The 144,179-nt window shown below is 38.3% G+C and overlaps 1 protein-coding gene, 1 non-coding gene and 1 pseudogene across 3 annotated transcripts; 1 reads left to right on the forward strand and 2 right to left on the reverse strand.

Moving 5' to 3' along the window:
- Positions 1–545: 545 nt before the first annotated feature.
- On the reverse strand, positions 546–41,202 carry Pou2af2 (POU class 2 homeobox associating factor 2). 2 transcript variants are annotated; one of them, XM_046466152.1, is made up of 6 exons: positions 41,040–41,202; positions 38,334–38,454; positions 29,657–29,763; positions 5,717–5,759; positions 2,792–3,090; positions 546–1,538 (listed from the first exon to the last, which is right to left on the reverse strand). In XM_046466152.1, exons 2-6 carry the CDS (start codon positions 38,341–38,343, stop codon positions 1,137–1,139), a joined length of 861 nt encoding a protein of 286 aa, XP_046322108.1. In that variant the 5' UTR covers positions 38,344–38,454; positions 41,040–41,202; the 3' UTR covers positions 546–1,136. The 2 variants fall into 2 exon arrangements, with proteins under 2 accessions (XP_046322108.1, XP_046322099.1); XM_046466143.1 differs by having other exon boundaries at positions 38,334–38,890.
- LOC124108378 (small nuclear ribonucleoprotein G-like) lies at positions 6,307–24,394 on the reverse strand (annotated as a pseudogene).
- Positions 41,203–53,995: 12,793 nt separating the features above from the next.
- On the forward strand, positions 53,996–54,102 carry LOC124108756 (U6 spliceosomal RNA). The gene has a single exon (XR_006856763.1). It is a non-coding gene; the product is annotated as a U6 spliceosomal RNA (small nuclear RNA).
- The last annotated feature ends 90,077 nt before the right edge of the window (positions 54,103–144,179 follow it).

The following is a 144,179-nucleotide window of genomic DNA, read 5'->3' on the forward strand; positions in this document are numbered from 1 at the left end:
AAGTGTGTGCAGGGCATTTATGATGGGCGTGGCCTGCAGACAGGTGCACTGCTTGGTGGGGGTTTCGCATCATTGGCAAAGGAACCCACACCAGTCAGACTTACAGGAGACAGATTATTGTTTCAGATGTTGTTTCTTCATTTTTACACAGTGAGAGCCATACCATCTCTGACTGGTAAGCCACCAGCAAGGCACAGTTAGGGGACATTGTGTGTGGTGCCACTGACTCACCTGACAATATGTTCTTCTTCCAAGCCACTTTACTTTTTGGCATTAGGTGGTCTGTTTTTCGTCAATAGCTTATTCCTATTTTTTTTTTTAAATGCAAGATTCTGACTTGATCACCAACTGTCCATTTTACTCATCCATTCTGATAACCCTAGGCTTATTTCTCAGAGAGACCATGTCTACCTTAATTTAGACAGTCACTGATCAAATGAAATTTTTGGCTTTTTTTTGGGGGGGGGGGATGGATTAATTTTTTGATACCCTAGGCTGTAAAACAGAGTCGAAACTATGTATTTAAACACACACACACACACGTAATCTATGGACCTCATCCTCTTTTATTGACAGTAACACATTTACACTCAGTGCCATATCTTTTTACAGTGCCTTTACATGCTCTTGCAATGAAGGAAATGCATATAACACTTCACTCTTTAATGTCATATGGTATAAAATGAATTTTGTTTTATGTGCCCCAACCTATATTATACCCTAGCTATTTCTTTTATTAAATAATACACATGGTTTATAACTAAGAAAAATTACACAGTAAAACCATTCTGTTTTATGATCTACATAATTTAAGGAAAAAAATCAGTGCCCCAAAATGATATTTCAAAGATAACAGAAGATTCAGAATGGAATTGGCTACTAAATTTCCAAAATGACCTCACTGTAAGGTTGCCTCACTAGAATATGGTCCATGGTATATTTAATTGACACTGTATTATATTTCAACTGGGTTATGGTGGTAAAGATTACAAATAAATGCCATCGTCCATTAACAAAGGGTGGCATTATGGCTTATCCTGAAAATCTAGTTCCGAATGAGCCAGCACAACTAAAGCAATCCCTGGAATACAGAACCCAACTTAAAGAAAAGCACAGAAGTCCTTTGGTCCACACCCTCAGTAAGCTCTGCGGCATTCGTATGACCCCCAGGCCACACTCCCGTCTTCTTTGGTCCAAGTTGAATGGTCATGAAGGGAAGAGGGGTCTGTCCCCTCATCTGGGGAGAGAGGTACCACCTTTGGTGGTAGGTCATTTGACATTGTCATGAAAGGGGTAAAAGGGTAAGGAGGTGGGGTGGGGTACCCAGATGTGTTGTGCAGATCCTCCAGCGTGTGCAGAGAATAGGACTGAGTGCCAGCAAGGGAGGTCCCCCAGGTGGAGCTCCTGTGCTGTGTGGCACTTCCTGACTCGAGCTGGGAGAGGCAGCTGGTGCTGGGCGGCAAGGTCTGTAGAGTATCGGCGGGCATGGGGTCCATCTGGCTGAGGCCATCAGGCACTGTCTGCTCCCATGAGTCCCTCTGAAGAGAATGGGGTTATGTATTAGTTGATGCTTTGCTGTTGCGAGGGTTGCTGCTGGAGCCAACTTCCAGAGCATCCTCAGGACCCTCCCTCTGCTATTAAAGCCCACCCAGGCAGCTTCATCCTGACACCAGAGGGGAATATTTTGGTTCTTTTTTACTCTTGAATGAGATTTCCTATATGTATTGAGGTTACTTTTCCCAGAAAACAACATTAAATGAATGAAATGTGAGAAGAATAAAATGGCCATGTACCCAGGATTCTATTGTTTACAATAAAGTACTGCTTGCATTCTTTTTGAGGCTCAGGTTTCTCTGGGTCCCAGAATACCCTTTACACTAGTGGGTAAGTCAGCCCTTGGCCGGCTTTTTGAAGGAGTAGACTTCTAGCTACACAGTGAGCTCTGGAGTGGGTGGAGGAGGCTGCTCTGACCTCAGTGAGAGAAGAAGTAGGTTTGATGCTACCTCCTCAAGCCTACCTCTCTTGGAGTGGGCTGAACTCTTTCATAGCTGTGCTACCTACTCCCCTACTGACTAGGCACCTCACTTTGTTCATCTGTGAAATGGGACTTTCATAAATATTCCCCGAGTTAGTGCATATTAAATGAACAAAAGCCCATAAAGATTCCTGGTATAGAATAGGTACTCAATAATGTTAATTCCCTCTCCCACCTTTGGAGATTCACCTTTATGGCAAGGAGGCTTTACAGTTTTAGTTTTCATGAAGAGTTTTAGCATCCTTCAGATCTCTATGAACTCATTTAGTTGGAAGGATCCAGAGAACAATGTTTTATGGTAGAAATATTCTTGGGAAAGTGGGAGGCAGAGCACTGGGTGGGAAAAAGCCACCTGTGTTTGCACGGAAAGATAACTAGCCATGTCTAGATGTCACTACATGCTTCTGTCTTATGAGCAGGAGGAATGATAATGACTTGTGCTAATGGCATTGGGGAACATGTGGCAAAATCTGTAGACTATTAGCAAAATGAAAGTAAATTTTACCTTATAGTTTTTTGTTTTGTTTTGTTTTTAAGTTCAAATCCCTAGATGAACGCTTGCTGTCAAGGTTAACATCCATCTTTGAGCAAGTCTCCCTCAGGTGTCCTGGCAGAGCCGGCCTGACCTGGCCCCTTTGGGCAACAGCAGAGCAGCCTCAGGGGTCTCAACCTGGTTGCCCAGGTCGTGGCGGGGCTGATGCAAGAGAGCCCTTACTCCTCCTCTTACTCCCTGTGCCTGAAATAACGCGTACTCACAAATACCAAGTGAGCCGGGTCGCTGGGAAAGGGCGGCGGCAGGAGCGGCGGCAGCGGGGAGGCGCTGAACAGAGAGCCCGGGCTTGGGGTCAGGGCAGGCGGGCGGTAGTCCCCGTAGGGCTCGGCCAGGTAGGACTCGAGCAGCGCCGCGTGGCTCTGCCCTGCCGACGACTCGCCGGGAAAGGGCTTCGCCACGCCGGAGGTGTAGACGTCATTTGAAAACGGTTTACTGTTGTGGAAGTCTGAGTCCGACAAAAAAGATCTTCTGACGCCATAGTAACCTGACATGACCGGCGAACCTGTTGCCAAACGAAAGACAAGTGGGCAAAAATGCCCACCCCAGCAATGGCAGGGCCTCTCTGTTGCCGCTGAGTGGCTCTAGTGTGAAAGGACGTTCCTAATACCTGCCTGACACCAGTGTTAATGTAGAAATAGAACAATGTCTCGAAAAGCTCGAAATATGCCTTCTTTACTGTTAAAAACTGTGCTGGCCCGGGTAACTATGTTTAACGTCCACTCTGCCTTTAAGGATGAGTTCATTTTAGACGGTACTGTAACTGCTCAGCCATTCACATAGGCATCACACTTACCTTCTATCTTCCAGAACTGGGCACTATGCTAGGAAGGGCTGGGCTTAAAAATCTAAGTCAAAGAATCTCTTGACATTTCCATTTTATTGAATGGAGTGTCTGAGCTCTGTCCCTGTGATACAATGGGCTGCTTCTGGACTTATTACCTGAGAGACTGGATCTCCGGATAAGATAACCCCACCGCAGATCAGATGAACGTTGTATTCTGTATTCTAATTCTTTTGTGTACTGACCTTTAACACCATGTCGCTCACTGGGAAGGCATCAATAAAGGGCTTGCTTTGGGATAATATGGTTGCACAGAAGCCAGTTTTAGAGGAACTCAGGACCTTTCTGCTTTGATGAGTTTGATGTTATTTGCTGCCCTCTTGTGGCCATCACTCAGTTCTCCGCGGCACTACGTTTAGGAAGAGTGCCTAGTACCGAAGCTTGGGTGGAAATCGGAAAAGCTGAAACTGAGGAGTCTTTTAGTGCCAGAGAGATGTTCCAGAAGAGAAGAAATGTGTTTTAAAACTACTTTCTGACCCCGTATCTTAGTTGTAGCGGGAAATACATGATCTTCATGTTTGGGGGTAGAGATGAGTGTGTAAAACCGATGGTTTAAGTATTCTAGCTGGAGGTGGGGTCAGCGTGGTCTAATTGGCTAAGACCAACCCCCTGAGTCACAGAGGGGTAGAAGTAGGGGAAAGACACAAGTGATGTTTCCCTTTACTTCCCTCAACCAGAGCAGAGGACTTCTAAACTGTGTCCCACCCACTCTTGAGGGAAAGAAGACCATCTCATGGAAACCCTTCCTCTTTGTTATCATGACTCAGTCCTGCATGATGACACACACAGAACTTAGGCCACCCGCACACGATGTTATGTATACTATGCTTATTACTCTTTCATCTCTCACAATGTCTTTCCAGCCAATCTGCAAGCTCTTTGGAGGCAGAGCTTGCAGATTTTATTTTCCATAAAATGAATAACATAATATTGTGTTCAACAATTGCATGTAAATTTATTCATTCAGAATAAGCAATCAAAATTCCCCCATCAAAACCTTTAGCATGATACTACTCACTTCACTTTCATCTTAAATTCTATAACCCCAAACTTCAAATATACTCATGCATTTTTTTCTACTACTCATGCATTTTGAAGGCTGCAGTTAGAGTTTTAATTATAAGCAAACTTCTTTGGGGAAAAACCTGTGTAAATTCAAATTAGTATCCATAAATAGATTTCTGTTTCATGTCATAAATTTATGACCATAGGAATGAGTGGTTAAATCTGAGAGCAGAATGAAGAATATGTAAATAAAGCTTCCAGGTTGTCATATCTTTATTTCCAACTTCTAATTAAAAAACAACCATGAAGGAAAAACCTCTGCTCTCTTAAAGCCTTCCTTTTTCTCCTTAAAGGGAGGAAAAAGAATTCTAGATGAAAAGAGAAGCTGCAGAAGTTTCTCTGTGTAGAATAGAGCAGATGAAAACACAGTGCAATGGCATAAAATATGATTAGAAAACTTGACACAGAGACATTTGTTTATTTGAAATCCTCTAAGGCCCTTATTTATTTTTCTTACCCAGTACTGTGGGCTCTAAAACTATTGAGAAGGCCTATGGCACTTCTGAGTTTGAGCGCTCGGAAGAGTGGTTTTTTGTGTGTGCGCATGTGTGGATGAGAATGTCCCAGACTACTACTAAGAATTCCCCTGGTTTGGTGCTGTATATCTGTAACCCCAGCTACTCTGGAGGTTGAGCAGGAGGACTGTGACAGGCTGGGCAACTTAGACTCTATTAAAAAAAAAAAAGAAAAGTAAAGAAAAAAGAAAAAGAATGCTCCTTTTCCATCCTCACAGAAATATTTAATGAGATGTGTGTTGAAATGAATACATCATGCTCAACTGAGTGGTTGATGTGCAGAGAGCACCCAGTGAATGGTAGTTCCACATCTCTGCCCTTAGGTATCTTTCTCTTTCTGTCTGAAGTAGGTACTTCGTCTATAATAGCATGTCAGAACTTTGTTTTAAAAACTGTCAGGGGCTTAATTCCTCTTGCCTTTGTGCAAAAAGTTTCTTCTAGGCTGGGGATCAAAAGGCTGACTTCAAGGCACAATAGATTCTAAATATAGGAATGACTGAATGAGGTCTGTCTTCACTGATTTTACATTTTGAAAATAGTTATTTTAAAGAAAAAATTTTGTTAAAGTCATGTAAGGCAGTTGTGAAAAAACCCCAAACCAACCACCACCAACAACAAAAAACAAACAAAACAAAACAAAACAGGAGTCCAAATGCTCAGTTTCGTTTTGAAAGGGAATTAATTGCCCATTGAATTGAAGTACTCACCTGGCATTTGGACGAAGGGAGACTGGGAGGAGCTGACGCTGCCCTGGAAGGCAAACAGAGTGCAAGTGTGTTCTTTAGGGGAGAGCTCAAATTTAATTAAGAAACCAGGTTTTACAAGCTTTATTTTCTGGTAGTCAGAATACATTACTTGAGGAATTGGATTGTGGGTGTCAACTGAGAGTAAGAATTCAAGTACTGAAGTACAAAGTTTTACAAGGGACAGAGAGAAACCAAACTCTCAGATTCTGGTAAACATGTTGATGACCACTGGCTGGGTGAAGTACAATGATTTATCCTTTGTGTTTCATTGTTAATACTTATTCATCAAATATGTATCAAGTGTTTGTATATTTTGCAATATGTACTTACATACACTTGGCATTTGGCTTCAATCACCAAAGGGCACATTTTATTGTCAATCTTTATGTAGATTTTTTTTTAGAAGCTTCATCAAGTCTAGTGACCTTGACTGTGGCTTGTCCTTGTTGCCCAGAACAGAATGTAGTTCATGATAGACACAATAAAAATATGTAAAATGAAGAGCCCATAATCTATTGAGTGTGGGGGGTTGGGTGATGTGGTTGGTTGAATTGTGTCCTCTAAATGATAGATTGATTTTTTTTTCTTTTTACCATTACAAAAATTTATTAAACAAAAAAGTTTAATATGAAAATTATATGACCCAGTTTTATATCACAGTAAAACAAGCCCTTTGGAGAGGGGACATGGATCTCTGTGCTGAACAGCCATTATTTATACTTGTTCTAAGGCTTTTAACATGATGGTTCTATTTCTTCCTATTACCACCATTCCAATATTGTTCTGTTGCCCACAGTTGCCATCTCCACACATTCATCTATCTTAAGATTTGTAAAGAGATCACATCTCTTAAATATTCCTTGGACATATCTTCCACCATGATAATATCTTGCCCATAATTTTTTTTAAGCTTGGGAGGGTGAGCTTTGCTCCTGTTGTCTCCCTGCAGGCTCAGAGCTGCTTTAAAACAGAATTGGTAGCCTCCATCCTAGACCTGAGTCTTAATCCCTGGTCCTTGTGGATAAAACTTTATTTGGAAATAGGGCCTTTGAAGACATAATTACTTATATTAAGATGAGGTCATACTGAAATAGAGTGGGCCCTGAATCGCACAAAACTGATGTTCCTATAAAAAAGAGGACACACCAAGATACAGACTGAGGGGAGAAGGTTATGTGAAGATGGAAGCAGAAAATTGAGGGATATAACCTTAAGCTACCAAAGGCCAAGAATTGCTGGCAATCATCAGAAGTTCAGAAGAGGAGAGGATAGATTCTTTTCTAGCAGCTTCTGAGGGAACATTACTCTGACATCTTAATTTCAGACTTCTAACCTTCAGAATGGTGAGAAAATAAATTTTATTGCTTTAAACCATCTGTTTGTGGTAATTTGTTACAATAGCCCTGGGAAACGAACTTGGGGGGAGGTTGATGACCAAACAGACAATACTCTCTGTAGTGTGAGAAGTGGCATGATCAGGGAGAGGTGGGGTGATGCGGGCACCTGTGATGGTGTTAGTGGTGGTTGGGGAACATTCTGGAGGAGGTGCTGTCTATGCCTACCTCTGAAGGACATATAAAGTTTGAGGAGGACACAACCACTCAAGCTATCTGGGCATGTAGAGTCTTGAAACATTCAAACACAAATTCTAACTCCAGAATGATCCCTAGCAAAGTAGTGGATTATATAGTTGCTATGGAAGTTAAGAAGCCTTGGCATCCAGTTCTTTGGTACTGACTTTTAGTCCTGACCCTTAAGAATCTATATACTCTCAGGAATTGCAAGAGATTTTATAGTCTCACCTAACCACCCACTCCTCAGTGTTTAAATTCTCTGCATGTTACCAACACTAAGAACATCTGATAGCCAGTGACAGAACTCAGCACCTTCTGGGGAGGCCCATTTCTTCTTCGGGAACTTTGACTATATACAGAAGGATGGAAAGAAAACAATCTCCTAGTTCTAATCTTTTTGGTCCATATAAACAAAGTTTAACCCTTGTTCCATGTACAGACGTTCAAATATTTGAAGACAATCCATTATTCCCCAACAGTCTTAGCTCCAGATTCTATAACAAATACCATAGACTGGGTGGCTGGCTTAAATGATAATTTATTTCTCATAGTTCAGGGGACTGGAAGTCTGAAGTCATGACTAGGGCCTTCTTTCTCGTGTCTTTCTGAATCTTTACATGGCAAAGAGAGAAATCATCTCACTTGTGTCTCTTCCTGCTCTACTCTTGGGACCTAATTATCTGTGTAAGGCCCCACCTCCAAATACCATCACAATGAGATGTCCTTCTCATTTGAATTTTGAGAAGGACATAACTCAAACCATGAATTTTGCCTTTTGCAGGCAAAATATCCTCCACCCCTCAGAGTCAGCATAATATTAAAAATAAATATTCTGGAACCAGTGTTTGAGTTCCATCACTGCCTCTTGTTTGTTGTCAGATCTTGGGTACATGAAGATTGACATGAAGATTAACTGAGATCATAGATGTCAAGTACTTATAATGGTGTCTGGGACAGATTAGGAAGTGTATACTCATGAGCTATTATTATACTAGTCTCCCCTTATTTGTGGAGGATATGTTCCAAGACACCCAGTGGATGCCTGAATCTGTGAATAGTACCAAACCCCCATATACTTTTTTTCCTACTTATACATATGATGATAGAGTTTAATTTATAAATTAGGCATAGTAAGAGATTAATAATAACTAAGGATAAAACAATTATAATGGTATACTGTGTAATAAAATCACCAGCATCATTACTCTTGCACTTTGGAGGCTGTTATTAAGTAAAATGAGGGTTACTTGAATGTACACACTGTGATACCATGACAGTGACATGATAACTGAGAGGGCTGCTGAGTGACTCACTTGTGGGCAGTATATACAGTGTTGTCGTACTAGACAAAGCTATGATTCACATTCTGAGCAGGACAGAGTGGGATGGCATGAGATTTTATCTTGCTACTCCGAACGGTGCACAATTAAAAAAAAATCACCAATTGTTTATTTCTGGAATTTTCCATTTAACATTTTCAGACAGCAGTTGGCTGTGGGTAACAGAAACTGTGGAAAATGAAACTGAGGATAATGGTGGGGGTGAGGGGAAAGTGCTGTAACCTGCTGTATTTTTAAGTACCTTTAAATCTGTGCTATATTCCTCTAAGTATGCTTTAATTTATGTGTTTTTCCTGTTCAATAAGTTCACATATTTGAGTGGAAGGAGGGAACTCTTGGGCATGTAGTGGCCAGGAGTGGGTACAGATCAGGGTCCCCTAACATTTGCCTGTGTCTGGGCACATCATCCCATGCTGCTAGGATCCACGGTGTCCAGTGTTACCCTCTTGTTTCTGGCTCTTGTCTGGCTGGTTTTGTCCTTCAAGGATTGTGTCAATCCTTATACCTTCTGGCTTCTGCCTCCTTTCCAGTATGATCGGGGAGTGGCAGGGTGGTAGCTGTCCTGGGTGCTGTCTGGGGAGATGTCCCATAGTTCTTCCACCTTCTCTGTCTACCTATTTCCTTGATCTCTGTGGCCAAGCTGGGGCCAGGATGAAGTCTTCTTTAAGTCAAAGTACACATACCCAATTTGATGTGTGGACCTTTCCAGCACCAAAGCTGCCCATAACTACCACAACAGCACCCTGTTCTCCCCTCAGCCTCTGTCATCAGCTGGCATGGCCCTGCTTCCTACTTCTGCCCCAAGCCCGGAGAGAGACCAGGATATGCCACTCTCCCTTCACCCTTGATGACTCAGCCATAAAACTTTTCCTAGCTTCCTCTTCTATCACCAGTAGTCCTTGCATCTTCTTTCCTCCCCCTCCTCCTTCTGCCTTGGTTAAATTGCTACCATGGAGCTATCAGCACTATTTCCCCAAATCATTTTTAAATCTGAAGGATTTACAGAGACTTTATAAGTTCGGTTGATTTTTTAAAAAACAAATATTTGATGAAAAGAAGCCTCTTCTGTTACTTTCCCTTATATAATTTTCCTTCTACCTGCTGTGGAAATGACACCTTCTATTTCCATTCCTTATGGTTACCCATAAAATTTTACCATGCAGTTTTAACAAAAGCTACAAATAACATCTGAACCCTGTCACTGAAAGACAGGAAGCTGAGGACATTAACTTTTACCACTCCTCTCCTAATTCTCATGTATATGCTATTTTCTTAAATTTTACTTTCTTTCTTTATATTAAACCTTCACAAATGATCATTATCACTTTATTAAGTAAACATGTATTAGGTTTACCTTACATGTATACCATTTTCTTTGCTGCTCTTCTTTCAGATTTTCTAGATCCATTTCTTTCTCCTAAATGAATTCTCTAGAAAATTCCTTAAGTGTAGGTGGTTTTTGGTATTAAACTGTTTCAGATTTTATTTATTTGAAAAATATAATTTCTTTTGACTTGTACTCAAAAGATAGTTTCTGGATTTATAATTATAACTTCATAGGATGTTTTCTCCTCAGCACTTACAGATATCATTCCACTGTCTTTTGGTTTCCATGATTGCTATTAAAAAGTCTGCTATTAATCTTCCAGTTATTCTTTGTTGATCTTTTCTTCCTAATTGCTTTTAACACTCCCATTGTCATGGAGGCTCTTCAAATTCAGTTCACTTTATCATAGATTTCATTTTATTTATCATGCTTGATTTAGCACATACTTAATTTGTGGAGGGAGTCATTTCTTTCATAAATTCTGGAGAATTTTCAACCACATCTTTTCAAATTTTGCCTTATTATGTCCTTCTGAAACTGTTTATATATATTTTAGACCTTTTACTTTTATCTTCTAAATTTCATAATCTTTCTTTATATCCATAATTTTCTGTTCTTTATTTTTGGATAGATTGATATGGATTTCTTCAGATCCATGTCTAGTTCACTAACTCTTTCCTTAGATTTTGTTAATTTGCCATTTCACTCATATTAAACAATTTATATTGATTTTATAGTTTTTTTTAAAGACATAATGGTTTATTCAAAGGCATAACAAAACAATTTAGAACTGAGGCAGGAATTTTTAAATGTCAGTACTATGAAATCATTTACATTTTAGGGCTTATCATTGACAGCTTGAAAAATTTGGGGGTCTCTTGGATGTATAACTTTTTTTAATGGTTTAGTCCCTTTTGTAGAGTAATTATTATTTCTATATATTCCATTTTTTAAAAATTCTGCTTGGTAAATTTTGATGTTGACTGTTCATTATTTAAGTTACTTTTCTTTTGGTAATTATAATATTTAAAAGTCCTGTGAATTTAAATTTATTGCTTTTGATGACTCTTTCAGAGTGATTTGGTTCTTTTTCCTTTTTTTTTTTTTTTTGGTACCTGAGATTGAACTCAGGGGCCACTCACTCAACCACTGAGCCACATCATCCCTACCTCTTTTTGTATTTTATTTAGAGACGGGGTCTCCTCTGTTGATTAGGGCCTTGCTAAGTTGCTGAGGCTGGCTTTGAACTCCAAATCCTCCTGCCTCATCATCCTGAGCCTCTGAGATTGCAGGTGTGCACCACCATGTATTGGTGATCTTTTATTGAGACTCATTTGGTTGTGTGAAAAACTGGGGTCCTAAACTGAGGTTGCTTTCCTCCAGAAGATTTATATTTATAATTCTCTGGAGCCAGGTTCCCTTTCAGATTCTTCAGATTAATCCTGGAGCCCCCAGGATAAACTCAACATCCCAGCCTTGGCTATAGCTCAAGGACCCGTCTTTACAAGTAAAGCCAGTTTGGATACTTATCCTCAGGGAAACTTCTTTTCGACATGATCATCTTTTTATCATTCAATGCCTTAATTTCTGCCAAACCTTTTCCCAACCTCCCATTCCAACCCTGTTATCCTACCTCCAGATTTAAAGATTTTCCTTACCATTTCATTAGCTCAAAAACTCATTAAAATTTGTTGTATACAGAATCTGGCTTTTTTTGGGGGAGGGGAGGGCTCTCCCCAACTGAGACTATCTAGCCTCCCTGGAGCAGAATTGAATCCCTAAATATTGAACCTTGATGTAGATGCCTTCTTGGTGTTTACACAGCACAAAAACTTTTCTTTTTCTATGATTCTTATAGCAGGGATTTAAATTGTAGTAGAAGTAGTGCATAAGCAATAAGTAGTAGTAGTTTCATAACACAGGCATTGTTATACCCTACGATATTATGTGTATTATCTTATTTAATTTTCACAACAAACTCAGAAGATAAGTAATATTTTCTCATTTTACTGATGAGGAAGCTGAAATAATAAGAGTATAACACAAGTTCCCTTCAGTTACAGGTGAGGCTGCTTGTGGTGGTGGCAGTGGGTGGGATCAAACAAGGACCTCTCTGATTTCAGTAACTATTATCTTGACCATCAGTTTCCCAAGCATTTTAATAACTCAAAAATTTAAAAAAGGAAATCATCATTGTTTACAAATACCAGTATAAAGTAGACTTAGGGACATCTAGAGAGATCATATGATTACATAAAAACACACAAAGATCAAGTGGGATTGGATACCCTCTTGTCTGAATTATATAATTCAAATTTAAAGATTATCTACATACTCCTTCCTCTTTCAAGTGATATTCTATTTGAGAGAGGAACTTTATTGAGGTATAATTTACATATAATAAAATTCACAATTTTTAAGCATACAATTTGGTGAATTTTGACCCACCACCATGAATATAATATGGAACATTTTCATCAAATTAATTATTTTGTAGTTATATATAGTACTGTCCCTTCTGTGGTTGCCTCGAAAATATTTTGATGGATCAATATAAAAATAAATGATAATGCATCTCTTCAGTTCATCTCATAGAACATAAAAGAATTCTAAAGGGTCTACATGGGACTGAGAAGGATTTCATGGACAGATTTCAGAGCGGGTGCTCACTTCTCCATCCATTCACAGATTTTATAGTTCGGGAGAGAAGAGCCTAAACCCGGAGCCTTCAGCATGCACCCTCATGCGAAGGGAAAACTCACATTCCTGTCTTCCTTGATCAATATATCACATTCACACTGTTGCCTGTTGGCCTACTAGTTATCCAGAAATCATATTAAAATGAATATTGAAGAGCCCATAGCTTTTGACCAAGTGAGATGGTATATAATTTTTATTTTGCATACTGCAAACAACAGGATCCTGCAATGCCAGGTAGCCAAATTTAGAGGTTTATATTTGAATGAAATTTGCCAGTCTGAAACTTCCTGTAGCTAACACAGCAGTCTCACATCTGCCCCAAAAGCCCCTCCATGAAAATGAGTTAATTTGAACTAATAGGTCACCAAGGTAATAAAGTGATAAGATTAGGAGTCTCCCTTGAATACATTTATTATCATTTTTATGACCCTATAATATTTTTAGGTGCCAACTGAGTTGAAATAATATGTTCAAAGGTACTAGGAAGAGATTGCTTACCGGCCTGACATTTTCACACTGCTGCATAATTTTATCTTTAAATTTGAATTATATCATTTAGAAAGTATCCCTTTAAATCTAAAGATATTGTTACTAATTCTTACATACTAGTAATTGTAGCCACTTGTGAATAGGAAGTTACTCTCTTCAAGGAATTCATAAAATTTTATACATTTAATTTCTGATCATTTTATATCTGGTTGGGAGGAAGTAGAACTGATGATATTATCTTGAACATTCTAATACCACATCTTAATGTCTGAATGTAGACCCACCAAAACATCATATGATTTTCCTCCTACTTTAAAATGAATGTAAAGATATGCCATAGGCTAACACAGCCTTTAAATGAGTACCTTGTTGGAATAGAACACTTTCTTCACAAGACAAAAATAAGAATAGAGAATTTGATGCTTTAGTTAATGTGATAAACATGTGGTAGAACCAGGGGCATTCTGATTGGTGTCGAATCTTATATGGTGATTATACTTTCTCAAACAATTCTAATACATTTTATTACTTTTGCAATCTTCGAAACAGGTTATGACTTGTAGGCCGCTTCTTTAAGATAATTTTTTTTTAGTACTGGGGATTGAACCCAGAGGTGCTTAACCACTGAGCCATATCTCCAGCCCTTTTTATGTTTTATTTTGAGAAAGTTCTCGCTAAGCTGCTTAGGACCTTGCTAAATTGCTGAAGCTGGCTCTGAACTCATGATCTTCCTGCCTCAGCTTCCTAAATCACTGGGATTACAGGCATGTACCACCACACCCAGCTTGAGTTACATTTTAAATCAAAAATAAGAAAAATACTCCATAATGGATAAAAACCACACTTATAAGCATCTACTATGTTCCAGGTGCTCTATATGATATTATCATAGTAGAAAGTAGATATTCTCTGTTTTACAAAAGGAGAAATAAAACATCAGAAAAGATAAGTAATATACCCAAGGTCACACATCTTATGAATTAAAAAACTAGTATTGAAACCCAAGACTGAGCTTTCAAGACATAAGAAGTACACTAGTCCCTCAATTGAACCACAAGGATTTTATTGGCCAACCATATGTGGAAGGCACAGTGCTGGATTTTGCAGGTGCTAGGAAAAAAATTCAATCAACTGCTTAGATTAGGACCTACTTAAGGAGACAAGTTATCTGTGACAAATTAAATATAGACTTTTTTTCAGTAGCTCCTTGCATCAGGAAGTGAAGTCTATATCTCTACCTTGAATTTAGGATGACTTTGTGACTTGCTTAGGCCAATAGAATATGGCTGAAGTAATACACAAATTTCAGAGTCTAGGCCTTAAAGGGATTTGCAGATTTCACCTTCATCTGCTTGAAATGCCGTTTAACCTCTTCAAAAGGAAGCTGATCCAGTCTCCTAGGTGGAAGTGAATCCAGGTGCTCCTGCTGATAACCAGCAGCACCAACTAGAGATCAGGGAGAAAGGTCATTCTAGACTTTTCAGCTCAATTCAACTGGGGAAAAATAAAGGAACCGGAACACACAAACTGTGTGTCAACCGTAAGAAATAATAATAGCTATTGTTTTAAACTGCTAAGATTAAGGTGGTTTCCTATACAGAAATAAGTATCTGATACAGACATGCTCAAGAAAGAGTTGCTTGTGATACCTAACAGTATGCACCTCGTTTCTAGGTGTGTGGTCCATGATCTACAAACTGGAAGTTATAAAAGCAGGAAATTGGTGTGCTGAGGGTTAGGGTTGGGTGCTGAAGCTGAGGGGATGCAAAAAGAGAAAAGGAAGCTCCCAGGTGTGAGGAATTTTGTAAACCAAACACCTGGGAGGGAAATCACAGCTTTTCTTCAAGAAATAATCAGCAAGTTGATTTGTTGGGAGTTGAAGTTTCACTTTGCTGATAAAATAAAAATACATTCTTTGCCTACTGTGCTCCAGGATTGTAGTGATTGCCAGAGATATGAAGAAGGATGAGATATGAATTCTATTCTTAGCATATGGTTTCGTAGGGAAAATATTTCCATAAATATTTATGTATGTGTATGTGGATATATATGTAGTTAGTGCAATAATTAAAGTAGTTGAGAGGACTAGCATTTCCTGTTACCTACTTCCTATCAGACTCTGTGCCAAAGGCTTTATGAGTGTGTCTCATGATCTTTAGTGACAATGAAGATTTGAGAGCTTTATGTACTCTGCAGTGTGCTTAATGATTTACATGCATTTTCTCATCAACTCCATACCATTAATCAATGAGATAGATTGTTGTTATCCCTAGTTTATAGATTGAAAAAGTCATCGATGTTGTGAAGGACTTGTCTAAGGTCATAGAGCTAGTGACGACATAGTTTAGATTTTAACCTCCATCTACTCTAACCACAGTTTTGTGCAGGTAGAGGATTGGGGGTGATTTATTGTCCTGGGAGAATGTGATCGAACACATCATAATGTAGGTGATGTCTGAGTCCGGTTCTGAAGGACGAAAGGAAATCAGTAAGCAGATTAGCATAAAGGTGTTGACATCATGGAGAAAACCAAAGCCTGGAATGTGTGGGACAGCATGTCAGCAGCAGGGAAATGCAAGCATGAAGTGTGAAGACAAGAGGGTTGAAGAGAAGCTGGAGAAAGATGCAGAAGCCAGATTGTACAGTGCTTTTTCAGTGATGCTAAGGATTTCAAATTTGTCTACTAGCAGACTATGATTTCTTAGCAGTGTAGACATGGCAAAAGTGATGTCCTAGGCAAATTGAATCTGAGGTTGAAATGACAGATCTGAAAGGTTGATGATGTGGATATTGTACTTGATCAGAGATCCATTGGCAAGTGTCTGATGGTATTTCAGGAGGTCATCAGGTGACATTTCTATCCACATCTATTTGGCATCCTTTAGAGGATGTATTAGCAAAGTCTAATATGTGCCCGTAGGTGCTGAGGATTGCTAGACAAGTGTCCTGGGTGCTCTGCAATCTCAGTGCTCTCTCCTTCTTTTCTTCATTACAACCTTCTGGCTGATGCATGTGTGTACAGAGTGGGTTGGTCCTACTTACAAGGGGGAAAAAAACCATTTTTCAATGATTCAATTTAATGGTACACTGTATAGGTCCAATCTGAAGGCCAATAAGGATTTTTAATTGAGGAAGCAACATTGAAACAGATATCCTCAAAAACACCTTGCATCTACAAAGCCTGGGCTCTAGGGGACTTAACTCTTAAGAAAAAAGCTTGCCTGATTTTGTGCCACTTTTATCTCCACCATCAACAGTAGGGACTATGTTATTGATATAAAAGTATTAATGATTTGTTTAATGCCTTCAACTGTATAAAAGTATAATAAAGGCACAAAACCATGTTCAGCCTGGTGTGGTGGTACATACTTGTAATCCCAGCAGCTTGTGAGGCTGAGGCAGGAGGAGCCCAAGTTCAAAGCCAGCCTCAGCTATTTAGTGAGGCCCTTAGTAACTTAGCAAGACCCTGTTTCTAAATAAAATATAAAAAAGGGCTGGGGATGTGGCTCAGTGGTTAAATGTCCCTGTGGTTAAACATCCCTTGTACAACAAACAAACAAACAAACAAGTCAAATTCTGAGGGAAAGGAATTTACCGTGAACATATTAATTTATGCATTTTTGTAATAGAACATGTGATTATATAACATATTTGATATTCATTAACTTGTTGATGCAACAACTTAATTTCTCTAAAATAAAATGTTAACAAAATCTGGAAGAATGCACATGAAACTAAAGGTAGTTATCCTTAAGATGTAACAGAGTGGGGAGGGGACTGGGAGACTTCAGTAGACTCCTATTCTCCATCTTAATACTCTTTGTTTCTATTTGAAAATTTTACAAGGTATTTCTTGTGTAATTAAAGCAACTAGGTAATGAAAATAAATAGCCATTAGGTCTTCTATCTTTATTGCAAATCTCAGATTTTTAAAAACTACGATTCCAAGTGTCTTAAATTTCTGGGTTATGAATTATTTTATGTCCTTTGGAAGGCTCACACAGTTACAGAATTCCAACTTTCTGACAGTTTCTTACAATTTTTTTTTTTTTACTGTTAAAACTCTCCTGCTTGGCATAAAATTATACCCAGGCTGTCTCTGTGAAAAAATGATTGCTGTTGCCTAAGTTACAAAATGAAACATATTTTTTTACCCCTGGATCTTGGTGTGCCTTTGGAATGCTATTTGTATTTATGTAGCTAAGTTAGAACAACAGGAGTCACTGGGATGTACTTTGGCCAGAACAGAATCTGCAGAACTTCAACCCTGCCAGATGGACTTGCGATGGCTGTTTTGCTGCAAAACCTGATTATTTTTGCAAGCTGCATGAAAGAATTTACCAGCAGGAATTATTTTAAATTTCATGACATTTAAAAAAAAAGACAGAACTAGTAGAACAGCTGAAAAAATAAGTTGCTTGCAAAAGGTTCGCTTTTATTATTAATAAAAAAAAAAATTTCTGCAATTGTGAAGGAGCAGGTGGTTGGGTGGGGAACACAGAAAGCCCTGGAAATGTGGTTTGGTTCTCTAAACAGGTCAGGACAGTGGGCTAATTAAATTCAGACAATGGGCCCTTTAGAAAGCCTTAGAAAATAAAGCATTCATTCAAATGAATGCCAAGAGTATAGTGTGTAGCTGTATTCAAACGATGGCATTTTGAGTTTACAAGGCATTGCCTGCTCAAAAAAATGTTTTTTTTTTCCTTTTTTTTGATTTTTTTTCTGGGTTCATGAAGGGCTTGGTTAGCAATGTTAACAGGCAATATGCAAACTACTGTGCTATGAGAAAGAGCGAGAGGTGTGGGGGAGACACTCCCAGGATGGACATGGATTCCCTTTGTCAATAATCTTGTAAAAATTACAAATAATAAGAAATAAATTCTTCTGGAATTCAGAAAAAAATAACAAGGGCAAATGAGATGCATTAATTAAAGAAAAACTGCAGTTTTCCTAAGAGTGTTAGTAATCAAACACAAAGAACAAAAGGTACTTCTAAAAATATAAGAAAAATAAAGATAATATAGAAAAAACAAAAATCTCAAAAAGCATAAGAAAAATAAAACAATAGCAAAGCAGGAAGATGTACATTAGGCCATCTGATGGTCATTTATTTTTTTTGTGCCCAGACAAGCATGCAATCTCACTAAAGCTAGGACACATTGTAGGGTGAGTTCAGTTTGCAAAAGCTGAAGAGATGTGAAATAATTTTTATGGTGAATTCTAGGAAATCAGAGAAGAGTATTTCCTGAAATAGCCACGGGGCTGACTTTTTCAGTCATATGTCTTCAGGGGTTGGGGTGCCTTAGTCTAGAGCTGACCGTTTTTCCGGCTATCAATTCAATATCCCATCCATCTGTGTTCTTAGATCTGAAAATACAGTCATGACTGTAATTCTCCCTTGAATTTATGTGTGGTCAACCCTCTTGTTTTGAGGTCTGAATGTTTTTTTGCTGTTTCTTCTGGCCTTTTCCTTATTGTTTAGCACAACTAGAATACCAAAAAGAAGTAGTGCAGTGCACAAATTGTTCAAGTTTTAGTGCTTTTCGGATGTAGATCTTAATGAAAATTAGATTTATATATTAGGAAAGAGTTCTGTCTCTCTTAAGCATGGAACATGAGGAAATGAGAGCATTGATGGTCTTCTTCCCTCCATCTTTCCCCATGTTCCATAAGGAAATACGTGCATTAGGAAACTTCCTTCCCTTTCCTTAGTGGCTTTTGTATTTATTAAGAACAATTGATCAACAAATATTTGAAAAAATGTTCAACATCTCTGGCATTTAGAGAAATGCAAATCAAAAGTACTCTAAGGTTTCATCTCACTCCAGTCAGAATGGCAGCTATCAAGAATGCAAACAATAAGTGTTGTCGAGGATGTGGGGAAGAAGACACACTCATACATTGCTGGTGGGTCTGCAAATTGATGCAACCATTATGGAAAGTAGTATGGAGATTCCTTAGAAAACTTGAAATGGAACCACCATTTGGCCCAGCTACCCCACTCCTTGGTTTAAACCCAAAGGATTTAAAAACAGTATACTATAGTGACACAACCACATAAATGTTTTTAGCAGTTTAATTCTCAATAGCTAAATTGTGGAGCCAACATAGGTGCCCTTCAATAGATGAATGATAAAGAAATTGTGGTATATATACACAATGAAATATTACTCAGCATTAAAAGAGAATAAAATCATGGCATTTTCAGGTAAATGGATGGAGTTGGAGAATATCATGCTAAGGGAAGTAAGCCAATCCTAAAAATCCAAAGGCTGAATGTTTTCTCTGATAAGTGGATGCTGATCCATAATGGGGGTAGGGTGGGGAGCATGGGAGAAATGGAGGAACTTTGGATAAGGCAAAAGGGAGGGAGTGGAAGGGAGACAGAATGGGGGCAGGAAAGATAGTGGAATGATATGGACATCATTATCCTAGATACATGTATGAAGACATGAATGATGTGACTCTACTTTGTGTACAACCAAAGAAATGAAAATTGTGCTCCATTTGTGTACTATCAATTGAAATGCATTCTGCTGTCTTATATAAGAAATTATAACAAATAAATTTTAAAAAGAAAAAAAAGAATATGAGTAAGGTGCTTTTATGTATATACAAAAGTACAGCACCATGGGGGTTAGAAGAGCATCAGAAGGATGGGGTCATCAGAGACACTGGGTAAACTGAGGTAGGAAATGCTGTGTTTCCTGGGTTTAGGAGTCTTTCTGGGTCTCAAAAGGGGGAGCTGATATGCTGCCTGCTCAAGTGAGTGAAGGGGCAGCCTACCTCAAGTCCCAGAAGTGAGTCATAGGATACCAACCTCAATCAGAATGGTAGTCACACTTCATCACAGACACAGCAGGGAAGGAAGTAAGCTTCAGACAAGAAGAGGCCAGAGGGAAATGGGTTGTGTGAGGTTGGCCCTAGAGATCACCAGGAGAGCAGAAAAGCGGCTTCTGCAAGGTCAGTGGTATACCTGGACTCTGAATCAGGAGGTGCTCTTCAGAGACGGTGAAACCATGGATGGCTGCAGGAGACTAGAGATCCAGGAGAGGTAGAAATGATGGAGGGGCAGGAATGATGGAGGCAGGTTCTGGGACTCTGGGACAGAACCAGAGTAAGTTCTAGAAGGAAATGAAAAACTTCTTGGGTCTCATTTCTTCTCAGATGTCTGTAAATCATAGGAAAGGAAGGTCCTATTCTGTTCAGGCTGGGTGTGGCATCCCTGGACCCTTTCAGACACACTGCAATGACGGGAGAGAGACATGTGTGGCCTGCAGGGAGCCGAACATGTAACTGGAGTCAAACACCGTGTATGAAGTCTAAGGGGTGAGATGGGCGAGCAGGAGGACCTGAAGGAAAGTGGTTACTCCAAAACTTGTCTTCTTTGCTGTGGCTATATAAACTTAAGAACATAATACTTTGGGTGTAAGAAAGACTTACCTTACAAACCTGTGTCAAAAATCCAAGCTCCACTGCTTTCTACCTAATTTTGATTTTCCTTATCTGAAAAATAGTTATCAGGGCCACCCTCCTGAGGCTGTTGTGCTCTTGTTGATAAATGAAATATATTTTAAATAGAGAAATGAAAATATTTTTCAAGTCCCTATTTCAGAGCTCAGCAGTAAATGACAGTTATTATTATTGTGGTTCCTTATTTATCCTAGAGAGAGATGATGAAAGGGGATTCATGCCTGAAAGTCACCTCAGCCATCTCACCCATGTTAGTCTTTGACCAGATGTGGAAGGACATTTATAGGCCACATAATAATTTTTGTGCTTTATGTGATTTTCTGTTTTCGGTTTTCCTGGCAAACAGGGAATTTACAAACTTCTAGTTCAACTAGAGGAAAGAGGATTTAAATCTTTCTCAGAATAAAGAAGGGGTTCAGCTTGGTGTTGGAAATTGGAGATTTGGGGTTGGGGTGCCTGTGGGTAGAATATTTTGAGTTCTGAGAAAATCTATTGAGTCAGGAAGAAAAACAGCTGTACCCAGTAGTGAGAAGGGACAGAATGAGACACTGTGAACACTAATCTCCTCCCATCTGCACCACTTTTAAAATTTTTTTACATTGAGGAAATGTAGGCACGAGAAAGTAAAATTACTTGTTAGATCAGTATGTTGGTAGTAAATCTTGATCAAAGCTTTTATTTCTTTCTTCCTGTAATTTGGAGCTAGATTTCTCATAAAAATAGTAGTTTATGATGGACAAGTATATAATTCCTGGTTCATTATCCAAGACTTGTCAAGGCTTTGGATATTTAGCACTGTGGAATGGGAGCAGCTGAAATGATCTTAATGAAATGTACCAAGTGGGAACTTCAACTCTAACCATCTTAACCTGCATAATGGAGGAGGGTAGTATTGCTGGGTCAGTATAAAATTAAGATCGTTGCTATCATGTTTATTACAGCATCATTTACAATAGCCAAGATATGGAATCAACTGAGGTATCCATTGATGGATGAATGGAAAAAGATGGTAAGGTGTACACCCTCAATGGAATATTATTCAGTTATACAAAGAAGAAATACTATCATTTGTGGCAACACGAATGGAATTGGATGACATTATATTAAGCAAAATAAGTCAGGCACAGAAAGACAAAATACCACATGCTCTCTCACTCATGTTTGGAAACTAAAAACATTAATCTCATAGAAGTTTAGAGTAGAATAGTGGTTAACAGAGTTTGTCAAGGTCAGTAAGGGAATAGATGGGCTGGAGAGAGGATGGCTAGCAGGAGCAGGTGTGTGGCTAGATAGGAGGATTAACTTCCAATGTTCCATAGTATAACTATGGAATGACAGAAGAATAACTATGGTTGAGAACATTTAGTCATATATTTCAAAAGAATTTTGAATGTTCCCAACACAAAGAAATGATAAATGTTTCAAGTGATGGATACACCAATCACCCTGATCATTATGTATTGATATGTGTATTGAAATGTCACACTGTACCCCATAAATATGTATAATTACTACATGTCAATTAAAAATAAAAAAGTTAAAAACCCAATCAATGAAAAAAATAAGATTGCTAACTCTTGCTTCTACTAATTTATTGTTTCCTTCACTCATAGTGAATAAATTTTTCAGATCTACAAAGTTGTCAAGTGGACTTTTCTAATGGTTTGACGTATTTATGTTAGAATTTGTAGTAATGAGGGCAGGGATATTTGACTCCCAAGGCCATTATTCAGAGCTCCCCATAATCTGGTGTCTACCTTAGCGCTGCACACCTTGCTGTAATATTTATCAAATGCTGCCATGTGTCGGGTACTATAAAAAAACCATAAAAGCTGCCATTTGTTGAACACTTACAACATGCCATGTGTTGTGCCAGGTGCTTTGCCAACATTACCTAATTTTTCTCTCATGGAGCTTTCTGTGTTGGATATCATTGTCCCCATTTACATCAGAAGAAATGGACTTCCAGAGAAATTGGATCCCTTTCATATGCTAGAGTCATTACCAAGGTCTGTCTTGTTCTGACATGCAAGTCCTAACCACCCTACCACACTGCCATTCATCCTGGGCCAGAGGCTCCAGAAGGACAATCAGAGATAGCAGGATATTAGCCACTGGAAGGGGTTTAAGAAAACAAGCAATTACAGTGTAATATAATAAACAATTTAGCAGAAAAATATGCTGGAGGCTCTGGGAGCAGAAGGAACTGTCTGAGACCTTCCCAGGTGGGCCCGAAGCTGAGTTTTGAAGGATTGTGCACTAGACAGGCCTCTCAACAGTCTCTTCTGTTTCTCCGCTCTGCAGACAAAGTAGGTTCCCTCACTGCACAATGGCAGGTAGAGCGCCCCCCTATACCTTAGTCTCTGCTGGCTCTCTGTGTTCTGCTGGGACTCTCCACCCCTACTCACTGCTCACTTGTCATCCTTTTCCTTCAAATCTTAGCTCAAGGAACACCCTCCTCCATGGATACTTCCTCCACCTACACTGTGACTTACCCCTTCTGAACTATAGTGTTCACTGATGCTCACTGTCATGATTTTGGCACTCAGAGCAAAGCCACCTTGGTATTTTAATCACATATTTCATATATAATTTCTTCCTCTTCAACTGAACTGTTTATTTCTTCAAGGCAGTGGGTTTCTTATTTCTTTGAATACTAACCAGCATCACTACTTGAATGTAATAGTTTTTAACAGCAATCACATTAATAAAGCACCTATTATGTGGCATGCCCTTGGCAAATATTAAATACAACCTTTATGATAAATTGGCAAGGTAGAATTATTGTCTTCCTTTAACAGCAAGGTTGGGTAACTTTACCATCAGCACATAGTTGGAAAATGGCAGAACTGGGAATTGAATTTAGGTCATCTGGATCCAGAGCCAAAACTCTTCACCATGCTATGCCCCCTGGGTCTTACAGGATGAAGTTCAGTAAACTCAGGTGACAGAGCTATCTGAAACATCAGCTTAAGGATATTTCAAACTGGGTACAAGGCAATTGCTAGTTCTTGCACATTCAGGTTTATTTTAAATCCTAAACAGCAATACAAATGTGAATGAAATGTGAATAGCAAGAATAAAGAACATAAAAGAACAGGATAAATGTTTTAAAGCTGAAGTCTTAAAAATGGACTCTGAGTTGTCATTTAAAGGATATAAAGTATCAGCATTAGAGATCTCACATAAACATGGAAACTATAGTTGATAATATTGTATTATGTTAGAGATTTTAGAGATTTTAAGTAGATTTTAGCTGCTGTTGTCACAAGAAAGTAATTATGTGAAATGATATATATGTTAATTTGTTTCACTGTAGTAATCATTTTACTTTCTATATGTGTTCTATAACATCACCTAAACCTCAAATAAACATAATCAAATTTATTTAGAAAATGACCACTGAGATGAGAGAAATTTTAGAGACATGGCCCAACTCTGTTTCTATTGACAAGGATACTGAGGCTCAGAGAGGAGAAGGGAACTTTCCAAGATCACTTATTGTCACAACATGGCATTCCAAGAGACTGAGGAAGGGGAACTTTCTCTTTGGGGTAGGAGAAATGTCTTATATGTTTTCCAAAGTTGCAGGGAAGTCAAAGAAACTTTGAGATGTCATAATATACAGTTTCCCATTGTGTATTTTTTCCCCCTACTACTTCACAAGAAATCCAAATGCAAATTACAGATCTGGACATCACATGTTTGTAGTCAGTGACAACTTACCTGTGCCCATGACTGGTATAGCAAAATAGCAGCTGGATATGCAACTAAACAAACCTCCATCTAGAAGTTCTGATGCAAAGACAGTTATTGGGACCCAAGCTAGCCAGTGTACATCTGGTCTACAGTTCGAGCTTGCCTACATCTCACCAAGATCAAACACTCTCAATGACTCTGTATCATAAACCCACTATATGACACCCATTTACCTTATGTTCCTTCAATTTTTTACTCCAGATATGTGCTATTGTCATAATTCTTTCCATTACTTACAGGGTTGTCACTCCAAAAACAATTAGGACAAATTATTAACTAAGAACTCCAGCTGACAATATGGCTTTATCCAAGGTGTTCTTGACATAGATATTTAAACTGTTAATTTAAACATCAGGACTTGAGAAAATGTAGAAATAGAAAATAATTGTAAGTAATTATAAGTGAAGGACAAACACTTCAGGTGGGTATGAATGAATCCTGCCAAATAGAAGCAGTTAAAATTTGCTCTGTTATCTACACAATATGTATAATTGAAGGCCACAAAGTCTGTATGTATTTCCTACTTGGGATATTCCTCCTCAACCTTTTCCTCCAAAAACAGAACCAGAAATCTTATTTTTCTTCGTGTAATTTAAAGAACATTCATACTGATTTCACTGTTTTTACTGACGGTGGAATTTTGATGAATGAGCAGAGCAGGAGACCTATTAACTGTGTCCATAAATCACAAATCAACAGAACAGATTGATCATCAGAACCCGCTTCCAGCTCTCTTCTTAATCTTCTGCATACCACACAGTGTTCCTCCATTCTCCCATGCAATTTTAATTTTAAACCAATTTCCATTTCCTACTCAGCAAGTTTTTACAAATTTTCCCTCCTGCCAGCTGTTGTATATTCAATGATTTTAAATGAATCTTTATGATAGCTTCAGAAAAACTTGATTAGAAAGCTAAATAGCCTGCAAATTGTTCACTGAATTTTGAAACAAAACTGAAAAATTGCAGCTATTAGACTTACTGCTTCTGTTTTTATAGATAACAGAGTTTATTGAATTTTGTGATGTTATTTTAAAAAAAATTCAATGAATAGCTTTTATGGAACTCCATTGAAATAGTGTAATTGAAAGAAAATGTGGCAATCAGAAATCTAATTATATACTTTTTGGTACTGGATGTTAGTGAATGACTCATATTTATTTATTCTGGCAAATGATCTATTAATGTAGTAAATAATAACAGAACAATTTTGAGAAAGAAAAAAGAAAAGCCATGATTTTTAAATAGATGTACACACAATAGTAGTTGTGAAGCCACAGAATATGGCTAAAATGTATAGAAGTGTTTTTAATTTCCAGTCTTTGGTGAAAATTTCTTGATTCAAGCTTTTTGTTTTTAAAATGGTGTTTTTCTTTTATGCCCACTGCAAAGATGTGAAAATGGTATCAAAAACAGATGTCATTGAGGGAGACTGGTAAAGATGGATCAGCATGGTTTGTGTAAACTTGTCAGAGTGTTGTGACAGACAGAAGAGCAATGATTTGGGCATTGGATAATTCCTTCCTGGAGCCTACTTGTCCCCAGGGACAGACATAGTTTTCATAATATGTGTGAACTGGTTTTCCGGGACTGCTGTATCCATCAGAATCTATCTTCTAGTTCTGGGGACCATAGTCTAAAATCTGGGTGTCACCACAGGGGATCCAGGGGAATCTGTTCCTTGCCTCGCCAGGCTTTTGGTGGCTGCTGGGATTCCTTGACTTGTAGCCTCATCACAATCTCTGCTGAAGTAGTCACTTTACCTTCTTTCATGTCTTCTCTGCATGTGTTTCTCTCTTTCAAAACTCCCCCGTGGCCTCCGCGCAAGTCTTAATCACAAATTTTCCCCTTTGAGGCAATATTCACAGGTCCCAGGGATTTCACATGGGCTTCTTGATTTTTTCCCCATTTTCTTCTCTTTCTTTTTGCCTAACACAATACAGTAAAGCTGCTTCATAGGGCCTTGGGTCACTAGACCTTCTGTCAGCCAAAGTTTTGAGCTGGCCTCATGGATGGCTTCCCTATGTGAACTGAGATATTAGACTCATTGTCTCCTAGTGCAATGGTATGAAAAAGAGGAGGTAGTCTCAGTGTTACCCATATTATCAGAAACCCATCAGTGTTTACCCACAACATGGTGCTCTGTGATTCCTGCACACTTCACAGCAAAATAATGAACCATCATCTAATACCTACAATATATAATCAGATTTCTTATTGCCAACATTTTTTAATGACACTATTTCAATGCAGTTCCATAAAAGCTAATCATTGAATTTTTAAAAATTACATCTCAGGATCAACATGAATCTGAAGAGTAGATGATAACTGAATGTGGTGTCCTCCTTGAGATTTTCAGATATTCTAGAATAGTGGGTAGAGGACAAGACACGAGCAGGTAGACAACACAGTCACCTCTGTGAGATGCTGTAAGTGCAAATCACCCCACATTTGGTTGTTCTGTATTTAGAGACCCAAATTTAAAAGATTATTGATGGTAAGATACTAGCACTGAGATATTGGGTAACACAATAGAAAACACAGGAAAGGGTGAGCTTGTAACACCTATGTGCTAAGCACTGGAGAATTAGTTGCTACTGTGGTCAGAGCTTGTTATACTTTCTAGTCTCACTTCTTTCTGCATCATATTTTTTCATCCATTTTATTATTATTTTTGAAGGTAGCAGTTTCTTCTGTGCTAGTCCACATGATCTTTTCTTTTAAATATGAAATTAGGAGTCCAGAAAATGTGCTGCTTGCTAACTGGGCATCTTGGAAACAGTCACTGCTCTTCTCTTGGTGGCAGCTTACTCATCTATAAATGGGACTGTAAACATCAACCTCACAGGCTAGTGTGTCTGTGAAGTGAGATGATGCATGAAGAGGGGCACCGTCTCTGTCCTTACATAAGAATTATTGCAGATTTTGTGTCACATGGCTTTATAGTCTGGTCTTTGATCTTAAGCATTCAGTCTAGTGCTTGGTTATATGATTTTGTATTTTTTAAATACAAATATTTTTATGTTTCCTTTCCACCAGGTTATTTATGGTTTAATGGCAGGGACTATGTTGGTACTCCATGTTCCTTGAACCTACTCTCTCAATAACTCAGTGTCACTAGGGCAGTACCAATAGCTCATCCAGTTCTTATCTGAGAGGAGCCTTGAATGTGGTGTGAGGCTTGGACATTTGCTCTTTGGTCTGTGGTAAAGTTTGTAAATGGTGATGTTAAAGCCTATAAAAAATGACAAAAAGACTACTCCCTGGCCCCCACCTAATGACTCTGTTAGTAGACGTGGGATAAGCCCAGGAATCTGTATTTTAAAATACAATAATATAACTTATTATTATGCTTATATCATTTAATTTTTTAAAAAGTAAAAACTTAAAAAACTAAAGAGAAAACATAAAATTCGTGACATGACTATCACTGATCGTGGACAAAAATCACATTAGGTAAAATTTTAGAGGGGAAAAGTTTTATCCACCATTTGGCTATGCAGTGTATCTTTGTGACTCTTATATCACATGTCTTTCTATAGAACTCTGGAGTGGTGCTTTGTCATTTGCATCACGGTATTGATGACGACAGCAAGGTGTGGGTCACCTCTTCCCTCACACTAGGCAGACAGAATGTCTGCTTCTTAATGGTGGGTCTTATCCTAAGGCATGATTCCTACCCTTATAACTGACAATTTGCCTGGGATTTGTATCAGGTTTCACAATCCAGTTACTCCCTTGTCTGTTGTGCCTGTATCCATGGCCAAGCCCTCAAGTTACTTCCACTTGAAGTTGGGTAGACGGAGTTTCCTCCTGCCCCTCCCCACCAGGAAACTAAGCTGGAAGGATATTTTTAGCATACACTCCAGATGCTTTTGAGCAGGCATAGGAGAAACACCAAACAAGAATCAGACAAGAACTGATTGTTCAGATTTCTCTGTATCAGGTAAGTTCCATTTGTGGAGCTAGGAGAGGTGGTTTAAAAGAGGACAGCAGAAAATGAGCAATACAGGATGTTCTTGGATGAGGAAATTGGAGCTGGAGTTGATTCACTTGAAGTGTGTTCCAGAAGTTTGCTTTTGGAGCTATGTTGAACACTGTGCCCACTTTCAGCAGACATGCAGTGCCAGTGTGCATCAGACCCTGCACTAGATCCTGTACATGGCGGCCTCATTTATTCCTGGTTATCTGGAGATGCCCAACAGATGCCCAATGTTCTTGTTATTGTATGGCACTTAGCAGAATAGGTAGCTATTTACAGACCTTGATAGCCAAATACTATTGCCATTCTTGAATTAGTCTTGGAGATTTGGATGAAGCCACCGAAATATTTTCGACACAGAGCTCAGACATTTATGAAGATATAGATGACAGAGGTTTAGAGTGAAGTGATAAATGCAATACAAGTACCTTGTACTAATATTTTAAAATCTGATTTTTTTATGGTACCAAGATAAATTTTTCTAAATTATCTCTGTTGGACTTAGAATGCCATATGAAGGAAGGTCAGTGTTATTTCCACAAACTGAGTCTTTGTTAATTCATGACTAGGGGAAATGAAAAAGTGAGGACACATCATCTTTTCATTGCCACCAGCTAAAGTGACCAGCCAATAAGATCACTCTTGGAACACTGCTGGTAGCTAACAAATGTGCTGTGATGTTAATAATAGTTAGAGATTGTTACATTATAATGAACCCTAGAGTTTAATTCATTTCATGTTGGGTCCAGAGAAGTCAAGTGACTTTCCCAGGGTCATACAGCTTGTCCCTGGAAGGACCATTATTCCCTCTATGTTCATATTCCTTGTACTCCACTGTGATTTACAAAACATATAGCTCTGAGGGAGTGTGCATTCTATTTCTAAGGGCATATAATCAATACAGATAAATAGAGATATAAAAATTCTTTCCCCAAACCAGCGTACAATAGGATGAACAGGGCAACAGGAGGAGGGAATGCTAAAGTGGAGATGTTGGCACATCTGGGTGAGTCAGGAGACTGTCAAGGGGGTGTGCTCTGCAGGCCAAGGTCATTCATCTCAGGAGAAATAAAAAAGAAAAAACCCCACAACAATAACATCATTCTATAATGTGTTCCAGGTAAATAAGAGCTTTGCTCTTGAGAATATCAGACCCAGGAGCAGAAGATTGGTGCGTGGAGGAAGGGAGAGGGGAGATGGCCACCCTCAATCATGGGCCGGACCCTAAGGCTTCAGTGTGTGTCAAGCTGGGACTCACGTTAAGTCTGGAGTCACTCTGTCTGGATCGTTTTTCTGCCAGGAGATCTTTGACCGTGTGCTTCACTCTCACGCCTTGGTATACTCGTTTGCTGTAATCTCCTGGGACTTAAGCAAAGAGGATAGTCAGTCAGATCTAGATGGGGTAGTAAGGTCAACCTCCCAGGGATGTACTCAGGGTTAATAATCTTGATGCCGTTTTCCCATTCAAATAGTAGAGATCTGGAATATGAAGTGGCTTCAGTAGAGTCCAAACTCTGGTCCTTGATGGAAACTCACCCAGGCTCTGTATAAGTAAAACAAGAAACACTCTGTGTCTTCTGCACAAGAGCTCTTTAAAATGTCCTCTTTTTTTCTACTTTGATTTGTCAAGATTTACTCCAGCAAGATTGATAACTTAGGTTTTAATCACCAGATAAGGGATTGGATAGAAATTGAAATAATGATTCTTATTACATGTAGAAGAAGTTAGATTTGCATGACTCAGGTCACAGGCTGTTTGGCTGTCCCACATCTTGGTACCTGATGAAGGAGCAGGTCAACTGGATGATCATTCCTAAGAGGAAAGTCATTTATTTACTACACTAAAAGAGTGTGCTTTGTTTTTAAAAATATGGTGACATGAGGAATTACTGCTTTAAAACTAGCCAACAGTAAGGGAAGAGTTATTTGTTCACTTAACAAATAATTTTTGAGCACTTGCTACATGCACTTACTGAAGATATCATAGTGATTTGCAATTTACATTGACTATTTCACTTTTAGCAAGAGGAAATTGCATGAAGATATAGAGAAAACCTATTTCATGGTTCTAAAATTTGTCAACGTCCCTTCTAGGGATTGTGAGCTCCGTGTCACTGGGGATAATCAAGCAATGGCGGGAGAACTGTTTGAACTGTTTTAGAAAGCATTTAAACACCAAGTTAGTGATTGAACTAGACACATTTCAAGATACATTTTGCCTATTGAATTGGTATTCTGTAGTAGGTTGGATGGCTTCAATCCCTTTTAATTGAAGTGTGGCTGGCTTTCCAGCCAAGTCAGCTGGGACAGAATTTAGCATCAACATATATGGCAGAAGTTATTAGTATATAAATGTATGAAGCACATAACCAAAAATATTCTCTAATCTGAATTTACAGATACTTGACATACAAATAAAATTGTATCACAAAAAGAATGAGAGGAAGAAAGAAAGGGAAAAAAAACAAACAAAACAAACAACAACAAAATAACTGAAGTTATAACCAGAGGCAGGGTGGTGCAATGGGTGGGGGAAGTTGATGGCCTGAGTCAGGGTTTACACAGCTACATGTTAGTCACTGACTTGGGGAAAAAAAAAATCACAATTTTTTCAGTTTCATTTTTCCCCCTGTTAAAATGGATATGATCTCTTTTTTGCTATATTCAGAGGTTTGTAAGTAAAAAATAATATATGCATATGAAAATGCTTTGGAAACTACCAAGTTTCTGGGCCTGTAAACCCAGGCAGTCCTGGTTGAGCAAGAAGGAGAATATCCAAATGATTGATGGTAGGTGTGGACTTGGGGCTGTGGAGGAATGGGGAGGAGGGCAGGAGTTGAAAAAATCTATGTTCCAAAACATAATTCAAAGAAAACCACATACAACCTGATTTAAACAAAACAAAATTATTTGAAGGGTCCTTTGGCCTAATTTTGGTATGTCTGTCTTTTGTGTGTGTGTGTGTGTGTGTGTGTGTGTGTGTGTGTGTGGTGCTGGGGTTGAACCCAGGGCCTTATGCATGAAAAGCAAGCACTCTATCACTGAGCTATATCCCCAGCCCCTGTCTGTGTTTTAATTAAAGAGGCTTGAAGTACTCCTTTCAAATAAGTCTCAAACATAAAACACAAAGACCAGAGGTTTGTTCCAAAGGAATCTAAATGTTGCTTCTAGAATTGAGAGTATCTTATTTATTTATTTTTTTGAACAGCCTAAGGCTACATTTATTTATCAGTTATTTATTGACTATTTTCTATGTGTTGACAGAATACAAAAGAACATGGTATCTATTGGAAGAGAAATATATTATAGATAATTGTGATGCTACAATAGAAATAAGGCTAAGATATTCTGAGAAACAGACTGCGCCGCTTCCTGGGGGAGCAGGGAGAGGACTGGGACAGCCTCTGAGCTGAGGCTTAACAGAGAAGGCCTGGGGGAGGTGAAACCCTAGGAATGGGGCCTGACCTTCTAGATGACTCTAGAAGGCAAGAACATTCCAGATGTACAGGCAGCCTGGGTAAAGGTCTGGACTGCAGAACAGAAAGAGGTGTGAGGGAGGAAGTGAGGCTGGGGAAAAAAGTAAGGTTTAACTAACCATGGTGTTTCTGGTATACAGGAGCTTGGACTTCATCCTGTCGGCAATTAAGAGCCACTGGAGGCTCTTAAGCCAGGGAGTGGTGTAGTTACATTTGCATTTTGGATAGACTCTTCTGGCAGCTGTGTGGAAGGTAGATTTGAGAATCATAAAGACTCATAGAGATCAGTCAGGAGGATTCTGGAATAATTCAGGCAAGAGGTTCTGGGGTCTGAGATAAGCAGGCAAGGATCAGATAGGTGTAAAATTATGTAGGTATGGGAAAGAAAGGAGAGGGAAGACTCCAGGTGATTCTCAAGCTTCCACTATGGCTCTAGGATGTAAGTTTCAGAGTCATCATGACACTGATGACAATTGAAACCAGGGAGGAGGATGGAATCCCCGAGGGAGCCTGTGACAGTCACATGATGACATACGGAGAAAACAGTAATGTGTCTGGCACTCTGGGATAACAGGCTGGGGTACTCGCAAGGGCTGAGAGGATCAGCATCTAGGGAAGGCCCTGAGCACTGATTTCTGACAGGTTGGTTGGGAAGCTCGGTACTGAATGATTCAAGATGGAAATCTGGGGAGCACTTCTATTTGAAGGGCTGTCAGAGGAGGAGAAGAAAGCCTTATGAAGAGGACACATGAAGATGGTTGGAAAAGATCCAGTAAAAGCCAGGGGGAATAAGGCACGTAGAACTTAGGCAGAGACTTCCAGGGGATGGGGGGAAGGAGGAAAAGTATTGGATGCCAGTACAAGTGGTCTAGGAAGATAAAGATGGAAAAGCATCCATTGCTTTCAATCCAGTGGCTGGTGTTGACCTCAGCAACAGTGATTTTGGAAGTGTGTGTGGCTAGAACCCAGGCAATAATTCAGGGGAGGAAGTGGAAACAGGAGAGAGAGAGACGACTACTTCTTGAAGTTTGAATGAGAAGGGGAAGCAAGAGATTGGGTGATGGTTGGAAGGAATTACATTGTCACAGAGAGGTTTGCTTATGCTTTATAACTCTGTGTATTTATCAGTAGTGGGAATTGAGGATATTTGAATGGAATGGAGGGAAAGACTTAAGATTTTGGAAAAGGGGAAAAATGAGAGAAGGAGACTTCAAAGAGGAAGACATATAGTGGAATCAAGGACACAAATTGGTCCTCAGCCTCTGACACTAAAATAAGGTGGTAAGTGGGGAAGAATGGTATTGCCAGGGACTAAGACAGCCCCAATATACATGCAGCAGCCTGGAGGAGGAGAGTAACTCAGACACTCAAGGTTGGAAGAAGGCAAGGGTCAGAACCAGATAGATGAGTCAAATCAAGAATAAGCACAGGTGATTCTCAAAGTTTGATTCCTAGACCTTCAGTATCAACATTGGCTAGAAACCTAGTAGGAATGTAGATTCTCAGGTCCTACCCCAAAGCACCCTAGAAACCTTAGGAATGGGTTTAACTAACCATGGTGTTCTCTGAAGTTTGAGAACTACGAATATCTTTATGAGTGAGGTTCCTGTGTGTGGCAGAGTGTGTTGGGCGGGGGGCAATTCTAAATTCAGGCAGTTCTGGTTGAGCAAGAAGGGGAACATCTGAGTGATTGATAGTAGGTGTGGACTTGGGCCTGTGGAGGAGGAGGGGGCGGAGTTGAAGAAGAGGTCCAGGCTGGGTCATTTGTGTGTTCCCAGACAGTCTTGGCTTCCCTTTATTCTGAAAGGCTTTTTAAGTGATGACTTCAATCTGAATTAGTGATTCATACTTTCTGTGTATGCCAAAGAGCTTAGGGGAAATATGCCTCTTCTAAATAAGTTTAAAAAATAACTACATAGTAATTAATAGAGGAATGAAATTTACAAGATGGCAAATAACCAGATCAGAACTTCTTGTAGACATAGATGAACTTCAAATGGATAGCCCAGCTCTGACCTGGACTTGAGACTTGGATATCCACCTATATTTGCATGTCCGTAGACATCTCAAATTCTACATGTCCAAATCTGAACTTTCATTCTTCCCATTCATTTTGGTTTTACCTGAAGTCCTCTCCACCTCGGTTGATGGCAACTCCATCCTTTTAGTTTCTCAATTTCAAGGCTGGAGTCCTTTACAACTTCACAACCATTTTTTTGGGAATACACAATAGGGCCACCTACACAATAGATCCAGAGTCTGCTGACTTATCTTCACCTCCATCTCTAATATCCAGGTTCTCTCTATTGTCATTTAATGGAGATTATTGCAGGAGCCTTCTACTGGTCCTCCTGTACTACCCTTCACCCCTGGTTCAGTCTGCTTTCAACAGAGCAGCCATAGTGATCCTTTCAAAAAAGAAAGTCCAATTTGGTCACTGCTCTTTTCAAAATCCTACAGTGGTTCTTCATTTCACTCAGAGTAAAAGCCACAGTCCTTAAAATGGTCCTATGTGACCCTATGCTTATACCTCTGTTCTCGTTTCCCAAGGTTCTACTCTTTGCCCATTGTACTGTAGCCAGTTTTCTGAAATGTACCAAGCACTTTTGCCTTGAGACTTTGCACTGGCCACGTCTACCAGCTAGAATATTCTTCCTCCTTTTATCCACATGGCTAACTATTCTTTCCTCCTTCAAGTCTTGGCTCAAATGTCAGCTTCTCAATGAGAACATATTTCAGTTTGCACCTTCCTCATAAAATTTGCTTGATCCCCCTTATCCTGCACTACTTATTCCCATGTAGCACTTGCCACTTTATAAAGTTCTGTAAAATTTTTGTATGTAGAGATTTATTGTTTGCTCCTTGCAAGACTCTTAAGTTCCACGCAGCTTTCCAGTAAACATCTGTTGAAAGCATTTTGTTGTTGCTGTTGATAATGAGGTGCTGAAGATCTTAAAAACCTGACTATATAAATATATGTAGTCATACATTGCTTAGAGACTGGAACGTGTTCTGAGAAATGTGTCGTTAGGTGATTTCATCATTGTGCAAACACCAGAGAGTGTACTTATACAATTTAAAATGACTATGATGTCACTAGGTGACACAATATCATGGAAGCGCTGTCCTTCATGCAGTTAGGGCATGATTATGCTTTATGTCATAGGTGATGGAAACAATTAGATTTTTTTCAACATAAGAATATTGTGTATCATATTTTTTGGAAGAGTTGAAAAATTTTTTGAAAGATGGATCTGAGCGTAGATCCTAGAATGGCTAAAGATGAAGAAGTGGAGGGAGTAAGAAATTACAAACAGAGGCTAGCCTCAAACCTGGATGTGACAGGGAAAGGGCAGATTTAAGAGAAAAACAACAACAAAAACAACAACACACACACACAATAAAACAACACCATGATTAAGAGGAGAAATCTAAGAAGGCAGAGTAGAGTGTTGATTCTGATAGGGAAAGAAGAATTCAATTTTGACTATGTTGACTTTGAGGTTGTGGTGACATAATCAAATTAAATTAAAAATATCCCGTACCTAAAACTAGAACCTGGGCTAGAACTCTACATCCAAGAAACATCTTAAAAACTATGAGAATTAAAGCAATGAAAATAAAGTTTTCCAAGGTGGACTTTGCAATAGAAGAGTACAGTTCAAGTACAGAGCATTGGGAAATGGCTGCAGTTCTGAGCCCAGGGGAAGGAAGGGACGGAGAAGGGCCACTGTGGGAGGGGTGCAGGGTGGGGGAAGGGGCAAGGCCCAAAAGGTCACTGTGTACCAGAGCAGAAACATCAAGGGAATGAAGGAAGAAGGATCAGAGAGCAAGTGGGTTACCACCAGTTCTGTTATGCATCTGACACCCAGGTTCTCAATAAGTGCTTGTAGTATATACAAAATGCCTTAGAGAAATTGAGGAAAGTGAAGGCAAGAAAGGCCATGGGCTTAGAACTTGGGAAAGAATACTTTCATAAGACAAAGGTGGAGATGTCCTTTCTTTGGGGGTTTCATGGGAACATGGCTAAAACGATGCTCCCATGCTGTGGTCCAGGAAGGCCAACACCTACACTTTACAACAGCTCAGAAGGGAAATTGACTTTGACAAAGCATGGAGCCTGAACAAATTATTTAAAATCCCATCTGGAGTATTTTTCATGATTTTTGAGTTCTGGGAAATTTCTGAATCTCCTTTTCTATTTTTTTTTAAGACAGACATGATATATAGAGTTCAAAAAATATTGCCAGTATTCCTAGTCTCAAACATTTTTTTTCTGTGCATGTGTCTATTTAAAGAATCCACACCTGCATAAACCAGGAGAGCTTAAGAGTTTTTATTCAAATCCTCTAGATACAAACTTGCATTCAGATTAGTTGTTAAGAAAACAAAGACAAGTGTTTCCGGAGAGAAAGCACAAGCAAATTTATCAATAGCAATCAATTTTTCCTTTAGAATTTGGAATAAAAATTTGGCACTGTATGATTGCAATTATGTTCATACAGCAGAATGTTTTTTTATTTTTATTAGAAAAAAATATTTTATTTTTTGCAATGCTGGGGATCAAACCTAGGTCTTGAGCCTGCTAGGCAAGTGCTCTACCACTGATCTATGCCCCCAGCCCAGCAAATTGTTTTAGCCTTGTGACATCCTTATTCTTCCCCCTTTTTTGATGGAGAGTTTAGTCCATAATAGATTTAATGCAGCTATCACTTTAATATTATTTTGAAAATTAAACATTTTTTTGTATCAAATCACACTGGTATATTCTGAAATTGATTTAATAATTAAAATGCAGGTGATTCCTAAACCATTCTTAGTGATTAAATGGTAAGTCCACTTTCCATATTTGAAATTCATTCTAATTCTACATTTCTGATGACATTTTTGTGGAGGGCATTTTTTACTTTGAAATTCATTAGAGAGTCTAAGCTTGTGACAGAAGGTAAGGAAATAAAGAGAGCACGTGAAACAAACACAAATAAAAAAGAAAGTTACTTTAGAAAAGAAGCATTTCTATTTTGAGTTCTGCAACTGGACAATGAAGATAGTAGATGATGTCTCTGAACTATCATCCCTCGTGACTTTGGCATGGAGGCACATTGTCAATCAAGACAGAACAGAGTAAAAATCCGAATGATGGGTTATTGTTGGATATTCTGCATCTTTGTTCCATTCTCTGCCTGTCAGGAAAGGGCCAACAATGAGGTTCCAGAAAATGCAGTGGCAATATGGTATGTTGGGTCACTGTCTGGCTAAGCTACCCCTCTTATCCTTTGGGGACCTCTCTTTCCACCCCAACAGGCTTGCCTTGCTGAGGATGGAGCCCTCTCACTGAGGGGAAGGCAGATGTCTGCCCGGGAGTAAATAGTACTAGTGCCGGGCATGCTAGAAGCTATTGTTTGTATTCTACTTCTGATCTAGGAAGAGAATATATTAGTTTTACTGTGGGAAACCTCCAAGGAGATACAAGGAGAGGCAACATAGTCTCCAAATTTGTCCACTAATTAAATGTTCAAATTATTAAATAGAAAATAATGCATACTGCTTATGAAATCAGAAAGACTGAAAATTTTAAGGATGGAAGGCCAAATTAGTCAATATATTAGGATTTAGGTGAAGTTTGGTTTGCCGACACTATTGCTATCCACAGTCTCTCCTGACATCCCCTCCATTCCCACCTTGTAAGGCTCATAGTTGGATCACAAAACAGCACTACTGCCAGTAACCAATTCCATGTTGCAGAAGATAGGTGATTTTCTAACTATCTCCTTATCTTTTTGATAAGAAGATCTGTGATTTTAAAAAATATTTTTTCAAGATAGCTTACAAAGCATTTTTGAAATATTTTATCTGTCATTATTTATTAACATTTTAAATGCTAAAGTTTATATCTCAAATTTATTCCTGAACAGGTGGGGTTTTATTCTCTATATTGACACTAATACTCGTATCTTCAGGATGAAGATCTGTATGTAGTTTGAATCCAGGAAATGAGAATCTCTTACTTATCATGTGTTAGTGTATTGCCTTTCATCCTAGCCTTAAGAGCTGAAAGCAAGATGCCTGAATAAAGGTATTTCTGGACTTCATAATTGAGGACTTAACAGAAGTTGTTTCATTTAACATAAAATTTCACAATTGTAGAGAATAATGCATTAATATTCAGATAATAATTTTATAAAAATAATGTTAGTTAAATCGATCTTTCAGAGTACATACCTAAATTCAATACAGCAAAATTACATCTAATAATTAATAATTAAATGTGTCTAGAATTGTTAACATGTTACCAAGAGTTCTAAATAGTTGGTTTCTGGTCAGTATTTTTATATGTTCTAGTCAAAATTAGTGCTATTTCTTCTTTACCTTTGCTTTGTGTTATAATTTTGTGATGTCAAAAATAAAAATTAGAATTATTAAATTTTAAAAAAATTGTAACAATTGACCTTGACTTACCACTCTCCATTCTGGATGATTTTGGTGAATTTCCTTCTTAGAAGCAGCAGTACAGGGCCTCTGCAAATGGTGTCCACTCCTTGGTAAGGGATCCTGATCCCCTGGAGAGCTCAGCCTGATCCTAGTGGAAAAGCCTTCTGTACTCAGTGGAGATGCTTCTGAAATGACTTGCTTTGGATTTGATTAAATGCAAATCCTTTGGTGTATGTTTCTGTCCAATTTGCATCCCCAATGGAGATTGTATATGAAGGTACTTTTTTCCTCCCCAAGAAGATTTTTAATCAGTAACAATAGTTTCCATTAGGAACAAGCTCTCTTAAATGTTTATTATGAAAACAAGGCATCCATTATTTGTTTCATGAAAGCAGTGGCATTTTTTCATCCCTTTAATTTAGGGTTATATTTTTAAAAAACAGGATGCTTGTATGAAAAAGTCCATGTTTCTCGGTAGGGACTATCCTCAAGACTTAAATTATGGGTACATTATTTTTAAAAGCTGGGTGGTTTTCACTTGTAGATAAAATCCTAGGAAGTCGTCTTCATTTAGAAACAGAAGTCTGGTGGAATGAGATGAACATTGTTACCCTAGGTACTTGTGTGACTGCATATACAGTATGACTCTACATCATGTACAACAAGAGAAATGAAAAGTTGTGTTCCATTTATGTACAATGATCGAAATGCATTCTGCTGTCATGTATAGCTAATGAGAACAAATAAAAAAAAAGAAACAGAAGTCAGTAGAAGAATGATCAGTGGGGTAGACAAAGGGGAATGAAAGGGAGAGAGGAGAGATGGGATAGGAATGACACTGACCTAATATTCCTGTGTACATATATGAATATGCCACAGTGAATCCCACCATCATGTTCATCGACAAGATGCTGATTAAAAAAATACAACTATGAGTAAATAGCAGAAAGACTAATAGAATAGAGGGAAGGGAACAGTGGGAGGAAGGAAGGAGAAGTGGATGTACTGGGGACAGAATTAGAACAAATTATAAAAATGCTTTTATAATTATGTCAAAATGAATTCTATTGTCATGTATAGTTAAAAAGAACCAATGAAAACAGAAGTCAAAACTAATGTCACAAATACAATTACATTGCCTTTTTATGATTTATGAAACAAATATAGGAGCTAGAGGTTCCTGTACTCTGCAGAAAAGCAGAATCATTTGTGTAGCTGGTTAAAAATATCTTTGTCCTGCCCCTCCTGGCAAAGTTCCAAATCTTTTGAAGTAAGATTTGGATAACTACCTTTTAAAACAAACTTTCTCAGTTTTTAAAAAAGAGTCATTATGATGCATAGTTAGTGCCATGAATTCCTTTAGAGCAAAATTTAAAGAAAACAAATTTTGGGTGCTTTCTGACATTTCCCTCATTCATCTTTAACTACCTAGAGTTACTGCTTAACATCATTTTAGGTAGCAGAATACAACAGTTACTAATATGGCATTATGTAAAAATGTGGATGTGTAATCGATGTGATTCTGCAATCTGTATTTGGGGTAAAAATGGGAATTCATAACCCACTTGAATCTAATGTATGAAATATGATATGTCAAGAGCTTTGTAATGTTTTGAACAACCAATAAAAAAAATAAATAAAAAACAAACAAACAAAAAAAAACCCACATCATTTTGGCTTCTCCTGATTCTAAACAGAGCTAGAACCAGGTGCCTTCCTGGTTCCTCTGGATTTGTATAACACTTGTATTTCAGAGCCTCACATGGGCATCAACTAGTGATCGTTAAGCTTGATTGTATCATTTGAGACAGTGAATGTAGTGCATTCAGAGTATGTCCTAGATATCCTTGGGTCCTGCAGACTGATATTGCAAAGTCCAAACTATTTTCATGATAAAGTCAATAAATGATTTGTCCCATTTAATAATACAATTAATGAATGATTTGCCCTTTATCGTCCATTTTTTCATGGATGCATGTGATATCTCAACAAATTGAAAGGAGAAGCAGATGTGAGAATCCAGCTGTTATATATGAAGCTGGACATTAAATATGCAAAACAAAACCTACTTTTTTCTAATTAATTTTATTTTTGGAGTTTGGACAATAGAGTTGTTTTTTCTTAAAAAAAACAATGGTTATTTATACTAATAGGTCAAGCTTTATTATTGCTATATTAAATGAACAAATACTATTAAACAATATTAATTTATAATATAATAAATATATGGAGGAACAAAGTTTTCGGGGTCTATAATTTATAGAAGAGTAAAGGGGTCCTGGAACCTGAAAGTTTAACTGCTTCTCAAGACTCTTCTTTATAGAATATACCCCGTGTGTTCCTACATTTCAAAGCAAAAATCCCAAAGAAAAAAAAATAACACTCCCAAACAAAATTATCCCAATTTCTCAGTTTCTAACACCCATTTCTGTTGGGAAAGGCATGTCCATGTTGATCCTGTGACCACAGTGGTTTTTATCCTTTTTCAAGCAGGCGTGCCCCAGCAGCCACCCCAGCTCATTCCTACTTACACTTCCAGCCAACACCTCTACATTCAATTAACGAAATCATTAAGGGAACTACTGACTTTCTACAGTAAATTCCCCAAGCTTATAGATTCCTTTTAGCATTTTACTTTTTAAAAAGGATGGAACATTTTAAACTTTTCAAGCAGATTAGAACCATTTTAAAGCACAGATACAACACCCCATCACCAATCAAATGAAGACCAACCTCTGTAGCGTGGCGTTCAAGGCTTTCTATGACCTGGCCCCATACTGCCTTTCTACCTTGTCTGTCACTGCTTTCCTCCAAGTAGCCTGTGCCTCGGATTTCTCAAAGTGGATCTTGATCCACCTGCCTCATAGTCACTTCTGAAGCTGATAAAATTCAGTCCTTCCTGGACTTACTGAATTAGAATGCTGGCAATCATGCCTGATAACCTGCACTTTGAACCAGTCCCTCCCTTGTGTGATTCTTCAGTATTAAAGGTTGATGGCTCTGCTACAACTACAATGAATTAGTCAGTGTTTTACCAGTAAGTTGCAGGCTTTTTCCCTCTCTGTCTCTGTTCATAGTATTCTCTCAAACTAAAGCACTCTGTCTCACTTTGTCTTGATTAAATTCTATGTATCTTTCAAGATTCATCCCAAATGCCACATTTTCCTCATAGTTTGCTTGTATATTCATCAAGATTGATTTAACAGCCCATTTCCTACTTGTCCTTGTTTGAATTTCTGTAATGGTACTGATTTCATGCTATTTTCCATTTTTAAAAATGTCATTTACTCATATATTTTATTGACATATAATAGCTGTACTTAGGCTTTCCGTTCTTGTCAGTGATTTGCATACCTATCCCTCATACCAACTAAGACTGTCTCTCATTTTTTTCTTCTCTGTGCATAGAGTCCATGAGAGATGATGATTTCTGGGTATAAGCAGCAATATATAAAAGATGAAGCTTAGCAAAGGATAGTCCATTATTTTTTATGGTTAAAAAAATGTTACCATGAATACGACCTTTTTTTTTTTTTTTTTTTTTTTTTTTTTTGCTACAAACCAAACACAACACTGAAGAGCTTGTAACCATCTCCCAGTAGGTTTGTCCAGAGTCTGAAGCTCAAAGACATTGTGATTTTTCTAGAGGAAGTTCAATGCAGAAATGTCAATTCACTGCAGAAGCATTTCAGATATTCAGTGTCATCAGAAGAGGTGAAATACATTAAAGCTGAGAAATTGATTTGCAATAATTACTGGCTTGTTCTTGAAAGTATCCTCTGGTACACATGTCACATTTATTTAGAGCTCCAGTATTACTTGCGTAGGATTAAATACATTTAAAAATAAAGCCAAAGGAAGGTTGTTTTCGTATTTCAAGGAAACAATTCTCTCACAGAGTTGAGTGGATGTTGTTGCTGGAAGGATGTGGGTTGGTGATAGATTTGTCTGTTTGCTTCAGTTGCTGGTTGGCTCAGGCAGGTTGCTGGGCCACAGTAAGGCTGATGATGATCTGGGGCTGCCAACTATGAAGGAGGGAAAACAAATGTGGGTTTTGGTGAATAAACTATAATCCACAGAGTACAGACATGGTTAGTATGTGTCTTCGTCTGATACTCCCGACCACAGTGCCTCTGTGTCTACCTCCTTATTAATTCCAGGGCTGGGACCCTGCTGTGGAGGTTAAGGTATCTCCTGACAACTTGGTGGTGGCATCATTAACAAACTATCAGGGAGGCAGATGTGGTGGAGGTGAAGGTGTGGAGCACAGGCCCTGGAACAGACACACCAAGGTGGTAACCAAAGTCCCTTCATTTCCCCTACTCTGCCTTTGTTCTAAGGCCATCCTATTCCCCAGGATCTAGAGGGGATGGGAGGGAGCAGTTAGGGATGCTCATTGGTTGGACCATTGGAATGTTTCATTTGAAAAGTGTCAAAGGGCTCAGGCTGAAGAATATAGCCAATAGATTATATTGCTGAACTGTAGGGAAGGTGCCAGAATGGTGACTCCAAGTCAGTGAGTTATTGAATTATTATTTAGAGAGACCTCCTTTGGATTTGTATTGGAGTTTCCTGGTTATTTAGCCATCTGGATCCTTCTACATGTGGCCAGTTTCATGACCACAGACTTTCCCTTGAATCTGGAAACAGCTGTTTTGCAAATATCATGACATTTGGGCATATTTATGGAAGCTCACTTGGAGAATAAAATGCAGATGAGAGATGGCCTTCACACTGGAGATCAGATAGCTGATATCCCTTAGTGTGGCTGGGAGAAAATTTAGTTCTAGATTTGCTGGATCAGAATAAATCACCACCAAGGGACAAATGATTACATTGATCTTAGCATTTTGTTTGGTGGCATTGGGGCAACATTTTGGGCACTGCTTTGATGAAGGACATAATTTGGGGTATATTGATCCATTGCCATAGGAGAGAAAAAAATCTGTAATCATGAGCTAGTGAAACTTTGAGGTATGCAGTTATTTTATTCACTGGGCTACACCATTCTGTGATACCCACTGTCCCCTTCAGGAGGACTTGAGTACCTTTTTGGGCCTGAGGAGATGATAAGTTTCTTTTCTGAGCAGTGTATAGGGCCTGAGGCAGGTTTTAGATCCTCACACTTCTTATTGGAGTCAGTCAATTCTCTAAGATCTCCCCCAGAATCTAGGCATGAAAGTGGTTGTTAGGAATGAGGGAAAGGCCAGGTGAGCTGGAATGGTGGTTCTGCGGGTAAAGGCTGGACCATTCCCACCCGACTCTAGCACATTTCCCTTAGGTGAAGAGCTGCTGCTACACCTTAACTCTGGTGTAGTGAGGGGAAGTAGCAGTGATGGCAGGAGGATAAAAAGAAGCCCCTTTTTTTCTAACCAAGAAGTTAGATTAACAAAAGTGCCAGGAGATAAGAATCATAAGCTTCCCATATATTTAGAAATCTCAATTGTGACAAAGTGGGGATCTTGACTATGTAAGCCAAGAAGTGGGCTTGGTGAGATCTGTTGAAATAAGGATTTTACTTCACATCTATTTGGTGTCAGGCAGCAAGCTGGTTGTGGAGTATGAGGCCAACCATGTTGTGCTTCTCCCCTCTGTGGCATTGTGACATTGTAAATGATGGACAGCTTATGTCCAGACTGGTCACCACGGCACAATTGCAAAGCCAGTGGCTGGTGGTGCTATTATTATGTAACCTGTGGGCAATGACCCTTGTGGTATAATATGAAATAGGACCGAGGCCCAGATATTAGAATCAAATGTTGTGGCCTATTAAAGACAGTATGTACAAGTGTACATAGTAATTCTTCTGGAATTTGCTCGTATCTGAGTAAAAGAGGTAGACAATCCCAGTGAAGAGTCTTGTATTCTGGCCAGAGCTTGGCCTGAAGGATGGCCTGAGTCTACCGTCAGGGAGAACTGAGGGCTCTTGATAAATCACCTTCAGAAACATCCCTGATCCAGATTTAGCCAGGTATGTCAATGAGACGTTCGCTTCTCATGTGTGGATAAAGTATTGCATCTCAAGAAGCCAAGGTGCTGTCTATTGTCAGACACATCATGACTCTGTGCACCACTGAGAAGGAAGCAGCTGTCTTAGACTGTGTCATAGTGCCTAGCAATAATCATGACACTGTATTGGTCACAGAGCCTTCTCCTTCTGTTGGAGTTTTTTTTTTTTAATGAGTTTTTGGGGATTTAGCACTATCTCCTGCCTTTAGTTGCATTATGTGACATTTAAAAGGCAATTCTTTTGTATGTTTCCCACCAACATAATGAAACACACATATTTGTAGGCATTTTCTTTTCTTAGTTTTCATGAACTCCAGGGTTTTGCTTTATAAGAAAACATGGAATTGTGGTCATTCCTCCAGATATGAATATCTTACTAATTTATTACCTTTTACTGCTTTTTGTGGGCATGATAATTTTAGTGTCAGTGCTTATTCTAGTGTGCACATTTGAAAGATACTTATCCAACCTACTTGGTGCTAATGACTTACATAACTAGGCCAGGTTTGCTTGAACAAGGTCCAAGTTAACTCTTGTCATGGCATCCCATCTGGTAATGTCCCCTTTACTCTCTAAAGAGCCTCAGTTTGGAAGATGAAATTATGTGGTCACCTTACACATACCTCAACCAAGGTGACAGCAGCAATGGCTATGACTTAAGTTGCAGTGATGTGGCGACAACAGCTGTGCCATCAGTGCTGCTCAGATGACAGTGACTGTGGCACAACTTCATTTGGAAATGCTGGATTGTGAAAACATACGTATCTTAGAGTCCTGAACACAAGGAAGAACTTTTACAAAATTTATGTGTCTGAGAGTTCGTTTCCCCAATCTTTTCCTCTAAAAAGAAATGAAGATGAGTTTTCATTCAGCCCTTCAAATGGGTCACCTATTGCATTTCTACAAGGAAAGTCATATTAAGGGGCTGGTGGTTTAGTGGGGGAGGCAGAAAAAACCTGACTGCTAGAATGCCATGTGAAAAGCACTCTTTGGAGATTATTATTCCTGCCCTCCAGGTGTTCCTAGTTCTGTACAGTGTTTCTTAACCATTTTAAAATTCAAGCTTCTTTTTGATAAACATAAAACACTCCCTTCTTCTAAAGATTCAGAAGTAGGCATCTTTCCCCCCATCTTTTCTCCTCTTCCCTTTTTCTTCTTATCACTGGGTAAGTGGAGGAAAGGGTTCTGCACAAATTAAGATAATGCAAAAAAAAAAACACAACAACAGCATGGATCCCCTAATATTAATACAAATGTTTAAAGAATTATGAGAGGCTACAAAGAGACTTAGAAAACAGGAAAGATCCTTAGAGATGGATGCATTTAATGTGAGTTTTGGTGTGTCTGTGTGTGTGTGTCCGTGTGTGTGTGTATTAGTATATGTTTTCTATGTATCCATCCTTCTCCTCTAAAATAAACATCATTAAGTTTTGTGTGTGTATTTTTCCCTAGTTTCTTTATGTATTTACTAGTAAATATAGATTCTTACCCTACTTTCAGCTTCTACCACACAGCACTTTATGTACACCATTTCCTTCTTTATTTTTCCTAATTACCTTAGGGACCATTCTTTTAAATTTCTTTTGCAGAGATGTGCTATCACTCTTTCAATCGGTTTTCTACTAATAAGCATTTAAGTTGTTCCCAGTATTCTGCTATTACAAACATTGCTATCATAAATAATCTTAGATACCCATCATTTTATCTGTATGAAAGTATATCTGTAGGATAGATTCTTAAGGTAGAATTTCTGGATCAAAGGTTATGTGCATTTTAAATCTTTAAATGTAGATGTTACCAAATTACCCTACACAGTCCTTGTACCAACCTACCCTCTGCCATAGTGATGAGAACATTCTGAGGGAATGCTAGCTTCCCACAACTGCACAGGCAGTGTTTGCAGTAGAGAGAATCATCCCTCATATACTTCCCACAGAGGTGTTCAAGTACCAATACCTGGGACCTGTGAATATGTTAGGGAACATAGCAAAGAGGAACTAAGGTTGCTAATTAGCCAATGTTAAGATAGGGAGATTTTTCTGGATTATCTAATGGGTTCAGTATAATTATAAGTGTCTTTAAAAGTGAAAGTGGGAGGCAGATAGGTGAGTCAGAGGAAGATGTGACTAAAGAAAGGATCAGAGTGATGCAACATTGCCGGCTTTGCAGATGGAGGAAGGAGGCCACAAGCAAAGGAGTGTGGGAAGCTTCTAGAAGCTGGAAGGGGAAATTCCCGTCACAGATTCTCTCCTGGAGCCTCCAGAAGGAACATCACCTTGCTGACACTTTTATTTTAGCTCAGATTCACTGTTGTGGGGCTCTCACCCACAAAGCTGTAAGATAATAATTCTGTGTTGTTTAATCCTGTAAGTGTGTGTTTTGTTACAGCGGCAAAAAGGCAACTAATATCCTGGGTTATCAAATTTGAGGTTCTTTGCCAATTTAAAGGTGATGAACGTTATCTCAGTATAGTTTTAATTTGCATTTCTCTTATTATCAAGAGACTGAACATCTTTTCGCTTATCTCTTTCCTTTTCTGGGAACTATCTACTTTTATATTGGGTTGATTGTGTTTTGTCTTGTCAAATTCTGGGGGTATTTGCATATTAAGATCAGTGCTTTATGTAATATGAGTTGCAAATAATTCTTCCCTGTTTGTCATTCATCTTTTGACTTTGCTTATGGCTTTAGTATTTGTATTTTTTAAAGCATATGTTTTTATTTATCTATCTTTTTCTATGGTTTCTATTTTTTTTTATTTAGAATGAGAAACATTTTTTCAAGCCAGGTTTATAAAGGAATTCATCCATGTCCTTTCCTTCCTGTCTCTCTCTGGCTTTCTTATTTAGTTCTCATATCCAACTGGAACTCAGATGACAAAACTATTTTGTGAATACTTTATGTTTTTCCCCACACAGATTTTCAATGCCACATTAATCATAATCTAAATAAGCATGTATATATTTCATACATTTCTTGGCTTTCTAAACCCTTGGCTTTCTATACTCTTTTGGGTTCGTTTATTAATTTGGTTCATTTTACTTTTACAAATAAGCATATTTTACTTGATTATGTTTTATTGCCAAAGTCAAATTTTATTTATATGTTTTTCCCATTTTTATTAAGTTTATTCCAGTTATTTTATATATTTTGTTGATATCGGAAAAGGACTATTTTTTTCCAATATATTTCAACTCATTGCTTTTGTACATGAAAGCTATTGATTTCTACATATTAATCTGAACATCCCTTCAAGTTACTGATTATTTTATTATTTACAGTAGTTTTAAGGTCACTTATATTGTTTTCAAATATATAATTATATCATTAGTGGCTAATTGAAATAAATTACATGTCCACAGAAAATTATCCATTTAATTTTGATTTTCAGATTTTGTTTGTGCAGAGGTGAGCAAAGTCGACTATTGTTAACTCTTTTAAATTCTTCTTTATGTGTGGTGGTTTCCCACATTTCTTTCTATGTCTGTTGGCACTTTATTTTTTTAAACTAGGTTCACTAGTGATTTTTAAAAGGATATAGCAAGACCTGTATTTTATACAGTAAGAAATGTTTTTATTCGTTAGTTCTATTTTTAATTCATTATTTTGTGCTTTATTAATTCTTTTGGTCTATTTTGTTGTTCCTTTTATAACTTTCTATGTTCTTTTTCTTACTTCCCTAACTCATTGACTCATGCATTTGTTTTCTTCCTTCCCAGTTGACTCAAACTATAATCCTAAAAATTAAAATTTACAGACTGATCGTAAATCTCAATGTCTTCACCCATCTGTGTCACCTGGAGTTTTCTTTGCCTGACATAATTGACCCTTGTTGAAAATTTCTTCTTTTCTCTCCTAGGGCACTGCACACTTATGGTCTTTCAGATTTTCAGATGAGGCTGCTGCTTCTTTTTTATCTCTAAATTTCTTCCCTCTACAGTTAAGTACGTGATTTTTCTAAGGGCTGGCCAGCCTTGCTTCAAGTCCTTGTCCTTGGCAGTCTTGTGTTCTCTTATCCCTCTAGGTGTAATTCCCGGCAGGCTACTTTTGCATCCATGTCTTTCACTAGAAACAGCTTTTGAACTGTTACATTTTGAACTGCTTCTAGAATTACATTTTGAACTGCTTCTAGAAAGCTCCATGTAGGTCCTCTAGGAATTTAACTTAACATTTGAAACTGAACTCTTCTCTCCCTCCTCCCCCTCTGACTTCCATCCCGTAGCAGCAGCACCATATTTAGACTAGTTAAACCTTGAAAGTTCTGCATTGTTTTATTTCTCCTTTTCACTTTCAACTTTTCAGTTGTAAAGTCTCATCAGACTTGCCTCCAGTGAGGGTTTTCCTTAAAGCTCCTTATTTACACCCATTACCTGACTCCAGCCTATGTTTTCTCCTCCCCGTTTGTGGTTTTCTCTTCGTTTTCCGTGAATATCGCCATTTCAGTCCATCTCCATCAGTCTCAGTGCTCAGACATTTATTGTCCAACTGGAAATCACAATGATTCCCCAATGCCCACCAGTGAGGGAGGCTCTGAACTTCTTTAGAGCCTTCTAGTATTGTCAAGAGCCATCGTAACATGGGTTGCATGTGGGTCACCGTGCATGGAAGACTAGTGGATAGAAACATCTGGTGTCTGGGAATGACCAGTGGACATTTTCTTGAGTCAATTGCCCAGGGACAATGTGAATTTCTATCTTGCTCTGCCGTGGCCCACATAGCACATGGGATGGGTGTGACCTGAGAAGATGCCAATCAACCTGTTGACTACTAGACATCAGAAAGCAAGACTCTGCCCTTGAAACCTCATCCCTGCCTTTGATGTATCCCCTTAAATAAACCATGGGAGCCATCTTTTCTTTGTTCAGTTCCAGCACCCAAGTGGACTAGATCTATCAGGGGCTTTGCTTTTGTAAATATATTTCTGAATATTTGTGTTTTGTTATTTATTAATCATTTGAGACTTTAAGTTTAAGGTGGCTACATTCTCCTGGGCAGGAAGAAGAACCCCCGCCCCCCACCATTGAGATGCTGGCTGATGCCCTCGTTATTGTATAATATCCTATACTGTTGTTCCCATTTGCTCCTGGATTTCCTATATTTTTAATCTTCAGGCTTTGGTTCATGGTTCAATGGTAACTTTTTTTCTCTTCCTTACCTACTGAAATTTTATTTATTCTTCAAATTCTATCTTATATGGCATTTCTTTTTCTGTGAAGACTTACCTGTTCTCTCATCTCATTTAATCCCTAAAGATCTCTCTGCTGTGCTTGTTTCCCTCCTCTGAACTACACATGTTAATTTGCTCTGTCTTATCATTAAGTCATGAGTTCTGAGAAGGACCAGAGTATGTATCTCCTGTGAAATAAGACTCAGAACCCTTTAAACAATAGTGCTCAAGTATTTATTGAATACAGAATTCTTTAATAGGTATTGAAGAAAAAAATGGAAGTGTACATGAAGGACTGTGCCTAGTACAATAGCTGGCAAATTTTGAAACTTTAACATGAGAGGAAATAAACTTTATTTTTAAGGCACTGTAATTCAGGGCCTCTTTGTTATAGCAGCTTAGCCTTTCAAATACAAAATGAATATAAATAGGAAAGTGATACATTAATCTATACAGAGGAAGGCCCATTCATTCACTGTTCTTTAGGGCATGCTAATCAGCTCCAAATAACAAATGAATAAAGGGTTGACACTGTTATCCTGAACAAGTTTAAATAGTTTCTCAATAACCTGAGTATTTGCAATAGGGAGAGACCATAGTCTGGTAGCTGTGGCAGGGATCTGACATGGAGTAAAGAGTGACCTGACATGACTCTGACCAGTAAAGCTATATGGCCACTGGCGAGACTAACCTTTGAGCTCACCTTAACAACAGGCAAAGAAGCTACATTCTCCCTAAGGATAGAACCAACTCTGGAAATTGAATGTAAAGGTGAACCAAAATGGACAATAAAGAACATGGGTATCGAGACTTTAGGGACTTGACTGTGCCGACTAATAGGAAGGTGAAAGAGTAAACTGTCATTCCAGATGTGCCTGAAGGGCAAGGATTCCTGAAGGTCAAGTGGGAGAAATAGCATTCTCTGTCTTAGCATGAATATTGCAGCCTTGTAGGGACTGGGATGCCTGCAATGTAGATGTAGCAGAGCCCAAATATAGAAAGGAACATCTGGAGACTCATTCATAGAAAACATCCCAGAATAGATTCCTGAAGGTCAAGGGTTCTTTTTCCCCTAGCACAATGCTATCATGAGCAGACTTGGGACCAAGTTAGTACAGACTGGCCAGCATCCAACCTGGCACACCTGGTTGATACTAGATTTGGCTGCTTTCTGAATCTGTTCTTGTCCCCTTAGTCCTTTCCAGTCTGATCCTTTGAATCATTGGGATATCTCTACATCCCCAGTGTTCTAGAGGGAAGGTGGGGCTGAGTAGTTAGCTGCCTGGTTTCCTGGGACTAGGTCCTAGTAGAATTAGCTACCCTGAATCATCATGAATTGGCTTCATCAGTTAATGGTCTCATCTGCACCTGAAGCCAAAGGCTGACCTTTGCTGCCCAGAGTCCTAGAAATTGTTTTTAATTCTGTCCCCTCAGATCACACCTCCTGGCTACCTTTCTTTCCCATAGCTCTTTCCCTCCACATGCATGATCTAGACTAGAGTTCTCTGGGGCGTTGAGGATACATGGACCTGACCTGCCAATCTCTCTCCCATGGAAGTGCTCTGGTAAACTTGCTTGGTCTGGTCCCTTTGGGCTGCTCCTTAAAACCTGACAAGTAAGGGTAGACACCCACGAACAACAGCTCCTGAGAAGGCAAGGAAGAGAGCACAGGCCTGCAAAGGTGCCACTGCTTCCTTCCATTTCTCTGATTTTTTGCATAAACTCAGCAGCAACTGTTTTTGGGGAGAACAAATACTTTCCCCATGTTTTTCTTCTTTCTCTGCTCCTTCTTTGCCACCAACCTCTACACTAAGTTGCCCCCAGATGTTGAGTAGGATCTATATATCCAGGATGGTTCTAAATCCCGAGGAGAGACTTCAGAGAACATCCTACTGCAGAGTAAGTGACTGGAGCCTGGGACTTAGGTCTCCTGGATTCTAGCTCTTGTTTTGTGAGTGCCACACTGGGTAAAACTTGAGTCCTTGAGCAGGCTGGCATAAAAAATACATGTTTTGATGCTGTATACAACAGGGAATGCACAAAGAAGGCCTCCAGCATGAGTAAATTTTGCTTTCTGCTCCCTTTTCTTGCCTCAGATCACTGTTTTCTCTGCCTGGGATTCACCAGTGACATTCCTTTGGGAGTATTTTTAATTTCAACCACTAGGTGGTGCCTCAACCCTTTGCATAACAACAAAGGGGTTGCACTGACATCTGGGTTAAAAGCAAGGAATTTTGGGGAACTGCAGTGATATAGAAGCAATGTACTCTCTCCTTCCTGAAAATCCCAGAAGCCAACCTGAATTTTCCCTCTGTGAAAGGCTGCAGAGGAGGCCATTTCCCCAACTTCCTGCCTTTTGCTGCAAATCAGTACAGGAAACTTATAGTGGTAATAGTGAGCACACAGAGGAAGCCCTCTATCTTGGGAGTTGTGGAGGGGTGGGGCACTTTTCTCATGTTCAACAGAGACTGCAGGCAGATGATTAAGGATACAGGCTCTGGATCTATAGGGTCTATATCCTGGCTTCACTTACAAACTGTGTAAACATGGACAAGTCATTTAATTTCTCTATGCCTCAGTTTCCTTATCTGCAAAATGGGGAGCAGGATGGGGAGCTATTTCAGAGTTGCTACATAGTGGTAGTGTAGTTATTGCTTATTATCACTATCCAGGTTAGATACCAGATCAAATCAAGCAAACTTTGGTCTTTGGTAGGCGCAGTTTGCCATCTTGCTGGCCCTCATCAGATAATGCAAGTCTGCATCTTTTCCAGGCTTTTTTAAAAGAAGAAAACTTGGTATGCCTCCTGCCTTCAGGAGTGAGAGAGCTTTATTTCTGACCATAAAGCTGGTGCAAGATTGTTAGCGTGCTCCTCTCATCTTGAGCTCCTCGTTGGCTATATCCTTGGAGGTGGAACCTCTGCAAGATACCACTAGTGTTCCCACTCAAGGGTGGCAGCTCCAGCCCCTCCCCAGCCCCACCAGCCTGCTCTTGGCACCTCCTCTTTTGTAACCATTGTTCATCTAACTTGCCTGCCTGCCTTCTTTCCTAACATAGCTGAATACTCTGCTAAATAGGAAACCTTTGAAATTAATTTGGTTTACAAAGGTTTATTCTGTGGCTGTGACATCAGTAAACGTGCTGATGGGGATTGTTGGTGGAGTGTGCATCTTCACTTGCAGCAGCCTGGGAGTAGGAACCAGCTCTCTTCTCTGCGTCTCTGCACAGCAGACAGTAGGGACTACAAACAAGTCAGTTCACGGAGTGACTGTTGGGGCTGCAGAGCTGTGAAGGGAGAGAATAGAGCGCCCTGGATACAATAGTCCTCTATTCTGTATCACCTTGTCAAACGGAGCTCACATCTCCTTAGGGGTCTACTGTGAACACCTATCCTCTGCTGATAGCAACTCTCTTTCCCTCTTAGATCTGCACTTTATGGACTTCAGACTGTCCTCCAGTTAGTGCCTCACTGACTGACTTTTGGGGTTAAGTGGAGACTAGAGGAGGAGGGAAAATGGAGTCTTCCACAGGCTCAGGAATTTCTAGCACAATTGGTTGCGGGTGTCAGAGGAGGGCACCAAGGTCCTGAAGATCTGGGGGTCTGTTTCCCCCCACCAACAGCTGTTAAGTTTCCTCAGCTTATGAAACAGTTTTTCCTTCCTGATCTGTTCACAGGATAAATGAGCTTTTAGGACAGGAGGGAATTTCTATCTATAAAACAAACATGTCTTATTCATTCCTGAAAAAGAGATTTGTGCTCTGGATTCTGTGGACAAAAAAAGACAAAAAATATTTCTTGTTTTTTTTTTTAAGTTTGTGCGTTTCTGTTGAAATCTGCTAAAGTGGCCTTTTCCCTAAAACCCCTAATGGGCCCTAGGGCCAATAGTAAAAAATAACAGGTGCAAACTTCCTTTCATTGTGAAGAGAGCCCTAAGCCTTGGAGGATCTGGGAAGCCACACTTTCGGGCCTATTAGGAAGCAAGGAAGAGTTCCTTCTACCACCTACTGCTTGCATCCCACCCCCACGTCTGTATACAACCAGGGAGGGGGTTCTAAAAATTCTCATGTTGAAAACTAAGACCCCATGTGTTGATATTAAAGGCCGGCGTGTAGAAATGATTAGGACATGAGGACTCCATCCTCAGGAATGGAGTTAGTACCTGTGGCTCAAGGGAACTAGTGAGTCCTTTCTGGCTTTCCAACTTCTGCCAGTCATGTGAGGACACAGTGTCTGTTCCCCTTGCCATTTGAGAATGTAGTGAGAAGTCCCTCACCAACACTGAATGCTGGGGCCTTTTTAAAAAAAAAAAAAAAAACATTTATTTTTTAGGTGTAGATGGACACAACACAATGCCTTTATTTGTATGTGGCGCTGAGGATGGAACTCGGGTCCCGCCCGTGTTAGGCGAGCGCTCTACTGCTGAGCCACAATCAATGCTGGGGCCTTGATCTTGGATTTCTCTGCCTTCAGACCTATAAGAAATACATTTCTGTTCTTAATAAATTGCCTGGAGTACTTGCTTCAGCAGCACATACACTAAAATTGAAACTATACAGAGAAGATCAGCATGGCCCCTGTGCAAGGATGACATGCAAATTCATGAAGTGTTCCATATTTTTGGATCCAACCTAGATGCCCTTCAGTAGATGAATGGATAAAGAAACTGTGGTATACAAGCACAATGGAATATTACTCAGCATTAAAAGAGAATAAAATCATGGCATTTTCAGGTAAATGAATGGAGTTGGAGAATGTAATGCTAAGTAAAGTTAGCCAATCCCCCAAAACCAAATGCTGAATGTTTTCTCTGATATAAGGATGCTGATTCATAATGGATATGGGTTGGGGGAGCATGGGAGGAATAGACAAACTTTAGATAAGGCAAAGGGGAGGGAGGGGAAGGGAGGGGGAATGAGGGTAGGAAAGACGGTGGAATGAGACAGACTTAAATACATGTATGAAAACATGAATGGTGTGACTCTATGTACAACCAGAGATATGAAAAATTGTGCTCTATTTGTGTGATATGAATTGAATTGCATTCCACTGTCATATATAACAAATTAGAATAAATGAAATTTAAAAAAAATTTAAAAATGCCTGGAGTAAGGTATTTTGTCATAGCAGCACAAATAAGACTATGACTGGATAAAGATGGAGGAGGGGGGAGAGGAGACATTGGCATGTTGGGCTTGTATTGAGAAGTTATTTCTTCTCTTTCCCTTGAGGGAGGAGTAAGATATACATCCTCTTCCCCAAGCCACGTGAGAGGAGACACTAAGAAAATTTCTGTAGAAATTAGAGGTGACTTTCATAAAAGGAGATTGGCATCTTGTTCCCTGGTAGGATGATTTGCTGATTTTCCATGTACCTCCCTGAGCAGAGGAAGGAGAATTGGGAGACAGTGTAATCAAGATAAAGGATGCAGGCTTCTCCTGTGGGCTTATAGGCCACAGTGGAAGGTTGAGTCACTTACAAGAGTGCCTAGGAAGCAACTCGGAGCCTCTGTGTCCCCTCCTCTCTCAACTCCCCAGGTCTCAGCACAAAACTGTGCTAAAGGGAGGAGAGGATGTGGTATCAAGTTTTAGATTAAAGTTTCAGTTGGACTGAGTTTTAATAATGGAAAATAAATGTCAAAGTTCTGAAATTTGCCTAGGATGTCATTAAGGGATGCAGAGGGCAGATTGGTTTGAACTTGGGTGAAGGCAGTAATTAAAGAAAAATGAAACTGCTTCATGTTCATATGCCACTGAGCTGAGACAGAGCAATATGCTGGTTACAAGCCTTTTGAACATGCTTTGTCCCCAAAGGGACACCTGGCATCATTAAAAGAAAAATTATAATATTAATTGGAGATATTTTATAAGCAAGAAATTATAAAACTTTCTGGATGGAAACACAATTTCTAACATCAATATCTTAATCCAAAGCAATTTCATATCACTTGTGTAGGTCTAAAAAGATTTTCATGCTCTTTGAGGTGAGAGTTGTGGATGAAGATTTTGGATTACTGCCCTAACCTTCCTTTGCTTACTTTCTTAAAGCAGATTTAAAATTCACCATGGAATCTAAAAAACAGATCAATTAAAAATTTCTCAGAGAAGAACTGGGTATTGGATCATCTTTAGAATTATTCTAGAATCCACATCTTTCTCTACTGATTCAGTTCAAATATTCAGTTTCTAGAAGCTCTAATTGTTCTTTTAGGACTAGTGGATCCACACAGGGCTGTAGTGCCCATTCTCCTCAACCAGTAACAATGTGCCTCCTTGGTGTGGATTACCACCAGGCATGGTTCTCTTGGCTGATGATTGCTTCCCTTGCCTGGTCATTGGCCACTAATGGTGACATTACTCTGCATGAGATACCCTCCTCTGTTGCCCCTGACCATGACATCATCTTTGTCTAACTTGCTAATGTCTCTTGTTTGACCAAAATTTTGATTCTTCCTATTAATCTTTCTTTTCTTTCTTGGTTGAACATTTTCAAATTGTATCTCCCCCTCCCCAAACTATTTTGCTTTTAAAGAACATGACATGGAAGGTAAATAAGGGTAATGGTTTTTGCAAAGGTCATAGGATATTGGTTGGAAAGTATTTATGGTGGGACTGTAGCTTAAAGGATTAATTGGTATATTTTCTATGTTTAGTATATCTTTCTCCTTTTGAGGCCTCATGGGTACCCTGGGCTGTTTTCCCTTTCCTGTTCCACACAGAAGCAGACACAAAGACTCAATGCTGATGGACTCAATGGAGAAGAAAAGACTCTGATACATGCTTATATTTAGTTTTCCATTCCCAAAGGTGAGGTAAGCCTAGAGCCAGGGTGAAGGAAAGAGGATGTGTGTGTGTGTGTGTGTGTCAGGGCACGGGGTGGAGGAGTGCCAATTGGAATATTCAAAGTGTGGAAGGGAAGATACCAGCTATGGTGAGGACTTGGGGTGGAATGAGCGATTAGTCTGTTGTACCCATCAATCCATTTTCTGTGCACAGTGGGTTGCCCACAGTCCTGGATCCCTGTCAGTCTTTGAACAGAGGGTGAACAATTTGGGCCATCTTGTATGAGAAAAACTGCATCCCTGGTCAAGGAAGAAGAGTTCAGAACTGAAATATTTTCATTATTACCAATTTAGGTATGAATGGAGTTGGTTTGCTAGCTTGTGGGTCTAAATAATGCATTTCACTTGAATTCTAAGTTCTGTGCCTGCCAAGTCTAGGGGGACCAATCTTCCAACTAAAAATGTTTTTCTTACAGAACCAAATAAATTAGGAGGTACAAAATAATATTTTACCTGGATGATGTGTTATGATAGTATATTTGGATGTCAGTTTGCTTTGAAGGCAACATTTTTCATCCCATTGATCTTCAGCGTTGGCTGTCTGATCTGGATCTTTCTGTGGTCTGTGATGCCAGCTTTGCAGATGGCTACTAGTGACCTAGCTGGAAACCCACAGTCTCAAATTCTGGCTCCAAATTTTATGCCCTAACCTCAGATTCATGCTTGATTGCTTTTGTAGAATTTAGTATATATGGATACATCTCCAGGTCAGCTACCAGTATTTCTTGTCAATTTTAAGATAAAAGTTTGTGTGTGTGTGTGTGTGTGTGTGTGCATTACAAAGATGTAGAAGATATTATAGCCCTTGAGAAATTTATCATCTAGTTAGAGTGTAACATATAAAGTTAGTAGATTTCTATTTATTATTGTCCATGGCTAAGCTATCTCACAAATATTTATTGATATCTCTATCTATCTATCTATCTATCTATCTATCTATCTATCTATCTCAGTGCCTTAAAATTGAAGTTCCAACTGAAGCAACAGATGCTGTTTACCAAAATGAGATGTGAGGAAAAAATACAGGAATTCTAAAAGCAATGATTAAGAATGGTTTCCTGACTCCTGAATCACCTAGTCAGATCAATTGGGATCAAAGTATAGGAGTTAGATTTTGTGAACAGAATTCATTAGAGAAAGCTGAGCTTTGCTCTCAGGGTGTGTGTGTGTGTGTGTGTGTGTGTGTGTGTGTGTGTGTGTCTGCACATGCCTGCTTCTTCACTTCCAACCTAACAGGGAGTGAATCCAAGGGGGAGTACAGAGGCTTCAAATGATCCTTCAGAATGTCCACTGTGTTCCTTATAGGTAGAGATACCTCAGAAAAGGAAAGGCAGCTATGGCAGGAAAGACAGTGGGAAGTCCTGGATTTCTGTGGACCAGCTATTGGCAGAGAGTGAGCATAGTCCTTTATGTGCTGCGCAGGAGTGACTGTCTGGCTGGTGAGAGGAACCAACGGGACAGCTAAGAGCCAGAGATGAGGGGAGATGAAAAGGCGTGCGTGGCCTGGGCACCTGAGGTGACAGGGGCCCTGCAGGTCCTTTCAAAGACTCCAGGTAAATACCTTTGAACTTGAAGCAAGTCGGCTGTAGAGCCTGATATGAATCTGTAGTAGTTTTATAGATAAACAAGAACTCCTGGTTATGGCTATGCAGACTTCTGCCCACAACCTGCTTCAGCCCACTTGTTCCAAAGCAGATAGGTGGGGTGAAGGTCAGCAGAGAGTGAGAACGAGCTCATTTTCTCTGCAGTCATGACAGCCCTTACTAAGGATGGGGGAAGCACAGTGGTAGAGGGCAGTGATGAGAACACACATTCAAGTCACCCTGGTTCAAACTGCAGCTTTGACCGCTGGAAGGGAGGAATTTGTTTTCTCCGTGATTTTGTTTACTCTCCCATAGAGTAGGAGTGCTGATAGTATGCACATCATCAGGTCCTTGTTTTTGTTCTTTTTATTAAAATTTATTTTTGTAAATTTTAGATGCACAGAAAAAATGAGAAGATAGTACAGATATTTCCAAATATCCCACACCATTTTTCTTATTTTAATATATAAAATTAATATTGTATATTTGTTACAATTGATGAACCAATATTGACATATTATTCTTCACTAAAGTCCACACATAATTCAAATTTCCTACACATTTACTAATGTCCCTTTTGAAGTCCAGGATCCCAACCAAGACACCATTTTACCTTTAGTTGCTGCATCTCCTTAGGTTCTTCTTGGCTAATGTAGTTTCTCAGACTTTCCTTGTTTTTGATGACCATGACAATCTTGAGAAGTACAGGTCAGGTATTTTATAGGATATTTCTTAATTGGTATTTATTTGATATTTTTGTCATAATGAGACTGGGGTTGTATTTTTTTTCCTGGAAGGAAGACAACAGAATGCCAATTTTCATTACTTCACATCAAGGGTACATATTATCAATGTGACTTATTACTAATACCAATCTTGTCACCCTATAGTTAAAGGTATTGTTTGTCAGATCTCTCCACTATCACAGGTTATTTCTTTTTCCTTCTTTCCATAGTGCACTTTTTGGAAGAATTCATTTTGTGCAATCTACCTTTAAATGGGAGGACAGTTATGTTCCACCTCCTTGAGGGTGGAGTATTTGTATAAATTATTTGGAATTTTGCACTGGAAAATTGTCTTTTCTCTGCCATTTACTTATCCATTCATTTCTTTTTATCAATATAGATTCATGGATATCTATTTATACTTTGCATTATAATCCCAAACTACCCTATTTTAAAATTGAAATTATTCTAGCTTTGACTTCAGGAGGATCCTTTGTTGACTGCTGTTTTTCTTTGACATACCGTTGTCATTGTGTGTGTGTTTCTTTTTCTGTTTTCTTGAGCATTTCTTTGTTTTCTGGTACGATGCTTCATGCTCATCTTGTATATTTCCTGCTTCAGTCCCATAATTTCTATAAGAATCCTTTTATTGAAAGGTTTATTTTATTGAGGTATAGTGTTAGAACTTAAGTTCTCAGTGTAAGTGTGGTACTTGTGACTAGTGTAGCTGCTTCTAAACCCTCTCAACTGACAGAACAAGAAAATATGTGTATCCTAATAGTATGTGTAGTTTGTGTGTGCATAACCTTTTATATCTACATTAAGCTAAACATGAATAATATCAATGTCTCCAACTCTAATCCATTACCATGTGGATCACTCTAGCCTCTTACTCTTGCTTATTCATAAACTCCCATGCCAACAGTGAGAAAACTAGCTCCTACTATCTGCCATCCATTTACTTAATTGTTCATTTATAGCATGCATATATAGTTCTTCAGAATTGTTAATTATAGTTCTATGGGAAACATCTTTTTCTTATTTTTTGTTACCGGGGATTGACCTCAGGGGCACTTGACCACTGAGCCATATCTCCAGCCCTATTTTGTATTTTATTTAGAGATAGGGTCTCACTAAGTTGCTTAGTGCCTTGCTGTTGCTGAGGCTGGCTTTGAACTCACCAACTTCCTGTCTCAGCCTCCCGTGCTGCTGGGATTATAGGTGTGCATCACTGTGCCTGGCTTGGGAAACATCTTTAAATTAGAGTACAGTGCTTATGTACAGTTCCTTTTGCATTGAGTCTTACAGACTCCACTCATTTCCAAAGTAGGGCAGCACTGTTTTACCTAATCCTTTTCAGTGAGGTCATTTCATACATTTTATGAAATTCTTTTGTTACATTTTTCATCTGAGTTTCCCTTGACCTCCTTAATGATTTTTAACATGTACATACATTTAAGTTTACTGTTTGTGCTATAAAGTTCTGTGTATTTTGAGAAAAAATGCATAACATCATGTATTCACAGTTATAGTATCAGTAGTTTCACTGCCCTACACAATTCTCCTGTGACTACCCAAAACCTTGGAAACTAGTGACATTTTAATCATTGCCATCTTTTTCCCTTTTCTAGAATGTGTATAAAAGGAATAACACAATAGGTAGCCTTTTCATACCAGCTTCTCTCATTTAACAAAGTACATTTTTAAAGAGTCATCCATGGCTTTTGGTTTCTTAATAGTTCAGTTCTTTCTAAATGAATATTTCATTGTCTGTAATTTGTTCACTTAATCATCTATTAAAAGAGACCTTGGTTACTTCCAGTTTTTGATAGTCTAAGTAGAGCTGTTATAAAGATTTATGTTTAGTTTTTGTGTAGACATATTTTAAACTCAGTTGGACAAATACCTAGGATCATATAAGACTATTTGCCTTTGTAAGAAATTTCCAAACTATCTTGCACTGTGGTATTCCCACCAACAATATGTGACAGTTCTTATTATTCCACATTCTTATCAGCAATTGGTATTGTCAATTTTGGGAAATAAGCCATTCTAATACTTATGTAGTGGTATTTGTAATTCTCTAATGACAAATAATGTTGGTCATCTTTTCATATGCTTGTTTGCCATTTACATATCCTTTTGGGGGAAGTCAATGTTTAGATTTTCTGTTCATTTTAAAGTTGTTTATGTTCTTATTGAATTTTAAAAGCTCTTTGTGTATTTTAGATACAAATTCCTCATTAAATATGTTATTTTGAAAAGATTTTCACCCGATTTGTGGTTATTTTTCATTCTCTAAGTTTCTTTTTCACAAAGCAGAAGTTTTTAATTTTAATGAATTCCAACTTATCTGTTTTTTTTCTTTCATGTATTTTGCTTTTGATGTTGTATCTAAAAGCGAGATCAACTAGATTTTTATCCTGTTTTCTTCTAGAAATTCTATGGATTTGCCTTTTACACATGTCTGTGATCTCTTTTGAGTTAATTTTTGTAGAAGGCATGAAGTCTCTGTCTAGGTTTCTGTTTTTATATAGATGTTTAATTATTCTGGGACTATTTGTTGAAAAGACTATCCCTCCTTTGAACTGCCTTTTCTTCTATTTCAAAGATCATTTGACTCTATTTGTGTGGAGTCTAGATCTGAACTCTATACTATTCTGTCGGAATCTGTTCTGACCCATGTTTTTAGTCTTTCAGCAACACCATGCTGTCTTGATTATTGTAACATTTCAGGTTTTTTTTAGGTAAGATATGCAGAGTAGTACCTGTCCTTTGTATTCTTACACGAATATGAGGTGTTATTAGTTGAGTGGAGCATGAAATGCTGATTAATGTCTTAGGCTGACTGGACTCTTAATCTACGAAGCAATATCTTAAATGTTCTGAAATGGCCTGGGGCAGTGTTTATCACCTTAAAATGAGTAGAAAACTTATGAGACCTGCTGAGTTTTCATCAGTGCAGGGGCAAAGCTTCATTCACTGAAGAGTTTCAAAGAGCATTAAGGGGCAGAAATAAGGTTGAATTTTAATGAAATCCCACCCAATGGGCTTGTTAAAGATATGTGCTACATATAAAACGTGTTTGAACTCATATAACATTTAAACAGTTATTTCATGGGGATTTGGGTTAACATGGGTCAAATCATGTCCCCCCAAACATTATAAATATATTCATCAAGCAAGTCTTTGACATGCCTCATAAAATGTAATAGTTGAATTATAGGGATCTATTTTCTGGTACCAAATTTAGAAAGGAATTATGTTGTATTTCCTTTTCTTAATATTGTAGTGATTAACCTGGATAAAATGTAAATAGTTCCAAATAACATTTATTTTATTTTCTTAAATAGTATAAACTTTAGCTTGCCTGAGTAACATTACAGTCAATTAATTACCAGCCACTTCTCAGTATTTGTAGTTTTTCCAAACTGTGGGTCTAACACTATATTAATTATGCTTTGCATTGCAGAACACAGTAATTATTTAAGAAATTTTCTATTTCATGTCTAATCTTGTTCTGGGAAAGAATTATGATGTGCATTCTCCTTTGTGCTTCCACTGCAGTTAGAGGATGTCAGCACTGGTATTCTTGGGAGATACTTATGTAAATTCGTTGCCTATAAATTTTCTTGTCCAGTGGGACAAATGTCAGTCATTAAGAATTCACTCTCAACATTGAAATAGCTCAGAAACAGTTAAGCATTTGATCAGTAGTTAGTCTGATTGTTTTGCATCTTTCCTATTTGTTGGAATTTGCCTCGTAAACCTACTTAGGCCAGGGTGATTAGTTAGCATGGATCAGGGGTTGGCTAACTTTTTTCTAAAAATATCTTAGGTTTTTTTGGGCCATACAATCTCTGTCTCACCCCACTCCGCTCCACCACTATATCATGGAAGCAATCATAGATAATATGTAAACTAATGAGTTGAGTCCTGATAAAACTATATTTGCAAAAGCTGCCAGCATTTGGCTTGCAAGCTGTAGTTTGCTGATGTCTGGCATACAGAATAAAATGTCTACTTCAAATTTCTTGATTTGGAAGTTAAGTGGAATTACATATAATCTAGTAGGCAGTTTATAACCTACAGGCATAGATTTATATTGCATGCTTTCGCTATCAGTCTGTCAGTCAGAAATCCTTTAATAAAATTTCCAAAATATAAGATTTTGTTCTAAAAATTTAGGGGATATTTGGAATTCTAAAGTTATTCCAGGTTTCAAGAGTAAGAATGCCATTTGTGTGTCCAGAAGGAAAATCAAAAGAAAGGTAAATTCTGTCATGGTGCACATGAGCCCTGGAATCAATTCACCCCTAAGTTGAAGTGGGTCCACATTTGGTAATGGCTCACCCTCTCAAGGGAGCTCCTAGGAACTGGATTATTCTGGGACATTACAGAAGAGCAGGAACTGGACACACATGCAGCACTTAAAAAGGGATGAACAGATCCAAGTTTACATATTTTCCTCATAGGCAATAATGTAGCCTGTCAGTCACAATGTATTTATCCTTACTTTTGAATAAATTACCTTATTTCCTAGCCTGGGATGGATCAGAACCAGCCAATTAGAAAAAGGTAAAAGGAAAGCAAGCAGCTTCTCGGGGCTGACATCCTGAGATTAAAGGAGTACACGAGCTTAAAACATGGCAGTTTCAAACCCCCTAGCCCTGTGCTAGTTTACTGCTGGGATAAGCAGTCCTTATGTACAAATAACCATTAATATGGGTAAAGATAATTATGAAGTATGGACTAGATCAATCATACCTTCTGTGGAAATGAAAGGATACTGGCACACGTGTGTTAGTGAATAGATGTTACTTAAGGCCAGTGAAGCCAACTGAAGTGATGGCTTGGGATGGTTATGAAAAAGAACAGTTTTCCGGAGAAACATCCACCAATTGTTTAACAGCCCAAAGTGTATAAGGAACTCTGACAACGTATATTTCCTGGAGAGGAAGGTGGACAAGGATCCTCAGGAATTACAAGGCAAAATGAGATTAGGAGCCTAACTGATCTTGACCCCAGGTTAGCACAAAAACTTTAATCATATTCTGTCTACTGCCTTAAGAGAGGGAGAAAAACATCCAAATGTGTAATAGCTTTCCAAAATGACTCCAATCCAAGTGGTTAAATTATAAAAAGAAAAGTCTTGGCACTTAAAGGCGTAAAATTATTTGAAACACTTCATTTCACAATGATGTTGAATAAATAAAGCATTACTCTCCTTAAGTAAGGCCAGGTGTGGAAACAAATTACTTTTTTTTTTTTTTACTGAACAGTTTAGAGATTTGTACTTGCATAAGATTATTTCCACACAGTGCAATGTATAGTGAGGATTTGACTATTATTTGGTACTCATGGTCAATATTAAATACTCAAAAATAATTTATTTTTCACATGAATTAATTTCATGCAAACTTTAATCTTAGATATCTAATACCAGTGAAATTAATTGAATAACTGCCAAACATCTTTCCCTTTTCCTATGTACGCAACATTTATATTGCTAGGGGATATTTGGAATTCTTAAGTTATTCCAGGTTTCAATTTTGTTGCCAAGAAGAATTGACTGAACATTTTTTTTTTCCTTTTTAAAAAATGTACCTGTTACTAAGGTTTAACTCTTTTAGCTTATTTGTTTCATGACCCTTCTCTTCTTTTTGAGTGTAATTGATAAAGTGTAATAGACATAGATGAATCCATCTGTGCCCATCTCAAATCTCACTACCCTCTTTTTTCCTCTAGATAACCATTATCCAATTTCGGTTTTTGTTTGCCTATGTATTTTAATTGCTATATACTATTATATTCTATGAATAAGCCATAATTAATTTACCAGTTACCCATTGATAGACATTTAGGTTGTTATGTGTATATGAATACTACTGAAATCAACTTTGCAATGTTTTTCTTCTTGTATGTGTGGGTATATATCGAGAGATAGCATTTCTAAGTATGTTTATCTTTGGCCTGGCTATTATTACAATCTTCTTCCCCATTGTGGCTGTACCAAGGTACTATTCATCAGTGCCTGAGAATTCTATTTTTTAAATTTGTTCTAATTAGTTATACATGACAGTAGAATGCACTTTGACACATCATACATAAATGGAGTATAAATTTTCATTCTTCTTATACAATCATACCAGTCATATAGTCATATATGAACATAGGATAATAATGTCAGATTTATTCTTTCTACCCCCAGCCCCCTCCCCTCCTTTCATTCCCCTCTGCCTAATCCAAAGCACCTCTATTCTTCCCTAGCCCCTTCTCCTCATTGTGAGTTAACATCCACATATCAGAGAAAACATTAAGCCTTTGATTCTTTGGGATTGGTTTATTTCACTTAGCATGATATTCTCCAGTTCCATCCTTTTACTGGCAAATGCCATAATTTCATTCTTCTTTAAGGCTGAGTAATATTCCATTGTGTATATATACCACATTTTCTTTATCCATTCATCTGTTGAAGGATACTTAGGTTAGTTCCATACTTTAGTTATAGTGAGTTGAGTTGATATTAACATTGATGTGGCTGTGTCACTATAGTGTGCTGATTTGAAGTCCTTTGGGTATAAAGCAAGGAGTGGGATAGCTGGGTCAAATGGTGGTTCCATTCCCATCTCCATAGTGCTTTCCAGAGTGGTTGTACCAATTTGCTGTACTAATGTATGAGTGTACCTTTTCTCCCACATCCTAACCAACATTTATTGTTGCTTTTATTCTTGATAATTGTCATTCTGACTGGAGTGAGATAAAAATCTTAGAGTAGGTTTGATTTGCATTTCTCTAGAGATTATGAACATTTTAAAAATATATTTATTAACCAATTATATTTCTTCTTTTGTGAAGTGTCCATTCAGTTTCTTTGTCCATTTATTGATTGGGTTATTTGCTTTTCTGGTGTTAAGTTTTTTGAGTTCTTTGTATATCCTGGAGATTAATGCTCTGAGGTGCATGTGGTAAAGATTTTCTCCCATCCTGTAGGCTCTCTCTTTGCATTATTGATCATGTCTTTTGCTAGGAAGAAGCTTTTTAGTTTGAATCCATCCTATTTATTGATTCTTTATTTTAATTCTTGTGCTTTAGGAGTCTTATAAATCCATATCATCAATGAACTAAATATTGTCAGACTTATAATTTTGAAATGTTTGCTTGATAGGCATTGGAATGAATGGGTTCTGTTCTAGTTAGAATTTGCTTGATTACTAGTCATGCTCGATTACTAATTCATATTCAGCACCCTGCTACAATACTTTTGCTTCCTTCAGGTCGTTGTTGAGGTCCAGAGAATGAGGATGAGCTGAGGTACCCAACATTTCCATGGCAGGAGTTGAATTCTTAAAAAAAAATGAGGGAGGCAAGGAGACATTGAGAAGCTATTGGCAGTGAGTAGAGGGCGAAGGTGGTAAGATCTTCTGAAAAAGAGCTTGGTTTTAATTTAAGGCACAAGGAGAAACAAAGCCTATAGGAGAGTTTGTTAGATGCACATTCAGAGAAAAAGGCAAATAGGGAGAAGTATGGACATGGGAGCTTGGGAAAAAGAGCCGTGAGGACTAATGGGATCCACGCTGGCATTCCTCACAGGAGGTGGGAAACCTGTTATGGTAGGTAGGTGCTCCCTGGAGGTCTGACAGCACCTACCTAGAGGGATTAGGCTTGGTGCTCTTACTCTTTTTAGGGTCCTCAGAACAGAAGATAGTCATAGTCAACCTTATTCTATGCATTCATCCCTCTGTAAGACCCAGCTGTCTTCATCCCTAGAAACAGAGCCAGGATCACTTGATAATCCTGTTTCCAGAGTAGGGCTCACAACAGAAATTCAGAATTCAGAACTAAAATTCTCTAAAGAGTTTCTCTAAAACTTATTTTTAAAATGTCTCTTGTTTAGCTACATAATGATGAAATTGTATTTTGTTTGTTTGTTTTTGTTGTTTTTTTGGCTTTGCCTTTATCAAAAATCTCACTGGGAGATATTTTTATTATTTAAATGTCTTTCCATTGGGATTATATTCTATACAAACATCAGTTTTGAGTAAATTGTGGATTGTTCTCCTTCATGTATTGCATAAAGTATGTTTGTTTCATACACATTTATCTACAATTAAACTGATATATTTTGGAAAATTTGTTACTGAGAATACTCTTGATGTTTATAAAAATATCAAATTTATGCATTTTTACAAAAATTCATGCTTATGACAAAACATGTTTTCTTCTGTTGTGAAGCCTCAAATATATAATGGCAAAGCAGTCATAGCTTTTAAAAATGCTCAAGTCATAAGTTATCTAAATCAATCATAATTTGGGGGGAACTGGTGAAGACTTCTCAAAGTTACAAAAGAGTCAGTGATGAGTTAAAGCAAAGAAATTAAGGCTGGAATGGATTTGACCTAGTGCCTCACATCCCATTGGGGCATGAGGACTCTGCCTTCATGAATGGGATCAGTGTCCTTATAAAAGGGCTGGAGGGAGCCCATATGCCCTCTCCACCCTACACCTTGTGGGGACACAGCCAGAGACGCCATCTTTGGAGCAGACTGGAGCCCTCACCAGACACTGAATCTACTAGTAGTCTGGTCTTGGACTTTCCCAGTCTGTAGAACTGAGAAATGAATTTCTCTAGTTTATAGATTACCCAGCCTGAGGTATTTTGCATTAGAAACCTGACCAGATTAAGACAACCTACCCAGGACCTTATTTTCTTTGGTTATTCTGTGATAGTGTGTTAGAAATTAGCTTGTCATTATAGATAAAGATGAGCCATGGCCGTATGAACTTAAATATGGCCTATTTCAAATTATAAACACTTCAGAAGTAATATCACAGGATCTTAGAATTCTTGGCTCCTTAAAAATATTTATAAACAAGTAATTGAGCCATAGTTTTAGTTGGTGAAGATTAGTAGCTGCTACCTCAGAGGAGCATGATGGTTGACGAGATCAAGTATTTCAGCTTAATGTATCCTTTTTTAACCAACTTTACTAATAAGTCCATACAACTTGCTTCAGAAGCAAAATATTTACAAACTGCTTAGGAATTACTGGAAATATGTCAAATGGCCTACGTGTGCCACATGAGTCCTTCCATGGTAGTTAGCAGTGTTTTGAGAAAGAGAAACAATTCAGTCCCAGTTATATTTAAATCCACATTTTAATGAGTCCTGCTATGGTAGATTCTATTATGTTTTCTCCAGAATTTAGATTTTGCCTAATAATTATATTCCAAAAACTTTGACTTTGTTTTTTACTAGCTAACTATAGCTCAAGGAATGTTGACCTAATTAATTCGTGGTTATGGATTGTTAACTTGGTTTATGGGTCATTGCTTTGGCAGATAATTTTTAACCTCTTCTCTGAACTAACATGCAGAGATTTTTATGAATTTCCAACTCTGGCAAAGGCAGTCTCGGCACTGTAATTTTTTATTCAGTCCATCATTCAGGTGTCTGTTTGTTCATCAACCATTTATTTTTTGTCTTCTATGTTTCAGGTGCTCTTGGTGCTAGAGATACAAAGATTAATGATGTTTAGGCCTTGGCCTTGGATACCTCACAGTCTAGAGGGAGATGTGAACGTGCTCACAGATTTATTCCAGCAGAGTAGGATAAATGCTATTATCAAAATGGGAAGAAAGGGCCAGGGCTGTGCACAGGAGGGAGGAAGCAAGTTTTGAAGGACTATAAGGGAGAGTTAAGCAGTGGAATTAAATATAAAGATGAATTTCTGCAACCATCTAGGAATTGGTTACAAGTTCAGTATGGTAGGAGTATAGTGTACAAAAGGGACTTTGGGGAGATAAAGTCAGAAAGATATTTTGAAGATTGTATTAGCTGTGCATTGCTGTATAAAATATTACCTCAAAACTTAGTGGCTTAAAAACAATAAATTATTTCACCATTTCAAGGTGAGAAATTGGGGAGCTGCTTAGCTGGGTGGTTCTGTTTCCAGATCTTGCATCAAGTCTGGCTGTCACCTGAAGATGTGACAGGGCTGGAGAGTCTGCTTCTAAGGTGGTGCACTCACATGTTTGGAAAGCTCATTGCTGGATTTTGGCAGAAGACCTCCATTTCTTATCTCTTGGACCTATCGTACTGCTTCAGTGTCATTGGGATTGGCTACTGCAGGAGCACATTGTGAAGTGCATTGTATATATAGCTCAGGAGTTCGCATTTTAAAAAACAATCCTGAGGAAGGTGGTGAAGTTTGTTATTTAAAATAACATTTAACAATCCTGAGGAAGGTGGTGGAGTTTGTTATTTAAAATAACATTTATAAGGTGATATATGCATATTATAGAAAAATTGTAATGTATATAAAACACAAAGAAACAAAATACCCATAATATTACCATGCAGAGAGGATCTCTGTTAAAATTGTAGCTTATTCCACCCCATTTTCTCCTATTTATAGACCTTTTTACTTATTCACTTCTTGCTATAATGGCATCCATTTTTTTGCATAATTAAAATAGCAGCAGAGATTTTTAATAGAGTAATTAAGGGAGCAAAACAGGCATCTTGAGAAACTTATGACAGAGACCAATAAGTAGTCTGGGAGATAATAAGATGTTGGACAAGATAGTGCTAATAGAGTTAGAGATAAAAGAGTTGGAAGAAACTTCTAATCTGGAATCCATGAAATTAGGTGACCAATTAGATGTTCAGAGTTTGAAAGGGACATATGAAGCACAGCACTAAAATTTCTGGAGCACCACAAGGATTTGTCCTTGGTGGTGTGAAGACATGTGGAGTGGTTAGTGTCCCTGTTTGAGGTACCTGATGTACATACAGACACTCTGCAGATATTTAAGGGTTAGAGAAATCATTAAAAATGAAGAAATTGAAGATGCTGTAGAAACAGAGATAAGTGACAGAGTTCAGTGTTACAGTAGCATGAGGGGAGGGGATCCAGGGCATATGGTGAAGAGCTAGTTTTGGAGAGGGGAGGGAATAAGCTTTCAACAGTATTGAGTATTTGCCATTATATAGTCATCCCTTGGTATTTCCATGAAATGATTCCCAGACTCTCCCAGGAACCCCTTGCAGATATCAAAATCAGCAGATGCTTAAGTATCTTACACAAATGATGTAATATTTACACATGACCTCTGGATATCCTCCTGTATACTTCAAATAATCACTAGATGACTTATAATGCCTAATAAAATACAAGTACTATATAAATTAACATTACACTGTATTGTTTGGGGGATAATGATGAGAAAAAACTCTGCACATTCAATAATGAACTAATTCCTTTTTTAAATTATTAAAAAATTTTTGACCTGTAGTTGGTTGAATCTGTAGATGCGGAACCAAAGGATACATGAGGTTAACTATACTAGGAAGTGAGTATACTTTATCTCATTTAATTCTTACAAAAACACCACTGGAAGATGCTATTAATAAATTAGATTTATTATGAGTAAATGGCTTTTTTAGGAGTATCCAGCCCAAAGTAATAGACTTAGAATTCAAATCCACCTCTTGGAGAGTTTAATGAAGGGTCCAACTCCATTTCTCATGACTCCATTTCTAGTTGCTGACAGCTTTTAAGCCCCATCACACCTCCTTCCCCTCTGCAAGCTATTGGGATCATCTGGGTGCTTCCTTTTTTTTGGTGCTGGTGCCCCAACCCATGCCAAGGAGCCTTCACATCAGCCTAACTCCTAATTGCAATAAGAGCCAAGTTTGTCTCCTTTTCCTGCTCTCTCCAGCCAGTTTCAGACCATCTTGGAAGCCTGCTTGCCCCATTCAGGAAGCTCATTATGTGAGTAATCAATTTTTTCAAATGCTCTTGGTGCACATGTGGCAGCTTCAGTCTCACTTCTCAAACCAAATTTTGGGTGGGAATGCAGGATCCATTCTCCTCTGTGCAGTAAGCCCGCCAACTGATCCGGTGAGCAGGAAGTTCAAAGATGCTCACTACCAGGGGTCTTTCTTCTCTTTCTACCATACAGAGGCACAACATTTCCTTCTCTGAGACACAGACTCTTCCTCTTAAGGAGGGAAAGATGGACACATTAGTGCACACATTTGAGGAGTAGTGAAGCAGGAGATAAGTTCGTTGGAGGGAAAGGGGAGTCTGGGGATTCGGTGGGATGCAGCAAGGCAATGAAGCTTCTACACTTGCAGCCCACCAAATCTCTAGGCAGGGAAAGGGCCAAAAAAGCATCGACTTAGGAGAAACAGGAAGACTTCTGGGCAGTGCTGTGGGTTACCCACACATTTGTAGTGGCTTTAATTTGCATAAATGTGCAGAGGGCTGAAGCTTGGGCACATCATCTGCATATAATTTCAGGATATTTATAGACCCCCCCCCCATATCCTTCTAGGTGATCAAGAACTCAGGAGTAAAAGAACCTCTGACCGAGAGGTCTCAATGAAGACGAAGAACAGGCATAGTTGGAGGTGGATGTTGGGGGAAATAGGCAATTACAATTAAAAAAATGGGGCCACAAATCTTCTAGACAGAGCAGCCATCTTTGGGTTTTGTTATGGGAGCAGCTGGCCAAAGTGAGGAAGATAGGAAATCACTGAAAAGGAGGAGTCCAAGTGCCCAGGACATCAGGGATCAGGTGTTAGCTGATCCCAATACACGTATTTAAGATATTGTGGTAATGGCAAGAATTAGAATGCAAAAAAGATACCTCAGTCCTCTGTGATAGTCACAAGGTGATGATGGAACAAGGATGGGCATCACTGAATGTCACAGGCCTAAAAAAAGAAGAAAAGGATTTTGCAAGAGGGCAAAGCTGTTGTGTGGACATGAGAATATATTACTCCTTGAGCATATTTCTCTTGTTTCAGTTAAAGGAAGATGTAGTGAGTTTTTAGGGCTGCTGTGGCAAAGTACCACAACCTTGGCAGCATTAAAGCAAGAGAAATTCATTCTGTCTTAGTTCTGGAGATTAGAAGTCTAAAATCAAGTTGTCAGCAGGGCCGTGCTCCCACTGAAGGCTCTGGGGAGGGATTCCTCTTTGCATCTTCCTAGCTCCTATATTTGGCCTTCCTTGGATTTTGGCAACATAACTCCAATCTCTGTCTCCATTCTCTTTCCTGTATCTCCTCTATGTCTTCAGATATGTCTTCTTATAAGGACAGCAGCCATTGGATTTAGGGCCACCCAAATCCGGTAGGACATCATCTTAATTTGATTATATCTACAAAGCCCCTATTTCCAAATAGAGTCATATTTACATATACTGGGGTTGGGATTTCAATATATCTTTTTTGTGTGAAACAATTTAACCAACAGCAGAAAGGAATAGAAGAGACATTGTGTAATGGGGATGAGGGAAGAGATGCGTTTGTTTATAATAGAATGAGAGCTTCGCAGAATAAACAGAAAGGATTAGACCCAAGGTCAGTGAGGGATGACTGGCTGGAAGGCAGGAAGTGGGGAAGGGAGAGGTTTAGCATTGGTGCCTATAAAGCAAGTGTCTCAAATTTGAATGCTACAGGGAAAAGTTGGCCAGTGTCAGTGAGTGGAATAGCCTGGATGGGGTACAGCATGAATAGGCTGGCCAACATGTGCTCAGTCTGAAGAAGCAGCCACTGTTCAGCTCCAGCTGGTTATTGTCACAAAAGAATAGACTTAGTGCTGCCAAATTTTCTCATTTTTTTTTAAAGCAGTGCATCCATATTTTGTGGCATCTCCTGGATTTTAAATGATGGCAGCTAATTTGCAAATGGTAATGAACCGTATAGACTACAAATCCCTCTGCAGCCTGGATTTGTACCATGCGTGGTCAAAGATCATATGACTGGGAAAGCAGGTGTTATAAGGGACAGGCAGGCAGGACAGAATCATAAGCAGAGCTGAGGATTCCAGTTGTCATGCTGCTGCTCCCCCTGGCACATGGAGTTGGGCTGTAGAGGCTACATCCTGAGCACTGAGGGCCACCCGTAGCTTCTGCTGAGCAGGTTGCTGGAAGCAGATTATCTTCCCTTTGCTACAGACAATCATGGCTGTGCCTACAAAGAGCTTGCAGCCTATTAGGGTGGACAGCATTGTGCCTAAGATGGGAGGTTTCTTGTGTAAAACACCTGTATAGGGTTTAAGTTTACAAAGGAGGTGGTGTCAGGAGTTTCAGGAAGGGGAAACAGCAAGGAGAGGAGCAGGAAGACAGTGTGTGCAGGAGGTGCAAAGAGCCCACTTTGACTGCAGGGTATCAGGAGATCATGGAAGTTCTTCCAGTACACATGTTTTTCCTTTGCCCCTCCAGATTCTCTACCCCTAGCTCTGAGTCCCAGGATGCTGACTTGTATGAATGGAACCAACCAGGCTCCCTTTCTCTTTGTTATCTGGTTAAATTCAGCCAGTGGAGGCACCAGCAAGAGATAAAGGGGTGGAAGAAACTCAACAGGGAATTTACTACTGAGGAGCCTCCTTCCTGGGCTTTCTAGGCTGTGGGCTGGCAGTGGCTTAACCGCAGGTCACAGCTCCTTTTGGCGCAGGGAAGTCCCCTCTTCAGCTGTAGGTCTCCTTGGATTTCTTTTATTGCCTTGTCAAGTCTAGGGGTGGTCTCTGCCCCCTGCTACTTTCAGCTCTTGGTGCTGCCCCCGGCCTTCTGCCTTGTCAGTAGTCCCCTTTATAAACTCAATAAATTTGAGTGTGCCATCTGTTTCCTGCTGGGGCCTGAATAAATATATGTTTGCATATCTATGTGTGTGTTTATGTGTGTGTATATACACAAATATACATATTTACCTATTATATATAAACAGGTCTGTACATCTCAATCTATGTATCATGTTCTTTGTCTTTTATTAGGCTGAATGCTTATTAGCATTGTAACAACTATCAATGTCTCTGAGGAGCTCCCCCGCAAAAGTTTCCTGATTCATTTTGTCATACAAATGTAATAGGGGACTCTTAGAATTCTGCTCCCTGAATCTTGCCTCTGCTTTCACTTCCTGGCAGTGAGTCGCCTACAGGGATCTCCGCTTGGTACAGATCTCTCACTCCCAGTCACTGCGAATGCAAAAAAGGAACCCTAGAAAAATCCCAGCATAAAGAAACGTAAAGATACAAAGCAGAATCATGACAAGACTGGCACAAGAGATGATGACAATCTGATTTTAACTGGGTCAGAAGTTTTACATCTGATTCACCTTTACTATGCTCACTAGATGAAAGAGTTCACCAGAGCTATTTTCTGCAGTGATTCTCCAAGGCCTTTCTCCCAAGTTTACCACTGAGGTCTCTACAGCCCTCTGGGTATCAGACCTCTGCTTCCATGAATTCCTTCCTGGTCATAGAGTTCTCCTTGAATGAGTAGCTCTTAGATTGATGCCCATATAACTTTGAGAGCCTCTTTGATTCTTCCCTTGAGCCCCCTTTTCTAGTTTTCTCTTCTTTTACTCCCCCCCCCACCACTATTGTTTTATAGCTTGAAATATTGTCTTTAAGTCACAATTTCTTTTCTTGTAGCTCCTAAAACTGTTTTAGGAGCTACAAGTTTTTATGTTCAACAAAGCCTCGGTCAGTAGCAGTATCCACACCCAAGAGTTATGCAGTCTCATTGCTTTATTTAATCCATGACATAAATGAGCAGATCTGAAACCCAATTGCATTTTCATTACTTTGACCTTAGGCAGATTGGTTCTTTTGAATTATATAAGAGAACTGGTGTTTTGAGTGGGAATGTGCTAACCTGTAACAAAGTGTGATGTGACTCACATAAGGTCAATGATCTCTGGGCCTTAATTTCCCCAGCTATTAAAAAGGCAATACAGAGAAATGCTTTTGGGCAGCACACACTCTTTCACAGAAAATTGTATGTTTGTAAAACAGATCTGTATATTTTTCTGCTTACATTTATAACATTTACATATAGTAAAGAAAGTCACTGAGGATAATGCACTCAGTTTAAATAAATAGGCAAACTTAAGTTGGGAGAAATGGGGTGAAGATTGGGCAATGGATGTGGGCTCAGAGGAGCGTCATTGCTAGCGAAATCTAGGATTGACAGAACACCCTTCTGATGCTGTCTTCTGAATCAGAGTGCAGAGAACAGTTTGATAACCATTGGCCTAGCTGATCACTGCGACCTGGTGACCCAGAGTGCCATCGAGGCATGGCAGTATCAGCTTTACCTGGGAGCTGGTTAGAAATGCAGACTCTCAGGACCTTTCCCAGGCCTACCACATCAGAATCTGTGCTCTCACAAGACCCTTCAGTGGCTCCTTTGCTCATTAAAATTTGAGAAGCACTGATTCAGCACACTCTGTCTGAAACTTGGCTGCATGCTGGGATCACACAGTGCTTTCCAAACTGTAGCCTTTTTAAACATTTAGGACCTCATTATTCTGAGGGCCTTTCCAGCTCTGAAATTCCACCATTTTAATATCTGGCCTGTGAAGAATAAGAGATTTCTGTTAGATACACAACGAATTCAGTCATTCAGACTTGTTGTTGTTTCTTTTTCCCCCTCTAGAAGCTGACAAACTAGGTAGTAAACAAAGTCAATGTTTCAGAAATGTATGAATCCCCTTTATTTTACTATGTAGAAAATCCTTAGAACAACAATAAAATGTTAGGACTGAAGAGGCAGAGGAGATCATAAGTATTTTTGCTTTCTAAATGATACATATTTGAATCCCTTGGATTTTGTATAACAAGGCCAATTAAATATATATATATATATATATATACATATATATATATATATATATATATATATATATATAGTCACAGCCTGATTGAAAGACTGATTGGGTAAAAAAGAAAGACAGCTTGATAACTCAATTCAGAAAGTATCAACAACTATATAAGTGTTTTCTGTGTTGGAGGAGGATAATCTATGGGTGACCACACCTCTGACTTCTCCGTTTTATTTTTACTCTCATGAACTATGATAAGTCAAAGTCCTTTGTTGAAATTCCCTAAAATTCTGTACATTTGGTCTAAATCTCACTGTGGTGCTGAGCTGGGATTCCTATTGTGCCTATGAGAAATGATCTCTTTTAATAAAAATCATCTCTTCAATTAGAGGAAGCATCTGTAATTATCAATCAGTATTTTTTTAATTTAATTTAATTTTTTTTGTGGTGCTGGGGATGAAACCCAGGGTCACAGTATTTTTGACGTGGGGAAAGTCCACTTTTTTATTTCTTTATTTGTGTCATAAACTATATTTTAATACAGAAGCAGTCTATGAATTTAATAACATTTAAAGCTCCCCCTTCCCCCCAATTTTTTCCATTTGTAGAAGTGGTGTGTATATAACAGCTGAACAGGAAGCATAATGGCTGATGAAAACAGTTATTTTTACCTAAGCTAGAAAGCAATTCCCGGTAGAATTACTGTTGGCAAGAAAAATGAACTTTTCTCTGGGGAAACCACTAACGTGCTTGGCGCGTGCTGTTGGATGTCTTCTGAGACAGCACATAAGGTTCTACTTGGATAAAAGGAGCCAAGGTCTATCTATCAGGCTGGAGGGCAGTCAACAGTAGGTTGTCCAATCTTAAATCTTTGTATCTTAAATATCAAGTGGGTGAATAAAACATAATGATCTATCTACAAAATTGAAGTTACCACATAGGATAGAATAAATGCAACAATTGCTTTTTCATTTTCAGTAAACTTTGTCTTGGTATTTGTGACATCAAATATAATATCTCTATTATAGTGTTCCAAAGTCACTCTCCCAGACTGAGGAGAGTCAATTACCACCTGGTTGTTGGATTACAAACTGGCCATGATCTTGAATAAAGTATACCTCCTAACTAGGTACATGTTAATGAGATATATGTAAAAGCACACAGGGTATATCTAGGCATGCTGAGGCCCCAGTTTTTATCCCCAGCATCACACATACACAAAATGTTTTTAAAAACATAGCTAAAGAGATGAAAATGCTAATTATCCTCATTTGATCATTGTACATTGTATACATGTATCAAATGATCACTGTACACCATAAATATGTACAATTAAAATAATAATAATAACAATTAATAGAAAATAATAAAACTAAGCCTCCAAATCCCTTAAAATTCCACTCTACATGAAAGGGAATAAAATAAAGTTGATAATAATAATTTGCTGATACCATGGGCGGATTGTCAATATGAGTTTGGGAAGAGTTCTAGTTCTATGAATGAACTCTATCCTGTTCATCCAACAACATTTATATAATCAACTGCTGATGTGTTCAATTTTCTCTGTGTTTTCTATTTAAAACAGTACCCAGTACCCAAACTCTGTGAGTTTCTTTTTCCTGGATAGATAATATCCACAGAGCTATGTAGTCCAAGGGGCTGTCTTTATGTTTACTAAAAAGGATTAGCCTAAGATCAGAAGGCAAACGCGGGGCCCCCTCCACTTCTCAGGGGCTGAATGCACATCTCCTGTCTCTGTAGGAAGAGTGGGCTATGAAGCCTGCCCAGGAAGCCCTGAGGCACTTCAAGGGTCGAAACAGCTGGAGCTGTTTGTCTATCAAAGGAAAATGTAACCAAAACATAAGGGAAGAGGTATTTTTCAAGATGGGTCTGACTCTGACTGAGAAAGACCACTCATCTTCAGTTTAAACTTCTGCAAATTCCTGTTGAGGGGGAGAATTTTGAATAATAAAATAACTTGATTTAAACCATCTGTCTTAAAAACACTCTGCTTGCCTGAAGAGACTGACTTATGCTCTTCTAGGAAGGTTGAACTGCACCTGAAGCCAGCTTATGGCTAGATACAAATTTATCTTTAAGCCTTAGGATTTCCCAAGATTTTTGGAGGAGTACCTAAGATGAGCACACGATATAATATTAGGAATAGCAATTATTTATTGAGTGTTTACTATGTGCAAGGTATAACACAAAGTGCCTTATAATGTTCTCTCTTTTTATTGTCTACTTCTTTATCTCTCAAACTGTAATTTGAGCCAACAATTATAATTCCTTCCACTTCTCTCTTTATATCTTTTCTCTTTATATCTCTTTCTCTGTTTTCACATCTCTCTCTTTATATCTTTATCTCTTTTGGTCAAGCCCTTAGCTCCTTGAAGCAGAGACCATGTGTCTGGCACTGTCCTGGAGATGCTAAGGGAGGTGACACAGGCATCTTTACAAAGCTCAGGATCTGCCCTATGGTGTTTGGTTTCTCATATGGCTTGATTTTGCTGAATGGATGAATGTGTGTATTTATACAGGTGTCACACATTTGTCCAGATAACAGCAGCATCGTGGCGAGCTAATGAAAACAGTTTCATTTTGGTGTATGTGAATCACTCTCCTCTCTGCAAAATCACTTGATTCTCATTTCACAGTCTCCGAGGGGAATCAAGTAAGTTTATAAGAGACCATTAGAGGTATTTGGCATTTATAGTGTATCATTGTTACTCTACTATGGCTTACTTCCAAGTCTCCATGATTAACCCTGATCCTTTGTGTTAACTGGCATCTTTTTAAGCTGCTACCTTCTTCAGTCATTGCCACTAAGATGTGAAGAAGCTGCCTGTCCATTGGTGTTAAGGACATTTTTACTCAGCTATATACATCAGTTCCTTTTTGGTCTCTATCTTGTTGAGCTTTTTCATTTAACTTGCTCTTACTGAATTCCAGATCCACCTCTTCTTTCTTTTATGCATGTAACTGTTTCATATTAAAATGGACACGTTCATACTAAAGAAACCCAAACTTTCTCCCCTTGAGTGAGTTCTTTGTCCATATGGTATACCTCCCCAGAATTTTTTCTGTTTTAGGAGGTGGCTGGTATTCCTCACTGTGCTTCTTGAGTCTGAGAACCTGATGTCAACACCAGTGCATTTAAGTTACTGGCTCCATCCTGAGCCCACAGGATTTCTGGCCTGAGACCTGTCTGACATCACAGAAGATATGTAGCTTAGGCTTTTGTTCAGTGACATTTTCCACACATACACATACAAGGATCTCAAAGACTTGACTTATGTTAAAATTAATTCAAACAGTTGGAAATGGAAATGCCTTAATTCAACATTCAAGCTTAGCACAATGTGGACCAAAACTATTTGCCTAATTTGTACTATTATTGTTTATGATGTTCCAGTGAGCACTTTTGCCTGTTCAATCTCAATGCTCCGTTTTTCTTAGCGTACTTACTTTTGAACCCCAAGTTATTCAAATTTAATTCATTCTTTAAAGTCTTATTCAAAGGTCACCTTTCTCATTAAATTTGTCTGACTATATTTTGGCTCGTGTTTCAATGCTTATAGCAATTACTATCTCTACCTTTCTTTAGCTCCTCATTACTTCCTGTTTTCATCCATCTCTTGAGTCATCATATTTTGTCACTGGTGACATCAATGTTGTGTGTATTGCTTCTCATAACAACTGTAAGCTCCTTTGGAGATGTAACCATAAAACTACACTCCCTTGCATCTTCTTCCCATCCAGTAGTTATCATCATGCACATATGGTAGATGCTCAATCCTTACATATTGAATGAATTCAATCAGTTTCCCCAGCTTCTTCATGTAGATTCAATCTCCCTCTACCCACCTCTTTTTCTCCTATCTCTTCCTAGTGATGGATTCTGGCTCTTTTTTTGCATTTCAATTCGGTTGGCCTCTCTGGATCCCAATTTCCACTGGGTAAAATTGGAATGGTAATACTTAGTGATGAAGTTGGGTGGAATTAGGTAACTTACAAAAGTGCCCAGCATAGCGTGGCTTCAGCATCTCAATAGATTTGAGATATTTTCTTTATCCTCTGGGCTCTATCACTTCTTCTTTGTCTTTCCTGACAAACTTGAAATTTTGAGGAAAGGTAATGAAGTTACTGTTACTGTGAAAAAATAAAAGTAAAAATGTAGCAAGAATACTTCTGTTGTGTATAAAATTTTACCTTATTTTTCTTGCTCAGTTCTATTCTTGATCCTGTTTTTCTCTAACTCCTCATTCACAGGGTAATCAATGATCTTCTCTCTCTCTCTCTCTTTTACTTTTGCTATCTTTCTTTCCATATAATCCCCTCCCCCACTCCTATTTATAAAAACAAACCCAAGTCATCCATTGATGTGGGTGCACACCATTTGCTCCCTGATTTCCTTTCTCTACTTCCTCTCCTCAAAAGTACCTTCTTCATTCTACTGAAGTCTGACTTCTACTCTTTGTGCTCCACAGAAAGTGCTTTTGCTTAGGCGGTCATTCTCAATCTTTAGTAACACATAACCTACACCGCCCCATGCATGTGAGAGAAGATATTTGTTGAGAATCATGCTAAGGTTTCATACTCCTCATCTTATTCTGTCACCTAATTTCCAAATCCAATGTGCATTTATTTTTTTCTGTCCTTGTTGTACTTGACCTACTGTGGAATTTCACTCTTCTGACCACTTTCTTCCTGAACATGGTCCTTTCTTGTCTTTGCAGACACTACTCTCTTCTGATTGTTTTCCAACCATTCTGGTATTTCCTCTCAGATCCATCTTCCTTTGCCCATTTGCTAAACGCTAGTGTTCTTAAGAGTGCCTGCTCCGGCTCTGTCCTTTTCTTGTGCTCTATTTGATTAATTTATTTGGTTATTTTCTTTACTCTTAAGGCTCTAAACTTCTATTTTTATCACAATATCTACATTGGCATATTACACCAATCAGTACCTCTAGGTCTTTCTCTTGGGTGCCAGTTGTAAACTTCAAAATGCCAACAGTCGTGCTTGCTCAGATACCTGTGAGCATTAAAATGAACATGTCCCAAACTGAACTTGTTTCCTTGTCATTTATCTTTCTCCTATATTGCCTGCTTCTGTTAAAGGCATGCCACATTTGTTCTCTATGCCAGCTCTACAGTCATCTTAGATTTACTCTGTCCTCTCACTACTTTTAAAGTCTCAAAATTCAAGTCCTAAAAATAAACAACAACAACAACAACAAAATTTCAAGTCCTGTTGGCTATACTCCACTTTTCGAAACTGGCCTCTCTTTTCTAGCTTTGAAGCCTCTCCTTACCATTTTACCATAGTGGTTTGGAAAATTGCCTTTCACCTTTCTCTCTTTTCCCTGATTCCTTTTCTTTGCTGCAATCAGGTAATATTTCTCATATGTCAATTTGATGATGACTCTACCGTGATCAAAATAATTCCGTGCCTCCTCAGTGACAGGAAGTGGTTCAACTCCTTGACCTCACCCACCAAGATCTTCAGCATCTCCAGCTTTTCTCTGTTTTTCTTCCCACATGTGCTGCACCCCAGGCTCATGACAGTTGTTGTTGCTTCCTGAACGACCCTTTCTTGCACAAAATGTCACTTCCTCAGATTTCCCTGAAAACTGTGTGGGTTGAAGCATAACCCAAGATAGTAGGTGTGTGTGGTTACTGTCAAAAGTAAATGGGCATTAGAGAAGGCTGTGCAATTTGGACCAGGATTTTAAACGTACTTACTTATACCTTGGAGAAAGAGGCAGTCTTTCTCAGGTGAGAGGAGGGTCTCTAGATTGTGGAGTGTGTGTGTGTGTGTGTGTGTGTGTGTGTGTGTGAAGAATAGCGAAAAGGAGTAGGAGTAGGGCGTATTCCTGTAATGGCAGTGGCTAAAGCAGGTGGATTGTGAGTTTGAAGCCAGCCACAGCAATTTAGTGAGACATTGTCTCTAAATAAAATATAAAACGGGCTGGGGATGTGGCTCATGGTCAGTGGTTGAGCATACCTGGGACCAATTCCTGGTTCAAAACAAAAAGGGGGGGGGGCGGATAATTGAACTCTTAAGGGAAAAGGGAGATAATCTGCAATTATGGAGTCTGGTGGGGGAGGGAGGGAGGTGGGAGTCAGGTTATAAAATCTTCAAAGGGAGAAGACCTGAGGCCATGACTCCCTAGGGGACAACGGATGCTTATGGAAGAGCTTAACAGCAGGAAATCTTATGTTACATCTGGGGTTGCTGAGTCAGGGCTTTGCCAATAAGCAGAACAATTTCAACTTAAAATTGAGGAGTTAGCTGGCATTCAGTCAAAGAAGAAACTATTTTTCTACTAACTAAGGGACATGATTAATCATGGCAACAGCATTTTTTGAGTATTTATTTGATATGCATGCTTCTGAGAGTTTTATATCTATTCTTATAATCTTCAAAAATTATGGTGTAAATACACACTATTTTACAGATGAAAAATGGAAGTACAGAGGTTAATACAATTGCCTAGGTCATAGCACTGTGGTGGAGTTAGGATTAGAATCCAGTGCCCTGGTCCCTGAATCTGTTTTCTTAAGCAGCAGAAACCAAGAAGAGTCTGGATCAGAGTGGGAGCCTGTGAAGCAGGAGGGACTTGTCACTGACTGTACACATGTGCACACACATACACATGCTCACACATCTACACATTCATAAACAAAGCACACAAAGGCACACATTTATCTACACACGTGTAAGATGGTGAAGGGGACAACTGGGCTTGACTTTTGAAGAAATCTCATTATTTCTAGTAATGGTTCTGAATATTACCTGAACAAATCAAAATAGGAGCAATGTCCCATCACAGTTGCCTTTATAGTTTTTCTTATTTGTGGATAATGTTTGATTTTAGCTTAAAGCTAAATATAAGTTAAGAACAAGAATTCTGAAATGTGCTAATTTCTTCACAGCTATTTAGAGTGCACTTTAAAACAGATAATTAAAAGGCAACATTAATAGGAGAATTTGGTAGATAATTTGGTCTGATGATGTAGAGTTACATCAAAAAAAATAAATAAGTTTTTCAGCCTGAATTAGAGAATCTTATTTTTACTGACTGTCCTCTGAGGTGATCAGATTGCCCTGCTTTCTGCCCACTCAGTAGGGATTCTTGGTACAGACTCTGTGAGAGAGGGCACCAGAGGATGGGGGAGGGCAGTAAATCAATAGAGAAATTGACTCAGGAATCTGTGGCTAGCAGTGATCATTTTTCCATGCCTATGTTACTTGAATGTCCCCAGGTATTAAGAGCAGGTTTACATGAATGGAGCCATACTATTATCTGGATATCGAGGCCCAGAAAGGTTAAAATAATTACCTAAAGTTATAGTTATAGAACTATGTGGTAGAACCAGGATTAGAACTGAGCAGTTTGGCTCCTGAGCCTATTAAGCACCTTAGACCAGGGGCTGAGGCAAGAATGAAACCAGGAAGATTCTGAACCAAGAAGGAGTCAATGAAGCAGGGAAGATTTGTGGCTTCTCACAGTTTTCTGCACACATTTCACATATACATATGTACATACTCATACACACATGTATACACTGTTGTGCACATACACACATACAGAACACCTGCTGACATTAAGATAGTTCCCTGAGTGATCTGAACATCCTCCATGGATCCAGGTTACTCTTACTTTGTCTTCCGCTACATGAATTATAGCCTCGCTCCAGCTGTTTTTGCCTGTTATGCATGGGTCCCTGTGCCCAGTTAGGCCCAGATCCCTGCTGGTTTGTCTGGCCACCAATGCCTTTAGCCCCTTCATGGTATGGGGCAGGAAAATGCTCTCTTCTGTATTGCTTAATTGGGGCAAGATGGGCTTTAGTGGACCTTGGGTCCCTGAATCATTGCAGATCTCTTACCTGGGCTCCTTTCTCCCCAGGGTCACACAGGCTGCCATGACAGCTGGATTGGGAAGTCTTTAAGAATAGATGACCACCTGAAACTCCCTGTAACTTGCCAGACCTTTTTGCTGATCTGCTTTGCCGGCTGAATTTTTAGTTCAGTTTCTTCCTTCACTATAGTTTCCATTCCTACCCATCATGAAGAGCTGAGATGTCTGAGCCCATTGTTAATCTTCTTTTCACTGAAGCTTAGTTTCCACAAAGCTAGTGATTGCAAATGGTGTGTGTGTGTGTGTGTGTGTGTGTGTGTATGCTATTGCCAACTACACAAGATGGTTGTCCATGTCACTGGGGACTCCTCCTGATATTCATAATTTATCAAACGTTGCCTTGGAGATGCATGGCACCTTCAGCTTCATTATAGTTTGTGCACAAATATCTCACACACATCTCAGTAGTTTGCTGGTGGTTGAAGGTGTCCTAAGATCCTTTAAGTACAGCATTCTTAACCTGGATTTGTGGATGCCATGGGAATCCATTAGTAAATATTGTAGGGTCTGTGAAAAATTGTCTGCAAAATGAGTTTTGGAAACTCAGCTTTGATTGTTATTTTCCTGTTCAAGAAACATTAAACCTGCTTTGTTGCCCATAGAATTATGTCCAGATTTTTCAGCCTGGAATTTAAGGAACTCTATAAATTGGTGCAACCTGCCTTTTCAAATTCTTTCTTGCCAAATTCCATTATATACCCTGCAATTCAGTGAGGTGTAGCCATTTGATTTCCCCTGTAATCTCTCTTTCCCTTGTCTTACAATGTTCTCACTGCTTGGAATATTTTCTTCTCATCCATGTATGTCCGTGTCTTATCTATATTTAAGGTGCTCTCTCAAAAGTTACTTCCTCTCTTAAGTGTGATCTCATTTTATTAGTTAATAGGTTGGAATCTATGGACTACTAACTGTCAGGCATTATGCTAATACTTAATATGTGTGACGTTATTTGATTATCGAAATAATTCCTTGAGAGAATTTTCCTTCCTCTGAACTTCATTCCCATAGTATAGGCCTCATTATTCTTGAATTCTATATTTGCAAATTCACCTACTTACTAAATCTGATTATAATTTCAAAATCAATACTCATAGTACTTTTATGGTCATTTGTGGATGTGCACAGAGTGGTGAAAAATTTGAGAAAGCCTGATGTACACTTTCCCACTTGAGGTCAAACAAAGCAATTCAGTCTATTTAGTGCAGTCTATTTAGCACCATGTTCCTTGTATTTTTGTACTTTGCTAGTAATTTTACTGTTTAAAACAGTCCCCAAAGTATTGTGCTAAAGTACTACTTGGTGTACCTGCTGGCAAGAATGTTGTGATGTGTCTTAGAATAAAATACATATGTTAGATGAGCTTAATTCAGGTTTGAGTTATAGTGCTGATGTTAATGTTAGTGAATCATGAGGTCAATGTTAGTGAATCAACAATTCAGTGCATACAAAGAAAGGAGGAGAAATTCACTAATCTTTGTATGAGGCCACTCCTGAGGAATAAAGTACCATCTCTAGCACATGATGAACCTATGGAAAAGATGGAAAAGCAACTGAATTTGTAGTTTCATGAGATGATTATCAATTTAAAAAATGCATAATGTATGCCACAGTTGTGAGGTTGAAAGCCAAAGAAATTTATGGTCATGTTACCCAGGGTTGGGAAAATATGAAACTCTTCTTGGCTAGCTTTGGCTTGGCTGTTTCACATGTTCCAAGAGGTGATATGGTATGAAAGACGTTAAGCTTGCAGATGAGGCAGATTCTGCAGATCTGGAGGACACAGAAGATTTTGAAAATACTTGGTAAGTATTATATAGGAAAATAGTTATGTGAAAGAGCAAGTTTTCAGGGATAATGACTAGATTGTTTTACAAAGAAGTTAGTAAACAAACTTTATAATATAAATGGCAATTCAGTTGATGAAAAAGTTGTGACCTAGGGTTTCCAGGAACCTAGTTCTGTATTTACCCTAGCAGCAATAGTTTTGCATTTGCTCATTATTATTTTTTAAGTTTGCACATCTCTTTGGGGTAACTTATAGTAATTCAATACATGTATAAAGTGTGTAATAGTCAAATCAGAGTAATAAGCATTTCCATCTGTTCAAGCATTGTTTTTATGGGTTGGGAATTTCATACTCTATTTTCCTAATTACTTTGAAATATATCATAGGTTGTTTTACCCAACAGTTATCCTACTGTCCTAAAAAAGAATCAGAATTGATTCCTCCATTCCAAGTATGTTTTTTTTTTGTGCCCCTTATTGAGTTTTCTCTCCACCTTCCCCTCCACCCTTCCCAGTCTCTAATGACTACTCATCCATTCCATTCTACAAGGTTGACTTATTGGTTTCTACAAATGAGTGAGAACATGTAGTGTTTGTTTTTCTCTATCTGGCTTGTTTCAGTTAATATGATGTTCCCTGGTTTCATATGTATTGCTGCAAATGACAGGATTTCATACTTTTTATGGTTGAATAGTACTCCATTGTTTGAATATACCACATTTTCTTTATCTATTCATTCACATAGAGGTATCTGGATTGATTCCATATTTTGGTTATTCTGGAAAATTCTATTAACACAGAAAAGAGAGTATCATTTTTATATAATGATTTTATTTACTTTGGAGATATATATATATCACAATACAAATTATAATATCTGTATATCTATCTATATATCTATCTCTCTCTATATAGTAATTCAATACATGTATTTTATATATATATATAATACATACACACACACACACTCACTATTGGAATTCCTGGATCATATGGTAATTTGATTTTTAGTTTTCTGAGGAATTTCCAAATTACCTTAGAAAACATAGGGGAGCACTTCAAGACATTGGTATAAGCAATGATTTTTTTTTTAGATAGGATCCCCAAAGCATAGAAAAAAGAGTAAAAATTGACAAACTAACTTAAGAGGCTTCTACACAGCAAAGGAAATAATCAGCAAAATTAAGAGACAAGCTTTGGAAAGTATTTGAATTAATATTTAGTACATAAAGAGAACTAAAAGAGCTAAACACAACACAATCATCAATAAATATATGAAAAAATGTTCAACATCTCTAGCAATTAGAGAAATGCAAATCAAAACTACACTAAGATTCCATCTCGCTCCAGTCAGAATGGCAACTGTCAAGAATACAAGCAACAAAACCCAAGGCCCACATAATTCTAAATGGAGAAAAATTGAAAGCATTCCCTCTAAAAACTGGAACAAGACAAGGATGCCTTCTTTCACCACTTCTATTCAACATCATCTTTAAACCCTAGCCAGAGCAATTAGAGAGGAGAAAGAATTAAAGGGATACAAATAGGAAAAGAAGAACTCAAACTATCATTATGTGCTAATGACAATGTTCTACATTTAAAAAATCCAAAATATTCCATCAGAAAACTTCTGAAACTCATAAAGAATTCAGCAAAGTAGGTTATAAAATCAACACCCATATATCAAATGCATTCCTATACATCAGTGATGAATCTACTGAGAGATAAATTAGAAAAACTACCCCACTCACAATAGCTAAACACTAAAAAAATTCAATTAAATAATGGGCTAAAGAACTAAACAGACACATCTCAAAAGAGGACTTACAAGTGGCCAAAAACATATTAGAATACTTGGGAATCAATTTACAAATGAGGTAAAAGATCTCTACACTAAAGAAAGAAATTGAAGAAGACCTTAGAAGATGGAAAGAACTTCCTTGCTTCTGGATAGATAGAATTAATATTGTCAAAATGACCATACTACCAAAAGCATTATACAGATTTAATGCAATTCCAATTAAAATACTAAAAACATTCTTCATAGAAATAGAAAAAGGAATCATGAAATTCATTTGGACAAATAAGACTTGGAATAGTCAAAGGAATCCTTAGCAAGAAGTCATTACCATACAAGAACTTAAACTATACTACAGAGTCATAGTAATAAAAATGGCAAGGTATTGGCACCCAAACAGACACATAGACCAAAGGTATAGACTAGAAGACACAGAAACAAACCCACATAAATATGGTTATCTCATACTAGACAAAGGAACCAAAAACATTCACTGGAGAAAAGATAGCCTATTCAATACATGGTGCTAGGAAAATTGGAAATCCACATGTAACTAAATGAAATTAAACCCCTATCTCTCACCCTGCACAAAACTCAACTCAAAGTGGACAGAGAGTTAGGCACTAGAATAGAGACCCTGAATCTAATAGAAGAAAAAGTAGTCCCAAATCTTCACCATGTTGGTATAGGATCTCACTTCCTTAACAGACTCCTAAAGCATAAGAAGTAAAATCAAGAATTAAATAAATGGGATGAAGTCAAACAAAAAAGCCTCTACTCAGCAAAGGAAACAATGAAAAGAAAGCCTAAAGAGTGGGAGAAAATCTTTACCACATGCACCTCATATAGAGCATTTAATCTCCAAGATACATAAAGAACTTAAAAAACTTAACACCAAAAAAATCAACCCAATCAATAAATGGGCTAAGGAACTGAATAGACACTTCACAGAAAAATAAATACAATCAATCAACAAATACATGAAAAAATGTTCAACACCTCTAGTAATTAGAGAAATGCAAATCAAAACTACACTGAGATTCCATCTCACTCCAGTCAGAATGGCAATTATCAAGAATAAAAGCAACGATAAAAGTTGGTGAGGATGTGGGAGGAAAGGTACACTCATACATTGCTGGTGGGAATGGAAATTGGTGCAACCATTGTGGAAAGTGGAATGGAGATTCCTCAGAAAACTTGACACACCATTTGACACAGCTATCCTACTCCTTGGTCTATACCCACAGGACTTAAAATCAGCATATTACAATGATGCAGCCACATGAATGTTTATAGCGGCTCAACTCACAACAGCTAAACTATGGAACCAAACTAGGTGACCTTTAGCAGATGAATAGATTAAAAATGTGATACACACACACGTATGTGTGTGTGTGTGTATGTGTGTCTGTGTGTGTATGAAGATTCCTTAACCTTAAAGAAGAATAAAATTATGGCATTTGCCAGTAAATGGATAGAATTGGAGATTATCATACTAAGTGACATAATCCCAAAGAACCAAAGTCTGAATATTTTCTCTGATATGTGGATGCTAATTCACAATAAGTGTGTGGAGGGAGGCAGGGAAGAATAGAGTTATTTTGGATTAGGCAAAGGGGAGTGAAGGGAGGGGAGAGGGTCTGGGGGTAGGAAGGATAGTAGAATGAATCTATGTGCATATGTGACTACATGACTGATGTGATTCTACATCAGGTACACCTAGAAGAATGAGAAGTTATACTCCATTTATGTATGATTTGTCAAAATACATTCTACTCTCATGTATAACTAATTAGAACAAATGAAAAAATATTAATATGTGGTAAGGGGATTTAAAAATAAATAAAGACAAAAAAATAGAGGCTAAACACCAAAAAAATTCAATTAAAAAATGGGCTAAAAAACTAAACAGACACATCTCAAAAGAGGACTTACAAGTGGCCAAAAAACATATTAGAAAATGTCCAGTTGCACTAATCCTCAGAGAAATGCAAATCAAAACCACAATGAGATAGCATCTCATCCCAGTTGGAACGGCTATCATCAAAAAGAGAAAAATACCAAATGCAGAGGATGCAGAGGGAAGGAAACCCTTACATACTGTCGGTGGGAATGTAAATTAGCCATGTCATTATGGGAAGCATTTGCCAAACCTATATTCACAGCAACTTTATAGAACATAACTGCTGCTAATAATAAAAATTGGTTATAAGTTTTAAACTTCCTTTATAAAATGTATTATTTTTTACCTTATATTAAAGACATGATACTATGGGACAACCCCACCTCCTCCCCATAGAACTACTGCATATACTCGTTGAGGGGAAGAGTCACTTTTCTTTCATTCAGCATTGGAGTGTCCATTATGAGACTACCACTCTACCAGAGGGAGAGGATACAAAAGTGAATATGGTTGAGTCCCTGCCCTTAGGAAGCTTATTGTCCAGTAAGAGAGACAAGCAAATGAAAAACCTGTTGTCACACTGATTCAGAGAGACACAGGAAATTGGACGTGATTCATCAAGGAATGAAACACAAATCACATTCTAGATTCTGAATGAATAGAACTGTCTTCTGAATGTATGCTTTGTCATGATTTGATTAAAGTCTTTGCTTTTAGGTACCTCTGATTCTGTATTGATAACTATAGCTAGCTGGCTATCTTTCTGAAGACTTACAGTGATGTGTGATTTTGGTAACTACTGAGACAGCTGGGTTGCACTTTGTTCTATCACAAACACGCATTAGGCTTCAGGGGGGTCTGGGTGGGTCTTGTAAGAAGAGAGTTGCAGGGCTGGGGATGTGGCTCAAGTGGTAGCGCTCTCGCCTGGCATGCGTGCGACCTGGGTTTGATCCTCAGCACCACATACATTCAAAGATGTTGTGTCTGCCAAAAAAATAAATATTAAAAAATTCTCTCCCCGCCCCCACCGTCTTTAAAAAAAAAAAAAAAGAGAGAGAGAGAGTTGCATGGAGGCTTTGCTTTGTGAGCAAAGAGTTGCCAGAAAGAGGAATGAGAAGGCAACACCGATCTGGACAGAGCAGGAGCCTGAGGCTAGGCAGGCATGGAACAGCTGTCCACTGCTGCCAGGCAGCAACACTCCAGCACTGGTGCACCATGAAGGCCTATGCCCTGCTAAGCAAGATGGTGCCAGCCCGACACCTTCTCACAGTTAGGGTTGGTGAGGTGTGGTCAAGGCTCACATGACTGTGGTTTGGATGGAGACTTTATGATCAGATAACAAGTGAGTCACTTTCTTTCCCTTCCCTTTTGTTTTTTTGGCAAGAATTGGAAATAATTAGTGATCTAGTCAGCCATTTCAAACACTTCTGCTAGCCTATGTAGGGGGCAAATTTAATATATTTGCTAGAGAAACTCTGGGTGATGTCCAATGAAAGCTGCAATTTAAGGCATTTCTTTTATATTTTAAAGGAGGAAATTGAATACAAACATCAATTTCAGCGGAGAAGGAAAAATTAAAATGAAATGGAAGTTAAGTTACCCTGTAGGATTTCTCTTCTGCCCCTTCTCTCCTATGGATTTTGGATTCAACTACCCAGATCTGTGACCTGATTCCTAGACTCTGCCAGACTCTTCTCTTCCACGATCATCCCACCCAGGCCTCTAAGGAAGCCCCTCTGTGGCTGTCCCATCACTGCATTCAGTGGAAAGACCACCGATCAGGCTCCCACCCTGCTCCATTCTCCACTGCAAAGTTGGAGAATAAGACCTGGCTCCTCGACAGAGGCGTTTATTGTCTAGCAGGGAAAAAGCTCATGAACAGGATGATACTGTGATGAGTAGAGGAATCTGCACACTGCTGTATGAGAACAGGCAATGAATGAAGGACAACAGATGTGACTCCTTCATCCCACTCCAGCAAGAGTCCCAGACTGCCCAGAATGCCTCCCTTTCTTCCCTTTGGGTTGTCTCTCTCCATCTCTTTCTATTTCTTCCTGGTTCTGTCCTGCTTTGGCTCCTGGAAAGTCTGCTCCCTTCTGCTTCCTTTCTCTCTGTCCAGTTTGGCCTCTCTGCAGCACATTCCAAAGCTATATGTCAGAGCTGATTCTTTCCTTCTGTGCGGCTGGCCTCTTCTCCCATCATTCTAGGCCAGGATCCGGGCCTGCTCCCATGTGGGGCTTCATTTGTTACAAATCTGCTTGTTTCCCATGTATAATTTCTTTTTCTCAAAAAAGGTTGTCAGCTCCTCAAAGGCAGGAAAATGCCATTTATTTTCTTATATATCTCTCATAAGAATCAACAGAATTTGGAGGCCATAGCAGCTGGTACCACAGTAATTTTTTAAATTTCATTTTGTCAATATGGCTGCAGTATTCACATGCCCAACCAGACATACCAATTTGATAAAAGCCAATGATGCAGAAAGGAGGCACTTTAGGGAAATCTTTCAATTAAAAATTACTTTGTATATTTCAAGGCTGATGATTTTTCTTCTGACCTTCTCAAAATACCTCTTGAGTTTTAGAAAATAGGCCATTGAATCACACATCCCAGGTGGTTTTACCACCATGTCCACTTTGAGCAGAACTTCAAAGATAATCTCTGTTTCATCATCTTATGACACAGAAGAAATGGAGTAAAATATTTCTCAATCTGTGGTATTTTAAATCAGGACTCTTGAAAGATGGAGGAAGGCTCAGAGTTCAAAATATTGACCCATTTCATCTAAACTTAACCTCTGGGGAAAAAGAGGTAGGATTCACATGATCTTTCAAAAGTAACGCCTTATTGTGTTTTCAAAGTTTCTCACTATTCCCTTAAAAGGTTTTCTGTGACCTGTCAAGTATCTGAGGGCTTTTCATCCATCCTGTAGAGATTATTCCTTCTCTCTCTCTCTCTATTTGTGTGTGTGTGTGTGTGTGTGTGTGTGAATTGTGCTCTGCTTTTTGACCTATTCAACCTATTCATCAGCACTCCATAGGGGTATGGACAGGTCAGATCAAAATTAGAGTTATTTGCTATTTTTTTTCATGGTTCTAATGAAAGGTTTGGTGTAGAAAGTGTTGCAAATTACTGCTTTCAACGCTGTGTTCCTTGTGGGTAATTTGAAAAGCATATGAATTATACATTTTGTATTGCTCCCAGTAAGAGAGAAAAGTTTCTTTTGTATATGATCCTTAATTAACTTTTTTTTTTTTTTTTGTGACAGGGCCCCTTCATAGACTATAAGATGGCTGATTACCTACATATTATATATTTCTCTGTTGTTGAGTGCCCTTAGCAAATCAGCCCTGATGTTCTTTAAGTGAATTCTCTTCTGTGAAAACTACCTGGAACTCCTAAGACATGGTGTTCTTAGGTGCACTGCTGTGGCCTCCTGCTGCCACCACCTGGAAAACCAGGAAGATCTTTTCCCTCAGTGGCTTCCTTGGAACCCAACCAGGCTTCCCTGCTGTTATTGTGCTCCTGGCTCTCCACTTCCTTCAGCAGTTATTTTCAGAGCATAAAATCAACGTTGTTACAGAGTAAAACAGCATTTTTAAAAAGTGTTTCCAGGAATTCTTGTTTTGTCAGATTTTTCATCTCTGAGAAAGGTCCTATGGGCATTCAGGTTGGGGACACACAGTGTAACTCCTCTATCCCTTTCTTGGAGACTTCCAGGACACAGTCATAGATCTATGCTTCTGAGAAGTCCTGCATTTGTTGAACCTGTTTACTCTTGATTCTTTGTCACATACCAAATGGATTTGATCACTGAGCCCCTTTAATTCTTTTAGCATAGTTTATCAATTGGCAAAACATACTTGGGGAGATATTGGGAAAGGAATTAGGGAACACAGCTCAATATATATCTGCATGAACCGTACATATGTGGTGGCTTACTCTTCAATCAGGGCTTTCGGGTCCTGATTATTTTGTCGGTGAAAGGCTTAGGAACTTTTTATCAATTTTGTTCACTGCTGAGTCTCCAAAGGGACTGGCATGTGCTAGGTGCTCAATGACTATTTGCTGAGTGGAAGAGCACTTGCATCCTGAACACCAAGACTTCCTTAGCTCAGTTCCTGGTTTTAATCTGAAACTGGACTTTTACCAGTTTTCTCAATTCTTCAATAATTTTTTTTTAATTTTCCCAGGTTGAAGAATCAGAACCTCTTAAATTCTTCATCCTTAGAAGTTGTGTTGTGTGTGTTTATTCTATTCATATATTCCTATCATGTTTTGACAAGACTGTGTATTGGGGGAAATTCCTTTGTTATGAGTCTTCCTTCCCAATGTTGAAGTCGACTCTCAATTTCCAGGATCTCTTGCACAAGACACATGACAGACAGAAGGTAGATCATTGCGAGGAAGTAGGCTTTATTGCTAAACAAGGGGTCCAGCTAAGGCCAGCTTCTGATGCAGAAATGGCATCATGGTTGGGCCTTCAAGTCAAACAGTGCAATTGCACAGTCATGTAACACGTTGCTTCATCAGGCTGCTCTGCTGTGTAGTTTGAGCCTTATTCTTAAGCTTAGCCAAGAGCTTGATTCTTCAGGCCCCAGAATCTAATTCTAGTATATTTAAATGCACCTATTAGAGTTGTCATTCTCCACAACAGATACCACACCTATTCTGTAATTCTACAGGTTTCCAGCTCCCATGTCAGAAGATTATTTCCCTTTCACTGAGGATTTATCAACTGTATAGTTGCTTATACCATTTTTCTATTTTAGTCACCCCATGAATTAGTTATATGCTCTCTCTCTCTCTCTCTCTCTCTCTCCTCTTTTGCCTCTTTCTCCTATTTTTCTGGGTTTTGATCCTGTGCTTTAACATGATTCTCCCCTGTGAAGGCCAGAGTCCATAATTTGCATTTAACAATAGGTCTTTTTTATGGCAAAAGTCCCTGAGGTACACTGTAGGATTCCCAATCCTTCCTACATGATTTTTTAATTTGCCTCTCTTATACTCCAGAGGTCCTTCTTCATTGAAGTAATCATGCTTGGTAACTGCAGGATTCTATTTCTCTGTAGTTGCAATCATCTCAGTTATATTTTAATAATTTATTTCAATCATTAAATGCATCAGATACAGTTGGGAGGGTGAAGAAAGACAGCATAGGGTTTGGTTGTTGGTAAGATCCAAAGTAGCCATGACTTAAATAATATAGTCATGTTTTTCTTTTTTTCTTGAAAGAATTCTAGAAGTAGGCAAGGCTAGTAAGGACTTGTACCTTAATTCCAAGGTTGGAGGACCCAGTCTCCTATCTTTCTGTGCCACTATCCATAGTAAGTGGCTTCCATCCTCAGGATAACTTTATTCCTAAAGGATGGCTGCAATAGCTACAGCTTTCCTACCCTGCCTCCCCTCTGGGTCAATTCCCTTTTTAAGAAAGTACACTCAATGACTTTTAGTCATATCTCTTTGACTACTTCTATCTACAAAAGACCTGCAGTTTTATTGTTAGGAAAATTGTCACATCAGTTGATGCAAGGTTATGCTCATTTACAAAAGATGAGGGAGGGAAAGAATAATGGAAAAACAACTAAGTTTCTGTTTTGGAGTATTTTTTCTTTGAAATTTGAGGTTCTTTTTCAGAAGATGCTTTTTACTCTATATATCAGATGAAATGGTGTTTATTTCTCATAAAACATATCTTGCATAGGAAATAATCATGGCTCAATTATGTATATTTGGATAATTGTCCATACATTTTATGGTCTCTTAACCAGAAAGTAAGCACCAACTACCTGCATCTACAACCACTATGAGCAATGTTGTTCTCTGGGATTGAGGACACATTTAGGGTGTTACTGTATAACCTTTTATTTGCTTTTAAAAATGTATAATATACAGAGCATTCCATAATGAAGCATTTTAATAATGCTATATCAAAATTAATTCTTTTTTTTTTTTTTTGGATGGTGCTGGGGATTGAACCTAGGGCCTTGGCATGTGAGGCAGGCACTCTACCAACTGAACTATATCCCCAGAACTCACAATTAATTCTTAAGAATAACATTCACAAGTGAAGGCATTTTGAGCTTATAAAAAAGATTTATGTCTTTTGAGCACAAAGCATACTCAAAGTTTTCTCTGGGATTATTGTAAAGATCAAATCATAGACATCATCACAAAAAATGGTTTTGTTATTTCTTCTTGTTCTTTTGTGGATAATGGAAGGTTGGATCAGGGTATTTAACTGAGAGGAAAACTTGTTCACCCAAAAGTCAGATAATAGAGAAGAAATAGATTGGGTTATTTGTTATCTTATTGTCTAATTTTTTGAGTTCTTTGTATACTCTGGATATTAGGGCTCTATCTGAAGTGTGAGGAGTAAAGATTTGTTCCCAGGATGTAGGCTCCCTATTTACCTCTCTTATTGTTTCTTTTGCTGAGAAAAAACTTTTTAGTTTGAGTAAGTCCCATTTGTTGATTCTAGTTATTAACTTTTGTGCTATGGGTGTCCTATTGAGGAATTTGGAGCCCGACCCCACAGTATGTAGATCGTAGCCAACTTTTTCTTCTATCAGACGGCGTGTCTCTGATTTGATATCAAGCTCCTTGATCCATTTTGAATTAACTTTTGTGCATGGCGAGAGAAAGGGATTCAGTTTCATTTTGTTGCATATGGATTTCCAGTTTTCCCAGCACCATTTGTTGAAGATGCTATCCTTCCTCCATTGCATGCTTTTAGCCCCTTAAATTAAACATTAAGATAACAAATAACCCAATCAACAAATGGGCCAAGGATCTGAACAGACACTTCTCAGAGGAGGACATACAATCAATCAACAAGTACATGAAAAAATGCTCACCATCTCTAGCAGTCAGAGAAATGCAAATCAAAACCACCCTAAGATACCATCTCACTCCAGTAAGATTGGCAGCCATTATGAAGTCAAACAGCAACAAGTGCTGGCAAGGATGTGGGGAAAAGGGTACACTTGTGCATTGCTGGTGGGACTGCAAATTGGTGCAGCCAATTTGGAAAGCAGTATGGAGATTTCTTGGAAAGCTGGGAATGGAACCACCATTTGACCCAGCTATTCCCCTTCTAGGTCTATTTCCTAAAGACCTAAAAAGAGCATGCTACAGGGACACTGCTACATCGATGTTCATAGCAGCACAATTCACAATAGCAAGACTATGGAACCAACCTAGATGCCCTTCAATAGATGAATGGATAAAAAAATGTGGCATTTATACACAATGGAGTATTACTCTGCATTAAAAAATGACAAAATCATAGAATTTGCAGGGAAATGGATGGCATTAGAGCAGATTATGCTAAGTGAAGCTAGCCAATCCCTAAAAAACAAATGCCAAATGTCTTCTTTGATATAAGGAGAGTAACTGGAAACAGAGTAGGGATGAAGAGCATGAGAAGAAGATTAACATTAAACAGGGATGAGAGGTGGGAGGGAAAGGGAGAGAGAAGGGAAATTGCATGGAAATGGAAGGAGACCCTCAGGGTTATACAAAATTACATACAAGAGGAAGTGAGGGGAAAGGGAAAAATAATACAAGGGGAGAAATGAATGACAGTAGAGGGGGTAGAGAGAGAAGAGGGGAGGGGAGGGGAGGGGGGATAGTAGAGGATAGGAAAGGTAGCAGAATACAACAGACACTAGTATGGCAACATGTAAATCAATGGATGTGTAACTGATATGATTCTGCAATCTGTATACGGGGTAAAAATGGGAGTTCATAACCCACTTGAATCAAAGTGTGAGATATGATATGTCAAGAACTATGTAATGTTTTGAACAACCAACAATAAAAAATTAAAGAAAACAAAGGGCTGGGATATAGCTCAGTAGTAAAGCACCCCTGGGTTCAATCCCTAGTACCAAAAAACTTGCTCTGTACTAAAAAAAAAAAAAAAAAAAAAAGAGAGAAGAAATAGAGAAGAACTTTGCTGATATTAATTGAATAATCTATGTTGGTATGAGCTTCCTTTGTTATTCAAAGCCCAAAACTATGGATAGCCTCTGTGGTTTTAAGAAAATGCAATAGATATTATCTCCAATGAACTTAATGAAGATGCACTGGATTCCAATCCAGTGACTCTTTTGCATATTTTTGCTAAGTTATTACCTGCTTAAAAATTCTGCTTATTTGTAACCCATCAAAAGCTAGCTTAAAAGTATTTGTAGTACCCAGGTTGGTTATCCAAGAGTCAGAATATTGGGGCACTTTTTAGTGTGATTGACACTAATATCGACAAATTCAGACTTCTTAGCAAAACTATACAATTCTTGCCTCCTGCTATGGTTGGGTTGTGGCCTATTCCCTGGAGGTTCATGTGCTGGAAATTTGGTCCCCAGTGTAGCAGTGTTGAAGTGGTGGAACTTAAAGAGGTGGGATCTAGAGGAAGGTAGTTAGATCTCCATCCTCATGGATAGATTAATGCTGCCTCACAGGAGTGGGTCAGGTGTGGGCTGGGACTTTAGTAGTGGGTTCGTTCTCCTGACAAGTGATTGCTATAAGAGTGATCCAGGCCCTTTCCCCTTCTCTTGCTTCCTTGCTTACACATGTGCCCCTTTGGTGTGTGGTTGGCTCCCTTTCTGTTTCTCTGCCATGATGGGACAGAACCAGAGGGCTTTGGCCAATATGCTGGGGGTGTCATGCTGTTTGGACCCTCTAGCCACCAGAATCAGGAGCCAAATAAAATTCTTTACTTTAAGTCACTCAGCCTCAGACATTTTGTCACATCAACACAAAATAAACAAAGAAATTCTCTCTCCTTCTTCCTATACAGTTCATCCTTATAAAAACTGCTTGTGTTCAGCCAGTGTGATATCCCCATAACCACACTTACCTTGCTATTGTATAAAAAGGGGACAGCGTTATGATTGCTTTACAAACAACTGAGAAGAACATGGCCTTTTGCCAAAATGGAGAAAGAATGATATTAACTACGGGGGCACGGCTCTGTGCTCCATTCTAAAGAAGTTGAATTTGATTTATATACAGTGGCATTCGTCAGTGGGAGGGCACATTTCCAAAGTGACTAGCGGTTGTAGGTGGGTTAGTGCTGGAGGCACTGAGGTGTTCCTGCAGCTGTGTGAGCAGGGAGGAGGCTGGTGTGGCCGTGAGTGGCAGGTCTTCCCACTGTAATCACACTGCGAGGTTGTCAACAGGAACTCTTTCTCTCGTTCATCCAGGCAGATGTTTTATCAGCCCTGTCTTCCCTGCTTCTCTTGGAGGTGTTCAAAGAGCATTCTGGGTGCTGGAGAAGTAAGTATCCTTTCAGCATCCCTGGGTGAATTTTCCAGCCAAGATGAATTGAAGTGGAGAACCGTTTCCTTATCCTTATCCAAGCTGTCTGGGAAGCTCTCCTTCCCCTGTGTGGTTTGCACAATCCTAGTAAGGACAGAGCTGTGATGGCAGCAGGAAGGGGAGAGGGCTGGGGGCTATAGGCAGGGTGGCTGTGTGTGCACACAAGGTGGCAGCTGGATCAATGTAGCCCCCTGCTCCTGGTCAAAAAGGAAAAGAAAGAGTAGGAGACACAGCCCATCCCTGCATCAGCATAAGGCAGTCTGTGACAACTGGAGTCTGACTCCAGTCCTCATAGGTCTGAAACCTCACACCCAACACGCTTTGTGGATCTCTCTTGGCAAATTCCGTTTAAGTTATTTTATTCCTTTAATATTTTTGAATTTGCATTTGCAAAAAAAGGCACAGTAAAAAGTATACATCAAACCCTGTACAAACAATCACTGCCATAAAGTACTTTAAAACGAAAGGAGTCATCCCCCAGACATTTTAATGACGAACATAAAAGAGAAACACAATTTTTATAGTATACATTTTACTTAAAAGTTTTACTTGAAGTAATCTGATGAATACGACAGACTAAAAGAGTGATTATTTTGTTTTGAAAGAAACTAATTTGTCTATTTATTCAAACTCTAAACCACGAAGAAAGAAAAACATGGAACTTAAATCATCCTCCAATGTTGAAGTCCATTTTTTTTTTGCTGTTTATTCATGAAGTACTTTCAGCAAGTCACCCACAGTTTTTTAAACTATTGAAATAAGAGAAAGCTCCAAATGAAGTAGGATTGAAATTGTGAACTCAAATTCTGGCCTTGAGCTTAGTAAACAGACAGGCCAGTGATGGAGAAAATTGACGTAAGTAGCATGATGAACTATTTGGAGGTTCAAGATCCTTAAACTTCAGAATCTGAAAAGACTTCAGCATGTGAAAGATTGGGGAGAAATATAAAGTGTGGGAAGAAGGATTACAATAGCTCAGAAGCTCTGATAAAAAGATGATGATAAATGTTGCAAATTACATTTTCCTTTTCAGAGCATAAACTATCAAGTTATTGAGAACAACTCTCTGTGATTTATTTTTCTAAAACACGTTAGCATAGCATATTTCTGAGTAGTCAATGTTAGTCTTATGGTTTTAATTTTATCTTCGTTTCATTGATGTCTTTCTTGGTAACATTGATGTGATGTTCTATTTCTCTCTTTTTGGAATGTGCACATTCCTTTTTGTTATATAGAGGTTTATTTATAAAAGTTATGTAGAATATATAAAAGCAATAAAAACTCCTGGAACTTAAAAGATTAAAAGGTTTAAGAAGTAGGAATATTGCCGGGCATGGTGGCGTACACCTGTAATCCCAGTGGCTCGGGAGGCTGAAGCAGAAGAATTGTGAGTTCATAGCCAGCCTCAGCAAAAGTGAGGCACTAAGCAACTCAGTGAGACCCTGTCTCTAAATAAAATACAAAATAGAGCTAGGGATGTGGCTCAGTGATCGAATGCCCCTGAGTTCAATCTTTGATAACCACCCCGCCCCCCCCCCCAAAAAAAAAAAAAAAGAAAAAAATAGGAATATCTAGCACATAGAAGACATTCAATAAAGAATTGTTAAGTTAATGAAGGGAAATTTCTCATTAAAACCCTTTTCTATTCCATAGAGAATTATAATAATGAAAAAACGTGACGACATATAATAACCACTTTTTCTATATAACTCCATTCTTGTAATACCCTTGGGGAATTAGCAGGCTAGGTGTCATTTTTGTTCCCACTTACTGATGAGGAAGTTGCAATATGGAGTTTGGAAAGAGCTGCTTGCACTTGATGAGTGGCAAGGCTCAGGTATGACCCCAGTTAGACCACTCTAAACTCAGTGCTTTTTTGCCACTTTAGATTGTGGCCCTGTGTGTATGTGTGTGTGGGGGGGTGTTTGTGTATTATGAAGTACCCCAGTTTTCAGTTATTGGTACCTAACCACAGTGTAAACCACTCAACTCTTTGTTGTGGGTCACATGATTATTTGATTGACATGTGTTCACATTTCCATCTCCATCATTGGCCTCTGATGGTATAATTTTTACTGTATATCACATGACCAGCTTTGGAATCATCACTGAAAAGGAAAGCTCTTAGAAATGGGAGAAGAGGATGATAAAAAAAAAAAAAAACATAAGCGTTGCTGAAGAGCTACGGGTCTCTGGTCCTTGTGTTGGAGAGCTTTCTTAGGGTAGCAATGTCCATCTCACGTGTCTGTCCTTTTACGCATGTGCATACATCTCAGAAGGGCACTAGGGAGTTAAAAAAAATAAACACTTGAGCTTCTGCTTCTTCCTTCTGCTCAGTGATGGGCTCTCAATTCTTTATGTGGAAATGACCATGAAACAACAAGCAGGACAAAGAGGCAGCGAGGATTTTCTTGGCAGAAGCGCCAGCCCAAAGAACTAAAACAAACTCGCACACCAGGGTTATGTTGTTTCTGGACCTTGGAGAAAATAGCCTGATGGAAGGTCCACATCCTACCAGGGAGAGTCTCTGCCTGGCCTCTCCTTTCTGAGTGTGACCTTTTCCTGTGGCATGCTGCCTTTGGAGACAGTAGAGCATAATCTAATTTTTCAAATGATGATTCCCTTTCTCTTTCCTTTTTGCAGATTTGTATTAAAACATAAGATCTGCAGATATATTATACTCTTAACCTCTTCTGCAATCCAGGAGTTGACCACAGGGAGAGCATAGTAACATTTTCTGTTTATGTAATGTATTGTTCCTGAGAACCATTTGTGCTTTGGAGAGAGCTCAGCAATGTGTCAGTCTCTGCCTGCTGTTCTTGTCCAGCAGCAAGAGCTGACGTGCTGGCTGTCTTCAGAGCTCTGGCTTCTAAGGAGGACTAGATGTAGCTGTTAAGCCCATTCCAGCAACCTGCAGCCCTCTATGGGGGCCCAGGAGAAAAGTAGATATAGCCTGCAGCTGGTAATAGTGAGGAGAAAATGGGCCTAAGGAGCCCCCCCCCCAGTCATGGTTCTCTTCCCAGGGATCAGCCAAAGACACTTGCTGCCATGTTCACTTTCTCTTGTGACACCCTGATTGACTTGTCATAATAGATTAGAAACTGAATGCACCTAATCTAACAAGAGGAATATAGATGCAGCAAATGAAAGAGACACACAAGAGGTATGTCTGGCTCATGACTAAATATCAGTTGTGATTTTTTTTGGAGCCATAACACACGAACATACAGGGCGGTGAAACAGAGAAGCTAGTAGAGGGTCAAGGAGATACAGACCCTGAGTCAAAGGACTGCAGAGTTCCTGCAGGAGGGAAAGATGCATGGTCTGGCAAGGGGACCCAGGCCCCAGAGCTGCCCCTGTATTTTGAGCAGTGATGAGCCATTGTATCTCTTCTGGGTTTGGATTTTTTTGTTTAAGGACTCTTTTTTTAATTGGTGGTTTATAATTATATATAATAGTGGGATTCATTATGTCATATTCATACATGCCCATAACATAATTTGATACGTGCCTTTTCCCTTCTTTCTTCCCTCCTCAGATCCACTTTACTGATCTTACTTTTACTGTTATCATTATTATAATTAGTGTATTATAAAGTTGGATTCCTTGTGGTATATTCATACATAGATTCGGTAGATTTCATTCCCCAGTACTTCCCTGTGTCCTCACGTCCTCCTTCCTTCCCTCCCTCCCTCTCAATCCCCTTCACCTACTCTATTGGTCTCTTTAAAGGTTATATTAAAGTATAATTCACATACAACAAGCTGTGTACATTTAATGTGTAAGATTTGTTAGGCTTGTGTGTGTGTGTGTGTGTGTGTGTGTATAAAATTTGTCCTCAAATAATCAACCACTATCAACATGTCCATTATTCCCAGACGTTTTCTCTTGTCCCTTTGAAGTCCTCCCTCTCACCCCTTCCTGTCTTCTCTCACTTTCCCTGGGTAATTTTTGATCTGATCTGTGTCATTATGAAGTAGTTTGCATTTTCCAGAATTTTACATTAGTGGAACCATATATTATGTACTTTTTTTGTGTGTCTTGTTTCATGCTGCATAATTATAAAGAGATTCATTTTTGTTGTATGTGTTAATGGTCATTTCTTTTTATTGTGTGAATATTGCCATTTAAAAAAATCCATTCAGTTGGTTTACATTTGAGTTATCAATTATTTGTTATTACAAATAAAATTTCAATGAGTATTTATGTATGTCTTTGCATAAATATATACAGCATTTCATATTCTTATTTGCTAAGCATACATCTTAATATACCATGGGTCAAAGAAGAATAGAAAGGAGAATTAGAGTGTTTTTAACTGAATAAGAATGGAACTGTAACATGTTACAATTTTGGGGATGCTGCTAAACCATTACTAAGAGGAAAACTTATAGAAGTAAGTGACAATAGAAAAAAAGGAAGGTTTCAAATGAATGACCTCAGCTTACATCTTAAGAAACTAGAAAAAAAGAGTAAGTGAAATCCAATTTATGAGGGAGAAAGGAAATAGTAAAGAGCTGAGAAGAAATCAATGGAATTGAAAACAGAAAAATCATAGATAGATCAGTGAAATCAGAAGTTAATTCTTTGAAAAGGTCAGTAAATTGATTAAACTCATACTAAATAAAAGAAAACACAAATTATCAACATCAGGAACAAAAGATATGACATCACTAAAGATTCTCAGGTTAAAAAGATAAAGAACAAATATTATCAACAACTTTATGCCAATAATTTTGATAACTCAGATGAAAAGGACTCATTTCATTAAAAAACCATCAAATTTTATTTGAAAGGAAATAGATCACCTAAATAGCCTATTAAATAAATGGAATTTGTGGTTAAAATCCTTTATACCCCTGTTGCCCCCTTCTCCCAAATCCAGGCTCAGATGGTTGCATTGGTGAGTTGGATCAAATATTTAAGGAAGAAATAATGGAAATTCTATGCAAAATCTTCAAGAAAGTTAAAAAGAAAGAAATACTTTCCAATTTATTCTATAAGACTATATTTACTCTGGTGTTAAAACATAAACATTATAATAAAACTACACAGTTGAGAATATTCTTAAAATTTTGTGAAATCACATGTACATGTGTACATATGTACATACCCATGTCCACACATATGTAAAATATTATAATGTATCAAAATATAATGTGTTATCACAAAGTGGGTATTACCACAGAAATGTACACTTGATGAAAACTTTGAAAATCAACGAAACAAACACAAAATATGTTATCTCAATAGAAGCAGAAAAAGTATTTGACAAAATTTATTTATTTATTTATTTATTTAAATTATTTAAATTATTGCTCATGACAATATAATGATCTTGACGTATCATACATTTGAATCAAATGGGGTATGATTTCTCATTTTTCCAAGTGTACAGGTTGCAGAAATATTTGTTTATTTATACATGGGCACAATATCTTTATTTTGTTTATTTATTTTTATGTGGTGCTGAGGATTGAACCCAGGGTCTCACACGTGCAAGGCGAGCGCTCTACCACTGAGCCATAACCCTTGACAAAATTTAATATCCATCCCTCCTAAGAACTTGCAGCAAACTAGGACCAGAGAACTGCTTCCTCAATTCAATCAAGGATATCTATAGCTAATGCTTAATTGTGAAATGCTTACTATTTTTCCTCTGAAATCAAGAACAAGGCAAGGCTGTTTGCTCTCACTAATCTACTCAACATTGTACTGGAGGTTCTAGCCATGCAAAGGGAAGATTCAAAGACATTCAGATTAGAAAGGAAGAAACAAAACTCTCTCCACAGCTGACTTGATCATTGATGTAGAAAAATCTGATGGAATCAACAGAAAATCTATTAGAACTAATTAGTGTATGTGTGACATAGAACAATAAACAAAAAAACTAATTGCATTTGCACAGTATCACACTACCCAGCAAGAAGAAGGCATAAACAACCAATCATCTTAAGAACATAGATGAACCTCAGAAAAGTTATGCTGAGAGAAAGAAGCCACATACAAAATTGCTATCCTTTTCCATTTATATGAAGTTCTGAAACAGAAAAAAAATCTAACCTGTGTTGATAGAAGTCAGTTAAGTAGATGCCTGGGGTGTGAGTTGAAGGATATTTACTTCAAAGAGCACAAAAGAGCTTTCTAAGTTGATGGAATTGTTGTATGTCTAAATAGGAAGGTTACAAGTGTCTATGCATTAGTTAAAATTCATCAAAGTACGTACAGTCTCATTTTATTGTTGTAAATTCTCTTTGCTACAGCATTATAACAGCTGTCTAAGCAAGATGTATTGTTTGTTCCCAATATATTTTTTTTTGTTTTGGTCTCCCAGATTTCTTATGCAAAATGAGGAAACTGAACTTCTTCAAGCTTTCAAAACTATAGTTATCTGGACATTGAGGTGTCTTCCAACTGTAAAAGTTGTTGTTGTTGTTGTTGTTGTTGTGTGTGTGTGTGTGTATTGTTGTTTGTTTTGTTTCAATTCATCAGACCATGTGTTTGAAAACTCCTGGAATCAATGCATTTGCACCCTGAATGATTTCAAGTAGTACTGAAAGAGCCTAGCTGTTTTCTGTTCTAGTTGGTGGAGATGGAAATAAATTGGTGTTTTTGCCAATGTCTTTACTGATGATTGACTGAGCCAATATGGAGGATCTTCATTAGTTGAGGAGGCATCTAGTTTCCAGAAGCGTGGGATCCGGTTTGCATCTTGCAAACAGTGTAGATGCAAAAACGATTGCCATGCAAGTTTGTAGGCACCTGACTGCCAAAAAGTAATTTGTGTGTTTTCCGGTGTCCAGGACTATGTCTCTGAAAGCCTAAACTCTTTAATGTAACTGGTTGAAGTGTATGTAAATCAATGAAGCACATCATAAGCCTGTGTAAAGAAAGTGAATTCATACATCGAAAGTCCTTAATAAAATAAATATTGGAAGCCCAGGGTCTAAAACTCCTACATCTTTATAAGAAAGTTGATGGCCACAAGGATCCCCAAAGTTTCTTTTAAATGGCCTGCACTTGGCATGATCATTACATTTGTTTTCTCCCCAGTACTTCTTCAGAATGATTTTCCTAAGGGAAGTGGCAACCTACTCCCTATTGCTCCTGTTTCCCCTTTTATGAAAAAGGTACTTTACTTCTGAACTCCTTTTACGTAACTGATTTTAATTAATGGTGATAACTACAGCCATCCTTCTCTGCAGCACAAAGACCTACTTGGGATAAAATCACAGCTAGAAACTAACAAGCACACTTGTTAGGGCTCAGAACAACTCCTAACAGTTCAGGAACAAACTGAGCTGTAAGATTATAATAAAATTCCATTTATTCTTTTCACCCTATTTCAGCAGCATTTCAAATGCAATTTAGTTCACTAGCAGGTGGTATGGTGATTTGTAGATATTTAATGCTTCTTTGTTAGCTTTTAAAGACTTTAGGCAATGTCTTTATTGTAGTTCTGCATTTCATTCAGAACTCAGCACTTGATATATTATCCATCATGTATTTTTTTTTCACTCAAATTTAATTCGTCTTTTGAGATTAAGACTGTAACATGTATCAGTTATATTCTTCTTACAATGAGGTGATGTATATTCAGGTAAAAGAGAAATCTTCCTCCTCCTGTATCCCATAGCACACTGTAGCACTCACTTGGCCTGGAATTTGGGGAGTGGAGTGCTACACCTGTGTGTAGTTAAGCAGCCAGCTCCTCTCCCCACACTCAGGGTGACTGCTTCCCAATTCTGATTCTTAATTTTCTCCCAGCAGGACATTTCAGTCATTTGATGGTTTGCCAGGAGGAGAGGCATTGAACTCTTGTGGTCAGTATATCTTGTGGTCCATTTGTAGTCCTGTGACTACCTTTGCAGGGTCATTATCATGCAGTCATTTGCATCTTCTATTGACTGTAACTTCTGCATTCACATTTCTTAGCAGAATGCCACTGGTGTTTGATAAGTGAATAAATATCTATTTAGGGTAGTCTCCTTTTCTCCAATAAAAATATGCTAGTTTGGTGAACACAAATTTAATATATGTCATATGTTAGCATGCTGTTTCCAAAAAGTAGTACAAATTAAGTATTCCTAATTTGAAAATCTGATAATCTGAAATCTGAAATGCTTCAAAACTGAAGCTTTTTGAGTGCTGACTTGACATAACAGGTGGAAAATTCCATACCAGGACACTTTGTTTCATCCACAAAATCATCAAAAATATGGTTTAAAATGACTCTGTGGCAATGAGCATAAATGTGTAAGAAACAAATGCATTGCCTGTTTAAACCTGAGTCCTATCCCCAAGATATCTCATTAAGTATATACAAATATCTCGAAATCTGAAATCCAAAATATTTACGGTCCCAGGATTTCTTATAAGGGATATGTAACTTGTATTTCAAATCTGGGTGATTGAGATGAATAACCAAAGAATGTGTATTTAAATACCTGATAATATGTATGGGAGACACAATTTCTCTTCATATGTCATATGTTCATTTTTGCCTTCTGAGTACTATACATTGCTAAAGTTCTGTTTGCAACCCAAGATACTTACTCAAAAGACTTGTTCCGTGTCTAGAGACACTGGACTGCCTTTCCCCACACCCAGATCCAAGTGATATTCTCCAGCCCTCCTATTGCAATTTCCTAGATTCCACACAAGATTACAAAAGTAATGTTTGCTCACTATGAAAACAAGTACAGTAGAGAAAGGAATGAAGGGGACATGAATTTTCCCACCCTGATTTCCAACTTCTTAATCTGATTCCTGAGAGATAACCACTACTAACATTTTCCTGATAAGTAACTTCAGATATTTTCTGTGCATGTACACAAAGAGACACAAACACTCTTAAATGTTGTTAACAGAAAGGGGATAAATTTATTCAGACTGCAACCACTTTCTATTCCTGAAATCCCATTTTCTTGAGTTCTTTGGCACTATTCCTGATTCATTTCCCCCATCTTTCTTGTTCTGTTTCCTCTGTTTTCCTGGATTCTGTCTCTTCTGCACATTCCTTACATACTAGGGTTCTCCACAATTCCATTTTTGGCCCCATCTGCTTTGTACTATCTTGCTCTGCTTGGGCAGTCTCATCAACTCTTCTTGTTTTAATTACCATCAGAATCCTGATGATACAAGCAATGTTTTCTGTCTCAACTTCTTTATACTTCTGAGGATCCCTGCACATGAATTCTTGCTGGACATAAACACTTTGATGACTCATGACCCCTTTAGCCTCCATTCCTCAACTCAGACTTAAGCCTGCCTTGTTGTATCTGTGTACCTTTGCACTTACTGGTATTTATTTCTATTTGGGAGAGTCTTCCTCAGTCCTTCTGGATGATTTCTTCTCATTACTGTATCCTCAACTTAAATAGCACCTCCTCAAGATGGATTTACACACACTCTCAAGTATACTTCCTGTTCTCTACATTTCCCCCTAAAAATTATCAGATATATTATTGGTGCTTTAATTTTTTTTACAGTTGGCTCTTTGTGATATGATTTATTTGTTTGTATAATACATGTATCATTAAACTACAGTGCATTCCATGAAGGCAAAAGCCTTGTCTGTGTTGTTAATCACCAGATTCTCAGAGCTTGAAATAGTGTATGGTACACAATAGGTGCTCAATAAATATCTGCTGAAAGAATGGAGGAAGAATCAGATTAAGGACATAGGACAAACCCAGGTATTCAGAGAATCTTTGAGAAAATAAATAGAAACATCTGGCTTATGTGGGTTGAATGAAGCTAGCCGATTTTGCAGTAGGTCAGTGGAATATTGATTCAAGTCAGTGAACTCAGTGGAAGATTGAGAGGAGCTCATAGGCTCAGGGTCAGAGTTTTCTTTTCCTCACTACCTTCTCTAGATAAGAATGATTACCAATTTTCACATTGAATTATGTTTAGGAACAGATCCAAGTATGCAGGAAGAATATCAAAGAGCCTCTCTTGTCAGTCAGGGTACTTAACCACAAACACCCAGAATATATTCTAGTTGGTTATTGCAGAAAACGCAATAAGGTCATTTAGAGCTTATCAGGAAGGGTCAGAGTCAGAGTTGTTAGGCATATGACCAAGAATATTACCCAACTCACACCATCTACTCTTCCCATAGAGATCTTGCTGCTGTGCTCACCTGGCACAGGTGCTTCAAATTGCCTCAAGAATCTTGGCCTGGGAATACTAGCACCAGGGTCTCTGCCCTGCCAGAGGTTACTTCTTGTAAAAGATGGATCTCTCGAGTCTTTTACCAGCCTAGGTTCTGCATGCTGTATTCTCCCTTTATGCCACTGTTTTCTGAATGGTATCTTAGATGCGACTTATCAAACAAATCACATCACATGCTTGCTTAGTAGAGACAAAGAAGCAAGGCAAGTAAGTTTTTGGCTTCTTTGTTGGGAGGCAGGACTCACCGAGAAGAACTTTCCCCAGCCATAGGAAGAGTATTCCAAGGTTCTGGGTGGCCACAAAGAATAAGAGATGTCTACAACAGCACTCTTTTGGAGGCACTGAGTTCAATACAGTCGTCTGTTACTTGTGGGATGTCTGCCTATCACTTAAACACTTGGTTCATATTCCAGGCTTTACTAATAAGGCTTTATAAATCTGTTCTTTATTTGGTTTTGGCCATGATATCTTGGCTGCTGGAAGTATAACCATTATCTATATAAACATAGCCTCAGGCATGTGCTATGAGAGTCATAATTTTCTTTTTCTCAGGAAGCCAATATTTATGGATCCAGGCAATGTGCTCCACATACAGCATCTAGATGCTCCATATTAACTATGCAATATAATCCAAACAACTAATTATCCAAATTTTATAAGTTAAGAAACTGAGGACCAGGGAGGTTCACTAATGGATCCAAGATCCTGGACAGACAGTCGGTTCCCAATGCTCTTTTCTGTTACTCCTTATGCCATAGGTTTTATTGAAGGGGTTATTCAAGGCCAATGGAAAGGTTATCATGAAGACAGTGCTGATGGAATTGAGTGGTATTCACTCATTATATAGGCTTTTTAGGGGTCATGTGTTAGACTAGTCAGTCTCGTGTCCTTACGTCTTACCAAGACTGTGTGACCCATCAGTTCCCAGGCCTGTTTACGGCCTTCAGTGTCACATTCTCTTCATCATTCATCACTTCCCTTTATAATCTTCCAAAATGTTTCTCCTTTTGAGTTGAATGCTTACCATCTGTGTATGACTTCCAAATGAAGAGGCAGGCTGCACATTTCCTCTGGGCACAGTTAGAACCCACTGCATGCTGCCTATACTTACCTGCTTATTATTTTCAGACTTCTTGAGCTCCTGGGCTTAGGGAAGAGATGCATTTACATCCTGACAATGTTGTATGTTAAGATACATTTATTTTTTTTATAGTACACAGTTTCTTAGGAAATCACATGGACCAAAGGGTTCACTTAGGAGGTAGATAATAAACAAAGTTTTTTGAGAATAAGAACTGTGTTATGTTTATCTGTGTATCACTAGTGCCTGACAAAATTCCTGGCACATAATAATTCAGAAGCTTTGGCACCATAAGGAAATTAGATGTCATTGTTTGTTACTTTCAAAAGTAGGTGTCAAATCTACTAAGCAAATGAGAATAACATCTGTTTCTAGAAAGCCTAATCCATTCCTAATTCTCACTGCCATTTATTTAAGATAGAGACAAGATAATAAGATTGGCATTAATAAAGCTATTTTACCCTATTGCTATTCCACTTTCTTCCATTTTTTTCAAAGATATGAGCTATTATTTTTCTGAGTGCTTTTATGTTTTCATTTTATATAAGATGGTTACATTCGAGCAGTTAAAGAAATTTAAAACTGTGAAAATTCATGTGAATTCTGGAAACCTAACCCTGGACAAAATTAGAGACCTAGAATATGCAGTTACACAAGAAAGTTAAATAAACACATCTGCTTAGGGTGGTAGGACTCTTAGAAAACATGTGGTAAACAGCGGTGTCTTTCTGACTGGGCTCACCCAGAAGTTCACCAGTGAACATAGCTCTCCCTGAACGGGACCATGGGCTCAAGGATTTTTGTTTCCCTAAATTTTCACTAGTAATTGGAACATTGCAGGTGTCTAATAAGGTTTGATTGATGGATTTGTGGAGAAATAAATGAAAGTTTATTTTAATTAAAAAAATAAAGGAGCAGTAGAATTAGGGAGCTAGGAGATCTGTTTCTTGATTGTATAGGCATTTTATTCTTAGGGGTTTTACAGAATATCTGATATACTTAGGGTAAAGTCTCTTCTCTCTGATGGCAGGGGTAGAAATAGCCTTCAGAGAGTGAATGGTCTATGACTAACCTGGCTATGCTGTGTCCTGCCAGCTGTCTATCTAAATGCAACCTCTTTCATGAGCTAAAAGAATCCAGTATGTGTTAAGAGAGGATAGAGTCCATTAGACTACCTGCAAAATACCCAGTTTTACTAATTTAGATCAATAACAAGGTCAGTCTGAATTCGTGGAAAAGCTTAAGTATAAATTAAAAACAAGTAGCAGCACTGACATCCACAATTATTTATACCATTGTTATATCCTAGCTTTGGCAAAGGCCTGACTACTGCTTGGAATTCCATTTGATGAGAAACCCTGTAACATATGAACAGAAACAAATCTAGGCTTCCAGAGGAGTTTTACAGGAGGAGCTTATTGTTAACAAAAGTGACCACCTTAGACCTCAAACCGTCAGCCTAAACAGCAAATTTCTGCCAGGAGGAATGTGGTCCAAATTAGTGTCTTGCTTTTTTCCTTTGAGGTATAGATAGTCACCTTTTACTCTTTCCCTCCTTGACCATATCACTTACCATCTATTACCATCTGTTTGTTTACCTAATCACTTACCTACCTCTCTACTTATCTTTCTATAGATTGGAGTAAGATTTGATAACAAAGTTATATGAGTATAACAACATTATAAAGTAGGAACTGGGCCAGCCTGGGCCTCTATACTTTTGTCTCAAACATTTGCATTTGTTTAGAGTCTCTTGCTTAAAACATTGCCTTTATTATGGTACTAGTGTTCTTATTAACCCACCCCCAGTTCTTGTTTGTCCACATATATTCATTTTTAACATTTGATTATGTCTTCTTGTTAAACTCTATGTATCAGGAAGGCCATAACTTTGTTTTCCCCCCATTGTATCTCTTGACTAGCCTGGTGCCTTTATGATTAGCCACTCATAAAGATTTGCTTCTTATGTATAAGATTGCATAAACACAAGAACAAAAGCAAACACATTTGAATATAGTAAACCAGACTAGATATAATAGAAAGTGGATGGGTCTTGGAACTATATAGGACCACACGTGAACTCTGCTGCATATAAGCTATGGGTATACAGACAAATGACTGATTTCTCCATCAGTGACTTTAAGTAAGAATGCATTTTGGTCTTTAAACCTAGTTCTCTGGCCTCTATTAATCATGTCACTTTATTGACTGTTAATTCTATCCACTTCCAGCATTAAGGACATTCAAGGTTAGCGCAGTCCCAGGGAAGTTAAACTAAAACATGTAAAGCTTAACTTACATGTTTAAGAAGGCATCCCTGATCAGGAAGCTGTCCTGCCTTTTGTAACTATACTTCTTATAGTTTTGTGGGAATTATCTAATCCTAGAGAAAGGATTTAACATTTAAAGAAAGCAAGACAGATCTTAATCTGAGCAAGATATGATTCCAGTGAGCTGAAGTCCTTAGACCAATATATTAAATCTGTTGTATTTAAATGAAAATAGCAAATGCACATGTCCTGGGGCCTCCTGTGGGTCTTAGGGAGTACTAGGGTTAGGCATGGGTTGGGTGAAAGGAACATTCTATGGATTGGCCTTACACTCACCAAGATCCACCCATTTAGTTTTAGGTATTTTCTTATACATGTATAGCCATTATTTCATGTTAAAATTATTGATTTTTAAATTTAATATCTGAAGTACTATTCCATACAGTTTATAACTTTTTGGTATTTATTATTTAAAAAAAGAATTATTAGGTCCTTGAGGAATATAAGAGGCTGGCTTTCTCTAAAATCCCTGAAAACCCTAACTTTTCTGCAAGATGAGGCCACTTCTGAGATTCTGTGACTGACTTTTCCACAAGAAGGTATGCTCTTCCACATGCTAGAGAATTGCTTGGATTCATTTAATATCAGAAAGATCTCCTTGCCATGTTGCTCTTTAACAACCCCAACTAAGCATAAGGCAACATCCTGTAGTGGGATTAGTGAACTTTGAACCTGATGTAAAATTCAGTACTCTTAACATGGTACGCTATTATACCAGGTCCTCTGTGCCCCAAACAGGATTCCTTGGGCATCGCCTGCTAAATGAGTCTTGACAAGTAGAAGGCTAACTAAAGTCTTGTGAGACTAGACTTCTAGCAGTGGTGGTCTAAGTGATTTGGACTAAATTGCCTTTTTTTCCCCCTAAAGAAGATGTATTTAAATGTGTCTGTTTTTCCTGGTGACAATTTTGCCTTACATATTTATTTCAATATCTAATTAGTAGGTGCATATAAATTTAAAGCATTATATTCTCCTGTTGAAAAAAATTGCCATTATAAAGAGACCCTCTATCTCTAGTAATGCTATCAATTTGCCTTAATTTGTTTCTTTCTCTAGAGATTTTATATTTTATATTGGGTTTTTGTTGAATTGAACTAAAAGTGGTTTATGTGTTATTCCAGAAATAGATGCAAACAGGTTCATAGAAGGCCAGATTAACCTTATTCTATTTCAATGCATTCATTATTATTGATACTCTGTAAAGTGAAAGTCCTATTTTTTGCTCCATGTCTTTCTTTAGTCTTTCTCATCTATGTTGCTATTGTATAAGCTGCCTTACTTGGACATGACCTTGCCTCTTTGGGTGAGCATTTGATCTAGAGTCTGCAATCACTTTTCCAGAGTCAACTAGAACTGAGAATATTAGTCCTTATTCTTTGTTAGAAGTTATTAGAAGTGACATTTGGGAGATTTTTGGTAGCCATATTTTCCTGATGTGAAAGAAGGGTGCCTAGGAGAGAATAAAACATAGCTTTAGAATATGAAACAAACAAACAAAAAACCAGAGAGGAGAGCCAGAGGAAAGAGCGTATAGAATGACATTTGGATTGCTGGTTCCAGTTGTCTTTGAAATCAGTTCATACCATACATTTCAGTGGTCTTCCTTTGTCCCTTTCTTCCCTGGATTCTGTGAGACAACAACCCTAATCTTGGGGCTGGGATTGTGGCTCAATGGTAGAATGCTTGCCTAGCATGTGTGAGACACTAGGTTCGATTCTCAGCACCATATAACTATAAAAAATAAATTAAATAAAGGTCCTTCAACAATTAAAAAAACATTAAAACAAATCAACCCTAATCTCTCGCCCAAACTTGATTATATTGGATTCCTATTATGTGCAACTAAATGAGTATTAGTATGTTCAACTGTGAGTACCATGTTGGTTATTGGGGATGCCCAGTCATGGGTTTTAGAAAATGAATGAGCTTTAGTCAGAGGCCCAGTGGTGCCAGTTACAGCTCTGCTTTAGAGTTTTGAGAAATAAGATGGCAGGCAGTGCCATGGGGGAATTAGCAGTGTCATGTCACTTGTGTAGAAAAATAGTGTCTGGAAAAATGTTTAATCCTATAAGACCACAGATCCCATAGGACATCTTACCTTTGGCTTGAGACCAAAACCACTGTGTGTAGAACTTGAAATTAGTGAGTATGAGTTGTAAAAAATCACCCTACAGGGTGATCCCAAGCTCTCTCAAGGTGTAAACAACAGTTGAGGGGACAAAAAGCAAAAAGCACATGCATGATTGGGGCATGGGGACTCTCAGTTGAATTATTCTTGCTTTGAGGCTTCATATAATTAGCAATATTTGGGGTTATTTCTCACATCTTATTTTGTTCTCTTTGGTCAATAAAAATTAGCTTCAGTGCTTGAAATCTTCTTTACTCTTTGAAGGCTTAATTTGCTGCTCTTGTTTTTTCTGTTTTTGCAGAAATCTGCCCAACTCCAACAGTACCACTGAAATCAGTGTGCTATGGGGTTGGTGACATCCTTGTGGTAACAGAAAAATTAGCTCATCTAATAAATAATAAAATACTACAAGGTTTCTCTGAGTCCAATATTTGTTCTTATTTATTCAGTTGTAAGAATATTATGTTTTTCTTTTCATCAAGAGTAAGAGGGGCTGAGGATGGAGCTCAGTGGTAGAGTTCTTGCCTAGCAAGTGTGAAGCCCTGGGTTCAATCCCCAGCACTGAAAACAACAAAAAAAGGTGAGATCTGTTTCAGGAGTTGGTGAAATCACAGGGAACGAGGTCACAGCAGAAGTCAGTCCTTGGTTACCCTCTTCATTTCTGCTTTTTAATTTGGCCTGTTAATTTAATACAAATTGGGAATTCAGATTATGTAATTAGACTTCAGAGAAACATACTTTGATGGTATTTTATGAAACTGTATTTTCAAATTTTACTCAACTGTTTGAATAAGAATGTAAATCTCATGATTCAAGCAGGACTGAAAACTGACCCAAGTACCTAAAAAAGTGAGCGAAAATAATGATGGGGTGATTCTTTATTTTACTACCAAATTGGGAAAGAAGGTACTCAGCATAAATATATTTTATAAATAACTAAATTTATTTAATTGCTGAATTTTAAACACTTGAAAATATTTGACAGAAATATTTCCAAAAACAGATTGCATATTTGTCTTACTATGTAAGATGGAAAATACAATGAAATATTCATTCATTCATTAAATATCTATTAAGCGCCTACTATGTGCCAGGCACAGTGAGAGGTCTCCAAGCTAGAAAGAAGAACAACAAAAGCATGTTTCTTGACCCCGTAGAGGTTATATCTTAGCTTTTTCTTAAAGACTCATTTGTTATTATTAATATACATATAAAAGTGAAGCTTTCAAATGCTTCATTTTCAGACTCAAAATCTTACCTGTTAATTTTGTAGTCAAATCCAACAGCCTTTAATTTTTTTTTGCCTTGTAACTATTAATTTTGGAATCTTGTCTAATAAGCTTTTCTATATTATAATGTCAAAAGCATGTTCTTCTATATTGTCTTCTTTCGTTTTATAGTTTTGTTTCTTCACATACTTCATACAATAAGATTACATATTCCATGCAACTTGTCTAAGTTTGTTTTACCTTCATATGGTCAGTCAGTTGTCCTTTTAGCATGTGACAGTCTGTCTCTTTTCCATAGACTTGTGTGGCCATTGCTGTCTCCATGGATCTACTTCTGCGTTCTCTTCCTGTTCTGCTAATCTTCTGCTTTACCATCATGCTTCTGCCTCTGTTGCTATTACTCTGGCTTTGCAGTATGACCAAACATCTGCCAACCTGAGACTGTCTTCTTCTTCACTTCCTTTTAAAGTTGCTGTGGCTGTTTGTGCAACAATGTTCTGTGCTGTACTTTTTAGAAAGTATATTTGCCCAAAATATCCTATTGTGATTTAAATTGGAATTACATTACAATTAGAAATTAATCTGAGACATCTTCTCTATAAGACACTCCTTTATGAACTCAATGTTTTTGCTTCATTCACTTTTAGATCTTCTTTCTTAATTAATTTAAAAAGTTTTTTTTTTCAATAAAGGTCCTGAGTATTATTTGTTGGACAAAATCCTAACTATTGTATAAGGTTTATTGCACTTGTAAAGGTGTATTTTCTAATTGACTGCTACTGGTGGTACAATATTTTCTAATTGATGATTACTAGTATAGAAGAATTCTATTGAATTTAGTAAATTGCTCCTTTTTCCAGATTCTTGAGTTGAATGTTTTGCACTTGTTTTCAATCTTTCATTTGGTGGAAAATTTATTTCAAACTAGAAATTTCCTCTAAAGTACTTTCTTCCTATGTTCCAAAAGCTTGGCATGTAGTAGTGTTCCTTGTTTTTCAGTTCTGGGCATTTTGTTATCTTCCTTATATTATTCTTCTTAACCTAATGGTCACTTGAGTATGTCGCTTAGTTTACAGGCATATGATCTAAAAAAAAATTCTTGGTTGCTGAATTCTAATTTTATTGCAGGATGTATAAACAGAGAATATAGTTTATATACTGGTGATTATTTGGAATTTAACACACAAAGAGTTTTGTGAGTGTTCTATGTTTGCTCAAGAACCATATGTATTCTCTGTTGGATGTAAATTTCTCAAAACCTATTTGTTTGTATTTATTAATCATGATATTCAAGTTATCTATAATTTTTGCTTTTTAAAAAACTTGATTTAAAAATTTCCAAAAGGGTTGTGTAAAAATCTCCAATTACAATTTTTTATTTTCCCTGTGTAGGATGACATTTTATAATTTATTGCTTATATTCTTGGGTACACATATGCTCATTATCCTTACATCTTTCAATTTATTATTCCTTTTACCAACATATCATTTAACCCAACCATGGAGCTATAAGGAATAGGAAAATTCTGGATTGTACAAACATGAGAGGAGTTACTGACCAATCATTTATGAATGATAGGGTGGAAGTCTGGGTGGATGGTGTCTTTGTACATTTGTACTACTATGACAAGATAACTGAGACTGAGTAATTTATGAAGAACAGCATTTTTTTTTCCTAGTCTGAAGACTGGAAAGTCTAAGATCAAGGTGCCAGGAGATTTGGTTGTCTGGAGAGAGCAGTTCTTTGCTTCCAAAATGGCATCAGGTTGCTGTATCCTCTGGAAGGGAGGGATGCTGAGTCCTCACATAGCAGAAGTCAGAGAACTAGTGAAAAAGGGTTGAATTCTGTGTGAAGCCTCTTTTGTAAGGGTCTTTATTTCATTCATAAGAGGCATCCTCATGGCTTAATTACTTCTTAAAGCCCCTACATCTCAATAACATCATACTGGCCATTAAGTTCTAGCATCTGAGTTTTGGAGTGGACACTTTCAAACCATGGCATATGGTAATAATAATTACTCTGATAATAAGACAGAAGCTTTTGAGGCCAAAGAGATGTAGAAAAGATCGGATGAGCAAACATTTTTTCATTAATAAATATTCATGTGCTTTTTATATGCCAGGCACTAAATGAGACATATTAAATATATTTTCAGGACAGGTTTATCATGATGTACATGTTTATATGTAAAAAATTGAATGTAGAAGGCGTCATATAATATTGGCTGGACCTTCAGTTCAGTGAAATCTCCTTGTTACTAGAAAATCTCCAGCAATAAGTGGGTTTAGGATGACAGATTAACATGATTTACAAACTACAACTTCATTCCAAAGTAAAAAAAAATATATGAAGTTTACTCTTGTATCTGGAGTGATCCTGTATGTTAGAACCAGACTGGATCCATGACACCTCCTTTTCAAAGGTTTAAAGCAGTGGTTCTCAATATTCATTGAGCATGTGAATTTCCTGGATTCTTGATAAAAATGCAGACTCCTGTGCTCTCTCCCTAGAACCAAAGTCTGCAGAAAGTGTAAGATTCTGCATTAGATGAATATAATACTAAAACTGTATTTTGAGAGCTCTAAACTATATTAATAATTTAAATACATAAACAAACAAAATTAATAAACTTTTAACCAAAGAACTTACTACCTTCCAAGATGGGGATGGACAATTGGCTCATACCTGTAGACTTATCTGGATGTCATCTTATTGTTCAGGTTGTACAAATTTGCATGTTAAATATATTTAGAGCATGTTTTTGTAATGTGTTAATCATCTAAGGAAAATAATCTTCCCAGAAAATATGAAAAACATGTTTTTTTCTTATGTTTTCAGCTACATGTTCTCCTAGCTGGTTTTGTTTCTGTACCTGCATAAAAGTTTGATTTTTACTTCTAGAGTTTCCTGTTTAATAGTCTCTGGTTTAGGAACCTCCAGATTCTTTGCCAGCTCTTCCATTGTGTAAGAGCGGCCATCTTGTTGATAGTTTCCTGATTTAGGCAAAACATGATCATGAGCAATCTTTCTAATGTTTCTTCCTAACCCAAGAGATAAAAAGATTTGTTTTTTTCCTCTAGGAACTGCTAGGAATATGCAGCAAAGCTTAGTATCTTTCATTTCTGGAAGCATCTTGGGAGTATTATGGCAGCGGGGAATCCATGACCACTCCTTATCCAGAAGGTGAATATTTTTTTCTTCCCTTACTTAGGAAACTACCTCTAATTTTCTTCTTGCTGACAATTGAAGAAGGTTTAGGTAGGTATTCAATTTTAATAATAAGAGACTCTTTGTAGATTAAGACCTGCTTAAATTCAGAACTGTTTTAGGATTAAGAGGCACAAATAAAACTGAAAATAAGGCTTATTTTGAACCAAGTTTAATGCCCAAGTATGAACAGGATAACAAAAACCATTATATATTAGTAGACATGAACCCTCTGACTAAGAAAAAAATTGTCTCCAAACTGAATATTCAGTAGATAATATAATGATGAAACAGACACAATAGGCCATTATGTTTAAGCCAGTTAGAAAATTACAAAAAATTATGGGCAAGCAATGTACAAGTGATTTTTCATAAAATATCCTGAGTTGACAACTAGATTAAATGGAAAAACATGTAGAAGATTGGAAGAGGGCCATTGTGAATGGAAAAGTACACACTGAAACCAAAATTTGTGTCATGAAACAAGAGGTTGTTGAAGGACTTGGATTTAACCCAACAATAAATGAAGAGATTCCTGCTGCCGCAGAATGAGGGTGAGGAGACACACAGGCTGACAAACAAAGAAGGACACTGAGGTACTCATGATATAGCAACCTAGGCGTGCACAAGTATTTCCCATAATGGAAGGCAACTGCTATGTTTTGATGATAATTAGACCTTACATTTTCTCTTTTATCTACTGATCTAATAATGCCTTATCAAAATATTAACATTTGCTCAGTATGAAGTTTGAGACTAAGCCCAGGTCAGCAATCAGTGATACTGCCAATCTTTTCTAAATATTTATTAACTACTTGGTTGATTAATTCTTCTGGATTTTTGACAGGGATTGATATTGACTTTACTGGCTTGTCATATTTACATCCCTAATTTTCTCTTTTTTTCTTGGCAAACCAGAATAACATTTTCATATCAAAAATATGAAGAGATACTCCATAATACAGAATGGCTAAAATTCTAAAGATTGACCATATCAAGTGTTGGCAAGGATGTGGAGGAACTGAAACTCATACACGGTTGGTGAATTAAAACCACTTTGAAAAGTAATTTGGCAGTGCAATAAAAAGTTAAATGTACACTTATCTTATGATCTAGTCATTCTCTGAGGTATTTACCCAAGATAATTGAAAACACATGTATACACACAAAAAATTTGTATGCAAAGTTTATAGTGGTTTATTTGTAATAGCCAGAAACTGGAAGCAATCCTAATGACAATCGATAAGTGAATGGAGAATTGAACAATGGTACATCTATGTAATGAGGTCCTAATAAACTAAAAAGGAAAGAGTTGCTGATACACATGACAACATAAATGACTCTCAAATAAGAATGTGGAAGGAAAGTACTAGAAGAGAAAAAAAAGAGATTGTACTTTCTCATTCCATGAATTTAAAATTCCAGAGAATTTGTTGTTTCAGAAAACAGTTCAGTGGTTTGTGGTGACAGAAATGGGTGGGGCATGGAGAAGAGGAATCACAGAGGGTCACCAAAACTTTGGGACAGATAAATATATTCATTATTTTGATTTTGGCAGTGGCTTCAGGAGTGTATACATATGTCACAAGTCATCAAATGACATATTTTAAATATCTACAGATTACCATGTATCAATTGTGCCTCAATAAAGCTAAATAAAAAGTAAAAATGAAAGTTACTGCTTCTATCAGAAGCATTGGGAAAAGAAAGAATGCCTGTCAGAAAGTTATGTATACATGCTCCTTGATATGATGGGGTTATATCCTGAGAGATCCATCATAACTTGAAAATATCATAAGTCAGAATGCATTGAATACACCTAACCTACCAAACATCACAGTTTAGTAGCACAGGAGCCTGAAGAGGGTCAGTTGTTTCCCTTGGGGTCATGTGGTTGGCTCAGAGCTGTGGCTCTCTGCCATTGTGTAGCATCACTGGAAAGGACAGAACTGTGCATCACTAGTCCAGGAGAAGATCAAGATTCGAAATTCAAAGTATGGTTTCTATTGAAGGCATTCACTTTTGCACCATTGTAAAGTCGAAAAATCTGTACCATCGTAAGTGGGGACTGTTTGTGTAGGTAGACAATCAGCACACATGTACGAAGTAGTTGTAAGGATTTCAGGATCCCTAGTTAGCCTGGCTTCACCCGATGTTAGCTAACAAATAGATATGTAGTAGCTGCCGAACAAGGAAGATTGTGTGATGACCATAAAAGCTCTGTATGCTGATATCCATAAAAACAAAGTGCTAAAAATAAACATGATGCTCACTTAAGTAGCACTGGATTTAGAGCAAGAAGACCTGAATTCTAGTGGGAGCTTCTTTTTCACATTGATGACAAACTGCTGGTGCAGACCTGGGTGAACCTCTTTCTCTCCTTTGAAATTTGATGGTTAGGTATATAATTGCGTATGTAAATAGATTCCTGTGGAAACCCTATTTGTAAAACTTCCCAGCTATAGCTATTTGCATCAATTTCCTGCTGGTAGGACCCAACGTATATTTTCTCTCAGTTTCTCTTAAACCTGTGGGCCTTATTTTTATCTTTTTTTTATGGTGCTGGGAATCAAACCCAGGGCCTCAAGCATGCCAGGCTAACACTAACACTGAGCCACATCCCCAACCCCTGCAGTCCTTATTTTAAAGGCAGATATTAAGGTCCCAGCAAGACATTCAGAAAGTCTGAGGTCAGGTCCAGGAATGTGCATTTTCTAAATAGGTGGCATGGTGAAGAGGGTCTAAGACCATACTTTATTATCTAAGCAAACAGTAAAAAAGATGTTTCTTTTTGTTCTCCAAGTTAATAGACTTTCATCTACTAAACATTGCTTCAACATCATGCCAGTTTATTAAATTATAGGAATGGGTCTGGCAACCTCATATCCCTTCCTGAGGAACATATTTTGAGCTATTTATGTTGTTTCATCTACCAGGAAAGTCAGTCAAAAATAGAAACACTTCATAACATTTATTGTTCTATTGTCAGCCTTTGAATGTATAGATTACTGAAATAACTGTGGTATCAGAGGATGGAAACCCTGGTCTATATCAGTTATAAATTACTCTGTAGGCTTAATAACTTTGATAAGCTTGTGCACCAGCAGTGAAGTTTCAAATGTGGGTTGGTTAAGGAACTGAGCACCCTAAGTACAGATTCCAGAACATGTTTGAAATAACCATTACAAGATGTTCTGGAATTGAACTGTAATATTAGCCTAACAGATATTGGCAGGCATTCTTTTATTTGATGAAACAAATAAGGCCATGGAATTTATTGTACTATTTAGTAGGGGGAAAAAAAGGGCAAAAACCTGTATCGAGAAAACAAAGAACATCTTTTGCTTTTTGCTGAGGAGCTCAAATAAATAAGAAAGGCATTGTTCACTATCTTGAACAACTTACCCACATTTTGACTTCAGCATTATGATAGGTGTCTCCCTTGTTCTTTCTCCAGTGCTCACTTCAGCCAATTGCAACACTGTATTGAATTTACCTGCACAGCATCTCTTAGCATGTTCCCTTTCTTCCCTTTCTCCTTTACTTCTCACCTGACCATTTGCTGTAGCTAATGGTAACACAGTGTAGGTCTCAGAGTGTAGTCTTCAGAGCAGCAGCATTGACAGAAACTGGGAATGTATTCCAAATGCAAATTCAAGCACCTCACTCCAGGCCCTCTGAATCAGAATATTTGGGGTGTAGAGCCCAGCAACCAGTTCAAAAAGGCCTACAGGTGATTCTGATACATGCTGATAATTGAGACCTTGGGCTAACAATTCTCCCAGGTTCTCTTCTGAACCACAAGTATTTTGCATATCACTGCCCAGAAAAAAATTTCAAAACATAGATATGATCATCTTACTCCATAGGGCAAAGACCATCAATCTTTCTCATTGCTAATGCTAGTAAATGTAGCACTCACTGAGCACTTTCTATGTGCTAGGCTGTGTGTAGCTCCCAGCTGGGCATATAAATATTTAAGAAATGCATGATGAATGGATGGGTGACCACCTGCTTTTTTTGTGGTATCAGATTGCAATGGTCTCCATTAGTAGTTCTGAACCCTGGCTGCACGTTAGAATCAGTGGAGGACTTAATAAAAACCCTCCACCCTAGAACCACAAAGTAGGGATCTCTATGGGTATGGTCTTGCATCATATTTTTAAAAGGTCCCTAAAGAAACGATGTGAAACTGGGGTTGAGAGTCACCCATCTCTATGACTCCTGCCTTTTGGCCTATTTGTCTCACAGCTGGGGTCATTTCATCCCCAGCTGCAGCGGCCACTGCTCTGCCCTAGCTCTGTCATTAATCTTGTTCTTAGTCAAAGGAATGTAAGAACCAGGGGGCAGTAGTTGGGCTGACTCAGCATCATATCACTGATGTTTTTACATCGATTGCCGAACTAATGCCTTTAGTTTAGAAAGAGCCCTGGCCTCTCTGTGGTGTACTTTCTACATAGCAGCCAGATGAGCTTGTTCAAATCTCAGACTGTAACTCCTCTGCTCTGAACCCTCTGGTGGGCTTCCCATTTCCTCTGTCTGTAACCATCCTCATCTCTTTATAATCATAACTCAAATGTCATTTTTTTTTCAGTAAGGCCTGACCTCTCTTTAAAATTGCTGATACCTTTCGAGGGCTCCTTCTTTGCTCTATTTATTTATGGTTTATTGTTCATCTCTAAATGCAGACCCCATAAAGAGGGAGATTTTTCTGTATCTTGTTGATCGTTGTATGCCCAGTACTTAGAAGAGTACCTGATATACAGTAGGTACTCAGTAAGTAGAACAGAATAAATGAACACCCAACCCTCATGGTTAGGCTGCTGATCTCAAAGTCCACCTTAGAGACTGAGCTCCTGTCTTATCCCCTGTGCCCACCTTCCTACCTCTCTTCACCAAGATACTAAGACAGCATCCCTGCTGTCCTCTGGCCAGGCATTATAGGGACTGGAGAGCTGCTTTGAATACAACCAGGACAGTGATGCTCAGACCTACTGCCACACCTGCTAGGCCTTCTTCTTCTTGCCTGTGTTCCTTGGTTAGTTCACATTGGCTCATCCCAATCCTGACCATTTTCCTCAAAAGCTACCTATTGCTAGGAGTTATATGTAGTCTATTTCACTCTGGAGGAGGACACATAAGGACAGGTGTAGTGTTCATATTTCTAGTCTATCTCATTTATTGCCTGAGTGCTAGTCTCCTTTTCTGACAGAATAACTAATTGTGTATTGGGGGTTTTTCAACCAAGACCATTTGTCCTATCTATCAACCTACCTATTTTCTCTATCCACTTGAATTGAAACTCTAAGAGAGCAAGAGTTGATATTTCTTTGTTCATTTCTGTTTCTCCAGTGCCTAGAGTAGTGACTGACCCATGGCAGAAACATGAAATATAAATATTTATCGAATGAATGAACAAATGGCTTTCACTGTATCATTTGAGGATATTTCTGCTGCCACTAAGTATGAAAATTAAGAAAATTAACGCAAAACAATAGTTCTGTTTGAAAGAAGTCACAGAATGAGCTCCCATGCTTCTTGATTATGTATTTGTCATTTGAATCCTTAGTTTCTTGGTTCTGAAAAAAGAATAACAAGAAGAGTATGGACAATTAGAGTGTGGACGATTCACTTCATAAATGCTAACAAAAGTATGAAATGACATAGATTGAGTTTTACAATCATTACTACAAAGTCAACAAGCATCCATTTTAAAACTTGAAAACTTGGCATCCAGAGGTATCAAAATACCCATATGTTAGATGAGATGTAAAAGCAGATCATGTAATTTCCATTTTTGATTTTCATAGTGAGACTGAAGCTTAAGGAAACTAGAAAAACAGTTGTGCAGTAAGCTAATTTCTCTTATGTTAAAAAAAAACTGGCAGTTTTTCATACCTTTCTATGATAGTATTTCCCAAGACAAAACAGCTTTGGAAACAAACAAAAAACAAAACAGCCAAAACTTTTAATGGTCACAGAGATGCTGGTTCTCCCTCTTGCAGATATAATAACACAAATGACAATGTCTGTGCATGGGATTTACATCCATGAGCTCTCCTAGTCATCCCAATTTCCTGGTGAGGGAGAAATAATTTCTACGTGAAAGAAAATTAGCAACCCCATTTCTGGGGAGGTATCCAAAAGAGTTGACATCAAGATCTTACACATCTGTCCACAGACAGATGAATCAATATAGAAAATATGGTGTTTGCATGCAACAGAATACTATGCAGCCTTAAATGAAGGAAATTCTTCAATATATGACAACATGGATGAATCTTGAGGACATATGCTAAGTGAAACAAGCCAGCCACATAGACAAAAGCTGCCTGATTCCATTTAGATGGGATATCTAAAATAGACACATTCACAGAATTAAAGAGTGAAATGATAATTGCCAGGGGTTGAGGGAGGGGAAATTGGGAGTTACTAATCAAAGGGCATGAAGTAGCAATTAAGCAAGATGATGATGCTCTATAGATTTGCTTATAATACGATACTTAAAGTGAACAGTCCTGTATTGTGCCCTTAACAATTGAAGAGGGAACTCTCATGTTGAGTGTTCTTACCATGATAAAATGAATTTACAAATATGCACAGAATAAAGATAAAGAACCCAAAGTCCAACAATATCTAAGTGACTTTTGGTAGGAAGTGTAGAGCCAGGAAGGAAAATTGCCTTTGCCATGGCTCTAGATGTCTCTCACCTTGTACTCTCTCCCACTCCTCAGCTTTCACCTGACTTTGCTCAGGGCATTGGACTTTTGTTCTATAATATCTAATATACATAAAAGAATGTTTCTCACACAAATACATTTATAAAAAATATTATGAGGCACATCAACAACAATGTTTGGGATACAAAAATTATATGGAAGAAAATTAAACTATGCTCATACAGTATGGTATTCCAGATGCTTTTTATTCTCTTACCAACTTCTTTCTGTCTTTTCCAAGTGTCCTCTGTAGATCCAAATATGGTAGTAGTACTAATTAGTATGGAGAATTTTTTATTTGGCAAATATATTCATTTCTCTACAAATAATATTCATCATTCTTCTTACTGGATTAACTCACTATAGTCTCACTTCAAAGTGTATTAAAATTGAATATTTAAAACATGAAACTATAAATAGTCAAGTAGCTAAATACATACATTGTGATATTAAGATCAATGTAAATATTGGTCAGAAACCAAATCTATTTACATTTTCAGTAGTGTTTTCACTAAACTCTTAGAACTGATCATTGCTCATCAACACCGTTAGGCTTTTTTGATAACAAATCTGAATGATAAAGGTTCCTAATTTTTATTTACCTGCATTAGTCTTTCCAACTGATAGAATTTGCAATGAAGATCTTCAAAGTTGTTTTTGTAGAGGTCTCACAAATTATAGTCATACATGATTTTCACCAAAACACAGAAAGCTTGTTCCTCTGGCATCTACAGGAAAATATATACAGGTAAAATGTGAATGAGTACCATTTGTCAGAATGTCAAAAAAATTCCTTCATGCTGTTAGTCCTCTGCATGAATGACTGAAGTTCTACAGTGAATGAAGCCCTTCACAGCCAGCCTTCTACAGAGTGACAAGGCAAATTTTGTGTTTAAAGCTGCCAGCCTCTTCACTTGAGATAAACTGTCTCCTTTGTTAATTAAAAAAAATTAAAATATTTTTAATTATAAAAAAAAAAGCACAAAGTATAAATACAGCCAGGTGTCACACACCCCAACAGCTTGGGAGGCTGCATCACGGGGATTGCACGCTTGAGGCCAGCCTTAGCAACTTAGTGAGACTCTGTCTCAAAATAAAAATAAAAAAGACTGGGGATGTAGCTCAGTGGTAAAGGGCCCCTGGGTTCAATACTTACTAACACACACACACACACATACACATACACACAAATATAATGCATTTATATTTTTAGGATAAACATGAGACATATTTATACTTAAAAAATCAGTTGTCATTTATCCAAAATTCAAATTTAACTGGAGGTCCTATGTTTTTATTTGCTGAATCTGACAATCCTATTTCTGGTATCCCATTTGGAAAAAATCATTATTTTTGTTTTCTACTACAAAAAAGAGGTAATACTTCTTGTAGTAATAAAAAAGTCATAATTCTTTAAGAATAAAGGATAAAAAATTATTTTAAGAATAAAGAATACTGCCAGCATGGTGGTGCACACCTGTAATCCCAGCCACTTGGGAGACTGAGGCAGGAGGATCTCAAATTCAAAGCCAGCTTCAGCAACTGAATTAGGCCTGAAGAAACTTAATGAGGCCCTGTCTAAAAATAAAAAAAAAGGGACGGGGATGTAGCTCAGTGGTTAAGTAGTTAAGCCCCTTTGGCTTAAATTCCCAGTACCAAAAAGTAGAAAGAAAGAAACGAAGGAAGGAAGGAAGCAATAGAAAATATGAGAATACTAGGGAAAGCTGCAGGAAGTCCTTTCACGCCTTCATCTACCATCCCTTTCATGTCCTTAGTCTATAATGGTACTTGCTGCTCTGGGTCTAAAATCATCATCATTTGTGAGCACTCCCTGCAGTTTTTCTAGGAGGTGGGTGGGGTTATTTTGGGCCCATTCCATGTCTCTCTTTGGAGCCTCATTCACTGCCTTCACTAAGAGGCTCAATCTGTTGGAGCTTCCAAGCCAAACTGGGCCACACCTGAGGACCTGGGAAGGGTGCAGTGGGTGGACTGTTTTGGGGGGAGGTCTGCCCTGACCTGAATGGGAAACAGTTCATTCTCAATATTCCTCATCCTGTATTTGGGAATCCTTCTACTTGGTATTTGTAACCCCAAAATCATCACTCATGGTCTTTTGTGGTTATTCACAAACAAGCTAGCAGTGGATGTTCCCAGTGGAGTTCCAACAAGGTGACACTCCCCCTTCCTGCTGCTGTCATCCTATAAACAAGTCTTTTATATACATATCTTTTTTTTTTTTGTACCATTTGTTAGTGAGTTCACTGTTTAAAATGCCCACCAATGTAGTGCTAAGTGCTGTCTGGTGTTTCTAAACAAGAAGGCGGTGACATGCCTTTCAGAGAAAATACATGTGTTTGATAAGCTTTATTCAGGCATGGGTCACAGTATTATTGGCTATGAGGCCAATGCAAGTGAGGCAACAATACATATTAAAATAGATGTCTTTAAACAGAAGCATACATAAAACAAGATTGCATATTGATGTATTGATGAAAGTGTTGAAACCACAGATTTACTGGGACCAAATTTACATTTCCACCAGGTGCAATGGTGCAGTGTTCTTTAATGCAGTGTTTGCAGCAAATTTATAGACTAAAACTGCTGTGAATAATGAGAGTTGACACATATCTCTTAGATATTTCTCATTTGTAGGATTGTGGCCGGCATTTCATCAGGCAGGTATGGGCAACTGGGGGGTCATGAAGCTATGGATTACTAAAACACATTTCTCAAAAGAGGGTGGCAGATTAGGAAAGGGGGAGAGGATTTGATCCCACCCTGGGAATGCAAAAAAAAAAGTAAATAAATAAAGGGAGAGAGAATGCAAATGGAGTTGCATTGAAGGGGATTCTTTTGAAAAAAATACCAGTGGCAAAATTTTCCTGCTCCTGGCATTCTATTTTCCTTTTAAAACTTAATTTTTATTCCTACTTTTCAAGAAGAAACTTTCTGGCAGTAGGTAATGGTATTTATCGTGGGATCAGATTATCTTTTTGTTTTACTCCTAGAAAATCCAAGCAGGGAAATAGCCCTGGATTGCTCCAGAACTTGACAAGCATAGGGTTAAGAGGTTTCAGGCGCTTTTTATTAATGGAGCCAGGAAAGGGCAGAAAGATCCAATTTATCTATGTTAGTCCCTTTAACCCCACTTTGCCTGTATAACTCAATCATCTGTGTTGCTGGATCTTGTTTCTTCTGGGAATTCTGGGGGGTGTCAGAATTAAATTACCACCACTCAAACATTTTGTACTTGTTGTTTTTGAAAGAAAGCCTTGTCCAAAAGGCCTGTTCTCTCCTGGAGTGAGGCACAGAGATTCTTGGACAAAGCCAGATAGGTAGATTAGAAGATGTCCTCCCATCAAGCCTTCATTTTCTAAAAGTATCTATTACTGGGAAACAGGCCTCTCCAGTTCTGACTGGCGGAGAAGTGGAGAAGTGTTTGTTAACCAGCAGCTCCGTCTTGCAGGGCTCTCCTGCAGAGCACCAGCCAGGAGGATGGGGAGCTGACTTTGCTCTTGTTTTCCTGCTTCTGTCCTCTATCTCCTGAATCCCTGGTTTTCATTCTCCATTTTTTTCTACTTTCATTTTAAGGAAAAATGACCAAATCAGAGTTTCTGAGAATATAAATTGGCGCCTACAACCACCTTGTACAAGGTATTTGCAATATCAAACAAAATTTCAAAGGTGTATGGCCCTTTAACCCAGCAATGCCACTTCTGGAAATTTATCCGATAGATGAATGCACAAAGATATAGGTACAGAAATGCTCATGAAGTGCAAAAACAAAAACAAACAAATCTAGAAGCAACTTACAGTGTCACATGTAAAATCCATTAGAGAGAGAAAAGCACGTCTCTATACTGACCTGGAACATCTACGACTTTTTTTTTTTTAATTTTTGTACTGGAGATTGAACCCAGAAGCGCTTTACTGCTGAACTACATTCCCATCCCTTTTTATTTTTTTATTTTGAGATAGAGTCTCACTCAGTTGCTTAGGGCCTTACTAATTTGCTGAGGCTGGCCTGCAACTTGCAATCCTCCTGCCTCAGCTCCTGAGTTGCTGGGATTAAAGGCATGTGTGACCACGGCTGACTCTGCAACTTTCTGTTAAAAAAAAATATGGCACATTGTAGGAAATGTGTATTACAGGCCAGTGTGTGAGCTTGTGTGCCTATAAAAGGTATAAAAGAATAATAGCAATGTATTATAATTTATTAATCTTTAAGGCTATTTGCATTGGGTGTGAGAAGCTGAGGACAGGGAGAAGGGTGGCTTTTGATTTTTTTTAATGTATGTTTTATTTCAGAAAACATGTTACTTTTGTAATGCTGTAAAAACAAATTTTATGAAATCTGTCCCAAAGTCTTATTTTCCATTCAGGGAGCTTTGAGGCAATGGTTGATATTGAACACTTACCTTTTGAGTCACCCCACATGATAGCCTATCACTAGCACATCCAGTTGCCTAACCATCCATTTCATTGATTCTAGATGGATTTAAGTTGTTACACATCATCTCTGTGCTACCTGTTGTCATAAGTTTATTTATGGAAGATGCTGCCTTGATATCCATTTTTAGGACTGACTAATTATTTGAAACCCAGGGATACCCTTGTCACCTCTGGCCTAATTCAAACTTCCTCTCCCTGTGTGGTTCCCCTTTCTTCCTCATCTCATTGACTCAAAACCAAGACTACCCATAAGTTCTGACCATGATAAACTTAATGGTCACCACCTGTGTCACATTTCAAGTTCTCCTGCTTCCTATGTGTTTAAGCTATCTGATCCACAGCTGCTGGGAAAGCCAAAGAGCTGATTCCCATGGACCTTGATAAGCTGTAGCCACACATCTCCTCTCTCCCTCCTGCTCACTCCCCTGATGCTGACTTGAGCTCCCTGTGGCCATCGACTTTCCGTCAGACTCCTATCAGCACCCTTAATTCCTCTGGACCTGTGAGTAATACATTTCTTATTTCATGCATTTTGGCTTCACGTCCTCATCCTGTCTTGCCTGATGCACACTCCGGAACCCAGCTTTCTGCTCTGTCAGGGCTCTCCTAGACAGTGGCTGTCTTAGCTAATGACTATTCTTGACAGAGACTCTAGGAACAAAACAAACAAACAAAAATCCAATCCCAACTCTTCTTCTATGGGAATCTGGGAGGTACCAACTGATAGGTATGGAGAATATTTGGTGGTGGAAAGAGGAGCTTCCAAAAAGTGAGGTCCAGTTAAAAATGACTTAATCAGCGTATCCAAGTCGAGAGTTCACAAAATGGCCATATATTCACTAAAACTTAATGACCTGACCAATGTGATGGGTTCTTAAGTAAAAATAGTGAGAACTCATCCTTGACAAACAGCAGGAACAGGAAAGCAGGACATTAAAGAGTTGTACTGGCCTGAGTCCAGAGGAAGAATTCTAGGAACTGAGTTTCCTGTTTCATCTGTATCGATTAAAAAAAATGTTTGAAGCCTAGCTGGCATGTTTGTTGAAGTGGCATAATTAATTTTATGGTGTGTTAAAAATATGCTCTAATTAATTCAGTTGTTCAACAACCATCTTACCGAGCTCCTACTCGGTGCTAGGCACTGGGCATGATTAAAGTAGGGAATATGATTCACTCGTGCTTGACAAAGCCTTCATCAAAGTATTAAAATGCCTCAGGGCTGAGGAGCTGAGTGCTATTGGAGTACGAAGCACTGATTTTCACAACTATAAAACAACACCATCTGGTGTAATAAAACTCTTCTGATGCTATGTAAAAATCTCATTCAGTTTTAGGTGGTCATGTTTTAAAACCTGTAGGCATTAGATGAGTCAATGTGGGGAAAATATCTGGTCAAAGTCTGCAGAGAGAAAAAGAGAAAAGTTTTCATTTCAGACCTCAGGGATAATGTCAAAGAACAATTAGATAAACTTGTTAGCCAGAAAGAATCCATAGGATCTATAAATATCCCTCAAAGAGAAGACAGGAAACAAACAGGGGGAAACAACATACTCACTCTGAGCAATTAAACATGTAATCATTATATAGGTCCACATAGGACTCTCCTGTGGACATGGTGTAAGTAGTATTTACTTGCTAAGAAGCATAGTACTTATCCCAGTTCTTTTATGATTGTCTTCTGGATTAAAACAAGAAAAATTAGTCTTGTGCCTGAATAGGAGACAGCCTATATCTTCCTTCTTACTGAGATGTAGTTTCCTCACCTGGCCAAACAGCAGCCACGGCAGTGAGCTGTTAGCATTGTGAGTTCTTCTTGGCCCAATTTTTCTTCTATTTCTTTGGAAACAGAGAGACCACCAAGTTCCATTTGTTCTTATATTTACTTATTTACTAAGAGGAACCCTATTCCCAGCCCTGTGCTAGTTGGTAAAGGTAAAAAGATGTCTGACCAGCAAGGACCTCAAAGCCTTGTAGCAGAGGCAGCCACGCAAGTCATAAATGACAGAATCATCCTTAATCACCCTCTTTCCTGCATTCCCAGAATCAAGGCCTATTGACTCTACCACTGTGCTCCAAGTCAATTGCTGACACCTCAGTCCAGGCCGCTCTCTTCTCCTTTGAATCATCTGGTCCTCCTGACTCTGCTTTTGTTCCTTACACTCACTTTTCTTCACTGTAACCAAAGGATCTTTTACAAAACACTCAAATCCTTTCAATTCTTTGCTGTTGAACTTTAAATAATATTGAAAAAGCTTCTTACATGCCTTCGTCTCTTCCAGTCCCTCGGATGCCACTCGAGTTGGTGCTGATATGCTCCCATCACATTGGCCTTCTTTCTCCAGTTTGTTCCTCCCTCAGGGCCTTGTCCTCCTCTGCCTGAGCAACCATCCCATCTCTGCATGGCTTGTGGGCCTCAGCAAAAAATGTTCCCACCTCGAAGAGTCCTTTACTAACGGCCCTCATTAGAGCAAGCCTCTTCCAATCTGCATGTATCCCTTTATTCCATTCTGTTGCTCATGGCATTGGTGTCTGGAAAGTCCTATCTCCTCACTACACGTTTATTGTCTGTGTTCTCCATCAAGATTTCAAGATAGAGGAGAGCAGGGAATGACCAGTCTTGTTTTCCCTCTGTCATGCAGGCATAGCTTGGTATGAACATGTATTTGTGGAATAAATGAATAATTATATGTAATAGAAATATTGATGTATGTTTTCCTAGTCTTCTGTACTGCCCAGATTATTTATAGATCACTTCTAACACTAATAAGAATCTTGTGGCCATTCAGAGAATTTCAAGAATTAGAAACAATGCTAGAGATTTTTAAAAAATCTCTAAATATTTCAATTATAGTATCTTTATAGTATCTTAACTACAGTACCTTTTCATAATTAGTGCATTATAGTGAGCAATCATTAATATTTTCTAAAATGAATAGTAGAGGGTGTCAGAAAACAATGAATATGAAACTAAGTCCACAAAGCAGGTAAACACAAGAATTAAAAGTCAAGATAGAAGATTCCTGCTAACACACATGTGCCTTTTAATTCTTATTCCATAAGGAATTTTGTTATGGCTATTTGTATATAAGTCAGAAAAGTATTCGTTAAGTTACTCTCAAATAAATGATGTCTGACTTCCATTTATTTTTTTAGGAATGTGGCACAGCAATTTTTTTCTGAGCTTAGCTTGCAAGTATAGTTCCATTTTGTTTAAATGAATGCATGTCATATGTGTTCATGGAGTTCCCTATGAAATTTCCCATATGTATACAGTATACACTAATAAAATATATCCTCCTTTTTTTCCACCCTTGATCCCACATCATTTCCAATCTCTGGTAATTCACTAATGCCGCAGTCTGGCTGGCTAGGCAAAATAACCAGGGGGTGACGAGCAACTTGTGTACATTGATACAGCAGGAGTGGGAGCCCTTTATTGTAGGACAGGAGGGGTATATATACATTCCACACAGCTTATCTTAATTAACATAAACTAGATACAGCAGTCAACCAATAAGGAATCTCCACACTTAATGGCTCACTGGCGTTACTTCACAAACCACTCCCTCTGGCAAAATGCCAGGCGCCATCTTGACTTGTTTACAGACCCTAACACACTAATCTACTTTCGGGTTGATTCTTTTTAAGCTTCCACACAGGAAAGAGAATATATGGTAGTTGTTTTTCTGTGTATGGCTTATTTCAGTTAACATAGTACCCTCTCATTCCAATCATTTTGCTGTGAATGACAGGATTTTGCTCTTCTTTTTGGCTATATAATACACCATTTTGTGCATTCCACATTGTCTTTATCCATTCATCTATTGATGGGCACCTAGACTGATTCCATATTCAGCTATTGCAAATAGTGCCACAATAAACATAGGCAAGCGAGTATCTCTTTGGATGCTGTTTCCATTTTCTTTGGATAAATACTCCGAAGTGGGATAGCTGGATAATATGGAACTTCTATTTTTGTTTGTGTTTGGTGAAATCTTCATACTGTTCTCTATAATGACTGTACTATGTTCCCGTTACAGGGTGTTAGGGTTCCCTCCACATCTTCATCAGCATGTGTTACCTTTTTGTTTTAATTAGTCATTCTGACTGAAGTGAGATGGTATCTCATTATAGTTTTGATTTGCAATCCCCTGATAGCTGATGATATTGAGAATTTTTAGAAATATATTTGTTGTACATTTGTATTTCTTCCTTTGGGAAGTGTCCTCAGATATTTGCCCATTTTTAGATTGGATTACTCGATTTTTTTGGTTACATTTTCTGAGTTTCTTAGTATTTTGGATATTAATCCTCTGTGAGATGAATGGTCGGCAAATATTTTCTACCACTCTGTAATTGTCTTTTATTCCAATTGCTTCCTTTGCTGTGGAGAAGCTTTTGAGTGATCCCATTTGTTGATTTTTGAATTTGTCTTCTGTGCTTTGGGATCCTATTTAGAAAATCATCATCTGTATTAATGTCTTGAAGTGTTGCTCTTATGTTTTCTTGTAATTTGAGAGTTCCAGGTCACACATTTGGATCTTTGATCTGTCTTGGGTTATTTTTGTATGGGATGAGAAATAAGAGTCAAGTACAGTCACATGTGGATATCCTGTTTTCCCATCACTATTTATTGAAGAGGCTGTTGTTGCTCCAGTGTATGTTTTTGGTGCCTTTGTTGATAATCAGTTGGCTATAAATGTGTGGATTTGCTTTTGGGTTCTCATTGGTTTAAGTGTTTGTTTTTATGCCAGTACCATTGCTGTTTGGGTCATGATGGCTTTGTTGTGTGTCTTGAAATCAGAAATTGTGATGCCTCTAGCTTTGTTTATTTTGCCCAAGATTGCTTTGGATATTCAGGGATTTTTGTGCTTCCACATGAAATTTGGATGTTTCTCTAGTTTCTAAAGAATGCCATTGCATTTTGATTGGAAACACACTGAATCTTTAGATCACGTTGGGTAATATAAACATTTTAATAATGTTCTTCCAATTCATGAACATGGGAGGTCTTTCCATCTTTTTGTGTCTTTTTCAAATTCTTTCATCAATGTTTTGTAGTTTTCATTGTAGAGGTCTTCCACTTTCTTGAAGTGGTATTCCTAGGTATTTTACTTTGCAGTTATTTTGAATAGGGTTGCTTTTATAATTTCTTTCTCAGAAAATTTATTATTGATGTTATATAGAAAAGCTACTGATTCCTGTATGTTAATTTTGTACCTTGCTACTTTGCTGAATTTATTTATGAGTTCTAATTGTCTTTTTCTGGAATCTTTAGGAATTTTTATATAGGGAATTATATCATCTGAAAATAGGGATAATTTTTCTCACTTGCTATTTGTATGCCTTTTCTTTCTCTTGCTCTGTTGCTTGGGCTAAAACTTCTAGTACTATATTGAATAAAAGTGATGAAGTGAACATGTTATCTTGTTTGTGATCTTTGAGGAAATGTTTTCAGCTTTTCTCAATTTAGTATGATGTTAGGCTATGGGTTTGTCATATTTAGTCTTTATCACATTAAATTAAAATTCTTCTATACCTAGTTTGCTCAGAACTTTTATTAGGAAGGAAAATTGAATGCTACCAAATGGTTTTCCTGCATCTGTTTAGATGATCACATAATATTTCTCTTTTGTTCTGTTGATGTGGTTTCTTATTCATTTGCATATGTTAGGACATCCTTACATTCCTGGAATGAAACCAACTTGATCATGGTGAATGATCCTCTTGAAGTATTATTTAATTCCATTTGTTCATATTTTGTTGAGAATTTTTACATCTATTATTATCCAGACATTAGTCTATAACTTTCATGATGATAATTTTCTTTCTTCCCCTAATGGATGTAGGATTCCTTTGAGCATCTCTTGTAAAGCTGGTCTGGTAGTTATGAATTTTCTCAGGTTTTGCTTGAGGTCAAAGAACTTACTTCATTTTCGATTAATAGTCTTGCTAAGTATACTATTCTTGGTGGGCAGTTATTTTGTTTCAGGAGTTGCAATATATCATTCCATTCCTTTCTGGTTTGTAGAGTTTCTGCTGAAAAAACTGCTGGTAATCTAATGGGGATACCATTTAATATTACCTGCCTCTTTTCTCTTGCGGTTTTTTAGAATTTTTTCTTTGGGTTTCAGAAGTCTGGCTATATGTGCTATGCTGAAGATCTTTTTCTGGTCACATCTGTTTGTGGTCCTATAAACCTCCTCTCCTTGCATGTCCATAGCTTTCCCTAAATTAGGGAGATTTTCTATTTCATCAAACAGTTTTTATGCCAATAAATTCTTTCTCCTTGCCTTTGGATATTCTGAAAATGTGGATATTTGTTTGTTTAATAATTTCCTAAAGGTCTTAAATATACTTCATTCTTTCTTTTTTAGAATATTTTAAAATTCCTGCTGTCAAGACCAGATATTCTTTCTCCTGCTTGATCTAGTTGAGGTTTTCAACTGTTGTTTCCCTTTTATTAAAAAAAAAATTTTGAAACATGGATTAAGTTCAGGTGTGCTTAACCACCGAGCCACATCCCTAGCCCATTTTATTTTTTCTTTTGAGACAAGGTCTCACTAAGTTACTTAGGGCCTCAAAAAGTTGCTGAGGCTAGCTTTGAACCTACAATCCTCCTCCCTCAGCATGTTGAGCTGCTGCAATTCAAATGTATTTTTATTTGATTTATTGAGCTCTTCATTTAAAAGATAGGTTTTGTTCTTTCCAAAAATCTCAATTTGTTGAATTTCTCATTCATGTTCTGCATTTTCCTCCATAATTCTTTTAACTATCTCTAGTCTCTTGGATATCATTGAGTTTTTAAATATTGATTATTTAAATTCTTTATTAGACATTTCAACCATATTTTGTTGGCATCTGTTGCTAGAAAGTCATTATGTTTTTTATATTCTCTTTGAGATTACATATTATCTCAGTTTTCCATGTTGTGTTCCTGTGTTTAGATTTGTTTATCTGGTGAATCAGGTACCAGATGCCCTTTTATGGGGTAGACTTCTTAGCAAGTGGCTTTCTTTTGATGGTTTATCTTAAGATTTTGATTTGTTGTGTAGTGTTGACTTTGATTCTAGCTAGGTGCCATAGTGAAGTCTCTCTACAGTTTCTTTGAATGTGACTAATGGCTTTGGGCACAGTGCCTATTGTGGTAGAGTTGGAAAGACCCACTGTCTCTGCATGCCATGCAAGAGTGGTGACACTCTAGCAATTAAGGAAGGTATGGTGCAGAGAGTAGGATGCTCACTCTGTGGATATTCCTTCACTGAGAATGGTGGTCCCTGTTGAGTTATGGGGGTTTTCTCAGGCACTATTGATAACATCTCTGCAAGGAATTCTGGCACTGGCAGCCCTAGCAGTGGCTAGGGGCTGGAAGCATTTGTCCTTCTCCTAGTCAGTGGTATGGGCTCAGATACTATATGGAGAGAGAAGTTGATAGAACTGCAGTACCTGCACTGTGGTGCTCCCACCCAGTCCAGAAGCAGTGCATGCTCAGATAGTGTGGGGCAGTGCAGGAGTGGGAACTGTGGTGTTCCTCCCTGCTGCTTGGGAGTACTGCCCACCAGCTTTTGCCAGAGCTGGGCAAAATTGCATTTGTTCTTCATACCCCAGCCAGGAATACTAGGGACATGGCAATAGCTACAGACATGGATTTGTTAAAGGCCCCCTCAGCATGCCTCTGTGGACAGGTTAGAAGTGTGGCCACAGTATTCCTTCCTTAGCCTGTCAAAAATAGGTACTTGAGCATGGGGGAGGGTTGGCTGGAAGCTAGTGGGCACTAGCCTTCAGTTCTGGCCCTGGTGTGAGTACCAACTGGCCACACCTTTGGTATCAAAGGGCAAATGCCCAGGTTCACAAGTACCTCCATATTTAACACCTGACTCTTATAGTTCAGAGTACCCACTGGGCTGGACCAAGTTGAGTTCCCAACAGCTACTATTCCAGCCAGTGCAGTGGAGCACCTGTGGAATCCCATAGATGGAATGTGCTGGGTTTCTGACCCCTAGTGCCGTCCTAGCTCAGCTCTCAAGATGACTTCTGGCTTGAGCACCCTGGATGTTCACTGGGAGATGATGTGAGATCATTTTCCAAAGCAAGGCTACTGTGTACTTTCTAAGTTACTTCTCAAAGTGGGCTGACACTCTGTGAATATTGTGAAACTTTCCAGTAGCTGAGATTGCCAGCATCTACATATTGTGTTCACTCTTCTTTTCACCCTTGCCTCTGCAGAGGGGAGAGTTCCAATATCTGGGTGTGGACTCAGGGTAGCAGATATGTTCTTTCTGCACAAAACCAGTTTAGTTGGTACACGTAGAGTGAAACCATTTCTACCTAGTGTCTGACCCAACCACCTGGAGTAGAGGCAAGTGATTCAGGAAGAAATTGCTAATGACCTCCAACATCTGGCTCTTTACTTCTTGGTAGAGAACTAGTCACATAACGATCACATCACTAGATCTAAATGATGAATCTTTCAGTAGAAGCAATGCTCATCACTTCCAGGTTGAGACACCAGTGCAGGTATGAAACCTTCCTGTATGCTCTGTTTCCCTGTCATTGAGGAGGAAGCCTCTCCTTGCCTGTCATTGTAGAGGAAGTGAAACCATAAGATTGGAACAGCCTAGGGAAGAGTTATCCTTGATGGCTACCTAGACCATGAATGGATGTTGCATGAGTAATAAATAAACTTTTATAGTTATAATCTCACGGGATTTATGTTAATTTACTGCCTTGATGTATTCTGGCCTAAGCTGACCTAGTCAAGGACATCCAACTGCAGCTGACCACAAGGGAATTTGCTATCACTGACTTGACTTATTTAAAAGCTCTCTCCTACACAGGAGTCCATATTGGATGTCAGCAACTCAACACAGTCAACACTTATATTCTAAATATACTGAGGAAGGAAGAATTATATGAGCTGAGTCTAAATGCCCAAAGGTGACACAGTTCTCTGTGAGAGCTGCTCCGTTTCTTAGACTTGGGAGAGCTGGGCCTGAGACCAGCTAAACAGAGAAGTACATGGTGTCCTGTGTTACCCTGTATTCTCTTGGTTTGTTGTGATAACCTCCCCCAGCAATATCTAGGTAGTGATTCTCAAACATTTCCCTTTACCTGCCTCTAGCATCAACATAGACAAAACAATTGAGTGCATAGCTTGTCAGAAACTTCTATTTTCTTTGACCAATTATGTTAACATTTATTATAGCATGTAAATCTGTGAAATGTTTCATGTTTTCTCTACCTCTGGTGAGGTCTTTTCAGGCCACCCTAATTAAAGTGGTAGCCCCTTATTATGCCATAACCCCTCATTTTCCTTTCCTGCTTGAGTTTTTCCTTAGCCCTTGTAATCTTCTAACATATGACATATTTTTCTTAATTGTTATGTTATCGTTTGCTCTTCCATTAGAATACACATTCCATAAGGGCAGAAATTATTGCCTACTTTTTTTTTGGTAGTTTTGGGTATCAAACCCAGGGCCCCTTACATACTGAATAAGCACTGTATCACTGAACTACATCCCCAGCCCTTTATTTTTTAAAATTTTATTGGATTTTTAGAAGTTATATATGACATTAGAATTCATTTTGGTATAATTATACAAACATGGAGTATATTATTCTAGTTAGGATCCCATTTTTATGAATGTACTTGATGGTAGGATTCATTATGATATTCACATAGGTACATAAGAGAGTTATGCCAGATTGATTCCACTATCTTTCCTTTTCCTATCCCCACTCCCTTCCCTTCATTCCCCTTTGTCTAATCTATTGAATATTTAATTTTCCCATCTTTCCCCTTATTGTGGGTTAGCTTCTACATATCAGTGAAAGCATTTAACCTTTGGCTTTGGGGACTGGCTTATTTCACTTAGTTTGATAGTCTCCAGATCCATCCATTTACTTGTAAATGTCATAAAGTCATCATTCTTTATGGCTAAGTAATACTCCATTGTGTATATATACCATATTTTCTTTATTCATCCATCTGTTGAAGGGCATCTAGGTTGGTTCCACAGCCAATCTATTGTGTGAGGTGCTATAATAATTGATGTGGCTGTGTCACTCTAGTATGCTAATTTTAAATCCTTTGGATATATACCAGAGAGTTAGATAGCTGGTCCCCAGCCCTTTCTAAATCTTATTTTGAGATAGGGACTCACCAAGTTGCCTGGGCTAGCCTTAAACTTATAATCCTTCTGCCTCAGTGTTTGTTTTAGTGAGCTTTTTTGTTGTGGTGACCAAAAGACCTGGCAAGAACAATGTAGAGGAGAAAAAGGTTATTTGAGGGTCATGGTTTCAGAGGTTCAGTCCATGATAAACTGACTCCATAGCTCTGGGGTCGAGGTGAGGCAAAGCATCATTGCAGAATAGTATGGTGGAGGAGAACAGTTTAGAACATGGTAAGAAGGAAGCAGAGAAACCTCCACTCACCAGGGAAAACACTATAAACCCCAAAGTTATGCTCCCAGTGATCCACTTCCTCTGGCCACTCCCCACCTGCCTATAGTTACTGCCCAGTTAATCCGTATCAGTAGATTAATGCACTGATTAGTTAGAGCTCCCATAACCCAATCATTTCACTTCTAAATATTCTTGCATTATCTTACACAAGAGCTTTTGGAGGCACCTCTAAACTCTAACAGTGTCCTGTGCTGGGCCTGGTTTGTTATCTGCTTTTTCATTGCTGATTTTTGGGGCCTTGAAGAGTTTCTAGCACATGGTAGGTTTGTTGACTGTTGTTCTTTGTAACCAGATGGAGAATATATAATTTAGCAGATTTTTATTGTATGGGTGGGTGAAGTTGAGGTGTGTGTGGGGGGTAAGGCAGATGGCCCAGCAGGGCAGATTCTCCAAAAAGCAGAAGCTGGTGACAGACAGGCTTGTAGTTGTTAGGGACTGAGTACAGAGGGTGCATATGTCTCAGAAGGAGCCAAAGAAGAGATGGGTACCTTGAAAAAGGGGTAGAGAAGGACAAGCAATGCCCTCTGGACTCAAATTCAGTTTCATTGAGATCCTATTACTCTATTTTATGGTATCCAATAATTTTCCTTCATTATACCTATAGTTGGAATCCAGCCAGGGATGACTCATTTACCCCCAAATTACACTAATATCTTTATAGTAGGGATTGGGATTGATGTTGGACATCTAAGTTGAGCAAGGTCCTAGGTTTTCCACTTAGAAGCTACATGACTTTGATTTTTCTCATTTGTACCCAAGGATGCTGACTTCTATGGGCTGCCTTACTTAGCTCCCTTGTCATTGGGTTCCTATTAGGATCATTCAATGAGAGGCACCAGCAAGATATCAGAGGTTAGGAGGACTCCGTGGTTGGGATATGGGGTATTTAACTCTGATGCACCTATTACCCTGTTTCTGGAAATAGCAATAATAATGCTTTTGGTGACTATATTTTGTCACAAACTGTGCTAAATACTTTAGTCAATTAATCCTCACATAGACCTTAAGGATGATTGCTAGTCATAAATTCTGACAAAGTGTCCTGCTCAAGGTCAATCTCAACCAGGCAGAGTTGGAACTGAGCTCAGGCCTAACTCATGTCTCTCTGTGCCCAAAGCCTGATATCTCCAGTCCTGGCTGGGGCTGGATGAGGGCAGCTTCCTTGGCTTCCTTCCAAGGGAAAACTCAGCTTTCTTAGTGGTGTACGTACAAGAATATAACACTTCTTTTCCTTTCTCCCAAGCCTCCTTATCATCCTGTCACACAGGAGGCAAACGGAGTCCCTCCTCGGATCCCTCGGGTTGCCTAATGAGTTTGTAAGCCAGTGAAAGGGGCAATGCTGAGTGTTGGGGTGGGCGTGTTTGATTAAGCTGTGGGGACTTCAAAGTAGGGTCAGGGGTCTGTGGAATCCATCAAAGGCAGCTTCTTGCCAGGAGCCACACAGAAGGATGACAGAATGGGAGGGAGTCCTGCAGAGAGGGAGGGCTGGAGTGGAGCAAGGGAGAGGGCCTGAAGAGGCTGGGGGGGGGGGTGGAGCACAATAAAGGCATCAGCAGGAGTGAGGCCTTTGCATCCCACATGAATGATGGGGTTTCTAATAATAAGCTTGGAGAGAGAGTGAGCCCCACAGAACCAGAGAGGCAGAAGGAATGGATCGGAGTGCCCACGCCAAGGACACTGCCAGAGAGCTTGGCTGCAAAGCCCCTGAGGAAAAGGGAGTACAAATTGGCTTTCTCATTAGCTGAAATATTTGGAATAAATAAACAGATTTCTCTGGAGGCCATTTTATTACATTTGGAGTCATCTTTCATCGGGACTGGGAGGGAGACAACACGTGCGCCTCTGAAGGATAACTGTTTTGCAAATACTTCAATAGACTATTTGATCACTTACAGGAAAGACAACTTACTTAAGTTTTCCCTTGATCCCACCCTCAAAGAAAGAAAACACTCCATGTATATGCTAGCTCTTAAAAAAAGAAAAAAAGAAAAAGAAACCCCAGCGTTTTCTTGCTAACTAAGAGAGAAAGAGGACAGCTGATACATTGCTGCCTCACTAGGAATCTCTAAGCAGAGAGCTGGGAGCCTTGACATAACCTTAAGGTATTCAGTGAGGTGGTTCTTTCTCCCCAGGACATCTTCTAAACATAGGCTTTGATAGTGTCTTCAGTCCACACTGAATAAATACCTATGATATTTTTGCCTGTTTAACCCCTGTTAGGGAAGGCTCCTTTCTTCTTGGGAGCCAGATATCATTGGCTTCTGGTTCAGCAAGAGGGATTATATTCTTCTGATGTTTTGGGGGTTTTCCATAGTTCAAGGGTGTTTTTGTCAGCCTGGTATCCATCCGTGGTTCACAGAAGGTTAAGGTATAAAACTAGGAACTTTTCTTGATTCCATAGGAAGACTCACTGCACAGAGTACATTGTGTATGGAGGAAAATCAACTGGATCTTTGGAGATTGGGGAAGGGATTTTACTAGAGCAGATATAGATGGACTTCAAATGTATGTTAGGCATCTTCTAGATTGCAGTCCTTCAGGTATCCCACTCCAAGGATTTTCTGCTGATCACATCTGTCACCTGACAAATTGCTCCCACCAGGGAGTCAGCTGGGCAGCTTTCCTTGCTTTTCACATTTTCTGTTGCTTTATTTTTCACACCATGCATTTATAGCACGATCACCACCACCTTTAAGTTACTATTCTTTCTTAGTAGAAAGTTCTTTCTCGTTTAAAACAGTTTAATGATCACTTCTGATGCCTTAGGTGAGAAATACCCTTAGAGTTTCAGCTTCCTTTCAGGTGACTTTCTTTTGTGAACTGAATTGGTGGCCATTCCAAATTAAAATCTTGAAGCCCTGATCCTTTGATGTTGTGTAGAGATGAGGGTTTTGATGAGGTCCTGAGGGTGAGGCCCTTGTGATAGGATTAGTACCCTTATAAAAAGAGGCACCATGTGAGGACAGGGAGAAGGCAGCCATCTTCAAGCCAGGAGGAGGACCCTCACTCTAACCTGACCATACTGGCATCCTGATCCTGGACTTCCAGACTCAAGAACTTTGAGAAAATAAATATCTATTTGTTAAGCCACCCAGTCTGCACTATTATTTATGGGCAGGACAAGCTGTCCTTATTTATGTCAAACACATAGAAAACTATTTATGTTTTCTGTGGTATTATTTATGGCAGATAATTCTTTTTTTCTTTTTTTAAGAAAAGGATATTTCTCCTCTACCAGCTACCCAAAGAAATATTATTATCAGCTATCAGGATAAATTTTGTTTTTCCATTCATCTCCACCCCCATCTATGAGTGCCAAAAAAGAAAAAAAAAGTCTTGTAAGTCCTCCTGTCAGTATCATGTATTATAATGAAAAATCTTCAAAATTCAGGGACAATGAATGATTCCTCGTTGTGCTCTTAACTGATTGTCACCTTCCCTAGATGACTGATTTTTTTCTTTCTAGTTTATCTGCTGGTCAAGTGCAGTGGTTGGAATGAATAATTTGCAAACTAAGTTCCTGTTCTTCAATACCTGATTTGATGATTTACAGAGATGGCAATCTGCATTCAATCCTTGAACAATAGGAAATCCTTGCTTATAGATAGTAGAAAGGCTGAGAATATAAACTGCTGGCATCTTTTCTTGGGCGTTTACCTATGAATCCAGAAAGATGATTCTGGAAGGATGTTTTCTAGTTCACCCCTCTTGAATTTCACTTAACATTTGAGATCAGGATTGAAGTATAAAAGACAGTAATGAGTGGTTCCAGTTTCATAGCCCCACCTCAGGACCTATCTGTGCATTTTTGTGCAGGGATTAGAATGAAATAGTTGAGATGACTTTCAAGGTCTTCCATTAGTCTGAATTATTTTTTAGGGGAAGGCAAAATTTCTATCCTGCATCATTAAAATTCCTCGTCATTCTCTAAATATTTATGAAACCCTTAATAATATCTCCTATTACTCTCAGTAACATGATCATTTATCTAAAAAAAGTGTTCTTTGAATCATCTGAGGATCTTGATTAAAATAAATGCCCTAAATCCCTTTTTAATTAAGGAAGACTCAGAAATCCATTGCACCCTGCCCTAAAGCAGTCTTCCTTCTTGGCATTTGCTTCTGCTCTATGAATCTAGAGGAATGTAAGAATCCAGGGACAGACTGTTTGGTTTTATCTAGGTCAGGCCTAAAAGACTTCTCATGGGAAGCATGGATTTCCTGTCTTAAGCATGGATTTCATGATCACCAACTCTGAATTTGTAAAAGAGAAAGCTTTGGGGACAGTAACCAGGAGGGTCACAAACCCAGCTGGACAATCCTTTTAGGGACAAAAATATAGGATCTTGAGTTAGGACACAAGAGTCTAGGCCTTGGCTGTGTGCTTGGGTACAGTTTTCTGCTGTTCATGG

Source organism: Marmota monax, unplaced genomic scaffold (assembly GCF_021218885.2).
Source record: "Marmota monax isolate L192 unplaced genomic scaffold, Marmota_monax_Labrador192_F-V1.1 WCK01_AAM20220418_F8-fsc00045, whole genome shotgun sequence".
Taxonomy (NCBI): Eukaryota; Metazoa; Chordata; class Mammalia; order Rodentia; family Sciuridae; genus Marmota; species Marmota monax.

What these genes read in the sequence shown, in the direction of transcription:
- Pou2af2 (XM_046466152.1), bottom strand. An exon ending in TCCCTTCGTCCAAATGCCAG is followed by an intron (nt 3,091 to 5,716) that starts GTGAGTACTTCA and finishes GTTTGGCAACAG; the next exon opens with GTTCGCCGGTCATGTCAGGT. An exon ending in ACCCGGCTCACTTGGTATTT is followed by an intron (nt 1,539 to 2,791) that starts GTGAGTACGCGT and finishes CATTCTCTTCAG; the next exon opens with AGGGACTCATGGGAGCAGAC.